The 103,074-nt window shown below is 35.3% G+C and overlaps 9 protein-coding genes across 12 annotated transcripts; 3 read left to right on the forward strand and 6 right to left on the reverse strand.

The window, feature by feature from the left end:
* Positions 1 to 12,242: 12,242 nt before the first annotated feature.
* Positions 12,243 to 14,372, forward strand: LOC133290991 (cytochrome P450 78A7). The gene is made up of 2 exons (XM_061489151.1): positions 12,243 to 13,256; positions 13,752 to 14,372. The coding sequence occupies exons 1-2, from the start codon at positions 12,243 to 12,245 to the stop codon at positions 14,370 to 14,372; spliced, it is 1,635 nt and encodes a 544-aa protein (XP_061345135.1).
* A 9,357-nt stretch (positions 14,373 to 23,729) lies between these two features.
* LOC133290992 (laccase-15-like) lies at positions 23,730 to 27,068 on the reverse strand. The gene is made up of 8 exons (XM_061489152.1): positions 27,001 to 27,068; positions 26,501 to 26,582; positions 25,932 to 26,045; positions 25,601 to 25,752; positions 25,256 to 25,500; positions 25,049 to 25,177; positions 23,971 to 24,912; positions 23,730 to 23,860 (listed from the first exon to the last, which is right to left on the reverse strand). Exons 1-8 carry the CDS (start codon positions 27,066 to 27,068, stop codon positions 23,730 to 23,732), a joined length of 1,863 nt encoding a protein of 620 aa, XP_061345136.1.
* Positions 27,069 to 30,875: 3,807 nt separating this feature from the next.
* LOC133290993 (uncharacterized) lies at positions 30,876 to 32,657 on the reverse strand. Its single transcript, XM_061489153.1, has 6 exons — positions 32,475 to 32,657; positions 32,256 to 32,395; positions 32,044 to 32,167; positions 31,664 to 31,939; positions 31,465 to 31,575; positions 30,876 to 31,379 (listed from the first exon to the last, which is right to left on the reverse strand). The coding sequence occupies exons 1-6, from the start codon at positions 32,655 to 32,657 to the stop codon at positions 30,876 to 30,878; spliced, it is 1,338 nt and encodes a 445-aa protein (XP_061345137.1).
* A 7,147-nt stretch (positions 32,658 to 39,804) lies between these two features.
* LOC133290995 (NAD(P)H-dependent 6'-deoxychalcone synthase) lies at positions 39,805 to 41,014 on the forward strand. Its single transcript, XM_061489156.1, has 3 exons — positions 39,805 to 40,124; positions 40,227 to 40,470; positions 40,630 to 41,014. The coding sequence occupies exons 1-3, from the start codon at positions 39,805 to 39,807 to the stop codon at positions 41,008 to 41,010; spliced, it is 945 nt and encodes a 314-aa protein (XP_061345140.1). The 3' UTR covers positions 41,011 to 41,014.
* Positions 41,015 to 47,960: 6,946 nt separating this feature from the next.
* Positions 47,961 to 54,497, reverse strand: LOC133291019 (nuclear pore complex protein NUP96). 3 transcript variants are annotated; one of them, XM_061489192.1, is made up of 6 exons: positions 54,439 to 54,497; positions 51,276 to 53,850; positions 50,480 to 50,603; positions 49,375 to 49,523; positions 48,752 to 48,849; positions 47,961 to 48,365 (listed from the first exon to the last, which is right to left on the reverse strand). In XM_061489192.1, exons 2-6 carry the CDS (start codon positions 53,775 to 53,777, stop codon positions 48,170 to 48,172), a joined length of 3,069 nt encoding a protein of 1,022 aa, XP_061345176.1. In that variant the 5' UTR covers positions 53,778 to 53,850; positions 54,439 to 54,497; the 3' UTR covers positions 47,961 to 48,169. The 3 variants fall into 3 exon arrangements, with proteins under 3 accessions (XP_061345176.1, XP_061345177.1, XP_061345175.1); XM_061489193.1 differs by having other exon boundaries at positions 51,276 to 53,761; positions 54,439 to 54,493; XM_061489191.1 differs by lacking the exon at positions 54,439 to 54,497 and having other exon boundaries at positions 51,276 to 53,887.
* A 1,895-nt stretch (positions 54,498 to 56,392) lies between these two features.
* On the forward strand, positions 56,393 to 61,602 carry LOC133291006 (uncharacterized WD repeat-containing protein C17D11.16-like). 2 transcript variants are annotated; one of them, XM_061489172.1, is made up of 16 exons: positions 56,393 to 56,584; positions 56,667 to 56,845; positions 56,950 to 57,029; positions 57,121 to 57,216; positions 57,313 to 57,436; positions 57,891 to 57,949; positions 58,048 to 58,113; positions 58,923 to 58,993; positions 59,136 to 59,232; positions 59,873 to 59,947; positions 60,146 to 60,244; positions 60,542 to 60,685; positions 60,771 to 60,800; positions 60,889 to 60,951; positions 61,090 to 61,167; positions 61,253 to 61,602. In XM_061489172.1, the coding sequence occupies exons 1-16, from the start codon at positions 56,475 to 56,477 to the stop codon at positions 61,331 to 61,333; spliced, it is 1,452 nt and encodes a 483-aa protein (XP_061345156.1). In that variant the 5' UTR covers positions 56,393 to 56,474; the 3' UTR covers positions 61,334 to 61,602. The 2 variants fall into 2 exon arrangements, with proteins under 2 accessions (XP_061345156.1, XP_061345157.1); XM_061489173.1 differs by having other exon boundaries at positions 56,673 to 56,845.
* Positions 61,603 to 63,441: 1,839 nt separating this feature from the next.
* On the reverse strand, positions 63,442 to 65,045 carry LOC133291044 (polygalacturonase-like). The gene is made up of 4 exons (XM_061489224.1): positions 64,920 to 65,045; positions 64,393 to 64,704; positions 63,772 to 64,290; positions 63,442 to 63,660 (listed from the first exon to the last, which is right to left on the reverse strand). Exons 1-4 carry the CDS (start codon positions 65,043 to 65,045, stop codon positions 63,442 to 63,444), a joined length of 1,176 nt encoding a protein of 391 aa, XP_061345208.1.
* Positions 65,046 to 74,324: 9,279 nt separating this feature from the next.
* On the reverse strand, positions 74,325 to 75,928 carry LOC133291046 (polygalacturonase-like). The gene is made up of 4 exons (XM_061489226.1): positions 75,803 to 75,928; positions 75,276 to 75,587; positions 74,655 to 75,173; positions 74,325 to 74,543 (listed from the first exon to the last, which is right to left on the reverse strand). Exons 1-4 carry the CDS (start codon positions 75,926 to 75,928, stop codon positions 74,325 to 74,327), a joined length of 1,176 nt encoding a protein of 391 aa, XP_061345210.1.
* A 17,050-nt stretch (positions 75,929 to 92,978) lies between these two features.
* LOC133290994 (uncharacterized) lies at positions 92,979 to 94,184 on the reverse strand. The gene has a single exon (XM_061489155.1). It carries the CDS (start codon positions 94,182 to 94,184, stop codon positions 92,979 to 92,981), a length of 1,206 nt encoding a protein of 401 aa, XP_061345139.1.
* Positions 94,185 to 103,074: the final 8,890 nt, after the last annotated feature.

Below are 103,074 nucleotides of genomic sequence, written 5' to 3' on the forward strand. Positions count from 1 at the left end.
ATTTTATATGAGTTTAACAATAAGAAAATACATAAAATAAGAGTCAAATGAAGTAATCTTAATCTTTGTAATAGATTTCTTTTAATTTTTTTATATTAGGTCTGTATTATATTTCAAATATTTTATTTATAATATAATATTTTTTATTTTCGCTACCTCATTAAAATTTCTGTATCCGTCAGTGTACGTATTGCAGGTAACTGATATAGTAACTTATAGTAGGTCAAGATTTTCATCGCTGTTATGTTTTTAGAACGGTGAGCAGGGCCCATAATTAACCATGTTGCTTCGTTGTTCTAAATGATGAAATAGTCCAGAAAAAGGGAAGTTGTTTCAAAGTAGTTTCAAATCTCAATAAAGTTTAACATGGTAATCTATCAATAAAAGTTTATGAGTATGAATTAAACCCTTAACCTTTTTACCGTATTCAATCTTATTAATTGATTCAACCTTCATTAATTAGTCCGTTAAACCATGCAAAGTTCTATAATTACATGAAATGATATTTATTTTAGATGCATAAATAGGGTCCGATACTCCGATACAAAATCTCAATTATAGATTTATTTTTTTCATTTTTTTGTAAGGTGAGCAGATGGAAATAAACACACATGGAATCAGCTAATTAAATTAGTTTCAGCCCAGTGGAAATCTCTGGGAATTGAAGTTTGTGACTTCTCTGACCTTATAAGAATGCAAGCGTTTTGTAACACCTGTGGTTCAACCCGTTTGTAAATCTGAATTAGGATGTTGAAAATGGATAATGAAACACAGGAAGGATCTGTGCTCACCTTAGCCATTGATGAAAAACACCCAATTTTATTAATTCTGGAAACATCTTCATCATTGTTATAATCATTGATAACATTATGAGAAGAACCATTGCCTCTTCATCTGTTTATTGCAGCGTTATATGAGTGAATGGAATAAAGTTAGCTTCTTCTATCTTTTATCACCACCTCCTAATAGGGTTTATTATATAGTAAGAAATAAATTTATGTCCTACATATATATAAAATATGTGAGATTTATATTTTCTCTTATCTTTTTATATGTGCCAGTATGGATCTCATATATTTTTATGTATGTATAGAAGATAAAATTTATATTAAAAACATTAACCCCTAAAAGATATACCTATATATATATATAGATAGAGTAGAGTTATATTGACAATTTTTTTTATATAATCTTACAAATTACATTATGTCTGACCAATAATACTCTACTTAAGAGTGTCTGACCGGTCAAACATAGTATAGTTTATAAATAAAAAATTTATAAATATAAATTACTCTTATGTACATATATACAAAGGGTTCTTAAAATGGATATTTTAGTAGCTCCAAAATGGCTTCAAGCTGGACGCCATGCTACCAAGTACCAACAACAGGCCCAAGTCGTAAAGATGCATGATATATTTGAAGGTGATAAGATTTGATTGGTTGACTGGAGGAATAAGGATTTTATGTCGGATATCATTGTAAAGAGAAACTAACGGCATGACCCATCAACATCTTGATTAAAATTAATATTGTAATATATTACTGTGAACCTGAGTAAGGCTCATATTCTTGGAAGGTCTAGACGACCCAAGGCCAAATTTAAACTCTATAAATAAGAGCTAAAAATCACATGTATGACTAATCTCTCCTAACTCTATTTTATGCAATCACACAGCACACACACCACCCCATCTTAACTAAGGCCATCATACTGTGTGTCGCGATTCGTTACCCCCAAGATATCTAATCAATAGGTATCTAGAAAGAACACTAAATCCAAGATCAACTAACTAACCTTCAGTTAGACATCTCTACCACAAGATAGAACATATATAATCATGTTATATATATACTTAGTGTGGTTAGATAGGTATCACATTAAGTTTTGGATGGTGAAATTTTAAGTAAAAATAATATTATTTTTTTAATTCTATTTTATTGAAGGTGTTACACATTTCCCTAATTTTAACTTTATCACTAATAAAAAATATTTTAAATATAATTTACTAGTCAATTTGCACACAGATTACCTTCTTTATACACATGGGCTTAATTAGTTTCAGAATTCCAATTCTTAGAGAAGAATATTTTCCTTTTTAAAAAAAATAATTCTAGATACATTATACTTTGATTTATTTTTTTCGATATATGAAATCTGTTTAAATATTATTCCAGACAGCATTACGCCATTACATGTACAAAAAAAACCTCCGACAAGAGAAAAGCTAGAGGCTACGAGATTTGATATTTTGCCTCATGCTCCAAAAAAAAAATATCTTAATTAATTAGTGACATATATCGTTCTATTTTCACTATTCATTGACGGGGCTCTGTAAATTAATAAATAGCTAAAATTCTTCTATTGTAATTTTTTGTTAAAAATTAGCTTGTATTATTTATGAATTTTTATAGATTAAATGATTTCTAATGCTTAAACTTATTTAACAAACCATTCTTAATTATTAACAAATAAATTATGTTAACAACTTTTGAATATCTAGCATTAATCATTTTTGTATTCGTTCTCACAACCAACAACTCAAGTTATTAAGTGATGGACTGATTTTATATTATATATCTAGTGTGGATATTGCAGTTTTACCTTGTACTAACTTAATTCTAACCAAATGGATCTAGTTCAGTTGGTAATAAGGGAGCTAAGTAAATGAAAAGAAAAGGGCAACGGTTCGATCTCCACGTGTCACATTTGGGAGGGATTTAAATATTTTTATCCTTGATCCGCTCCGCACTCTGCATTAGTTCCATAGCTGGCTCAAAGAGTCAAACAAAGCTTCTGGGGATACCAGGGAGAGTCAACTCACCTCAAAGAGATAATTAAGGTTGAATTAACTCAAAAAAAAACTTAATTCCGTTACAAAATCGAGAATAACGAGGATGATCGTACTCTTAACCTTGATCACAAAGACTGCTGTGATATCATGATATTATTAAATAATGGACCTTAAATGATTTTATATTATATCTCTGTAACAAATACAGTAGATGTAATTTAAGTGTGGAACAACCACTGGCGGACCCACGTTGGGGCAAATGTCCGCCAGTGCAGACATAAAGCTTTTGAACTTAGTTTTTTTCTTTTTTCTTTGTTGCAAGTACTTATCTTTCTCTTGATTCAATATTTCTATTACGAGTAAATATGTTTTTAAGTCTCTAACAATAAACATGATCCCCATTTTAGTTTCTTACAAAAAAAATTAATCTCAAGGTTCTTAGAAAATTTAAAGTGGATCAATTTAGATAAAATCATGATCTCTCACAAATTCAAAAAAGACCTATATTAGTCCCTCAAAAAGATCAAAATGGGTCCATTTTGAATTTCATAGGGACCAGGTGACTAATATTTTTTTATAATGGACTAAAGTAGGGATCAAATTTTTTGTTAGGGACCAAAAAAGATATTTATTCTTATATTAGTTAGCAACGTACGAAGATAATTAAAACAACGTAGCAACGCAAATTGATTAGAGAGAAAATTTATTCTTCCTCCCCTGTCACGTACTCATTCACATGCTCTCGTCATCCTTTGTTTCCTTTTTCATTTTTATAAAAAGAGAGGATTGATTGCAGATCCGACATTCTCAAATAAGTTAATATCTAGAGACGATGCATTCACTGTGATTTTGTTTGTCTTCTGTATAGGTAGTGTTAACTTTTTTATTCACCACTATAAAATAGAATGATGATATATATATATATATATATATATATATATATATATATATATATATGGATGTGTTGGAGTATATTCTCATATTTGTTTTGGAGGATTGATAAGATTTAGAGGGGAAATGATTGGTCAAACTATTGCCTACAGCTTGTTATGGAAGCAACTAGATTATGAGCTGGTTCAAGCGTTAATTTAAACTTTCTTTACAAAAAAGAAATTCAGAGACGCTGCCCCCGAACCCCGCAACTAAATGTGCGGATATAATTTTTTTTTCCTGGGTCTGTCACTGCAAACAACTATAGTCTTTATAAGATTTTCACAAAATCTTAAGTAGTGAATCGAGGCTGTATTTTTATTTCTTAATACAATCGACTCTATATTTCCTGTTATTATCATATTAACGCTCTAATATCAAGAAGAAAACACTTTTAGATCACTTCAAACTAACGGTGTTCATCAACCGATTCAAACCGCGGTGACCGAATCGATAACCGAATAAACTGAAAACCGAAAAAAAAAAACGCAAATTTTAATTGGATTGGATCGGTTTTTGGATGGGTTGATGAAAACCGATCCAATCCAGACCGATCTAATATATTAATTTCTCTCTACCTACTTGGATCTTTCCCCAATCATAGACCAAAAGTTTTTAATCCCAAGACTCATTGGGTGTCAACTAAACTCAAGAAAAAATCTAGTCACATCTCATCAACAATTTTATCTTTGTAGAGTTTCATATCTCATTGCCAAAAAAAAACTATATTATAGTTTACTAATCCTTTTGTATTTAAAATAATAATAATTTGCAAAGCCAATATATACAAAAAAAATTATTTGCATAATAATCATGAAATAAATTTTAGGATTTTTAAAAACCGAAAACCAGTCCAATCCAAATCGAAAACCGGTCCAATCCAAACCGAAAAAAATTGGATTGGATCGGATTTGAAAAAAAATTCAAACCGAATAGATGATTATATGATCAAACTGAACAGATTGGATCAGATAATTTTTGCTTCCAAAACTGATCCAATCTAAACCGCGAACACCCTTACTTCAAACCCCTCAAGTCCCAAAACAACAGTAAAAATTCCCAATTGTATTAGCTTAAAAATGGGAGTATGGATTCTGTGTAAATTTCATCTAATGATGTTTAAATTTTATGCCTATTTCTCAATTTATAAGTGTCAAATAGGTGGGGTTGTATTAATATTTATGAAAAAAGAAACGGACACAAAATGTAAAATAAATCATGTCAAATTTACACATGATGACATGGCATGCATGATGCATTCCCAAAATCAGTAACTATGATAATATCAACTAACGTAAAGCAGGATATCATTACAAACTCGATAAGAAATATCGGTAATCTTTTAGAATGAATAAATTTTATATAATTTGATTATGTGAAATTTTTGTAACTATCTTTTTTTTATTAATTATAATTGGAGTCCACTTATTTAATGCATTTTGTTAGAATATTAGATATGATATGATTAGATATGATTAGATATTATTAGATATGATTGGATTCCGTCTTATCTGTAAATATTCTGATTATATTATGATTAGGTTTGAGCCTTTCACTTAAGCTCATTAGGGTATCTATATATTGTAACTCTCTGACACAGATCAATACACAACATATTATTTTATATTCAAGTTGGTATCAGAGCTCTTTGTTCTGGGAATTTTTCGCTTCCGCTAAAACCCTAAGCCCACTGCTTAGGCGTTCTCTCCTTCTTCTAACACCGTGCGTCCCTTCGGCTTGGTTCTACAAAAAGAAAAAGAAAAAAAGTACTATTCACCGCGTCCGTACAGTCCGTACAGATTCACTGTTCATCGGGCGCGTACGATCTACTGTTCACATCGTCCCTACGTCGGTACTATTCACGAGTCCGTACAGGTGTACTATTCACACGTCTGTACTGTTCACAAGTCCGTAGAATTTTCCTGTTCACACGTCCGTACGGCGGTACTGTTCAAGCGTCCGCACATTTTCACTGTTCACGCGCCCGTACAATTTTACTGTTCACGCAAAAAAAAAAAAAAACAGAACATCTCTCCTTCGTCTCCTATTTTCAGATCTGGTCATCTCCTTTATTTTATTTTGTGATGGAGGGCTCAAGTAATGCATCCAAAAATATAACTGGCATCATCTCCAGTACTACCCCATCTCCATTCTTTTCTCGGGCCAGTGATTCCAATTGGAACAGTGGACGCGGTCGTGGACGTGGCCGCAGACAGAGGCCTCGTTGCAATTATTGTCAGAATCTTGGGCATTTTGAAGAACGTTGCTATAGGAAGTACCCTCATTTGAAGCCACCGACTGCCAACTTTGCTCAAACTGATGCTACACCACCTTCTACTGGATTAGTAACTCTTTCAAGTGCCGACTATGAGGTACTTCTCAAGAAGGTTTCTTCTCAGCATCCTACTCAAGACACTGGTAATCATGTTGCTTGTTTTTATCAATCATCTCTTGGACCCTGGATAATAGACTCAGGTGCTACTCATCATCTTTGTGGTAATAAAGATCTCTTCACTTCACTTTCTTATTCTAATACCCTACCCTCTGTCACTCTTGCTGATGGCACTAAGGCTCTTGCTCGTGGAATTGGAGAAGCCAACCCAACTCCCCTTTTAACTTTGAGTTCTGTTTATTATATACTTGTCATTCCTTTTAATTTAATCTCTGTTATCCAGTTGATTCATTCTCTTTCATGTACTGTTAACTTCTCTAAACAATCCTTTTCTATGCAGGATTCGGGTACGGGGAAGACGATTGGAGCGGGCATTGAGTCACGAGGTCTCTACTATCTGATTGCACTACCTTCTCCAGTAGCCTGTTCTCTCACAGAGTCTCCTGAGCTAATTCACAGCCGTCTGGGTCATCCAAGCCTCTCCATGCTTCAGCATATGGTTCCTTTTTTATCCAATCTTAAGTCTTTAAACTGTCATTCTTGTCAGCAAGGAAAGCACACTCGCTCCTCATTTGCTAATAGAGTCAATAAAAGAGCTAATGCTCCTTTTTCTATTGTTCATTCTGATATTTGGGGTCCTAGTCGAACAATGTCTGTTTTGGGTTTTCAGTATTTTGTCACCTTTATTGATGATTTCTCTCGTTGCACTTGGGTTTATTTAATGAAAAATCGTTCTGAATTATTTTCAATTTATCAAAAATTTTGTGCCGAGATAAATACTCAATTTGGTGCTTCTATTCAAATTTTGCGAAGTGATAATGCAAAAGAATATGTGTCTCTTGAGTTTTCTAATTTTTTGGAGAAACGTGGGACGTTACACCAGACCACTTGTCCACACACTCCACAACAAAATGGAGTGGCCGAACGTAAGAATCGGCATCTGGTTGAAACTGCTCGTACCCTACTAATTCATATGAATGTTCCACTTCGTTTTTGGGCAGATGCTATAATCACCTCTTGCTTTCTCATCAATCGCATGCCCTCTTCCGTACTACATAATGAAGTTCCACATAGTGTTTTATTTCCGGGAGCACCTTCCTATCCTCTACCTCCACATGTATTTGGATGTACCTGCTTTGTTCACGATCTTACTCCAGGAAAAGATAAATTAACATCCAAAGCCTTCAAGTGTCTTTTCCTTGGATATACTCATTTTCAAAAGGGGTATCGTTGCTACTCTCCTGATCTCAAGCGTTATATTGTCTCGGCTGATGTCACTTTCCTTGATCAACAACCTTTTCATTCTATCCCATCTCAGATAACACAAGTTGATCAAGTTCTTCCTGTTCCTTTTCTTGATTTGTCTTTACCAGTTGCAGGAGACTCTATTCCGGAGGAGCAGCCTATTGCCTCCATCCCTGAAGACCGTCCTTTTCTCACCTATCAGCGTCGTCAGACTACGCCTCCAGCGGATTTGAACCTCATTGACTCACCGCCTGCTACTGTCGACTCTTCCCCTCCGGATCCTCCATCAGAAATTGCTCCCATTGCCCTTCGCAAAGGTATTTGATCCACTCGCAACCCTCATCCACTTTATAGTTTCTTGAGTTATGATAGACTTTCTTCACCACATTTTACTTTTGTTTCTAGTATTTCGTCTGTTTCTATTCCTAAAACCACAGGTGAAGCACTATCTCATCCGGGTTGGCGTCAGGCGATGATTGATGAAATGCAAGCACTTCACTCCAATGGCACCTGGGATCTTGTTCCTGCTCTTCCCGGAAAGTCAGTAGTCGGCTGTCGATGGGTATTCACTGTCAAAGTTGGTCCTGATGGCACTGTTGATCGCCTCAAAGTTCGTTTGGTGGCCAAAGGTTACACTCAGATATTTGGTCTTGACTATCGGGATACTTTTTCTCCTGTTGCCAAGATGGCATCCGTCCGCCTATTTCTTGCCCTTGCTGCTATTCGTCACTGGTCACTCCTTCAACTTGACATCAAAAATGCCTTTCTTCATGGTGTTTTGCACGAAGAAGTTTACATGGAGCAACCACCTGGTTTTGTTGCTCAGGGGGAGTCTGGACAAGTGTGTCGTCTTCAAAAATCCTTATATGGTCTCAAGCAGTCTCGTCAAGCATGGTTCAGTCGCTTCAGTTCTGCTGTTCAGGCGTTTGGCTTAATCCGCAGTAAAGTTGATCATTCTGTATTTTATAGGATTACATCTCCTGACAAGTGCATCTATTTGTTAGTCTATGTTGATGACATCATTCTCACCGGAAGTGATCAAGACGGAATTCGCCAGTTAAAACAACATTTATTCAGTGCATTTCAAACAAAGGACCTTGGGAAGCTGCGTTACTTCTTGGGAATTGAGGTGGCGCAATCTAGACAGGGCATTTCTATCTGTCAAAGGAAGTATGCCTTGGATATCCTAGAAGAGACTGGTATGTTGGGGTGTAAACCAGTTGATACACCCATAGATCTTAATGTTAAGTTATTGCCCAGACAGGGGGAGCCGTTATCTGATCCTGGACGTTATCGAAGGCTGATTGGGAAGCTCAATTATCTTACTGTGACTAGGCCAGATATTTTTTTCGCTGTCAGTACGGCTAGTCAGTTCCTTGATTCCCCTTGTGATTCACATTGGGATGCTGCAGTGAGGATCCTCCGATACATCAAAGGAGCACCAGGAAAAGGTTTGTTGTATTCGGATCAGGGAAATACAGAGATTTGTGGTTATTCAGATACTGATTGGGCAGGATCACCCTCGGACAGGCGCTCTACTTCCGGCTATTGTGTTTTCTTTGGAGGAAACTTAATTTCGTAGAAGAGCAAGAAACAACTTGTAGTTGCTCGGTCTAGTGCAGAAGCTGAGTATCGTGCAATGACAAATACTACCTGTGAGTTGATTCAGGAGCTTCATCTTTGTGAACAGAAACAACCCATGACACTCATCTGTGATAATCATGTTGCGCTACATATATCCTCTAATCCTGTTTTTCATGAGAGGACCAAACATATAGAGATTGATTGTCACTTCATTCGGGAAAAGATTCAGTCAGGAGAAATCAAGACAGCTTTTGTCAACTCGTCTAATCAACTAGCAGATGTTTTCACTAAAGCTCTTAGAGGTCCTCGGGTTGAATACATTTGTAACAAGCTTGGTGCTCATAATATATATGCACCAGCTTGAGGGGGAGTGTTAGAATATTAGATATGATATGATTAGATATGATTAGATATTATTAGATATGATTGGATTTCGTCTTATCCGTAAATTCTGATTGTATTAGGATTAGGTTTGAGCCTTTCACTTAAGTCCATTAGGGTCTCTATATATTGTAACTCTCTGACACAGATCAATACACAACATATTATTTTATATTCAAGTCATTTGAAGAGAGAAATAAACACAAAAATTTCATATGACTATGTCATGTGAAATTTTAACATGAAAAAATATACTCCCGTAAAGTTTATTGTTTTCATCGGGAAATAAGCTAGATTTATGTGTTAAAATAACATTCTCCTATGTAAAAATTAAAAAAATAACATTCTCCTAGAAATGCTAGTGGCGAACCTTGCTTTTAGCGCCAACCTTTGTGCGAATCAACTCTTTAAACACGAAAATTAAGAGCGAGTTCACAAGAAAATACGTTGGGCTTTGAATCATTATATACCTACGTAATGGCTTATTATGGGAGATCAAGTATATAAAACTTACCATCAATTTTAAGAACGCATTGTACGCTAATGTAAATTTTAAGAACTTGCAGCAACGTGTCTGTCTGTCAGCCAAGCATTGGGTTTCGATATGGGGTCATTCTTAACTTAAATCATGAAGATGCTCGAACACTTTTATGTCTTTATATTAATAATATGTATATAGGGTAAGATATTCTTACACTAATATAAGAATAAGAAATTTACGTCAAATCTTGATCATGCTCAAATATTTAATAAATCAAAATCATTATATATAAATGGGACCAATAGTAAAACATTTTATAACAGTGTAACATTATCCTGACCCTGACTCTCTCTCTCTATATGTGGTAAAATCATATCTAAAGTTGTTGTATGTGCAACAATGATAGGTGTATGATTATAATTCCTCATATTTAATGCTTTCAATTTTTGTATGGTTATGATTCCTACATTAAATGTTTTAATCCATATATCTATGAAAAATTTGTCAAAGCTGCACGTAAAGTGGCTGCAGAAAAATCGAACCATATATATATATATATATATATATATATATATATATATATATATATATATATATATATATATATATAAGGTATGATTCTTTGTTACCGTTGTCAAACTTTAAAATAAATTCGACACTAAATTTTAATTGTTGATTTTTGTCAATCAACGATTATCATTGATTGGGAATTAATAAGTTTAATTTTCAATAAATACTAACCGTTGATAGGCGGAAATCAACAGTTAGGATTTAACGTCGAATTTCAAAGTTTGACACAATTGTCAAAGAATCATATCTCTCTATATATACAAGGTTATTACGCACATTTTTTATTAACAATGTTTTAATTGTATATTTAAAATATATCGAGTTGTAAATCTAATTGATTTATTTTTTAATTAGAAGTTACATAACGTAAGAATGCCCCTCTTTCTCTCTTATAAACGACATTATATTTATTTTATTAAATTTAAACATTAAAATTAAATTAAAATATCTATTATTGATGTTACATTATGCATTTGGAGATAAGAATCCAACTACAACTTTGTACCAATAAGAGAGAACTTCTATCTTGCTAAACTTTCCTATTAAATAAAAGAGGAATTATTTTCTTATTTAACATGAGATAAACTCATTTTTTTATACTTAAGTATTGAGTGATGGAATCCATTTATACTTTTTTTTCTTTTCTCTCTCTTATATGCAAGTGTAAGAAAATAAATTTATCTCATGTTAAACGAGATGAAAAGTGCCTTAAATAAAAAGACTGATGGGCCTATTTAAAACATTTTCTTAGTCATAAGAAAAATTCAACGTTAATCGTCGAATTACGAGATTTGTTATGCATTCTCAATAGTCCGGAGCCACGTGAGGCGAGGCATTGAGCAGCGTGTGGTGGGAAGGCGCACGCGTATGTACAGGCTCGTTTCCCGCCCTAACACACGCGCGCCTCGAAACAAAACCTGGAGCTCCAGGATCCGACATTCAAGGGCGCAATGGCGGATATTGAAATTTTCGCTCCAAGATCCACCCGTCACTAGATCCGAATATGTTTGACAGAAGAAATACATATAACTAGTTATTTTATACTTGCGTCATATAAATTATTTTAAATTTATAATCGTGCATTTTTAGTTTACATTTTTCTTTCAAGCTAATTTTATTATATAATAGAATAGATTACTATACTGACAAAAAAAATACAAACAATTTAGTTATTCATAGGTAAAAACTTAAGAAAAAAAACTCACAATTTTAATGAATTTAATTCATGAAAAAAATAACCTTGTTTTTCAAAATTGAAACAAAAAGTTGAAGATGATCATGCCAACTTATATTGCATGTAAGTATTGCAGAAAAAAAAAAATTCAAAACCATAGACAAAGATGTGATTAATTCGAATGAGAGATGCTACATTCTTTAAAAGTGCATTTCTTTAACCAAAGACAAAATGTAATAAATTACAAATTTACAATTACATATTTTTACCTTACACTTGTATGATAAATTTTTGTAATGCTTATAAATGCTAAAAAAAAGTCGTCAAACTAACCATGTCACAATAAGAAAATGCCACATGTGCTTTACTATTTGGTCAATGCAACACCAACAAAGTGAAAATAGCGAATGCTAATAAACAATAAGAAGCAGGACACTTTACTCTCAGCAATGCCACGTACCTCTAATCCCCATCACACGCAACACGATTTTGCCCTTTTAAAAATACAAAATATCTTCAAACTTGCACGCAACACGATTTTGCCATCAAGACCCAATTCATGCATGCACAACTATTTATACCAAGCTTCCTATGCCTCTCCAATGTACTTACTTCACAATCTTTCCATTCCTCACTCTCTTACTCTCTGCCTCATCCTCCATCGGTTTTCATTTCCGTGTCTATTATAATGGGTTTACTTTCAACATCCTTAGACAGTACTAGCTGGTGGGTGTTTACACTTCCAGCCATTGTAGGAACACAAAACATGCTTAACAATCTAGTCTTGGTGATCCTAATTGCACTTTTCTCTATTGGGTTTCTAGCATGGGCTTTCTCAAGAGGAGGAGGAGGAGGAGTAGCTTGGAGAAATGGAAGGAACCAAATGGGTCAAGTCCCAATACCAGGACCCAAAGGTCTTCCAATCTTTGGCATCTTATTCAGCTTAAGCCATGGCTTACCTCACCGTACCCTTGCTTCTATGGCTTCCACTCTATCTGCTACAAAACTTATGGCCTTCAGCTTGGGCTCAACCCCTGCAGTTATCACATCAAACGCTCACATGGCACGTGAAATCTTGAACTCACCCCATTTTGCTGACCGTCCCATTAAGCAATCTGCTAAGAGCCTCATGTTCAGTCGTGCCATTGGGTTTGCACCAAACAACACATATTGGCGTTTGCTTCGTAAGGTTGCGTCAACCCACCTCTTCTCTCCGACACGCATCGCCGCCCATGAGTCCGGTCGCCAGCTTGACTGCGCCGCTATGTTGTTCGCCGTAGCGAATGAACAATCCAAATATGGACTCGTTTGCTTAAGGAAACACCTCCAAGATGCAGCTCTTAACAACATTATGGGAACCGTTTTTGGAAGAAGATACAGCCAAGAAGAGTGCCCTAATAATTGCAACGAGGTTAAAGAGCTGCATGAGATGGTGAGGGAAGGGTTTGAGCTTTTAGGAGCCTTCAATTGGTCTGATTATGTGTCTTGGATCAGCTTCTTTTATGACCCTTTTCGTATTCAAGAACGGTGCTCAGCTCTTGCTCCTCGCGTTAAGAAATTTGTCAAGCAGGTTTTGGACGAGCACCGAATGCAGGCTCCATTAATCAATGAGCTTTCTTATGCCTCGGACTTTGTGGATGTTCTGCTCTCTCTAGAGGGGGATGAGAAGCTCCAAGATGACGACATGATTGCCATTTTATGGGTTTGTATTTTTACACTATCTTAACGTACAAAAGTTTATTGGTCATGCATATCTTAACCTACCTTTTATTTTTTATTTTTATACATAACTTAATTACTTTTTTGGTGCGAGTCAAGTCCTCTAGTTCTTGTGTCCTGAACAAGAGAAGGACTCACACATAAAAGTGATTAATTTCAAGTCAAATCAATTATCCAACTTTGCCCTAAAGGTCCTCTCCAGTATTCAAACTCATGCTCTTTTGACCGTGTGTGTTCTTACATTCATGTTGTTACTTGACGCAATTCTTGGGATATAAGTTTTACTGATTAGTTCGATCTCCTTCCCCAGTTATAGCAATATAGTAGTTTAAAGATTGTAAAAGCAATCTTTTATAGTTGTGTCTAATTAAGGTAAAGGGTGTTTTAACACAACATTAATCTTTTATTAATTAATGCCAAAACTAATTTGAGTCAATATATTTCGTAAAGTAATGAGTTAGGTTTTGGTTGCAAACAGGAGATGATATTTCGTGGAACAGATACAACAGCACTTCTTACTGAGTGGGTAATGGCTGAGCTTGTATTGAACCAAGAAGTGCAGACAAGGCTTCATGATGAGCTTGATATGGTTATGGGAGACAAGAATGATGTTACGGATGCTGATGTAATCAAAATGCCATACCTTGAAGCCATTGTGAAGGAGACATTGCGAGTGCATCCAATTGGGCCCCTCCTTTCGTGGGCCCGTTTGTCCACGTCAGATGTTCAGCTGAGTAACGGAATGGTGGTCCCAGCCAACACAACAACAATGGTGAACATGTGGACCATAACCCACGATCCTAATGTGTGGGAGGAGCCATTAATGTTCAAGCCAGAGAGATTTTTGAGGAGTGAAGGAGGGGTTGACATGGATGTGAGGGGTGTTGATCTTAGGCTTGCACCGTTTGGAGCTGGACGTAGGGTTTGTCCAGGTAAGAACTTAGGCCTTGTGACTGTGAGCCTTTGGGTGGCTAAGTTGGTTCACCAGTTTCAATGGTTCCAAGACATGGCTAACCCCGTTGACCTCACCGAGGTGCTCAAACTATCCTGTGAGATGAAGAATCCCCTCAAGGCTGTGGCTATTCCTAGGATTGCTTAAAGTCCTAGAACTATCCTAAGATTTAATATGTGAGATATATATGTCATATGCGAATGTTATTAGTTATAAACATATAGAAACTGTTGTTTTAGGAAGATCACAAATTTTCCTACAGTTGTGTCTAAGTGTGAGGATTGTTTATCTAGTTTTTATTACGTGTTGTGTATGTGACTACTAAATAAGTTGGCATTCTTTGCCTCCAAAGTTAATGCATGTGAGATAATATTTATCGATCCTTTGTGTATGACAAGCGATATTTATATGTAGACAATATGCAAAAGTATGTATGATGTTTAATGGAGGGGAGAAAATCTCTTCCAATATGAAAGCGATACTTTTAGATTTGTGTTTTTCTTATTTTGCGAAACAAAAGGATGAGATGGAGTCACCTATAGGTCGGGCGCAGCTAAAACTTAGAAAACAAGTAAACAGAGTTTTCTGAAAAATTACAAAGAAGTGAGAAATTTTCTTCTTCCTTGTTTGGCAATAGTACCTTTCAAAAGAAAGTTCATCTCATACTAAAAGTGCACAAATTATGCTCTTTCGTAATTTCCAACATAGGAATGATTTTCGTATTACATAAACGAATACTAAATTAATTTTATACAACAATTTCTTACCTATAATGAAGTCTTAATATATCGAGTTTTTTTTTTTTTTAAAAGACATAAAAGTATTAGGTTTCAAATTAATTGTATACAACTCATATGATTGACCCATTTAACTTGGTATGGCGGGTCGAGTTGAAATTTTCTAGTCCGCCAATGTATTTGAACCTGTCCTGTCCTGCATAAGGGCATGTCAAAACAAGTTGAATCTGTCGCGGGACAAGTTGACTGAGAGGTTAATTTTTTTTAAGAAAAAAACATTAATCAATTACCTTTTTCTCACCATTTTGGTCTTCATTTGATACCCTTCACATATATATATATATATATATATATATGTGGAGGAATGCAATTTTTGAATTTTTTTTATATTTTTAATATGTTGAAAATGATTCAATTAATTATTTTATTTTCAGGCAGATTGAAGGCAAGAATGGTTACCAATTTGCAACATTGACCATAATGTTATTATTTAGCAAATTTTTTATTCAAATACCACGCAAATAGTATTTTTTATCCGATTGTCACGCGACATAATTCGTTATTACTGGTAGCAAATTACATTCACCAATAATTTTGTGACACGTGACACATTTTCGCAGAAAAAAGATGATTGGACATAATTCACTACTAGTGATAGCAAATTTAGTATGCAATGTGCCCATGTGTCACAAAGTTATTGGCGAACGTAATTTGCTACTAAACATAACGAATTATGTCATGACTATCAGATAAAAAATACTATTTACGAGGTATTTAGATAAAAAATTTGCCATAAAAAATTTGCCAAACATCCCTGTTCGTACCAACTTTGTTAGACTCCACTTTGAACTAAAACTACTTTTTATTAACTGAATTTTTAAAATTAAAAAAACAAAAGGGGTTGCCCAATCATATGCAGGACAGTGTAAACAAAAGTACAACACGTGGCCTACAAAAAAACAAAAAGGGTTGCCCAATCAAAAAGGGTTACAACACGTGGTCAAGCATGCATGGATGTAAGATGCGTAGGCCATGTAAACTAGCTTATGAATAAAACAAAACTGAAGAGCATGTGCAGTTGGTGATACAATAAAAAAGTTAATGTTTAAAAGTTTAACAGCAGCCGACACTATGTATAGAATTCACGAAGCTTCTACGGTTGAAAATATTGACGAAATTTGTGTATCAAATTATGGCAGTTGAGCGACGCGTCAAGATTGGGTTTGCCTTGGTAACACGAGCTTTTTCGATGTGCAAAATCTTTCTAGCTAGGTCGGTTAACGATTGAATTTCCCAATCCCAAGAGAAAGCCAATAGCCAATATAATCGATGCACAATATTAGGAAGACAAGTCAGGGGGGGAAAATAGCGGATATTTGACATATATCTTGATTAATCATTAATATGGATTGTGAGACAAATCGAGGGTACTAATCAAGTGGGTTTGTTTCCTAAGATCAGACGTGGTAGGTCAACTAAAATAATAAGATCAAACTGAAAGCACAACTAAAATATGATCTAGACAATTAATGGAGGAATTCTGATACCTAATAAAACAATCATCTCAAGTCAATAATTCAACCCGGTAAATCAATAATTTTTATATTTTCTCTAACCTTCTCCATATAACCAGCATGCGGAGAATCAAAACATGCAAACCGCTCACTTATAATAAACAATATAATAGCATATATTTATGGGATAGGATCCGTTTACAAACTTTATTTTGCAATTACACTAATGTAGGACCGGTCGTACATTGTGTGATTAATGTAGGACCGATCCTACATAGTGTAGTTTGTAAGAGTTTGTAAACAAAAAAGTTTGTAAATATAACCTGCCCCTATATCTATTATCTACTTGTTTTAATTTTTGTTAGTTTCTCTTTTTTCTTAAAAGAAAAATTTAAGTCAAATAATTTTTCCTAAAAGCTCTTAAAAAAAATATTTTTTTAATAAATAAAAAATATGAAGGTAATTTTTTAGAAAAATTTCCCAAGAGAAGTTTTCAACTTTTAGTCTATGACTTAATTCAAGGGTTTTATTCTTCTCATATTGCATGAGACAAATTGTCTCATGTAACACACAAAAAGTGAATGAGACCCATTAAAAAAAAAAAATAAGCACCACCCACTTTTTTGTGTGTTGCATGAGACAATTTGACTCATGCAACATAAGAAAAATAAAATCCTTATTTTAAAAAACATATGAAGTCTCATATTCAAATTTTTAATTTTTTAATATATTAGTGTATTAAAAAATTTCTAAAATTATTTATTTAAATAAATAAGTATATTATTTATAAATTAATATAGGGTTCATTTTTTTTGCAGTTACTGCAGATAACTTATCTGCAGTAAGTTCAATACGATGTCATTTTGGAGCGGAAATCATGGTGTTTTTGTAATTTTATTTTATTTCAGGGTTATAATAGTCTTTATATTTATAATTTTTAATATTTCAATACCAAAACGACGTCGTTTTGAGAATAAATGCAAATAACTTATCCGCATTAACTGCAGAAATATTTTTCTCATTAATATATTAGTATATAAGTATATTATTTATTTATTTATTTTAAAAATAATTTTTCTGTTTTATAAATAATATTTGTGTTTATCCGAAACTTCCTTATTAATATAAAGAATTTCAATTATACATCCTTTATGATAATTTTAATTAAAATTAAAGATAATATAAATTATTCTACCAAATGACTTACTCAGATAGTTTGAGCATTAAAATAATTTTTAATCTAAAAAAATTATATAATTGATAAACAGCTTTAGTTTATAGTCTTAGCTTTTAAATAGTTTTAAGCAGTGTTATTAGTGATTCGACCTACCGTCATCAGTTGAATAAAATACACCATTTAATATATAACTATTAAGTTAAGAGAATTAATTCAAAAATTGAATACAATGGGATTCGAACTCCTTCCATTGAGGATATGTAACATAACAAATAACAAATACCACTAAACTACATCATGTTATTGTTTAGATGACACCATTCAAAATATTTATTATATAATTAAGTATAAAATATAAATTTATATATATATATATATATCCGGTTCATGCGGTTCAACCAGTGACCCACCGATTAAACCATTGACCCAGTTACCCGGTACCTTGGCCGGGTCAATGACCGATCCGATTCTAATAATATTGGTTTTAAGTTAGAAAAAAGTTATGCCAAAGAGATTCCTTGTAGTACTTTTAAGAAGCTACCCGTCCCCTACAAACTCTAGCACAAAAGAAAGACGAATAGACGATGATGCCAACTCCAAAATAATTTTCTTAAAGAGATAAAATAGTGAAATCAATTAAATCTTTAACAATCTCAAATATAGATTTAGATGGAAAAAATTACAATGAGATAAATGATAAAAGAAAGCAAGGGTTAAGTGATTCTAAGAAAAATTACCGTTTTAACTTTTCTCTTTAAATTTTGATACTAGTCTGTCTAGTCATTCATAGAAAATAGGAGTATATATCTTAATGAATAGAAGATTTAACTAGAAACTTGTAGAAAAAGACATTTTAATGATATATAAGGATTGAAAATAAAAATAATATAAAAAACAGAAACAAAATTCAAATAAGTAAAAATTATAAAAACCAAAATATTATTTAAACCATTAGAATATAACCCACGCCAATAAACATTGAAGCCGTAATTTACCTGTTACATTGAAACATATTGAATGCAATGCAATCATGAGGGTGCAATACTAGTTCATGATACTGCACCCAAACTACTACCAATAAAATCCTACTAATGATTAACGAATTACAAAATAAATTTAAGTTATTTAAAAAAAAGATAGGATAGTGTAACAACCAACTAGTGTTACTATCAATGTTACTATCAATCAATTTCACCGTTAGATCGATTATGTTGATCTAACGGTTATATTTATTTTTATCTTTGTATGGTTATGATTTCTCATATTTAATGTGAAAACATTAAATATAGAAAATCATAACCATATAAAGATAAAAATAAATATAAAGTATTAAATATGAGGAATCATAACCATACAAAGATGAAAATAAATATAACCGTTGGATCAACATAACGATTTAACGATGAAATTGACTGGTAGTAACATTAGTAGTAACACTAGTTGGTTGTTACAATATCCTTTCCCTTTAAAAAATAGGTGAAACTTTGTAAATATTTAATTTCCTGAACAAGACAATTATGTTTCACCAACAAAATTAATGGCTCAACCATATAATTAGTATTATTCAAGATAATATTCAACTTTACGATTCATAACAAATTATTTTTTATACTATTATTAGATCCATTTTTTAATACTTTTTGCATAACTAATGGCAAAGCCATTCCTAAGTGCTTTATAAAATTCCCGGAAGTTACATGTTTTAATTGAAGTCCTTTGGTAATACTTTTTTCTCTTCATTATGTTTGAATATATAAAATATTTCCAGAGTGTTTTAAAATGCCATTAGAACGTCCTAAAACATCTACGTAAGATCATTTTCCTAAATTTACATGTTTTAGATTTTATATAGAAGTCCCTTGATATATAATATATACTTCTTTCTCTTGTTTTGGTTAGAGTATCTCATAATATTTTTATAGAGAGAAAATAGCAGAGAGACAAAGAAATATCAGAGACGGAAAATCTTAAATGAGCATATATATATATATATATATATATATATGGGAAAAATGTTTCAGCAGTTAATGCAGATAAGTTATCTGCATTTATTCTCAAAACGACGTCGTTTTGGTATTGAAATCTTAAAAAACTATAAATATAAAGACTATTATAACCTTGAAATAAATTAAAATTACAAAAACACCATGATTTTTGCCCAAAACGACGTCGTATTGGCTTACTACAAATAACTTATCTGTAGTAACTGCAGAAAAAATGAACCATATATATATATATATATATATATATATATATATATATATATATATTTTTATATATGGGTTATATGCAGTGTTTTAAAACCCCACCCCACCCCCGGGTTGACCCGGGTCAACCCTGACCCTTCCCTTCTGAGGGTTGGGGTCACAAGTTGGACCCTAAATGCACATCGACCCCTCCGACCCCCAAAACTCAGTCGTGTTTCAGTGACTCTCGGGTCAAAGTGGTCAAAGGGGGTCACTGCATGTTTTGTTTTTAAAGAAAATTCCATGAAACAACGTCGTTTTATTAAAAAATAAAAATAAAAATGCTTGCAAACCTAAATCTAATCGTTCTCTACTCTCCAAACGACCTAGACTTGTGGTATCTTGATAATTTGGTATCATTAGAATATGAGTTTTGTACTTTGGTATCTTGATACTTTAATTATGTTGTGTAATATTGACTTGTGGTTATAATTGGTAAATTATGTTAAGGATATTTTGAATCTTTGATGAGTGGTGATTTGCTTTTTAATATTTTCATATAGGATATATATATATTTTTATTTTTTTAATATATAAAACCGAGTCAGCATAGTGACCCCGTGACCCCCCGGTTGAACCCGTGACCCCTGACCTCGACCGGGTCGATGGCCGGGCCGGGTTTTTAAACACTGGTTATATGTATCTCTTGTTACATTAGAGAAGCCAATTTCCTACACACACAAAAGAGAGATGGATCTCACATTTACTTTTTCTCTCTCCTCTTACTTGTGGGTCCTGTAACATCCCGTATATATCCGGCAGTGTTATCATTACATCGTATTAAGCTACGCTAAATTAAAAATGCGGAATATCTTTTTCTTTTCAATTATGACGTCATTAATCATTACCAACTTGATTACTTAATCATTTTCAAAATGTCGCCTGTATGCAATTGCAATAAAATAGCTAATAGAAATACCTCATTCATTAAAATAACATAATGTATGGCTCTAGTCACGGAACTACAACACGTAGACTGTACCAACTATCAGTTTATACAACTCAACTCAAAGTACTAACAACATAGTCGCATGGACACTTTCATGCTCACCCAAATAAGGCAACAAAGACAACATAAGTCTCAACATCAACAACATAATAATAATGCGGAAAACATAAACAACATCTAGTCCAGTCATGCTAGAAAATAAGCAGTAATAACATAATCAACTAAACTCTGGCCTCCTGCCGCCAGAGGCATCAGTCACCATACTACTTGAACCTGAAATAAGCATTCCCCAAACGTGGGGTGAAATCTTTAAACAAGAAATCTCAGTAAGACAAGGGGTCCTCAAGGATCTTCCACCCCAAGCTCACTTACATGTGCAATATAAGTTTAAAAGCAGTTTATCATCATCAGTTCTAAAATAGTGCAATGCAGCAGATAATCATGTCATGTGTGTCAGTACTATTCTACTGATCATAGAAATGTAGGAATACGTCTATTACCCACACAATATGCAAGACGCTACTTGCACCCACCCACGGACTCACCATCTTGTATGACGCCACATACTCAGGCTTACCGACTAAGTGGAAACAACACATACATATTATAAGCCATTGCACATATCAGCTCAAAAGCATTTCAAAATATCCAAAGCATGTAACATAACATGCATATAACCATACCCCATGGGACATGGTGGAACCACAACATGGCTAAACCGAGGACACGAAAGCTTACCTTGCAAGCTAACACCCAAAGCCAAGAGTCCACAGCTCAAAGTCCAAACACAGCAGATTCACAATCTGTTATGGACCAATAATACATCAACAATCATACTCTACAAGTATACAACATTAAGACAACGCCTTTCCATTACGTTTTACGTCTTAAGGTTTCACACAAGCCATAAGCCCTTAATCACATGATTCTGACTTACATTAATTAATCACAGAAGTTCAACTTCCTCAAACTAGGGTCCACAAACCTATAGATCAGTTCTGGATGAACATTACGCTACTGTTCCTCGCAAACCCAGAATATCCGGATATTCCACGGGGACATATCTGGATATGCAATATCCGGATATACAATATCCGGATATCACTCTGGCAATATCCGGATATCAATATCCGGATATCCAGATCCCCATCCGGATATCAATATCTGGATATTCCACGGAAAATATCCGAATATTTCGCGACAGAATGCAGTTTCTGCATTTCGCGAAGATATCCTTCCAATGGTCCATTTTTAACACTTCCAGAAGCTTAAACATGCATCTTAAGGTTCATTGAGGTTCATATGACAGTTGGTTACTTGTTTAATTCATTAAACATGCAAAGACTTCATCTTTAAGCAACAAAACTCAAGACCAAGGTTGGTACAACTTACCACGACTAAAACTCAGCAAAATGGGTGCTCTTGTAGCTCACACAACAGCTCCAAGGTACTGACTTCAAGGGTGCACGAAAATGCTACCAAAGCTTGGCCTTTTCCTCACAAAAGAAGCTTCTTGAAGCTTCACAAGCCAAGAGCAAGATGGCTCTCACCCAAACTCCAAACTCAGCACTCAAACTGACCTCACACAGTGGCCAACAACTCAGAAGATGCACTTTCACACCCTCACAATGATAGCCCTCAAGCGTTTACCAAGTAAAAGAGGAGAAACCAAGTGAAAGATGGCCACTTGGCTCACAAATGGAGAAGAAGGGGTGGCTAAGGGTGGCTGACTTCAAGCTCAGCAAAAACTCACGTAGGAGGCACAACATGGCCTAGGGTTTAGTAAGGCTTATATAGGCGGTTTAACACTTAAACACACAGTATTAACTTTAATTGCTACGCTTATCATTTTAATCCCAAACTTTGGATTCTTAACCTACTCAATTTTACAAGAATTATCATATTTTTCTTATAATTTTCGGAGCACCTTTCTGGTACGCGTTTTTCATAGCCAGTACCAGTTTCTGGCACCAATTCTCATTATTTTGACTTAAAACTTGTTTTACAAGTCCTACATATTATTCTAGTAATTATCATGCACTTATTATAATTTTCCGGGATACTTTTTCGGTACGCATTTATACCGACTAGCAGAACCGGTATCTGCACTTTTCTTCCGAAAAGCGACTTTCAGCATTCTTAATCACTTACTATAATTATTAAAGCCTCATAATAATTATTAGGGTCAATTATGGAATTATTTCCTAATTTCACATAATTAATTAATTAACTTCCTTAATTAACAGTGCGGGTTCTTACAGGTCCCACTTGTAATTTTGTTTTTACTGCATGAGATTTTGTTTTTCTACAACATAAAAAAACTATTTCAATATATATATATAGGGTTTTCGTTTTGTCCTTTAACATAACACAATAAACTTTCCTACACTCAGAACATTTTGTGGGGTCCATACTTTTTAAAGCAAAAATATAAATAAAAAATTAAGGCACGCACAACGAATCTCTATAACATTACACAATCATTTTTTCTACAACATAACTCTTATAAAACTCGTATATATATATATATATATATATATATATATATATATATATATATATATATATATATATATATCACATGTTGATGGAAAAGACCCCACAAAAGTACCAAAAGAAGAAGAGAGTTAAATTTTGATAAATACCAAAGCAAGGAGAACTACTATTTTTCTTAAGAACAATAATTTTTTTTGAATAGATAAAAGTTTAAGTGAAGTTAGACACCTGTGAGGAACCACCCTCCAACCTCTTTAAGAATTACAAATTATCCACCAATAACACCCTTGCATTGGCCAGCAGGATTCCAATTCACACTATTATAGAGTATAAGCCTAATCCTCAGCGAAGTGGGTCCACCTTGTGACTACAATTTTTTTTCAGTTTAACACGGGGGCATGTCTGGGGGTGGAGGTGGTAATGTTTCATTTAATAGTTCGCCATTCTTCACAATAAACACTGTCTCCATGCCCCAAGAGAGGTGGCGTTCTAGATGGCAATGCATGAACCATACTCCTGTAATTAAAAGTGCAGTTCATGCAACAATGAGTTCTGAACTTAGAAAATGAAGAAAATGGAAAAACAACAGTTAAATATAAGCGAGTATTCAATGCCATGCCACATACCAGGGTTGGTAGCCACGAACCTGATGGCAGCCCAGCCTTTTACAGGCACAATCACTGTATTCAACATAGGAGGATCAATGAGATTGTAACTCATGGGGTCCTTACTTTTGTTGAAATTACCAAATCCATATCCAACAACAAAGAAACTGAATCCATGGAGATGAATAGGATGGTCTACTCCTCCAACCACGTTTGTCCCTTGGATAACAACTTCCACTGTTGAACCATAGTTCAGAACAATAACCTTAGTCCCTCGCTTGGGAACACTCAAGGTTAGAGGCAAAACATCTGCAGTGAAGTTAAATATCAATGGTGGTAATCTGGGAAATCCCTTTCTGAATACCCCTTTGATATGGTAGTAATAGGCTTCTAGTATGTCAAATCTAGGGGTTTCAAAACTTATATTGTTCATGCTAGCCGCAAAAATGGTTCCATTTGGTCCCTGGCAGGATTTTCCATTGGGGCATGGGAAGGTGTTAACAGAAATTGTAGTCACTATATGATTTTTGATATTTTTTGGGACGTTGTGCGGAAATTTCAGAGGTAAGCCTCTAATACTTCTGATGAAATCAAAAGCTGCATGTGTGTCATTATTTTTTGGAAGATAAGGTAATGTAGGAGATAAAGGTGGATCATAATTCCCACTGTAGTGGACTCTAGCAGTGGTTGTAGAGTTATCAAAACCAACAACTCCTGTTGAATATGCCCTTGCAGCCATATAATAGTGATTAGGCTCTTGGTTAGCATGCAACAACACATCCATTGTTTGTCCTGGAGATATGCATATGTAATCCCTTGTTATTGGCTTGGTGTACATAGCATCAGCTCCAACAACAGTGAGGTTGTGTTTGGCAACAGAGAAAAAGAGAATGAGATTCATCGCGGCATTAATAATGCGGAGATGATAAGTCTTGCCTTGGTCTACATTTAACTTGAATGTTTCTGAAAATTAAAAGAAACACAAGTGTTTCATGAAGAAATAGTTAGTTAACCCCATGAATAAGATTAATTTATAAACGACCAAGTAGATCATAATATGCTTATGTTAATGATTGTGAAAGGAAATTTTGATGCCTACTTGATCTTGAGCAAGGGAATAAATCCCCAGGTTGACCATTAATAGTGATAGCATCGGATATGTTTGGGCCTCCTCCAGTTTCAATAGATTCTTTGTAGACCTTATTGACATCATTTTTCCACCATTCTCCTGTGTAGGAATAAATAAAATTCTGTTATGGCTATTTGATCAACTAAGGAGGAAGGACAACTATAAAGGTTTTCATACCAAATATGATGGGAATGTCTGCATCAGGTTTGGGAAAAGGGTAGGTACTATTCTTTCTTGGATAGATTTTTATAGCTCCGTGGACAGTGGCTCTTGTCCAGTCACTGTGAGCATGCCACCATAAGGTCCCTTCTTCTGTAGAAAAAACTATCTTCTGTCTGAATTTCCCTCCAGGTTGGATGGGGCACTGAGTAATGTATTCAGGACCATCTGTCCATGGATTCCTTGGCTGCTTCACACCATGCCTGCACATTAATCAGTTGTAGTTAGGTATATGGTTAACATTTATTCATTATGTTGTGTTTCCCAATGTCATCAAAATTCCTGTTATTAAAAACTCAATACCAGTGTAAAGTGATGTTGTATTTGCCCTTGTTATGAACATTAACATAAACTGTATCACCCTTGTGGACACTTATAGTTGGCCCTGGAAATTTTCCATTCACAGTCAATATGCTTTTTGTTGAACAGAGCCTTGTATACCTTGCTTCTTTCACCTGCAAGATTAATGAAATCAGTTATTACAATTATTAAGTAGTCTGATGTTAGCTGCAACTTAAGTTACTACTACTATATGTAACATATACACATGTACTTCAAGAAGAATTACACAATAGGCAGTTTCATGCAACAACAAAATTGTACTAAGGAATCGGTAGGATGAGATGGGACTCACAACAAAATTGTAGTGACTATGTAGTGTTTGGGAACTAAGACCAATCAAGGACAAACACAACATAATTTGGAGGAACATTTTCTTGCCAAACAACACTTTCCTCCTATAATCCTTCTGCTAAATGTTTCTGTATTATGAAATCATTTCTGTGGGAGGGATTTTATATCTGTGGAGGAAGAGATTTAGTAGAGGAAGATTTTGAGGTGCATTAATTGTAAAGAACCAATTCAACCGAAAAGCTTAAACGGTTAGGTGATGTTATATGAATGATTTTATATTTCTCTAACACGCTCCCTCACACAAGAGCTTATTAGGCTTGAAAGGTTGATGATGCATAAGGCCCAGCAGCCTACCTGAGCTGTGAAACTCCACAAGACTTAATTAATTATTAATTAAATGAGGAATGAGGATTGAACCCGTGACACCGAGGCTCTAATACCATTGTAAGAACCAATTCAACCCAAAAGTTTGAGCTATTAAGTTAAAGTGTCTTAAATAGTTTTATATTTATATAACACGCTCTCTCACACGAGAGCCCACTGGTCTTGAAGGGTGAATAATGCACATACCCACTTATCTGCTAAGAAATTCCACAAGAGAAAGTGGGGAACGGTGAGGATCAAACCCACGAAACGAAGGCTCTGAAACCATCTAAAGAACCAATTCAACCCAAAAATTTAAACTATTGTGAAGACCTCTTAAATGGTTTTATATATATCTAACATTAATCCTAGTCTTCAAATTTGGTGTGTCTCAAGATAAGAGACAACAGGTCAAGCTAGTCATTTAATTCACTAGATGTCAAAGAAAGTTAAGGTGGATTCTTCAAGCAAATCTGAGTGGAAGGTGGCGCATACATCAGAGATTGCCGTATTTAGTGAGATTAAATGTCCCTCTCTGAAAACACTATAAGAACAGCTTTACTTAAAACCATAATCAATAGCTAGCCTTAGCCGATGCTATCCTTAGAGGTTGTAAAAATCTCTCTTGACAAACAATCTATAATTAAGTACTAATCCAAACATTTATTGAGACTAATAGTAATTAAGTAAAAAAAAATAAATCTTACTTTCTGATAGGATGTTCCTTATTATAAGGGTAATTGTCATTTCTTCTGTTTTTCTTGCATATTATCATTTCTCTTGTAGAGAAACAAATTCATAATTAATTGCTTTTGGGTTAAATGCTAGATCCCGAAATGATTGTTTTTCATACACGGAAACTTAAAAATTTGGTGATTTTCATTTCGTCATATTGTCCGTTGTATTTAAGACAAACAAGTCATGGTTAAATGCTTGTGAAGACGTAAACGCCTATATTTTGAAATATTGTTATTCGTGTCAGTATTTTGTTCACATTTTTATTTTCTTTATAAAATGCATGTGCCAATCATTTTCATGATACAGCTACGAATGGCCCAAAGACTTTATATCAATTTAAGAAGCAATTAGGTATTGAGATGGTTTTGACGCCTGTAAAATTATTCCTATTTCCCACGTGAGTTGACTTTGAATCATTATATACCTACGTGGCTTATTATGGGAGATCAAGCATATAAAACTTACCATCAATTTTAAGAACGCATTGTACGCTAATGTCAATTTTAAGAACATGCAGCAACGTGTATGTCTGTCAGCCAAGCATTGGGTTTCGATGGGGTCATTCTCAACTTAAGTCATGAAGATGCATGGGGTCATTCTCAACTTAAATCATGAAGATGCTCGAACACTTTTATGTCTTTATATATATATATATATATATATATGGAAAAAGAAGGAGAGCTCTTTTCTCATGTTGGTGAGAGTTCGTTTTGCGTGCAATAATTTTTTTTGTTTTCTATGTGTGGGCCCCACCATAAATTTGAGTGTGTAGGAGATTTGCTCCTCTCCAATAGCATAAGAAAAGCATTGCCTATATATATATATATATATATTTATATATATATAAGGGCAGGATCATTTTACATCAGTTTACATTCTCATTCTTATCCGTTAATTCCATTTATATCTAATGGCTCAAATTTTTTAGTAATGTGAGCCATTGGATACAAGTGGATCAATGGTCAAGATTGAGTGCAAGACTTCTAACTCTTACAGTAAGAATATCCTGCCCTATATATAATATATAGAACCTTGGGATACACCACCTCAAAAGCTAGCTCAAAGGGTGGGAGTGCCCAAATCTTTATAAACTCCTCATTAGTTGCTCATACAACCAATGTGAGACTATATATCTCAACGTGTATGTCTGTCAGCCAAGCATTGGGTTTCGATGGGGTCATTCTCAACTTAAATCATGAAGATGCTCGAACACTTTTATGTCTTTATATATATATATGAGGTAGGATCTTTTGACACCGATGTCAAATTTGAAGTTTGACACCTCATCTGAGAGTCGTTAGATCAAAAAAGATCAACGACTCTGATTTGTAAACATGTGTTACCGTTGATCTTTTTTGATATAACGACTCTCAGATGAGGTGTCAAATTTCAAATTTGACACCGGTTTCAAAGGATCCTATATATATATATATATATATATATATATATATATATATATATATGGTATATGATCATTTGACACCAAATCCTATCCGTTGATTTTCGCCAATCAACGATTATTACTTATTGGGAACACTAGCAGACCTATATTGTTGCAAATGCACACACTAACTTTTGAAGAAGAAGAAAAATAGTTAGTGAATGGTCGTTCCATTGTATCACCTTTCCTCCGGCTATCACAACAACAAATCACCATTTAAAAATTTAACATTGTAAAGGAGATGCAAAACTATAACTAGAACTCTAAAAGGAGAGAAATTTTGGTGCTCCTGGACCACCGTTAATTCAGTGGAGACCAATCAAAATCAAATAATTATTGAGGAGAGAGAAAAGAGGAGAAATAAAAAATAAATTTTTGTCCAAGTGGCACCCCTAAATGGAAGGACCACATGGGACCTGGAGCACACAAAAAATTCCCTCTAGAAGCAGCTTACTTTATGGTTATTCAAAAAAAAAAATACAATACGCAAAACTATTCATAGTATCTTTAAAAAAAAATCGGGACGCTGCCCCTGAACCCAATCACTAATTACGCAGATATAAATAAAGTTATCTGGGTTCGTCACTAATTGGAAATTAAACTTATTAATTATCATTGATTGGCGAAAATCAATGGATAAGATTTGCTATCAAATTTTAAAATTTAACACCGATGTTAAAGGATCTTGCCCATATATATATACCTATATATATATATATAGGCTTTAATATATTTACAGAGTGAATATAGATAAGTTATTTATAATATTCACTCTCAAAACGACGTTGTTTTGGGTTGAAAGATTAAAAATTTATAATGAGAAAGACTATTATAATGTCGTTTTGAGCTCAATATAGATAACTTATATACATTGACTATAGAAAAAATGAACTCATATATATACATATATTTGAAAAAAAAATTATTATTATTTTTTTTTTTTTGATAACAAAAAAATTATTATTTTAAAGGATACAACTTTATATTTATTGATATATATTTATTGATTTTTACCTTCTCTGCTTCCTAATTTTAGGAAGAAGAGAGAATACAAAAGACCAACAAATATATGCTAAAACATGATCGAGTGAAATGAAAGTTGTGTCTTTTAAAATTATAAATATATATATATATATATGATAATTATTTTTTATTTGGATAAAATTAAACTTAATTTTAATGTATATGCTAAACAAAATAATTAGAATTAAGATGTTGATATCTAATTCCAATTCTCAATTATGAGCCAATTCTTTTCACCAAATAGGTTTGACGTACAATGAACTAAATCTAACTAAAAGGCATTAATTTATCATAAATTTATGATTAGTGTATGATTATGAAAAAATTGAAACTATTATTATTTCAATGAAAATAAAATAATGCCAATATATACGCATATATATGCTGACATTTTGTAATTTCGTTTTCTGGGGTTTTAAAGATGAATTATCTTAATCTTAATTTTTCAGAATTTGTAATATATAACATAAAACATTTAAATATAATATCACTACTAAAAAAGCATGGATTAGAGACAGAAAAATTCCCTCACTAAGTGAAATATTTCCGTCACTAAGTAAATTAGTGACGGAATTAGAAACGGACAAAAATCCGTTACATTATGGCTCGTCACTAACAGATGGAGACAGAATTATGAATTTGTCTCTAATAGAGACGAATTTTAGGACGGAACAAATCCGTCTCTATCTGAGACGGAAAAAATTATGTCACTATTAGAGACAGAAATATTTCCCTCCCCGATAGTGATGGATAAATCTGTCTCTATGATATTATTTTCTGTCACTAATTTATGCACGTGAACTATGTGTAATCCGTTCCTATTAGAGACGGAAGTTGTTCGTCTCCATTAGTGATGAATTTTTTCCCTCTCTGTTAGTGACAAACAATTTTCTGTCTTTGTTAGTGATGGATAATTTTCATCTCTGTTAGTGACGAATATTTTTCCTTTCTATTTGCGATGGATATTTTTCCCTCTCTGTTAGTGATGGATTGTTTCTTTCTCTGTTTGTGAGGGAAATTTTTTTCTCTATTAGTAATATATTGTTTCTATCTCTATTAATGACAATGTTTTCCATCCCAATTGGTGACATATATTTCTGTCTTTATTTTTATCCCTAATATTTGAATTTTTTTCAAAATCAATTACATTGAAAATTTAATTTTTACCGAAAACTAATATTAATTATAATCTAATATTCTTATAGGAAATTCAACTGACACAAAATATAAAGTAGCCATACTAAATGAAAATAAAGATCAAATCAAATCCAACCATTGCAATACAATAAGTTTTTACGTGAATTCATAAAAAATAACAAAATGTATGAGATAACAAGCAATATTCACAAATGAAGATAAGAAAAGGAAATATGCATACTATCAATTATCATCATGCAACTGAGCATCACTATAATCATCATAATCATCACTCTGTGCATCTAGTGCCGAAGTAGTAGTAGTGGAGGTGCGCACATCTCCTCCTAAACGAGCCATCAACATCGCCAGTTGCTCTTTCATAATTGCCATCTCTCGGTCTGTTTTCTCTTTCATAATTGCCATCTCTTGGTCTGTTTTCTTTTTCATAACAGTCATTTGTTGTTGCGTGTTCTCATATTTCTGCTTCAGCTGCTCATTTTGGCTGGATAAGCTGGTGACCAAGTCTCTCATGTGATCATACTCATCTGTGGAGACTCCTGACAAGCTAGCAGAAATCTTTGTGGACTTATAATTCCACGCCTCTGCACCTAAACCATATATTCGACCTTTCTTGTTCATACCACCAACAGCCTGCAATAATAGCACTTCATCAGATTGACATGTGGATGCCTCTGCCCCAGCCTCCAATGCATTGTCACGATCAGTCCTTCGCTTCAAAAAGTCCTCCTGAAATTACAAAAATTACATTAGTTATCACTTAAATCTGATTTAATGTCAAATAAACAAAAATTCTCAAATATCACAAACTTACAGCATATCCCTTTGCCTTCTCATTAACCCATAAGCCATCTGATTTAACTAAGTGCATCTTCTTAAATACCTCCCAAGATAATGACTCTGGATTTATAGTAGGATCCATCCTCTACAATACAAAAGGTTATCCAAACATCCATAATGAAAATGAGAAACAATAGTTTTTAGTTGTACAATTTTTAATTCAAATTACTTACCAATCTCTTCTTAATTTCCGTTGCTGGGATAGAACCTCCAACATGTGCAGGTCCTTCGTATTTTGATCTATTTTGTTTGTTTTTCTGAGACCTTCTTTGCCAGCTTGCTAAGGCCCATTTCTCCTGCAGCTGTGGTAAAATATCTGATTTAATCCATGTCCCTCTCTCCGTACCTACCCGAACCTTGTGCAAATGATGTGACAATAAATACGATGCTTTGTGATGAAATGTCTTTTGCATAAGAACCTCATGCTGTGGAACACATTTATACATTTTCTGCATATACAAATCATATAACAATTAACAAGGTGATTGATTAATGAGTAGTGTATGCTGATATAAAAAATATGTACATACAAAATTAAACAATTATCTCATACCCTAAATTGTTTATACCAGTTGTCTCCCACTGCCTTGCGAACCTCTCCATATGAGAGCCAACTTGTATTAAAGTTACTTTTTACGATGTCAGTTATTTCTCGCACCACATATGGAGGGTCAAACCTGTGATCACAGACACAAACAATTAGAAACTTATTTACAAAGAAGAATTTAATTAACTACACGAATACAAAAAGTATTCAACGCTTACGCCGTTCCCATGGGGCGTATCCATATCAACTCATCAGCAGGATCTTTGCTCCCCCATACGGGAAGCATCAATGCACCACTAGACATTGTCGCAGTGAAAGAGTCAACACCGGGTGTAGGGAGGGGTGATGGGCTAGCTACCTATGTGTTCAATTTAAAAACAATTTATATGTCATTTACATAAGACAAGTACTTAAAACATTTAAGTTCATGGAAAAACCTGATTTGCCTCATCTGTGGAGGCAGCAGTATGCTCTGGAGTCGGGGTAGAAAGCCTAAATGATGAAGGACTAGGCTGCGAGTGTGGAGTCGACTGCAGTGAAGGGGACTCAACTCTCATTCCCCCTCGAGCTATGCCCTTACGCCTATTAATACCTCTACCTGTATGTCCATTTGGCGACATCTACATACATGAAATAGTAAAAACCTGTGATTCTAGTAATACAAAAAAGAATAGAGTTGTATACATACAATATTAATATATTAGCTAATTAAATGCAATAACAGTACAGTAAGACTTAAGAAATTCATAAGACTTCCACAATTATATCTCATAACCCAACAAAATTATAAATTTGCAATAAATGATAACCACACAAACAACTATCTTTTTATATATATTGTAAGAATAAATTAATTTGTTGTAATGAAAATTAATAAAAAAAGTTAATTTTACAATCCAACCATATATTATAATATCTTTAAAAATAATGGAATTGAAATACTCCAACACGTCAATGGGTATACCTTCCTAACATAGATATGCATATACCTTCCTATTACTAGAGTTACACTAAGGTGGTAATGTGATCTTCCTGTATAAGTTTGTTGAAAAAATTGTGCTTTGATTTCTATTTTCTGAATAAAAAGCAATTAGTAAATGAACTAACAAAATAAGAATTATTCGAGTTTATTGCATATTAACCCCCATGTAAAGACCCTACAATGTAATCAGCATCTCATTCAGAAAAAGATGTGAACTCTTATATCATAACAAAACTGAATAACAGAAGCAAGTAGTTAGCTACATATAATAATAAATTGATTTATTAAATACAATGTCAAGATTGAGAATCTGGAGCACACTTCTACATAAGTTGATGAAAGATATTACTAGAGAAGGAAATTGGTAATGGAAATGGTTTACCCCCACCAATTTGGTGCTATATTGAGAAAAAGAAACAGAGTCTCAAAAAATTGAAAGTATATGCAGCGTGCATTAAACAGTTCATGCATATGATTGACAACATTCTTATAATGCATTATTGAAGGCCAATACGACATGCTTTCTCATTTCGGTTTAAAATACCAACTTAAAATATGACAACTAAGATCTTTAATTTCTCATAAATATTGTGAACAAACTTGTCATGCAACAAAATGAATAGGACATTAATGTAAACAAGTATTCAAGATATTATTTCAAGTTGAGTCCATCGGTTCCTGGTTGCAACGAGCACACGTAAAGCATAAATTTTTCAGATGATACAGCCTAGGTGATATACCCACAAATACAGCAAAAAGACAAAAGAAAAAAGCAAGAGTATAATTTATCATACTTTGTCTTCAGTGTCGTCAGGACGAATTACCAGCCTTGCTTTAATTTCTTCAGAATAGGGATAATTTCAAAGCTTATGCAAAAGTGATGTGGGTTGTGAGAATGGTGAAAGAACAAATTATGAGAAGGATGGTTACAAAGCTCAAATACACGTTCTTGGCTAATAAAACTAAAACGCGGGAATCAAGGTTGGGAGGTGGGAATGAACTGAAATAGTAAAAAAATCGTGGGAATCAAGTTTTGGAGGGAATGAAAAAAAATAGTAATTTAGATAATATCTCATATGACATGATATTTGAACGGACTGTTACTATATCCCTTTTTTTTTGGGAATTCTTCAACTTCATGATAGGCTAAATCAGTTTTTATATTTGGCATTGTGAGATACACGTATAGCCTACTCGAGCAAGTACAGTGGAGAACCTTGAAATAAAATAATTTTTCTAAAAAATAAACAACTTAAAATTAAAAAATAATCACTTGTGTAATTTTGATTCGTTGAAATTTTTATAATAATGAACTTGTTAATAAATAAATAATTTCTAGAGCAATATATATACAAAAAGGAAAAATTATTTGTCTTGAACAATTATTTTAGTTAAAATAATTATTTTTTATTTAATATTTAAATAAAAAACTCTCGTTTTTTTATATCAAGATTTTAATTATGTAATTTTTTTTATCATAAAATACAGTAATTTTAATTAAAATAATATAATTTAATATTTTTTAAAAAGCCGAACATTAATCTTATAAAATAAATCTTCCAAAAATTAAAAATAATAAAAATAACATACATATTCGTGTTCAGCGATGACCTGGTAGCTGCAAAAATCACGTACTGCAGATCACACGCAACCATTTTGTGACCACGATAAAGAATCTAATCACCAGTATTAGCTTCATCCTTTTTTTTTTCTTTTTTTCTTTTTTTGGTGTGGTTAGCTTCATCCTTTATTGGGGTTTCACCGGTATTCACTTTTTTTTTGGGATAAAGTATTCACTTCAATGTTAAGAGTGCCAAACAAAAAGATATTAAATCTTAATAAATAATTAATTAGTATTGTTCAATAAACTATAATTGTTATATGGACGAAAATAAACGGTTAAGATGAAGAGTAAGATTTAGAAGTCTTACACCGAAGACAAAAGATTTCTCCTCAATATATATATATATATATATATATATATATATATATATATATATATATATATATATATATATATACCAAAATTTAACCATTGATTTTCATCAATCAATGGTTATCATTTATTGGAAATTAATATTAATTAATAAGTTTAATTTCTAATAAATGATAACTATTGATTTGCATAAATTAAAGGTTAAAATTTGATGTCAAATTTCAAAATTTGACACCGATGTCGAAAGATTATATATATATATATATATAAAGCATTTGAAAGGGAAAGAAAAATCTAAACACCTTTATAAAAGCAATTTGAAGTCATATAGGCCCATATGTTTCATATTATTCACAGCATAGTTCTGATTTGTTTCGGCTATTAACCTATAGCACTTGAATGATCATATCTCATAGAATCTACATTACACTCTTATATGCCCAAAACCATATGCTACATTATACTCTTATGTGTGTGACCTATTAGGTCCAATTAGCCACTGACATAAATAAGCTTGGGCGTACTAAACCCCTTTAGTAGGCCTAACATGATCACACAGAGTACTAGCAATACTTTGTGGCCTCAAAGCTAGATGAACGATCAAGTGATCAACCATTCATGTAGGGTTACCGTGCCAATCCATTGTTTCATCTCGTTATCCATCTTCCAATCAAGAGCAGGGATACCATATCAACTCTTGACTGACAGGAAGTTAGCTTTTACAGAATTAGAATTCTTCTTCTATAAACTCTAAAGGTGGATCCATGATCTCCTTCGTAGTCTCTTTATTGTGCAGGGATTCCTGAGTCTTACGAAAGTCATTTGAGTCCCCCTGGTCTCTTGTGGATAACTTATCTCTTACAGAGATAATGAATCCTATTGGCTTGTCATAGGGTGGCAATTTGAATCGACATGACACAACATGACATGAATTCGACACAAACATGAATACAATCAACATGAACACGACACAATTTTGAAATCGGGTAAAACATTCGACACGAACACGACCAATAGATATATTAAGAACAACCTAGGGAAGAAGACCAAGAGGCGTTCCCCTTCTATAAAAACGATGAAATCTTTGGACATTCTATTCTTTTATATTATACAATTCTTTCTTCTATATTATATTATTGGATTTTAATGTTATGTGCCTCCACAAATTATCGCATGAAAACTTGGATATTCTCGTTATGGTTCCACACAAGTCATCACTCCTAATCTTGAATTTTCTTGCTTCGTGCTCGCACAAGTTATCGCTTCAAAACTAGGATTTTTTTACCCTACGGTTGCACAAGTTGTTGCTTCAAATGCAATTAACTGCCTTCCGAGCTCTTATTTTTTTTATATCTTATGGGCTAATCGGATGCGGTTGTCTCCTTTAATAGGTTTGTTATTTGATTTCTAAAGAAGCCTTTTAATGAGTCCAAGCTTGTACACTTTTTAAAATAGATCAGTGACAGATTTAGAGATGGAATGTGCATTTTGGTCTCTAATTTCCTCACTAATAAAGACATAAAAAATTCCATCTCTATTAGTGAGGGATCTTGTTCCATTCCTAATAGAGACAGATTATTTTCCATCCGCATTTGAGATAGAAAGTGATCTATCTCTGTTAGAGATGAATTTTGAGACGGGTCATTTACTTTAGTCTCAAAATTTGTACCAAATAGAGACACAATATTTTTTTGTCTCAAATAGAGATGGAACACAATCCCTCACTGATAGAGATAAAATAATTCCATCTCTATCAATGATGGAATTGGAGACAGAATATGTATTTGCATATCTAATTCCGTCACTGCTAGAGAAGGAAAAAGTTTCATCGCTATTAATGAGGGATCTTGTTCCATCCCTAAGAGAGTCAGATTATTTTTTGTCCCTATTTGAGATGAAAAGTAACGTGTCTCTATTAGAGACGGATTTTGAGACAGGTCATTTACTTTCGTCTCAAAATTTGTCCCAAACAGAGACACATTACTTTTTGTCTCAAATAGGAGCAAAAAATAATCTATTTCTCTTAGGCATGGAACACGATCCTTGACTCATAGTGACCAAAAAATATTCGTGTCTATCAGTGACGGAATTAGAGATGAAAATAAATGTTCCGTCTCTAAATCTATCACTGATAGAAATGAAAAAATATGTCACTAAATTCCCTCACTAAATCCAAATGTATCCACTTAAGACTATCATTATTTTCTACATATTAAGTTCCGTCTCTAAATCTATCTCTATTAGAGATGAAAAACTAGTCGTCTCTATTTGGGACAGATTTAGAGACGAAACTATACCTATTAGAGAAGGATTGATTTTTCGTCTCTAAATCTGTCAATAACAGAGACAGAAATATTATCGTCTCTAATTCCCTCCTTATTTATGAGGGATTGTTATTCCCTATCTGAATTCGTCCCTTTTAGAGATGGATTTTTTTTCGTCTCTAAATTCCGTCTCTAATCCATGCTTTTTTAGTAGTGAGAAGAAATGAACCTCAAAGGGGACCCAAGGCCATAGACCAAAAATAATATGTCACTTACAAACTGTAAATGTAATTAATTACCTGATTTTAAGTAATCGGGAGACCTTTTTATTTTTTATTAACTCCTGCTGCCTGCATAGCTATATCAACAATTTACGTACGTGTTGAGAACAATTTTTCTAAGGAAAAAATTACTCTTATATTACATGTGATAACTTTTTCTTCTACACATTCTTCGATAACTGTGTCATTTTTATTTTTTATTTTTATTTTTCAGATGGTGAAGTCCACAAATTTGTATCTATGATATGAGATAACTTATCTCTTTTAAGACGAGATTAATAAAACTCTTTTTATAAATAGCAAGAGAGTTTAACATTTTAGCGAAAAAAGAAAGGGAGTTGTTCAAAAAGAATTAAAAAAAAAGAAGAAGATAAAAAGGCTTAAATTTTATTAGTGTTTAGTTGTCCTTGAAAAGAAAGTTAATGACTAACAGAAACGTTCAACCCCTTAGATTTGTTTTGGGTACATGTGTTCTTTAGATTTATTCCTGTTCCGTCAGCATTTCCTAATTTTTTTTTTTCATAAAAATATTTACATCTTAAAGCAGCTTCTTGAGAATAATAGATTAACAGCACCGTGAGAGTGAGTAGGTGGGGAAATAGATGTGATGTGTTAGTTAATAATAATATTATCATGTCACGTAAAAAATTATAATCATATTAATATAAAGATAAATAAATGGTGAATATAAATAAAAAAAAATAAAAAAATATTGAAAGGCGATCCATGTAATTAAAAATCGTAATAAAATAATGCAGCTAGCAAGGACCAAGCCTGTGTCCACTAGTGATTAAATTAATTGTATTGCAGCATTCACAAACAGACAAATCTGAATAACCCTTAACTTTACGCTTATCAATGCATGCCGCCTTCAAAATTGAACAACGATTCTCAACAACCACCACCACGTGCACATATCAACCTTAGCTAACCACATAAAATTGTCTATTACCCCAGTATTTTTTTTTTTTTTTTAACTAAGAATCGATATTCGAATGGGTTATTAAATATTTATGAGTTTTCAATTATTAAAATTATAAATATTTAATAACTTGTCCAATATTATTATTCATAAATATTTGAAAAAATATCAAGGACTTTTTTTTTATAAAATTAATATAAATTATTTTATTTTTTATTAAAATACATTTTACGTTGCATGTGCTTTTAAATAATGAATTTTATTTTTAGACTTTTTAAGTGTGAGATTAATTAGTATTCTTTAAGAACTATAAAATTCATATTAAATAACGTAAGGCATGGATGTAATCTGAGTAATGCAAGATAAATCTCATGACTAACTCACATTTTTTCTATAAACATATGTATTTAATATTACAAATGGGATCTAAGGGTTTTTTTTCCATTGAAAGTTGCCTCCTAACAGATGACTGATGAGTGATGACTTATTCCGCCTACGGACTTTGAATTTTATTTGATTCACGCCCATTTGGCCATACTTCAGTGCCTGAGTATAGCTACTACATATTGAACCCTATATAAAGTAACTTTTTTTCCCGAAATTTTCATTTTACCTATGCCAAATGTCCAAATAAATTTGATATATTTGTACATATAAACTGACTGTTCTAAAAAAATAAAAGTACTTGTCCTTTTATTGTTGTCACGTCTACGTACAACTGAATTCATTGCTTAATTAATCTTAGATATCTAATTATATTTAATTTTTATTTTAAACTTAAATGGAGTCATGGTCATTAATTGTTATACAGAATTGTGAAAGTAGATGGGGTGCATAAAACACTGAAGCAACCCCTTAGTTAGTAAGTCGGTTACAAAATTAAAAATTAAGAAAATTTCAAAATTAAAGAGTAGTTTTAAATAAGTTAATGTAATAAAATATTACTCATCCATCAAAGAAGTATGCTGAATATATTCATTACTAAATTCTGCAATCCATCTGCTCCATGTTATTATAAACAAACAAATTTTAAATATTTTTTTTCCGACTTGTTGAGATAGTCCAGCCCGCCACTGACTCACCAACTTTGATGTTAAGCATTATTCAGTAAAATAAGAAAATGGTGGTGGACGTGGTAGAACTCAACACAACCCCACCTAACCTCTATACTTATGATAACCCTGCAACTTTTCAATATTATACTGCGCAAACAATATCAATGTATGTACCAATCTTGTTGTATATAAAAAGGTTTGCAACCTCATCTTACTCATTCAGCCTCACCTCAAGGACTAATATATACTCTCTCAAGTCTAAACTTATTACTATCACTTTTGAATCTTTTGGCATCCAAACCCCAGCAAAGCAAAGCAAAGCAAACCATGGCTCCTATTGAAATCCCCACAGTGGTGCTTCCCAACACACCTAATCAACTGAGAGTGCCAGCGATTGGAATGGGGTCTGCCCCTGACTTCACATGCAAGAAAGACACTAAGGTTGCTATCATTGAGGCCATCAAGCAGGGTTACAGGCATTTTGATACTGCTGCTGCATATGGCTCAGAACAAGCTCTTGGAGAAGCTTTGAAGGAAGCAATTGACCTTGGTCTCGTGTCTCGTGAAGAGCTCTTTGTCACTTCCAAGCTTTGGGTCACCGACAATCATCCTCATCTCGTTGTTCCTGCTTTGCGCAAATCACTCCAGTGAGAACATATTATATAATATTGCTTTCATTTTCAATATGTGGTTTGCTTTTACATATATGGTTACTAAGATTAAGCTTCTGGTTTTGTTATTTTGTGTAGAACTCTTCAACTAGAGTACTTGGACCTGTATCTGATCCACTGGCCCCTCAGTTCTCAGCCTGGAAAGTTTTCATTTCCAATTCTTGTTGAGGATCTCTTGCCATTTGATGTGAAGGGTGTGTGGCAATCCATGGAAGAATGCCTCAAACTTGGACTCACCAGAGCTATTGGAGTCAGCAACTTCTCTGTCAAGAAGCTTCAAAATCTGCTTTCTGTTGCTACTATCCTTCCCGCAGTGAATCAAGTAATTAAACTAAGTCCATGAGTGTGTGTGTTTATGCATGTGTTGCTTTTTCCTTTTTCTCTTTCTGAATAAACTTGATGTTCTTTATATGAATGATCATGAAATTAATATATTAACTGAGATGAACTAATATATATATATATATATATATATATATAGGTGGAGATGAACCTTGCATGGCAACAGAAGAAACTGAGAGAGTTCTGCAGCGCAAATGGAATAGTATTAACAGCATTCTCACCTCTGAGGAAAGGTGCAGGAAGGGGACCCAATGAAGTTATGGAGAATGATATGCTCAAAGAGATTGCAGAAGCTCATGGCAAGTCAGTAGCACAGGTTAGTCTGAGATGGCTGTATGAACAAGGAGTCACTTTTGCGGCCAAGAGCTACGATAAGGAGAGGATGAATCAAAACCTTCAGATCTTTGACTGGGAATTGACAAAGGATGATCATCACAAAATAGATCAAATCAACCAAAACCGTTTAATCGGTGGACCAACCAAGCCCCCACTAAATGATCTCTGGGATGATGAGATATAAGTATTAAAATCATAGATGTTTGCCTCGAAATCCTTTTATATAATTTCTTGTTCTTTAAACTAAAATGTAGAGCTTTTGATGAGCTCTGTCCTTTTCTTCGAGGTATAAATAATTGAGTGTGCGTTTTATTTCACACAATTTCTTCTCCTCATTCTGTGTTATACTATACTATACCATTTAATCAAGGGACGTTCCCAACTAATAAAACAAACATACTATTTAGGCACATCTTTCATCTTTGACAATGTCTTTATTACTAACGCTTTCAAGGCCTGCACTAAACTGTTAAGACGTTGACAGATAAATAAATCATCAAAAATTAAGAATGTAAAATCTGTACAGATTCTATTCTAGCCCAATTAACAGAACGGTACTTCGGCCTTAATTTGTAGCTAGAATTATATTAAAAATAGTATACAATTATGTTCAGAATAAGGATTTTAGAAAGATATGATTGGAGAATGGTACTTCGGCCCAATTTATGGAATCATGTAATGAAAGATATGATTGGAGATTTTAGAAAGATTTCATGAAAGATCTTGTAAGGAATTAAAAGATATGATTTCTTCGTTATAAAAAGGCTGGCATATTCACATAGAAATGAGCTTTTCGATGAATCAAGAGTGAATATTACTCAAAAAGAGGAGAGAGAAACACATTCTTCATGCTTTGGAGCATTAGGAGCGAGTGGAACTAAGATAGCGCTGGAAGAATTGAAGATTCAACTGGCATCACTCCAATGGAGTTTGAAGAATTTTCTTTACTTTCTATTGTTTTTAATTTCATTATGCTAGGCTAAGATTAATATGTAGTTAGGGGCAGATGAACCCCTTTGGAATCTTTCTGCTATGAGTTAATTCTTTATTTGAATTATTCTCTTTTCATAATTGCATGATTTTATCTTTCCTTAATGCTTTCTATGAGCTTGATCCGTGTAGAATGATATAGGGTAATTGCATGACAATAGGAATGTTGGTGTGAAAACCCTAAATTGATAATCTCGTCATAATCATTGTGATATAGGAATATACATAGGGCACTTGTGCAATCTTAAGATTCTTGAACTTAATGCATGTGTTTTTGTAGAATAATTGGGGAACTAGAGTTCTTACAAGATCACGTAGATTTAGGGTAATAAGGGATTGTGCCCTAATTAACTTAGAAAGAATTGTTTGGTATTATTTAATGAGCAGTTTGATAATTGTTTTACTCATAACAATAAGAGGATAATTGGGGAAATCAAACCCTAACTACGAGCGTTCTTGATAGTTAAACAACTCATCTCTTTAATTGTTTTTTAATTTTGAATTTGCAGGTTATTGATTGTTCTTGATTTTCTTTCTTTTCATATCAAATTGATTGTCCAACTAAATCGTTGTTAGCAAACTAGTGCTTGAAATCCAATCCTCGTGGGAACGATCTCATACTCACATACACTTTTATTACTTTTACGATCGGTGCACTTGCTGAAGTCGCAACACGTCCCTATACCATATCTGTACAAATAGAATATATCATTTCCACATAATGATAAAGGGACCCCCTATAATCACTAATTATAAAAATGACTAAAAAATTAAAGAGATTTTTTTCTCCTTATCAACTGGACCTTGTTGCATGGGCAACAAACATGCATGAACCATTTCCTAAAGTATATATTCAAATAACTCAAAATCTCGAAAATTACATAATTATAAAATATAACTATAGATAATTTTGTCTAGATAATTTTATCTAAAGTTTATGTTGAAATATTTTTTCCTTCAAATTAACCTATTTATGTCACTCTAATTTCCAAAGTAAACAACAGCATATGATTTCTTTTTGTCTAGCCCAAGATATGCGGTGGACAACTTGCGAATTTTACCCATTTCACATCAATGTGATGATGTTATATTGAGAAAAAGACGGAGTTATGAAGCGTAATAATCACGCCCCGTCGCCCACCTTGAAAGATTAATAAAAGTATTACACTTGAAAGTGCCCAAAGTGGCACAGAGCTCTATATGCTATGATTTCGATGGGCATTATCTTGAATATAATATCAGTTGAGTAAACTAGACTCGCAAGTTTTATTCAATGGAAAATAGGGAGCAAACCAAACTAACAAGACCACATGGACTGGTTTACAAGAGGACAGTCGTGAGTTAAGAGTGTCTACACTACACACGGCATATCGCTAACAAATTCCAGACTCTGCAAGTAGATAAAAATATAAAATGTAGCAGCTAGTAAATAGGAATATTTAATTTACCTCGGAAATGAGAGCTGCCGAAGAAAGAAAATATCAAATGTCATGAGAGCAAGATAAGTGGACATAAATAAATAAAAACTACACTAGTATAGTCTCGTCTAGAGTATAGACATTTATAACTCCTGCCGTCAAGAAAAAAAATATTTATAACTCATGATTAAACTTTAATATTATTCAGTGTTTAGTATGATATTGTATAAGATAATATTCTCCAATATTGAAATGATAAATTGGTTCTTGAAAATCATACTTGTAAGCAATATTAATATATCAACTCCTTATCAGGCTTAATCCACCACTTCTATGCATGATTAAGTTATACATCATTTTGATGTATAAAAGGATACTGCTGTATAAGCTTATACTATACGATGATCACACCAAACAACTGAAAATGTCATAACGTATAGTATAAGCTTATACTATCAGATCTTATACATCACACCAAACATGCCGTTAATAAAAAGCTCAAAGAATTAACTATTAAAACAATATATACATCATAAGCGGGTAGTTAAGTTGCTTCCTAGCACATTTTTTTTTTTAATTATGAAGAATATCTGTAAACCCTTATTGAAATTTATAGTATGTTATGACTTTGAATGCTAGAATATTTTCTCTTCTTAAACTTTACGTCACCAAAAAAATAAAATAAAAAAGTATTTTTTAAACAATTATATTCATTAGAATGGATATAGAATTATGCATATTCTTTTTACCATGTATTATATTTTTGTTGAATTGATGAAGTGTTCTCTAATTATGTAATAATAACAATTGATTGTTTCTCTATCATCCCAATTAATGAATCATTCTAATAATTTCTTAAAATTAAGCTGATCTCTAAAATATCAATTTGATTTCCAAAGAACTAGTAACATTCAGTAACTAAGGGTATGTTTGAATTCTGTTTTTAAAAATAGTTTTTTAGTTTCCAAAAAAAAAAAACTCGTTTGATAAGTTCCATTTTATAAAAATAATTCTAAAAATTATAATTATTTATAGTTTTTAGTATTAAATTTAGAGAAAATATTTAAAATATTTTTATTATGTATTTTGATTTTTAACTTTGAAAACAAAAAAAATAATAAAAAATACCTATTTCATTAATTATTCTACAAAATAATTTAAAAAAAAGGGGACAATCAAACATAACCGAAGTATTTAGTTAAAATTGTTACATATTGATAGAAGACAAGCCTTTGTGTCATAAAAGATCCATAAGAGAAAAAAACGAAACATAGAACTTGCTCTGCATCAGTGTATATAAATGGGTGATTCAAGGCTCCTCCACACCAAGCACACCCTCTTGGTTTATTGCAGAAGAAAGGAGCATCCCGACAAAACTCTGGAACTACAAGAACTATCATCAATTTCGAGTCAGAATGTGAATGACAATAACGCCAATCTTGTTGTTGTAATTTTGGGAATAGTTTTCGCAAACAGTAATAAGCAAAGCATAACAAGAAAGATTAAAGAAAGCATAAAGACGCAATACACTAGTATTTTACAGATTCAGAAACTCAGTGTTAGTGAGTTTTCTACGTCCTGGGGCCTAAAGAAGGTTAAACGCCATATGATATTACTCTATCTACAAATCAAGTTCAGAACCAGAGTTTACAATATACAATTTCAAGTATACAAAATTAAAGCATATGAAGAAACTAAACACGAAAACAGATCAACAAGAAATACAATCTTGAAACAACACATCAAGACTATGAATCAGAACCAAATGGTTAAAGAGGACTTCCCAATCTTTGAGCCAGCAAAGGAATCGTAGTTCCTTTCACACGATCTCCAAGCTGATCAACATCAGCTTCACCGATCTTCCTCACAAGGTTGAGCTTCCACTCTTTGATCGTCGATCAGAAAAGTACACCGATCAATAGAACCGTCTTGTTGAGATGAACAAGTTTCTCCAAATCACCATAGATCAAATCTCAGTGTATCACTCATTATTCTCAGAATGATTTCACTCACAAACCCTAACAAACAGCTTTGTTCGAGAGAGTTCTTTTCGATGGTAGCAAATCAGAAAAATATCACGTTATCACCACTGTGTTATCAGCTGAAGGTTAAGTGCCTCATTTGCCTTCACAAAGTAAAATGACAACGTTTTACTTGTGTTGCAAAATGGGCCTCAGCCTTTCAATTGGGCCAGTAACATAAAACAACAAAACTGAAAGAGCCCAATAGCAAAACAAAGGAGATTAACATCTATGTTTATGAAATACGTATAACACTTCTCTGTGCTAATGTTGTTACCACTTGTCAAGAACCACTACGTCCATCTGATGACTATGTGCAAGATTCAGTTTCTGCCTCAAGTTTTCTCCATTCAGGGTCCGAATATTGCATTGCATGCTATGTGTCTCATCCTCCATGTCAAATGGGAATGGCAGCGCCAGCGAGGCTCCTATGAGTACTACCCATCAAGATACTCTGCAAGAACGTGCACTTTCTGATAGTTCATTGCAAGAACCCCACAATGGATCGGTTTCCCATAATTCAAGGTCCAGTTTTCTTGTTTACCGCAGGAGACCAAAGTTTAAAGTATATATAAGAAAGAAAAGGAAAGGCCATGCTGCTAATGGCAAAGCCATGCAAGTATGCAACAGAAGCAAGAATCTAAATATAAGGATAAGGTACATTGAAATCTTCCAAATGTACTTAGTATGGATTAACTTTCCTGTTTTCTTAGTCCACTAGCTAACAGCACTGGCAAAGAATGTTCCGTGTGCTTCATATAGCACAATTCCTTAGTCACTGAGCGTGCATGACAACCTTTTCGGAATCAATTCTTTTTTAATTTCTGTTTTCGGGAACAGAAATGGATAGAAAATTCGTTTGGTAAAATCGGTTTATTTTTTTGTTCCTGGAATGAACCGGTTTAATTTTTGTGCTCCGAAAAAAAAATCAAAAAATTTCTGTTTTTTTGTTCCCGAGCACAAAATGATAAACACTTATCCCTCTTAATCACTCTCTACCTCTACCATCATCACCACCACCATCATACCACTAGTGTCGTCGTCACCACCCCTCACCACCACCACAACTGCCGCCGAAGCCGCCACCACCACCACCATTATCACCATCACCATTACCGCCATCAACCATCACCACCATCATCGCAACCACTATCGTTACCGCCACCATCGCCATCACACGCAACTGCCACCACCCTCATCGCCATCATTACCACCACCACGACGTCACTACTACCATCACCACCACGTCACCAACCACCACTACTATTGCCGCAACCATTACCGTCATCACCACCATTGTCGCCGTCGCCACCACCAACCACCACCACCATCGTCACAGCCATTTCTGTCACCATCACCATCATCGCCACCATTACACCACCCCCGCCGCTACCATCACCACGCCACCGCCACCACCACTGTCACCTACCACCACCGTCACAGTCACTGCCACCACGACCACCATGATGCCTTCACAACCACTACCACCATGCCACTACTACCATTGTTGCCGCCACCAACCACCATACCCACCACCATTGTCCCAACCACTGTCGTCACCTCCACCACCATCATCCCCACCACTATCGCCGCCGCCGCCGCCACCGCCACCATTACCACCGCCATCGTCGCATCCACTGCCGTCACAACCACCACCACCACAACCACACCATATGGAAAGGAAAGTGATGATCCAAATTTTTTTATATTTAATAGGAATTATTTTTTATTATATTATTTGTTATGTTATCAAACACAATTCTCATTCTCGGAATAAAAATAGAATATGTTATCAAACACATTTTTTTTCTCAGAAACTGTTCCAAGGCACAGAAATAGAAAAGAATTGTTTTTTTTTCCAGAAATAGTGCTAGAGAATAAAATGGTTGTTATGCACACCCTGAGCGTCTGAGAAACAAAGAAGATGTTTCTCATTGGTACTTCGTGTTTTTTCTATTTTTATGTTTATTTTTTTTAAAATTATAAGTTCAACAATTGATTTCATGATTTTGCTTCACTCGTCTTACTTTGAGAAACCAGCATCGCACCATTTTGAATTGTGACACATGTATAATCACTGCGTAATGTACAAGAATATGCATTGAATTTTCCAAATGCATTGTTTTGTAAAATATATTTTTAATATTCAATATGTTTGGTTACTTGTATTATTTAATTTACTAAAGTATATAATTTTGATCTACTTTTAGTATATAAGTGAACCATTTAATACTATTTATTTAAAACATAAATTTTTTTATTAGACGTGAACAACCATATTTGTTGTGTTAGTGATTTTTTTTTAAATAATAAGTAAAAAGTTTTATACCATAATAAATTAAAATCGAACCATTACCTGAAGAAATAAGGTAACGCTTGACCGCAATATGGTCAACAATGTAATACATGTTGATATTAAACAATGTAGTATTTGTATAACAAAAAAAAAAACAAAAAACAATGTAGCATTCAAACATTTGGCATTTTTAGATAATTACATGCATTTTAGGGTCAGTTAAGCTAAATAGATGACATGCATTTTAATTTGTAAGACATTACCATATAGTTTTATAATTCATTCGCTATAATGAACATCTACCATTTGACACGTGTAAAGATTTTCCTTACAATGGAACGGGAGTTGTAATTTAGAACTTCCAATTCATTCAATTGCAAAACTCAATTCCCAATTATCAAGTCTTGTATCAATTCAGTCCGTTAACAGGCAAAATTAATGAATGTTATCAATTATAATCACATTTAGCAGCATCTCATACTTATCATACAAGACCAATTATAAAGAAACGCGCAAATTACATGGAGCATTTGCAGATCAAAATCCTGCCCAGCAAACACATTGAAGTTCTATTCAGATTTCATTTTAAAATCTGACAGTAAATGGCAGATTGTGGAATTACGTAGCAATCTCTGAGAGAAAGCTGGTAAATAGATACACTGCATCCTGCAAGTGACCAGAGCGCAGGTCTTCCGGAATGGGAGCACTGAAAGCAGTGTCAAAGCAGCTAAACTGCTCATCACGGTTAGCACCCTCGCCTACAGCAGATAACAGCAAATCACATATCTCGCTTGCCATTTTTGAATACACCACCCTGCAAAATAAACAGTGAACGTGAATATAGCATTTAAAATTTCTACAAATGGATGACGCATCACATTGGACCAACTAATGAATAACTACATGTCAAAAGATACAGGCGCTGGATTTATTGGACTAAAAATATTGGTTTCACAGTTGTTGCTAAACTGCAAAACGATTGATTCAATAAAAATAGCAAGTAAACTGTAAATATAGTATTGTATTATCACGTTTTGTTCCCTCCTCTTAACAAGTGCCATGCCCAAAGAAGAAATGGTTTTAGAAATGTATCTAAGCCAACCTGCAAGATCAGAATACGAGCTATAGAACCTAAAAAGAAGGTCAACAAGCAGTTACTGCAAACATTTTTCCTGGCACGGCAAAGTACACAATATGTACCTTGCATCAACAGGTAATCTGCAACCCCAAACAGCCAAGGATTCGTTTAGCTGACTGACAAAATCCTGACAAGCAGCATTTTTACTTGGAAGAGAATCCTGAAAAAGGAAATCACATGATTTTAAGCAATTAAAATAAAAAGGAGTAATGTAGTAATATTTAAAAACCGTACAGAGTGCACTTTCCTGATCTAGCAAATAAGCACTACAAAATGCTACTAGAAAATATGTCATGGTTGTCAAGCATTTCCATAACAAGATTTTTGTTGCATGAAGCATACCACATAAAGAAATGCAACTGTTACCTAACTTCATAAAGCATATTCTTAAGCCTAATACATGATTATCTCATGTAAAGGTTGCAACAATTAGAGACATTTTAAATAATTGTCAAACAGGCATTAGTGTCTTCTGCACTACTACCTGTGCGGTTGTGCCCCCAAAATATTATCACATGGAATGAGAAATTCATAATGTTGCATTTCCATGTTTCTGGATCAGGTTCAAACTTGTTCAAGTTTGAGTCACACTCCACAATCAACTATAAACCATATGCGACAAGAGAAATCATTGATTACATAAATACTGATAAAAGAAATGATCCTTTTTCACAAGTTCACATACCAATTCAGTCATGGCATTGGCATCTCCCTGAAGTGAGTTTCTCATCAAATAAAATGAAATATAAATTCCAGCTCCCAACTCCCAGTTCTCAATTTCAGATTTATGGTCCTCCATGGAAGTTGCAATCCTCCATATCTCAGTGTGTTTGGCTGAACAAGACATTAAAGATGTTACTTAATGATTCACTTATATAGAATTAAGAAGTTAAAAATCTAGTAATTTTTCTGCTGTTGGAAATAAAGACGTATTAATAAAAGAATTTTCAGCAATTTAAAGTGCTTATGATGTTCTTCGAGCCATGGGACGAAAAAATGGCACATTGGAATTGTCGTCCAATCTATAGATAAAGAAGTTATATATCTTCAAGTAGAAACAATTTTACTTCTTGAAGTGTTTAGAAAAGAAGATTTTTTGAATTTAATCAATCAACAAATCATTTAAGAAGATCTAATAAGCCTATAAAAGGGCCTGCTATGTGCAAAATGAGATACTGCATATATTTTCACATGAATATGATTCCAAGGATTTCCCTTATTGTCCGATTAATTCCATAACATCTAGGTTACGTACTGAGACAATAACCTGGCCCCTCGTCAAGTCAGAAATTACACAACTAAAAACAGGAGATATTCTGCAGTTAGGTACTTATGTACAGCAGCCACCCAATATAATTTATCTTTTCTATTCAATATATTTCATTATATTGAATAGAAAATTTTAGTGACTTTGATCCTCAGTGTTGGTTAACTTAATTTGAAATACTAGTGTTTTTACAGTCCAAGCCTTAGTTGCTGAAGCTTCTTTACAGTGTAACATTTAGTTAGTATGGAAAATAATACAACATAAGTTGGAGTATCATTCTGTCCAATTAAGAAATGAAGAACTATCAACGCGATAACTACTACCTAATGAGTATTTGTGAGAGAAGCTCAAATATTCTCAGCAAAATCTAGCTCATGTAAAATTCACAAAAATTGTAAAAAACATGCATTAGTCAAAACAATAGCACCGAAGAAATTTTCCGAAGGTCACTTAATACAGCATGGGTCTTTTATAAGCATTTAATGGTATTTTTTTTACCAAGCAATATACACAAACGACTTACCTTGCAAGAATAACCTATGAGCAACAGAAGTTATAAAAATGGTATGAGCTTTCTGCCAATTTGCACACTGAAGAAATTGCTCAAGTGCTTTTGAAAGATCCCCATTATAATTATAATATATTGCCTGAACCACGACAACAAAATTATTAAAACAACTATAAGAGTTTCTTAATGAAAAAATCAGAACTTCAAGCATTTGCACAACCCATTAATCAGTGAAGAACATCAGGACAACAAATTAGTACAGCTTTAGTTAGAAATTGATCATAATGAATGCCCCTATGAATCTCATAAGATTTTTTTTCTTTAAACATATAATTCTCAAATGTTTTAAAACTCAAGCCAAGTGAAAACATCATTTACATACTGAATTCATAGTAGCACCAGAATATACACAGTGTTTGGATTTTTTTCATTAATGGACAAGAGCACAAGAGGACATGGACTTAAAAAAAGGAAAGGGAAGGAATGAAACTACGATTCTGCTTGTTTGGAAGATTAATATAGGAATTGAACGAAATGGTGGAACTCCATTACTTTTTGAGTTCCCCCATTCCAACCTAATTCTGGGGGAGCAAAATCTGCATCTTTGAGGGGGAATGGTCCCCCATCTGTTCTATTCCCTTCCTATCTATTTTTAATCTCTCAAACAAGGGAACTTATTCCCCTTCCCCTCATTACTTATCATTCCAAAAAGGGGTACTGCAACAAATTATGCACGTTATTGATATTCTTCTTTTATCAAAAAAGAGAAAAAGAAGAAATAAATAAATAAATAAATAAATATGATGCATACCAAAGCCTCATGCATCCATTGTGTGGGAATGCCTAAATCCTCAATGAACTGATGTTGAGATTCATCTGAACTCCAAGTTTCACAGTATTGGAACAATATTTCCCGAATCAGATTTACATGAAGATATGGATAATCTTCACGAAGGGGCATGTGAAGGACCACATATATGGCCCAATGACATTTCCCTATGCACAACAGCTGAGACACAAATGCCATGTCTAGAATATGAAGATCATTAGAATTGATAACACCCACAGCTTCCAGGACTGCACGTTGGTGCCAGATCATATGATAATCAAGTGGATCACGTGTTGAAGAGAAGGCACTAAACATAGACTTCAGAAAGCTGAATTCTGTCTCTTCACTACCATGAAGAAGCATGAGATAAAATGAAATGTCAAAGTGTTTATACACGTTCCAACTGCTAGCCTCCTCTGAAGTTCCTTCATCAATATAAAGTGGAACAGGATATGGAGCTGTTCCCTCATCAAGAAAATGTTTGTAAGTCTGGAAAGCAATGGGTAATGAAGTGTCAGGTGGTAGTTTGTACCACATTAATAAACCTAAGAACCTCCTCCAATCAATTTTGACATCATGCAATGCATCGTGAATATTTCCTGCAAGCAATTCATAAAGTCTCAATCTGTCCTCTTCAATGAAACTAAAATCCAGCCCTTTATTTCTCCAAACATCAAGTTGCCTCGCAATATCAGAGCGATTCACAGTAGAACCACCAGCCTGACTTAACAAACAAGCCAACCTCACATCTCCTTTGGACACAGCCAGCTGCACTGCTTCATCCAGTTTCCTCCCAGTCAGAAGTACAAAAATATGTTGTAGATAATGAGCGTCATTTAGAGAGCTAATTTGATTTTGAACATGATAGGAAACACTCTCACGCAACCAATAACTGAACTCTGCCCTCCTCACAAGAGGGAGTGCTTCTTGGTCAACATCTTGACAAACTTCTTTTAAATCCTGCATCATATCTTCCTCATTGTCAGCAGCCAATGATTCTACCTGAACCTTTGGTTCTCTATCAGAAAAAAGAACTCTAATTAACTCCCAGGACATTACTTGGTGTGTCAAACCCAAGCGAGCAGAGGAAGATAACCCAGGAACACTCGATTGCCTCTCAATAATACCACAGTACTGACAGGAAATCTTTGACAGGGTTGTACGATTAGCTTCAAGCTTTTGAAGTCTCAACTTGCAGGGACCAATTTCAACTTCTTTCATCACATGGTTTATTCCTTTGTGAAAATTTAAGGAAGAAATCAAAGCACAGTCAACAAGTTCCTCACTCACCTTTTTATTTTCATCCCTAACCAGATTGTCAAAAGCAACTTTCTCCAAATTGACAACAGATGATAATAGCTTGCGCTCACCACCACTTCCAACAGGTGCACCAGAATGTACAAGAATGCCATTTGGTCCCCACCCAACTCGAAATGACTTACCCATAAACAGACCAGCATCAACTATATTGTGAGCGTAGTTTCCAGTTACTGGAGTTTCATGCTTGAGGTCTAGCTTAAAACCTTGTGCTTTTGTTGTCCTAAGAGGCACGCCCTTGTGTTGCGGAACCATTAAAATGGCCCCATGAGAATTTGAATCAAAATTCCCATGTTTATACTCAAGTAATGGAAATGGAGTTTTTCGAGCAACTGGTGGAGTAGATCTATGGGTCGTTGTCTGAGCAGAACTTTGTAAAGGCCTCACATGTTCCTTACCAGAAGATGACTTGTGACTTATATCCTCTATCTCTTCATCATCAGGAAACATCAATAATCTCATTTCTCTCATTTTAACAGGATCAAGCCTAAGATGAGCCGGAAGAGAATGAGAAAGCTCAATTTCATTGGTATTTGTTGGTGATTCTTTCTCAACATCATGTATCTCAGCATCATCCATAGTGATGTCTTCTTCATCATCTTCACCAAACCCAAATCTACTGAAGTGTTCAACTAAGAATTTCCACTCACCAGTTACTCGATCAAAGGAAATAAATTGTGCTCCTTGTCTCTCTGTACTTTGTTTTAACTTTTTCACCAAAACATTTTCTTGCCACTCCTTAGACTTGAATGGTCCACTGTCTAGTAACAAAACAACTTCAGCTGCCTTGTTAAGGCCCTCACCAGCTGTAGGCTTATCATTTTCATCACTGTATACAACTATCTCATGCCTATGAAACTTGACAATTTCATCTAGATGTAACCCTCTGACATCAGTTTTATTAAGATACCTGACATATCCATAACCAAATCTTCCAACAGTGAAATCAGGAACACGGCTGCAATAACCGGGGTCAAGGAGTTCCTGGGCCACTAATTCCTTCAGAGATGGTTTGGTATAGTAACAGGGTGAGTGCAACATTGGTAAGGAAGCTTCAATCTCCGTCATGATCTCATTGGATGGAGTAATGCAGCTTTTATAAACCTTTCTTTTCTTGCAAGTATGCACAATGCATGAATCAGAAATGCCTCCTGCATCACATTCCATCACACAGCCAGTTCAAAAGTGACATGTTGCGTTTTGAACATTGAAATTTCAACTCAATTCCCCGAAACAATCTCTAAAACAATATAAAAAGAAAGAAAGAAAGATTAAGTACAGAGGCTTGGAAGGTGAAACGGATATTGCATCTTATTTTAGGAAAACATTACGAATCAAGCTACTGATAGCAACAAATTATGAATTATACAGGGTTTATACCTATCTCTGAACTTAATTAAAAAATGACACATGCGAAATGAACAACTAAATTTGCAACATAGCTACACTATACAACACATGTATCTATTTTTAATGAATTGTACGATTATCGGATAAGTTTTAGTTTAAGAATACGAAAACTATAAATTAATTGATGGAAGAGTTATCCGAATCGACTTCACTTAAAGCACGGCATAGCATAGAGAAGTGAAAAATAAAAAATAATAAAAAAATAAAAAAATTAGTAGAAATGGAATGAAGATACAATTTGCAAAGATATAAAACCAAATCCTTAACTAATACACTAAAGTAGCGTGATAGTGAACTTGCTGCGTAAATAAGAAAGAAATCAAGAAACGAAGCACAGTGAAGTCGTTTAACATTAAGATTCAACAGAATATACACACACACACACAGAGAGAGAGAGAGAGAGAGAGAGGAAACTCACAGTGACAGGAGCTGGAAGCAGTGACGGAGCTGGTGAGACCAAGAGCGGAAAAAGGAACGAGCGGAGGTTTAGGGAATTGGGAAGGAAAATTTTCGAGGCTGAAGTTGGGCTATTGGGCCCAATTGTAACACTTTATAGACGAGCCCAAGCCGAGAATTTTTTTTTGTTTTTGTCATTTTGTTATAATTATTATGGGAAGAGTGTTTGTCATTTTAAATGACAGAAAGTTATGTCATTTTAAGAGAGATACAGACACAGAAAATTTGAATTTTAAATTAAAAAAAACAACCCACTTTCTCTCTCCCATGATTCCCGTTTTTCTGTGTCTATCTCTCTCCTAAAATGACATAACTTATTTCATTTAAAATGACAAACACAAACCCTATTATTATGGGGTTTGAGGCTCTCATGCAACATGAACACTTTCTCTTCTCCCTCATACAGTAAATCATGCTGGGACCCACCGTGTATTTTTTTAAAACATAATAAAAAAATTAAACAATTTTTTTTCTGTGACTATTGCATACGAACACACTTCTCGTGTGAAAGGAGAAGTGTTTTTCCCAATTATTATTCCTTGAACCTTTTGTTTTTTAAATAGGATATTGTAACAATCAATATTACTACCGATCAATTTCATTATTAGATCGATTATGTTGATCCAACTGTTATATTTATTTTCATCTCTTTTATGAATATGATTCCCCATATTTAATGTGAAAGCATTGAATATGAGAAATCATAACTATACAAATGCGAAAATAAATATAAAGTATTAAATATGGAGAATAATAATCATACAAAGATGGAAATAAATGTAACTGTTAGATCAACATAATCGATCTAACAGTGAAATTGATTGATAGCAACATTGACAGTAACACTAATTAGTTGTTACAATATCCTTCCCTATTATTTTTTAGAATACTTCGTTGAAATATGGTGATTACGAATGTAAATAAGCTGGGTCAAGCAAAATCTAAAAAAATATTTTGAGCTTGACTTGGCTCATTAACCCGATACAAGCTAAATTCTAGACTTGATTTGACTTATTTATTTATAAAATATTAGAATCTATTTGGTGTGATTTAAAGCCTGATAGTATAAGCTTATACTATACGATATGACATTTTTAGTTATTTGGTGTGACTATCGTATAGTATAAGCTTATACAACAGAGTCCCTTAATACATCAAAATAATGTATAACTTAATCAGGCCTAAGGGAGTTGGATAAGGCCTGATAAGAGATTGATGTATTAATATTACTAACCAGTGCAATTATCAACAATTAATATATTATTTAATATATTAAAAATAAATTTTCACTATATTAATTTTGAAAATATTAAAGTTTTTTATTTTTATAAAAAATAATATATATATATATATATATGTATTTTGTTATCCTAATTAATACTGATCAATAGATTTTTTATAAAAATTAATATAATATGACATATTTAGAAGAACTATATAATTTTTTTATTAAAAGGTATTTTTGTAAAAGATATTTTTTTATCCTATCTAATATTATGCGATGCATTATTAAATACTGAATAATATTATCTTATACAATACATTAACTTATATAATATCATGCCAAATATTAGATAGTATTAAAATTTAATCAAACCTTATATTATCAAATCAGATTAAAGCTTATATTATCAAATCTTATAATAATATCCTATACTGTAGACGAAACTTATAAAGCTTTTAGCCTGATAACCCGCCCCAATAACTTTTAGCCCGATTCTCTTTTGTCATATGTTAACTACAGGATCAACCCGTTTGTAAACGGGCATTGGGTTGTTGGGTTGAGATTCATAACCCAACATGTCAACTTGGGCCGGGTTATTCGTACTGACCCATCTGGTCAGACCCGTTTTGGCTTTGGTTTAAGAAGGGTTCTTCTTCTTCTTCTTAACCCTCTTTCAACTGTGTGCTGACAGCGCTCACCACCGCTTGCAACACATTGCATTGTGTCCAGTTAGTTATCTCTCAATTTCGTTCGGCGCTTTGCTTTGGTGCAGAATGATTTCAGCAATTTCGTGGATACCGAAAGGGGTTTCAAAGCCAGAACCCCATGTGGCGGAACCTCCTTCAAAGGAAGATATTGAAGAATTCATCACCACCCACAGAAGGTGCTTTTCCATCTTCTAATACCAAAAATCTTATTTATCAATTATTATTCACAAATAACGTCCCTTTTCGTTTATAAAATAGAGACAGTGAGAACGAAGATGATGATGATGTGGATGCTGATGCCAACAAACACAGCGATGAAATTGCCCAAGCATTAACCGTAGCAGACGCAATTGGCAAAGCATCCACAGAAAAATCTGATGATATAACCCTTGGCTTGGAGGAACTTCGCATGGAAGAATACGATGATGAGGATGAAGGTATCTTCAACTCTTTCTCTTCATGTGTCTGTCTTCCGCCTTGTGTATGCTCAACACTGTATTCATGTTCCTTTATCAATTTATGGATAATTTGCAAATATCAGGATTTGAATTATTCAGTTCGGGGATTGGTGATCTTTATTATCCAAGTAACGAGTTGGATCCATATATCAAAGATAAAAAAGTAAGTTCCAATACTTGCTTTTTATTGTTCCGCTTCTTTCCTTGCCCTTTTGATTCTTAAACTAGAACTTTATTTGTTTTTCATTATTTAGGATGATGATTCTGAAGAACTTGAAGACATGATAATTAATCCAGCTGATTCTGTCATTGTCTGCGCACGTAATGAAGATAATGTCAGTTTTCTTGAGGTAAGCAAATTGTTAGTTATGAAGAGATATATTATACACCACCTTTGGCCCTATCCAAAAAGTAGACTTGTGAGTCATGTCTTTCTGCACTGGCAGGTTTGGATAATAGAGGACACCAACTCTAGCGACATGAACATGTATATTCACCATGATATCATAATTCCAGCATTTCCACTCTGCACAGCTTGGCTTGATTGCCCCCTTAAAGGAGGAGAAAGAGGTAGATACATCTGGCATGTATATTTGTGTTCATCTAGTTGATTGATTGTTTAGTGCAATTGGGCTTTTCTCCCCCTCCCCCTCTTCACAAGTATATAAAGCTGCTCTTGGAAATATAAAATTTTCAGGAGAAACTTGTAAAATGTCTTCATGATATGCTCTGATAATTTCTACATTCATTTGAGTATGTCAGAAACATGAAAAATTCATATTTCTCCCAGGTAAAGCCAAAAAATTATAATTAAGTAACAATTCCTTAGACAATAGAGAGATTAATATGTGCTGGTAGTCAAAGCTTATATAATGTAGACCATAAAAGATTTCTTGAAAGGTTTGGTAATTGTTTCTATATTTGGATTACCTAAAATTGCCACCATTTTTAGCAATTTATGCTCAAAATTTGACTTGCTTTGCTTAAGTCTTATTATATTAATATAATTTCATTATGATCACAGGGAATTTCTTAGCTGTTGGTTCAATGGAACCTTCCATAGAAATTTGGGACCTTGATGTTGTAAGTGTATTTACACATATAAATCTCAGTGCCTGTCTGAAATTTACAAAATTTGAGGCCTTTTTGCAGAATAACTTTTAATTTTCCTTTGCTCTCAGATTGATGAGGTACAACCATGTGTGGTTTTAGGTGGCATTGCAGAGAAAAAGAAAAAGGGAAAAAAGGTTTGTTCTCCATTTTTGTTAATTTCAATCCCCTTAGAATTATGTGGTTACCTCTTTCATTCTCAAATGCAACATGCGTAATTATGATTTATTTATAGAAGTTGCATGTGTTGTGCTTTTTGAAATTTTAAATGCAGTATCTTGCCAATCACTGTTGATAGTTCCAAGTCTTAGACCCATTAGTTATGAAATTGTTTGGTGAATGGGGATACATGGTTGAGCAATTGAATGCCATGCCTCTCTTTCTCTCCACACACGCACACTCACGCAGACGCACGTGCACGCACGCACACGCACTTACTTTGTACTTAAATAAAAAATTTTAGCCTAGTTTTTCCTAAGATTTTGGTCATCCTTTATCTTAAATCTTTATAACTACCTTTATACTTTTTTTATGAAACTAAATCATTCACCTAAGTTCAAGTACATTTTGGTCCAGTCAGCATTCTGAGTTTATCACACTTCATTGTTTATATCTATTGGTAATTTCTGAATTTTGTAACTTCAATTTTTTTATTGTGAATATCATTACATGTAGCTGAAAATATAGATGTCTTATCCATATGGGGATGATTGCTCGTACAATTTGATTAGACTTTATATTTTTAGACACAGACTTTCTTATTTTAGACACCATGCATGTTGTCCAAGATAGATTGACTAACTGAAAAGAGATCTTCATTATTTTCTTTAACCGTTTTAGAAGAAAACAATATATATATATATGTGGCCATTTCTTTTGATTAAATTCGATTTCAAGCTGTCATATGAATCCTCTTTTACTGATTCTGCAAATTGTTTTGTGGTAGAAATCAATCAAATACAAAGATGGCAGTCACACTGACTCCGTACTTGGTCTTGCTTGGAACAAAGAGTACAGGTTTGTTAAATTTAAAACAGGATTCTGCTTTTATTTCCTCCACTGGATGCTTCTTGGAACCTAAGGGTTTCATTTATTAAATTTTTTTGAACCCTACACATCTATTGACATCCATCTTTAAAAAAATAAATAAAAAATACAGGAATATACTTGCAAGTGCCAGTGCTGATAATCGAGTGAAGATTTGGGATGTGGTTGCTGGGAAGTGTGATATTACAATGGAGCATCACTCGAAGGAGGCAAGGATTTAGCTATTGTGTAATTATTTTTTATTGTGAGCTCATTTTATTGATGAATTGGATTTTTTCTTCATATCCTCGTGTTTTTTTGTTTTTTTTGGAACTATTAAATAAGTAGAACTTTGGAAACAGATTTGCAAATTGTTAGATTGAGATGACCTTTACTATGCAATTATGAACCAAGATGGAAAAGTTGTGGTATTTAATCATTATGTTCAAATTTAAATGTTTTATTAAGTACAAATATGTAAATGTTGTAAACAAGTTTATAAGTCTTTCTTGGGGCTTTGTTGAGCAAAGCTCCACATTGTTTATAAGGGGAAAATTTTCACCTTTTCTTCCTTAATCAAATTATTAAATGCAATAATTTATATTTTTTGTCAGTTACTGATTTAAATTAAAAGGGGGCGAACCGGAGCAGTGGTAAAACTGTTCCTTCATGACTGAAAGGTCATGGGTTCGAATCCAGGAAACAGCCTCTTTGCAATTATACAAGGGTAAGGCTGCGTACAAGGATTTCCTCCACCCCACACTCGCTAGTCGGGTTTAACGGGGAGTGGTTTTTACTGATTTAAATTATTGGAGTCAATACATTTCTGGATGTTTTTCAAATTTATCTCTTGTCTATCTATCCTCACAGGTTCAAGCAGTTGCTTGGAATTATCATGCACCACAGGTTCTTCTTAGTGGATCGTTTGATCATACGGTTGTCTTGGTAATGATGCAATGTTCCTTGGTTACTCTGCTTTTTTGTATTTTGTTCTGGCATTGATTACTTATCATGTGGTATTATCCATATGCTCCAAGAGACATTTCCTTTGAAAACAAATATATGTGAACTTTGAAAGCCTTCACTCTTTTGTTTAAATATTCATTTAGTTATCTAATTTTTTAATGCTATTATACTTTGCAGAAGGATGGTAGGATGCCATCACATTCTGGCTTTAAGTGGTCAGTCACAGCTGATGTAGAGAGCTTGGCATGGGACCCGCACACTGAGCACTCTTTTGTGGTGTGTTATGGTTATTTCTAAGGGCCTAAGTACTAACATTTTTTTTTTTCATTTTTCTGATAAAAAAACACTAGCATTATTTTTTTTTATCTTTTTTTGATAAAAGGGTAGCTAACATTCTTTTAGCTACTACCTTCCTAGTATTTTGTTTTTATTTTGATTATTTAATGTATGTTAAATAAAAAGGGGTTTTGGGGGAGGGGGCTGGTTCTTTTTCTATCGGGTGAATTCTGAATTTTGATTTCTTGGATGCATGGGTATATTAGTTCACTAATAATGATTTAATTGTCCTGTTAGGTGAGTCTTGAAGATGGTGTTGTAAATTGTTTTGATGTTCGGACTGCCAAGTCTGATTCCACATCTGAGCTGAGTCCTACGTTTACACTCCATGCACATGACAAAGCTGTTACCGCACTATCCTATAATCTTTCAGTACCTAATGTACGTATCTTCAACATTTTGGTGAGAAAATAAGCTTATTATGTACTTTAGTTTAACCCTGCTCTGTTGACATGACTTCGTGCAGCTTCTTGCTACTGGTTCCACGGATAAAACGGTAATATTGAAGTTAATTTGTTATTTTCCTGGATACCGTATCCTGCAGATTGGGATTCATCTCGTTTGACTGGTGTTGTTTGTTGCAGGTAAAGCTTTGGGATTTATCGAACAATCAACCATCTTGTGTAGCATCTAAAACTCCGAAAGTGGTAAGTTCCTCCCCCCCCCCTCCCCCTCCCCCTCCCCCTCCCCCTCCGCCTCTTGCTCTTCTTCGTATATGTCTAATTGGAAACTATTCTATGGATCATGATGCCTTGTTAAACTGACACTTATGCTGTGTTTGTTAGGGGGCTGTCTTTTCTATTTCTTTCTCAGAGGACAACCCCTTCTTGTTGGCTATAGGAGGCTCAAAGGGCAAATTGGAAGTAAGTGAAAAGGGTCAACGAACTTTTACTTTTGTATTCTTGATAGTTCTCTCTGAAATTGACTGTTGTAACTAATAATTTGTAGGTATGGGACACGTTGTCTGATTCTGGCATCTCTCGTAGATATGAGAACTACAACAAGAATAGAACTCAATCTGGGTCTTGATATAATATTGTTCTAGTTTTCCTTCCCTCCCTTGCCCTTAAAAGAAAATGTTTGGACTGATAACTGCTCAACTGCGAACAAGTTGTGTTGCATGTATCAAAATTTTGGAACTCACTGCACACGTCTACCCTTACCGTTTGTACTCGAGAGATATTTGGTTTCTGTTCCTATATAATGTCCTTCAGTGCTTCTTGTAGTTTAGGAGTATTTAAATTGTAAAAGTAGTTGTGAAATAGTTTGAAAGGATATCTTAAGGATGGATTGATACAGTTTGATTCTGAGTTCTTCATTATTCTTGTATTTAGCATCCTAACAAGTTTTCAAAGAAACTTCTTTAAAAATATGTTCTTTGGTTCGGATCATGGATCGTTTTAATATTTATTTTCACCGTTGTAGCGCAATTACGTTTTTAGTGCGTGTCAAACCTGTTTGATGAGTGATGACAATGCCAAGCTTGTCCTCTTTTTTGCTAGTTTGATCTAGCAAGTTTTGCAATCATGGGAGCATGTCTAAATGTTGGTTAAAGCGTAGAAGTAATTATCACCTAGAATCAAGGTGCTTATTAGGGTCCCTCTTTTTTCATATTCTAGGAGAATTTTTTCTCCTATTATAGACACAAGATGTAATGGGCTTCATCACCTATTAAAAATAAAAAAAATAAAAAAAAATGTTGCACACATTTCGATGTCTCACTAGTAAAAAAAAAAAACTTCTATAACATAAGAATTCTTTTCCCCTACTTATTATCACCTAATATATTTATAAATTTTTGATGAATCAATTAATTCGATCCGTGCTAGAGTGATAAAGTTTTTCCTACAAAATTTCAAACATAACAGCGTTCTATTTCGAGATCATTGGTTATTTTGAATTAATCCTCAATTGATCATGTGCTCGATAGTATATAATAATCATTATGTATCAAAGTCATGTGAGTAACGTTAAAAAAAGAATGAAAGAAGAGTTTAATCATGCACTCTTTTCTAATTAACGCGCAAGCATGGGAGAGAAACAAGAATTTATGATTTTATTTTGTATGATTAAATATTTTTGAAATTATGTAAAGAATTTTGCGGACATTTAAAAAAATAAAATAAATTCACGTAAATAACAATTGTTTTACCATATGATTCAAATTTTGGTATTTACAGTGATCTCTCTCTCTCTCTCTTAGCCATCGAATATGAATTAACATATACATACTTTGCCATGCCTTCAAAAGAATTAACATGATGGTCAATATAAACAAATAAAAGCATTGGGAACATCTCGTCTCCACTTGCTTGGTTGGTTACTCTTATACACATATTCCAATCCCTAAAGTATGCAACTTCAGAAGAGGAATCCTAAACGAGCTCTGCTATTTCTATCTCCGTTAATAGGCAAGGACACATTCTGTGGTGTAACCAAACGATCGAGGAGGTGCAAGTGGTAACTCTTGCTAAAAACTCATGGTTGTTTGATTCCATGCACTTGGTCAATCAAGTCCTTTTAAAAATGAGACACGGAATATAAAGGTGAAGTCTTAATAACATATGAATGACAATTTAAGTCTACGTCTCTATAGTATAAACTGTCCAAGCATTTGAGGTTTGAGCCATACGCATGGCCGCTATAGCTGAACATAGTGGATAGGCTCAACATACCTCTTATACAGCAAATTTTGGTTCACTTAAACCTACATAGGCTACATTTGATATGATTGTCTAGTAAATTTCTCTTTAATATTATCAACAATCACGTTGCATTAAATAAATACTTTATATTATTATTTTGTATCAATAATAATAATATAGTATTGTTCCACAGGCTTATCAATTTTAAATTAATTTAAGTAAAAGTATTATATTTGCTTTCATATCTAATACACCTGACAGCGACAAACGCAATAACCATATATAATTGCTTATTCACTAGAGACTATAAATAGTCCTCATCCTCACTTTTTAAGGGGATGGCTTTGTAAGTACAATGAGATGAAGAGAAAAAAAAAAAACTGAAAAAAACTACAAACTGTACACGGGGATGACCTTGTAAGTACAGAAAGAAGAAATAAAATAAGAAAAGAAAAATCTGATGAAGCTGAACATTTTGTCAACCAAAGACTCTTAAGCTACGCAACGAGGAGCCTTTCCTGTAATTATGGGCTTCACATTAAGACACTTGGCAATTGCCGGAGCTCCATTGAATGTAAGATTAATATCACTTAGCTCCACGGCCTCACATGGAACACCCTTGCTGCATATAAGAGTCACCCCTTCCTTATTTTGGGAAGTGCCCCTAATGTTCTTGAATGTAACCTTGCTTATCTTTACCTTTGATGGAACCTAAGCCATTGCAAGCAAGCACAAAATAGAAAAAATAAATAAATAAGAAACCTCACAGCATAATATGATTGAAGATATAATCAAATTTTAGAGTAGCTATTGAATAACTACCTGTTTTGAGCACTGGTTCCAAGGACAATACTCTTGGTCTATAATCACAGGGTTCATGACATTATCCATGACAATATCTTCAAAATGCATATTAGAAACAGGAGAAGTTCCTGGAGCACTAGGCCAAGTCTTGATCCTCACTCCATTGGTAGTACCTTTCAAAGTGCAATTCTTGAATACCAAATGTTCTACAGGCTCTTCATTTGTGTACTTTCCAAGGCTTCCAACACTAATGCCATGGCCAGGTCCACAAATCGTATTCTGGACAAGTAAATTTCTGGTTCCATCTCCAATTGAGACACAGTCATCTCCTGTAGCAATTCTTGTGTTAATAACTTTTATATCAGTTGATCGTCCAATGTGGATCCCGTCAGTATTGATGCTGTTTCCTGGAGCACTGACGATGAAGCCATCAAATGTGAAGTTTTGGCACCCCAAAACATTAACATGAAAATTTTTGCTGTCCTTTGAAGTTATGCCCCGAACAAGACCATGTTTAATGAAATTAAAACCAAAATTCTGTTGACATATAAATATATATTTCACAAGAAACCTAAGTTAGTCACATGTTTGGTAGAGGTATTAGTTATTTGACAATTGAAATGGCCATATATTATTTACCATTGAACGCCTCTTGCAATTCTTGTTTAATCCACAATCATTTTCTCTCCAAGCAGCTGCACCTTGACCATCATAAGTACCTCTTCCTGATAAGGTTAAATGATCAACGTATCCAAATTTAACCCATTGATAAGCATCATTGAGTGCATTTGGGTTTGCTGGTGCTTGGATTATGCCATCAAGCTGAACTTCAATGGGAGCCTTGCAAGGACCTTTGACATCTATTTCTTTCATCTTATATGTCCCTCCAGGAATCACAATTTTACTTGGAGTTGTTGATGCACATGCTGCATTCCAAGCTTTTACGAAAGCCTTGAGATAACATATAAAATACAAATCAATTACAAAATTATAATCATGATGATGAAGATGTAACAATCAAGTTATGCTTCAATGCCAACTTAAATATGAATCTTGAACCTACGAGTGACCCTTAGGCCTTAACAACACCACCCCTTTAACTCGTTAAAAATTGTGTGTTTAATCATCCCTTTTTTGTTGTTGTTGTGAATTCAACATGATCATACCTGTGTGATATCTGCATTTGGAGCTCCACCAAATTTTCTTATATCAACGACTGTAGATTGAGCTGTATCTAACGTAGCCAACAATAAGAATAAAACAATTGCTGTAACACTCAACTTCGTATCCATGTTGATTACTATTGAACTTTGTCTTATTGTACTTCTAATGATATGAATGATGTTTTGAAATTATGGTGGAGTGGTACTTATTGTGGAGTTGGGAAGCTTCAAAACCATCAACAACGTAAACAAACCTCTATCAAAGGTAATTTTGTCCCCGCAGTTGTTGGGTTGAGAACTTAGTCTATTAATAGAAAGTTGTTTGCTAAAATAAGATTAAAGGACATAAATTAAGGATTTTTGTTTGTGACATTACATTTTTGGAAAGAAATAAGAACTACATTGAAAGACTTATCATTTCGACCAATAAAGGCATATCACAATAGAGGTGAAAGTGGACCGGGCCGGATTACCAAACCTATATCAGGCCAAGCTCAGCCAACTTTATATAGGCAAATAAAACAGCCTTGAGCTTTTAAGAAAGTCTATTTAGGAAGCAAGTCATAAGTATTTTTTTTTCACGCTGGGCCTATAAGTCTCTAGGTCGTCCTATATTATATTATTTATTTTAAATAAAATAAAATAATATTATTCATAGTAGTACCAAATGGTGATAGCTCAGTTGGTGCGTGTGAGCTGAGTAGGTGGTGGAAAGACCTAGGTTCGATCTCCACCAATACCACATTTGGAAGGGGTATAAGATCAATACCAATCTCTACAGTAGCATCAGAATCAACCTTTAGTGCTTGAGGAAGAGTAATTGATGCTTATCGTTCTAGCTTGACTGAAGATACCAACCAAGCTTTACTATGTGGTGAAGATGGGCTACGTAATAAGTATGGCTTGAAGAAAAAACAAAAGGTATAAAAAGATTTTTTTGTTTCATAATCTTATTTTCTTCTATTCTTTAATCTTCTTTTTTGTTTTCTACATTTACAAATTGTTTGCCAACTTACGTAACTGATATGCCTCCAGCATATATATGACTTTAAGCCAAAAAGAGAAAGAATCTTGATTAATCTTGGATAAAAAGGGTTAGAATTTTTATTAAATTGATAAATCTCAATCAGATATCTTGTCACTGATTTTCTTATATTTTTGTAGGAAAAAGTACAAGAAAGGGGCCCAATTGAGCAGCAGATAAAAAGGCAAGATTTGAATTATAGGATATTGAAATCAAGAGATATGATCAAGATTTGAATCAGACTATATCAGGAAAGATTGGACCCAAGATATACAATGAAGATTTGATCAAGATTTCTAAGCAAGACACAAACTTTATAAATAGAGACTCAGACCCTAGAGGCAAACAATTTTTGGCTGGAGAGAATTCTTGGAGGCTCATGCTGGAGATCAGGATTCCGATAGAGTTGAAGATTGAAGACCATTTTGATCAGAAGGTGCCCCGCTTATGATCTGCCAGACGGGAAGAAGGTCAGAATCTTCTATAGTGGAATGACACTAGACTCTAGAATAGTTGTCAATGGTGCAGCCGGTGGGACCATAGCAAGGAAGACAACAGCTCAAACTTTAGAGCTGACCGACTTCATGGCCAGGACTGAGAACGCATCAATGACAGTTCAACCAGTTCAACCAAGAATGGGAATCCTGCAGTTGGGACACAATGATGCATCACTTGCAGAACAAAAGATCCTATCTCAACAGATAGCTAGTCTGAATGCAAAGTTGGACAAGTTGCAACTCTCTACAGCTCAAGTTGACTCATTTAACTGTGAGTATTGCAAGGGAGAGCATGAGACCAACGAATGCCCAACACTTGAAGGAGCTGATTCCTTCCAAGTTAATGGAGTCTGGTATGATCCAAGACCACAACAGAATTTCCAGAGAAACCAGAACAATGCTCCAGGAAACAACTTTCAAAGGAGAATTCAAGGGGGAGGTTTGGATTACTAATCCAACAATTATTTACAACCTCCTCCTATTCCACTTAAGGAGCCATCCGAATTGGAGAAACTGGTGGAGACCATGGCTTCAACTACCAATGCTTTCGTTCAAGAGACAAGATCAAATTTCAAGCCTCAAGAAGCATCGATCAAGAATCAAGAGGCTTCAATCCGAAATCTTAAGACTCAGATTGGACAGTTGGCCAAGCAATTGAATGAAAGAGCTCCGGGAACATTCCCCTATGACACTATAATCAACCCAAGGGAGCACTGCAATGCCATCATTACTAAAGCGAAGATTTAGAAAAAATGGAAGCTTCTACAAGGAAGAATGAGCACACTCAAGAAGACAAGGAAGAAGCAAATGAGCAATCTCCTGCAGTTCAAAAGAAGTAATGGGATTTCTCACGATTTGAGAAACCTCCATATCCCATGGGGAGCAAGCAACATGAGCAAAGGAAGCAAATGTCTAAATGTTTAAATATTTTTAAGAAATTACAAATTAACATTCCTTTTGCAGAAGCTCTGGAGAAAATGCCTTCGTATGCAAAGTTCCTGAAGGAATCATTGTCTAAAAAGCGGAAGCTCACAGAGGACGAACAGGTCACGCTAACAGAGGAGTGCAGTGCAATCCTACAGAAAAACATGCCTCCAAAAGTGAAGGATCCAAGGAGCTTCAGTATTCCATGCACCATCGGCAAGACGACCATAGAGAAAGTCTTATGCGATCTTGGTGCCAGCATAAATGTGATGCCCCTCAGCCTTATGAAAAGGCTGGGAATTAATGAAGTAAAGCCAACGAGGATGAAGGTTCAACTGGCCGACCGCTCAACAAAGCAAGCACATGGTGTTGTGGAAGATGTGCTCGTCAAGGTAAACAAATTTCTAATTCCTGTTGATTTTGCTTGACATTGATGAAGATGCCAGTGTGCCTATAATCTTCGAGAGGCCATTCTTAGCAACCTCAGGGGCGCTAATCGATGTACCTAAGGGAGAGTTGATAATGCGCATGGATGGAGAGCAATCAACATTCAAGATACTTACAAATGAAGCTCTATTGCCTGCATCTTAACCTAAAAATCAAATTAACTACATTGCGGAGAAAAAGGTTGAGAAAGGGGACAAGAAGGAAGTCCATCAGCGGCATGAGGAAAGCAAGCCAAAGGTTAAGATGGAAAAACCCAGGAGCAAGGAAGAACATGTGAAACCTAAGCTTAAAGTTTCTGAGAAGCCTCCTCCTCACCCACGTGCATATGATCCTGGAAGAACACAATACTGGATCAAGAAGACTGGGTCATCAGTGGTAGCATGCTTCCAACCACCGTAATCACAGGGGGTACGTCAGGCTCGTGACGTTAAACAAGCGCTAATTGGGAGGCAACCCAATAGTTATTTTTCTGTTTTTATTTTATTTATTTTATTTGCTTAGGTTGGTTTAATTTTAACAAGTCAAGTAAGTGATCAATTAGTGACCATATGAAAAAGTCTAAATCTGGGAATTGGCGCTATCAGCTCCAACATGGCACTAGCAGCGCCAGCAAATGAAAAAGATACAGTAAGCTCCGCGCTCCCAGTGTAGAGTTGACGCTTTAAGCGCCAAAAATTACGAATAACCCGCGCTAACAGCGCGAACTCCACGCTGTCAGCGCCAGTGTTCTCACCATTTACTTTGACTTTAGTATTTTCTTTTTGTTGTTTTTAGATTATGGTTTGATTATGTCTCCTTTTTAATATATTTCACTTTTATGATTATTCTGTATGATGTTTAACAAGTGTGTGAGTGTTCCACAGGTGCAGAAGTAGCTTCACTCGACTAGTTTAGTTCGTTGCTGAGGATAACAACGTTCTAAATCTGGGAATTGGTCGCATACATTATGCGATACCTGCTAACTGCGGAACTACACAATAGAGAGGACGTCTAACAGAAATTTTTCTGAAAATGGGAGATATTTTAACCTTCAATTTTTTTTTTAGTTTTTGCTGTTTTAATTCAATTAATTTTCTTTAATTTAATTTTTTTTAGAAAAATAAAAAAATTACAAAATTAGTGAATTCTTGAACAAGCGTTCCTAGATTTTACAAAGCTTACTCAGTGATTAAATAGATTGAATTGTAAGAAGCATGATATCTGTGGAGCATTAAATTTCTTAAAGAATCTGAGAGTGATGATTGCTCGTTTGTATAACTGTTTTGATGAAAATTCTTAGGTAATGCTTGATGTGAAATTTTGAAATTAGATTCTAGCTCGAATTATAACTGTGAGGATTGAGCCTAAACAAAAATATTTTTTTACATAGAGGCCTCACTGGAGTAGTTTTCTAGAACTTGATCTATTTCTCTGGCTTGCATGCATTACTGATATGATAAAGGCACATCTGTTCTTGTTAACTTAGAGCCAAACAACCTACCTAGAAGAATTTTCCATTGTTAGCCCTTTTGAGCCTTAGACCAATTTATTCAAAAACCTGATGAAAATTAATTAACCATTTCTCCATGACACACCTTGAAAGAGATTGAAATGCTGATCATAGAAAAAAGTCAAGGTATTTCTCAAAAGAAAAGATAAGTAAGTTGAAAAAGGAAAAAGAAGAATGGTCCGCAAAAAAAATGCAGCTTAAAAGAGAAAAGAAAGAAAACATCTGCAAACAAGGAAAAGAAAGAAAAAGACACTGAAAAAAGGAATAAGAATTCCAAAATGACAAAAAGTGGCAGAATCAAAGACCGAGAAGAAAGTATTGTAAAAAATCTCAGTATTTCAGTCTCACAAATTAATCAGCCTCTGTCCAAAAGATTCTTACCCCCAAACCAAGCCAAGTTATAGCCTATCAAAGACCTTTTGATCAGTCTATCCATGTCGAATGGGTTCCTCAATCTTAGGAACTTGAGAATATGATCAAGCCTATGAAATTACTACTACACTGATGGAATAAGTGTGAAACCCTCAAACACTAGAGTGATGAGAGTTACATAATTATCTAGTGAGGAACATTCAAGTTATGATCTGAATTTCTTGATAAAACTGAAAAGCATTGTTGAAGTTTTTAATAGGGAGTTATACATGCATAACAGTCTGATCTCTTAAGATATTGTTGTTCCATGTTTTTCTCTCCACAGAGTTAATCCTTGCTTCTATTTTTGATCTAGTACATTGTTGAGGATAGCAATGTTCAAATCTGAGAATTGTTTGATATGACTCCAACATATATATGATTTTAAGCCAAAAAAGAGAAAGAATCTTGATAAATCTTGGATAAAAAGGGCTAGAATTTTTATTAAATTGATAAATCTCAATCAGATATCTTGTCACTGATTTTCTTATATTTTTGTAGGAAAAAGTACAAGAAAGGGGCCCAATTGAGCAGCAGAGAAAAAGACAAGATTTGAATCAGAGGAGATTGAAATCAAGAGATATGATCAAGATTTGAATCAGACTATATCAGGAAAGATTGGACCCAAGATATACAATGAAGATTTGATCAAGATTTTTGAGCAAGACACAAACTTTATAAATAGAGACTCAGACCCTAGAGGCAAACAATCTTTGGCTGGAGAGAATTCTTGGAGGCTCATGCTGGAGATCAGGATTCCGACGGAGTTGAAGATTGAAGACCATTGATCCTTCATCTTCATCTTCTTCTTCTTCTTCTTTTCTTTTTCTTTCATGAATACTTTTTATTTCTTTAATTTGTTTAAGCCAACTATGTCTGGTTAGTTTCTTTTTGTAGTTGGGATCACGGACCCGATGTGAATCCTTTATATTTTCTATATTGTTTTTATAATTTAATTAGTTAGTTAGTTTTATTCTACATGTGTTAATTTTTCCATATCCAGTTTAGAATTGGCCACTCTAAATTATAGGGCTTTGAGTGTTAGAATTCACAATAGACATACTGGAATTTTAATCTGGACAAGGGTAGAATAAAAATTTGTGTATGATCTAGACATAGGCTTACATAAATTGCAGACTCATAATTCATTTGCTTAATGCTTAATTCAAGAGGGATTACTAAGACATTATAATTCTGATTGGGTTAAATGGTTGAAATCACTACGACATTAGGGTTCAACTATTTTATAGGGAAATACTAAATTGTCTGAACAAACGAATTAATTAATTATAAAATACAATATAGGAATATAAGGGAGGATCGGAGGTGAAGTGTATCCTGGCTACATACTTTTTATAAATTTTTCATCAATATTTTCTCGCGTTCTTGATCTCTTCTTGCATGCGTTCAACCTTAATTGTTATTAATTTTCTGTTTTTAATTTAATTATTTTTAAATTGTGTTTTGAAATTCTAAATTCAATTCCTTTCACAACAAAACTCAATTTTTATTTTCTAACTTAAGGGGAATAGTTAAACTAGTACTTGGTGCATTAATCCTCGTGAGAACGATACTCTACTTATCACTTTATTACTTGAAACGAACGGTATACTTGCCGATTTCGCAACAGTAACCTTGGAATTGTATTTGCTCGGGAGAGAAGATGATGAGAATTTTTTGTCTACTACAAGTATCATGGTGTGTTTGTAGGATTCATAAAGTTATTTTAATTTACATAGTATGGATTGGTTTGCTGGATCTGATGAAATATATGTTATTTAATTTGAGCATTTTGCTTTTGAGAGTGACTTAAATGCAGATTGTGATAAGTTATTGTTGTGATTCATAGTTCTGTTGGGACGTTGAAATTATGGTTTTTGTTTTAACAACAGAATTTGAGTATTTTGTGAAGTTGATTCATGAGTTTGTCTAAAGTTAAAAATTAACAGGCTAACGGACTAGGTCAGACCATTTTTTTTTTTTTTTTATATAAATGGGTCAGACCAGGTTAACAGTTAGACTCGTACTATGCTATCGGACCGGGTCAAATTAGAATTTTTTGACATAAGCTTGAACTTTTTGGAATAAAGCTCGGCCAAACCCAACCCACTTTTACCCCTACACCACAATATACTTCAACAACTTCGTTGTTTGAGCACATTAATTTAGTCATATTTATTTTTAACGTGGCAAAGCCGAATAAAAAATGGAAATTTACTACATTCCCGATATTTTGGCAAAATATAGAAATTTGTCTGCTGCCTTTTTTTATGGGACATTTGACAGAGGAATTTTTTTTTGTGTGCCTCGAATCATTTCCATAAATATGCTGAAAAAATAATTTCTCAAAAATGTAATGAAAAAATTGTTTCATAGGCCAAGAAAATTGTGTGAAATTCCATGTCTTGGGAATCCAAAAATATATTGTTTCAAAAAGCTACAATTTTTTTTTCTTCTAGAAATCTCATTTTTTGGGGAAAATTGCAACAATTCTTATACTAAACATAAGTAAATAGAATTATTAATGTCAATTTTTGGTAATCCAAAATTTTTCCTTATACCAAAGACCCCTTGACCCTTGCTATAAAAATTACTGTCGTTAAATTCTTTCAACTCACTGGGCTTCTCTTCTATCCTACTTTCCTTCCTCATTTTTAAGAATTCACACACTCTCTCTCTCTCTCTCCTCTCTTGAATCGCTCCAACACACACATGTTTATCTTATTTATTCTCCTTTTCATGATAATTTTAATCTTGATTTAGTATATATTTTTACAATTTTTTTCTTCATTAAAATATTTTTACCAATACTCTAAGGGAATAAAATATCTAATGTTATTTTAAAAAACTTTATTTAATATTTAATGAAACGATATCATTTAGAATAATATTATAATCTTACAATAAATTTTTGCCCCAAAATAATGTTATTTCAGTGAATATTAAACAAAATTTTCTAAAGTAACATTGAAAAAATGAACCAATATTCTAAACGCTTATCTATGATTTTTTATGTTATGATTTTAAATCACCTTTTACTTAAATTTGTAAACGAGTGACCACTGCAAGTGAAACATTGAACTTTTACTCGTACTTGTTTTCTCATTGCAAGTGTTTGCTCTTACTTATTTTGGATTTCAAGCGATTCGAATTTCTTCTTTTCCTTTCCTAATTAATGTATCTTATGACTGTTAATGACACTTTATTGGTTCTTATATGAACCATTTTCTCTCCACTAGTTCCAACTTAAGTTCTGGAATTTTTGGTGTTTCAGTATAACTTTATCTAGTATGGCTCTTTCCACTAAATTGCGTAATAATTGAATTTTTTTTTTTTATAATTTTTCTGGAAAATTTTCTATTATAGCTCTTGAAAACTTTTCTTTTTGGTTGGATATTCAGAAAGAATAGCAAGTTGTATTCACTTGATGTTGTTTTTTGTTTTTTCAAGATATAGATGAGAATATCTTCTCTGCTCATGTGCTTCTTTCTTTCTTTCTTGAGTTTTAAAATTCATAGAGGATATTAATACCAAATAGTCTAAATTTCAATAACTTTTTTACTTATTGTTATTATTTTTATTGTTTCAGGAAAGATGCTTGGGCATATACAGGTTACCAAACAAAACCAGGAAAAATATTGCTACAAAGGTTTGACATTATTAAATCATTCTATCTGAAAATGTCTTAGTCTCAAAATAATGAAATTTGGTTTGGCAAGACTCTGAAATTGGCGTTTGAAGATAAATTATACTTGTCTAGTGTTGTTTGTTTTCTTCATGAAAGAATTTGTTATTTTTTGAGCTTATCGTATGCCTTGTTTGTTATGTACATGCAGGGTAAGATGAATTGTAAACTACAAGTTTCACTCTATTTTATTTTATTTTATTTGTACTGTATAAAGTAATTTTTTAAGATCACCCCAACATGCAAAATATTGGATTGGCTGAACATACTTTCTAGACAGCACATTTTGGTTCACTTGAACCTACATTATCTACATTTGATATGATTGCCTAGTATATTTCTTTTTAACATTATAAAAAATCACGTTGATTTATTTTTGGGAAAAACGTTTATCTTTTTAAAGTATATAATTTTGTGTCATTTTAGATCCTAACCGTTGATTTTCTTCAATCAACGGTTATAATTTATTGATTCAAACTTATTAATTAATTTGTGATTTGCAATAAATTATAACCGTTGATTAACGGAAGTCAATGGTTAAGATCTAAATTAATACCAAGTTATATCCTTTAAAATGACAAATATTTTTCTCTTTATATAAATACTTTATGTTATTATTTTTTACAAATAATATAGTATTATGTAATATATGATTATAGAGATCATGTGATTCACAATTTTAATTTTATGCAACCATTCGTATCACAAAAGCAATAACCATATATAATTGCTTATTCACTAGAGACTATAAATAGTCCTTATCCTCACTTTTTAAGGGGATGGCTTTGTAAGTACAATGAGATGAAGAGAGAAAAAAAACTGAAAAAAACTACAAACTGTACACGGGGATGACCTTGTAAGTACAGAAAGAAGAAATAAAATAAGAAAAGAAAAATCTGATGAAACAGAACATTTTGTCAACCAAAGACTCTTAAGCTACGCAACGAGGAGCCTTTCCTGTAATTATGGGCTTCACATTAAGACACTTGGCAATTGCCGGAGCTCCATTGAATGTAAGATTAATATCACTTAGCTCCACAGCCTCACATGGAACACCCTTGCTGCATATAAGAGTCACCCCTTCCTTATTTTGGGAAGTGCCCCTAATGTTCTTGAATGTAACCTTGCTTATCTTTACCTTTGATGGAACCTAAGCCATTGCAAGCAAGCACAAAATAGAAAAAATAAATAAATAAGAAACCTCACAGCATAATATGATTGAAGATATAATCAAATTTTAGAGTAGCTATTGAATAACTACCTGTTTTGAGCACTGGTTCCAAGGACAATACTCTTGGTCTATAATCACAGGGTTCATGACATTATCCATGACAATATCTTCAAAATGCATATTAGAAACAGGAGAAGTTCCTGGAGCACTAGGCCAAGTCTTGATCCTCACTCCATTGGTAGTACCTTTCAAAGTGCAATTCTTGAATACCAAATGTTCTACAGGCTCTTCATTTGTGTACTTTCCAAGGCTTCCAACACTAATGCCATGGCCAGGTCCACAAATCGTATTCTGGACAAGTAAATTTCTGGTTCCATCTCCAATTGAGACACAGTCATCTCCTGTAGCAATTCTTGTGTTAATAACTTTTATATCAGTTGATCGTCCAATGTGGATCCCGTCAGTATTGATGCTGTTTCCTGGAGCACTGACGATGAAGCCATCAAATGTGAAGTTTTGGCACCCCAAAACATTAACATGAAAATTTTTGCTGTCCTTTGAAGTTATGCCCCGAACAAGACCATGTTTAATGAAATTAAAACCAAAATTCTGTTGACATATAAATATATATTTCACAAGAAACCTAAGTTAGTCACATGTTTGGTAGAGGTATTAGTTATTTGACAATTGAAATGGCCATATATTATTTACCATTGAACGCCTCTTGCAATTCTTGTTTAATCCACAATCATTTTCTCTCCAAGCAGCTGCACCTTGACCATCATAAGTACCTCTTCCTGATAAGGTTAAATGATCAACGTATCCAAATTTAACCCATTGATAAGCATCATTGAGTGCATTTGGGTTTGCTGGTGCTTGGATTATGCCATCAAGCTGAACTTCAATGGGAGCCTTGCAAGGACCTTTGACATCTATTTCTTTCATCTTATATGTCCCTCCAGGAATCACAATTTTACTTGGAGTTGTTGATGCACATGCTGCATTCCAAGCTTTTACGAAAGCCTTGAGATAACATATAAAATACAAATCAATTACAAAATTATAATCATGATGATGAAGATGTAACAATCAAGTTATGCTTCAATGCCAACTTAAATATGAATCTTGAACCTACGAGTGACCCTTAGGCCTTAACAACACCACCCCTTTAACTCGTTAAAAATTGTGTGTTTAATCATCCCTTTTTTGTTGTTGTTGTGAATTCAACATGATCATACCTGTGTGATATCTGCATTTGGAGCTCCACCAAATTTTCTTATATCAACGACTGTAGATTGAGCTGTATCTAACGTAGCCAACAATAAGAATAAAACAATTGCTGTAACACTCAACTTCGTATCCATGTTGATTACTATTGAACTTTGTCTTATTGTACTTCTAATGATATGAATGATGTTTTGAAATTATGGTGGAGTGGTACTTATTGTGGAGTTGGGAAGCTTCAAAACCATCAACAACGTAAACAAACTTCTATCAAAGGTAATTTTGTCCCCGCAGTTGTTGGGTTGAGAACTTAGTCTATTAATAGAAAGTTGTTTGCTAAAATAAGATTAAAGGACATAAATTAAGGATTTTTGTTTGTGACATTACATTTTTGGAAAGAAATAAGAACTACATTGAAAGACTTATCATTTCGACCAATAAAGGCATATCACAATAGAGGTGAAAGTGGACCGGGCCGGATTACCAAACCTATATCAGGCCAGCTCAGCCAACTTTATATAGGCAAATAAAACAGCCTTGAGCTTTTAAGAAAGTCTATTTAGGAAGCAAGTCATAAGTATTTTTTTTTCACGCTGGGCCTATAAGCCTCTAGGTCGTCCTATATCATATTATTTATTTTAAATAAAATAAAATAATATTATTCATAGTAGTACCAAATGGTGATAGCTCAGTTGGTGCGTGTGAGCTGGGTAGTTGGCGGAAAGACCTAGGTTCGATCTCCACCAATACCATCTTTGGGAGGGGTATAAGATCAATACCAATCTCTACAGTAGCATCAGAATCAACCTTTAGTGCTTGAGGAAGAGTAATTGATGCTTATCGTTCTAGCTTGACTGAAGATACCAACCAAGCTTTACTATGTGGTGAAGATGGGCTACGTAATAAGTATGGCTTGAAGAAAAAATAAAAGGTATAAAAAGGTTTTTTTGTTTCATAATCTTATTTTCTTTCTATTCTTTAATCCTTTTTTTTTTGTTTTCTACATTTAGAAATTGTTTGCCAACTTATGTAACCTTGGAATTGTATTTGCTTGGGAGATGTTGCGTAAAATCGGCAAGTGTACCGATCGTACCGAGTAATAAAATGATGAGTAGAGTATCGTCTCCACGAGAATTGAGGCACCAAAGTTATTATAACTATTCCTCTCTTGTTGGATTAATCAAAATAGTTTGAGAACAATTGTGGTTTGTGAAATAATGAGAACAATTCAAAATAAATGTAAATGGTTCACAAGTTCTTTTAGAATTAAAGAACAAAAGATTAAAGGTTGAGAAAATATTGCGGTAAAGAGAAACAAACACCTTTACGATCCCCACCTTGTAACTTAGATTATATTTACGTTTACTTATTCAATTGATCAAACGATTCATCATCTTTTATATGATTAGTTAAGCCCTAATCCCTTAGTGACTTTAACCTTATTAACTCTATTAGAATCCTAATCCCTTAGAAATCCCTTTTCAAGTTAACCTTTAGAATCAATGAATCTTTGACGTTTGCGGTTCATGTAGCCTATCCCTAGTGTATACATGAACAGTTGTCTTACCCTTTGTCAGGAATTAGAATTCTAATATCCCTATTGAAAACCCTAACCCTCGCATTCCTAATAGATTGATCAATTCCAAAAGAATTATGTAATGAAGAACAAGGAAAGATAAATTCAATTTAAATAAATAAACATAAACTTCAACCAAACTACAAGGGGTTCACATCATGCGTCGTGACTCTTACCACAATAATAGAACTAGCCAGACATATTCATGTCTGACAAAATAATCATAAAAGAAAATAAAATTAAGAACCTAAAGGAGAGAAAGAAGATGAAGATATTCCGTCTTGATCGATCAAATCTTTGAAACTCCAAGAAGCTCTCAAGGATTCTCCCTCTCTTTGTTGTTTTTCTCTTCCTTGTTGTCAAAAGTCCTTCCTTCCTCTGTTTCTGATCCTTTTATTAGATTTTAGGAAAACCTATTTTCAATTGCTCTCCAATTGGGCCTCCTTTTTGAGTAATTCGCATTAGATTAGAGTTAAAAAGTATCTCTCACGCACTTTGCGCCAAGTCTGGCGCACTTTGCATGAGAAAACAGAAGGAAAACTGTGAAATGGCGCACCGTGCGCTAGAACCCGCGCACCGTGCGCCAGGTTCGCGCACCGTGCGCCAGGTTCGCGCACCGTGCACCACCTCCAGCACACCATGCGCCAGGATGCAGGGGTGAGTCGAATCAAATGGCGCACTTTGCGCCAGGTCCCGCGCAAAGTGCACCAGCTGGGAAACTTGACTTCTCTCCTTTACTTTTTTTTTGTGTTTCCTGTTATTAAAACACATAAATTGAGTGTGAGAATGATTGAGAAGGAACAAACCATATTTCTTGCATTTGTGACTTATTTTCACACATTTATGATTAATTTCTTTCCTATTTTAAGTTAGAAAGCATCATATGCTAGACGCATATGGAGAGAAGATGAAAAGAAGTTTTTGGCTACTACAAGCATCATGGTGTGTTTGTAGGATTTATAAAGTTATTTTAATTTACATAGTATAGATTGGTTTGGTGGATCTGATGAAATATATATTATTTAGTTTGAGCATTTTATTTTTGAGAGTGACTGAAATGCAGACTATGATAAGTTATTGTGATTCATGGTTCTGTTGGGACGTTGAAATTATGGTTTTTGTTTTAACAACAGAATCTGAGTATTTTGTGAAGTTGATTCATGGTTTTGCTTGGAAGTTAAAGATTAACAGGCTAACAGGCTAGGTCAGGCCATTTGTTTTTTTATAAATGGATCAGGCCAGGTTAACAGTTAGACTCGTATTATACTATCGGGCCAGGTCAAATTAGAATTTTTTGGCATAAGCTTGGACTTTTCGGGACAAAGCTCAGCCCAGCCCAACCCACTTTTACCCCTATACCACAATATACTACAATAACTTCGCTGTTTGAGCACATTAATTTAGTCCTATTTATTTTTAATGTGGCAAAGCCCAATAAAAAATGAAAATTTACTACAATCCCAATATTTTGGCAAAATATAGAAATTTGTTTGCTGCATTTTTTTTATAGGGCATTTGGCAGATGAAACTTTTTGTGTGCCTCGAATCGTTTCCAGAAATATGCTGAAAAAATAATTTCTCAAAAATGTTATTAAAAAATTATTTGATAGTCCAAGAAAGCTGTGTGAAATTCCATGTCATGGGAATCCAAAAATATATTGTTTCAAAAAGCTACAATTTTTTTTTTATTCTGGAAATTTGATTTTTTCGGGAAAATTGCAACAATTCTTATACTAAACATAAGTAAATAGAATTATCAATGTCAATTTTCTAGTAATCCAAAAAATTTTCTTATACCAAACACCCTTTGACCCTTGTTATAAAAATTTACTGTCATTAAATTCTTTCAACTCACTGGGCTTTTTTTTTTTTTTTTTGGTAATAGAAAGGGCATAACCCACACAAAAAAGAAACAAAACTAACCAGGCAGGGAAACTATGTGTTCCCTACTAGTAGACGCTAGGTCTGCTACAAAAATTAATCTAATGCCCTCTGGAGGGGTCTCAAACAAAACATGGTCACTAACTTCGGCTGAATTAAGCAAGTAATTAGCCAACCAATCCGCGCACATATTGCCCTCCCTATAAGTATGTTGCAAATGAACCTCCCAGTCTTTTGAAAGCGATGTCCGTATTCGAGATATCAATTGAATCTAGCGGACTGTGTAACATCCCCGTCTCGAGCCGGTTCAATTAACATACATATGATACAAACAGAAACAGCGGAAGACTTAGCTTACAAAAATATGAGCTAACTTTTTCTTTTTCTAACTTAATTCTTACTCGGCGTAAACGAAAATCGGGCAGAGTTTCCTCTATAAATCGGACAACTGGGGATTTTCCAATCCCACTCAGAAGCATTTCCTGATAAACAGTTTATACAACATATCAATTCAGAAATACCAGATATCCAAATATAATCAAATACCCATACATGGGCGCATGCATAACATGGCTCCGTGCCACTAAATCTAACAGCATGCCATCAAAACATAAACCTATCTGAATACTACATCATCATATAACGTTCCTGAATACTCAAATGTACATGCATCAAACTGATAGACATGTACAAAACATATACAGGCCATATACAAAATAAAGGATCAATATCATGATCCATCAAATGCGAAAATACTAGAATACATCAAACACTCCAAAAAGGTAGTAGCCTACAGCCACTCAAAATCCGGTCTGTCAACTGCCTCAGCCACGTGTCGTGTCCCTGCCTAGTGAGGACTCACCGGAAATCTGGGCCCCTGAAAATGTGTCCCCAAAGAGGGGTGAGATTACAAATCTCAATAAGCTCCAGGTTTATAGAGAATTCTCCATACCCCTGGCTCACTCCTGCATGAAATTCAGATACAGAGTATACAAATACAACATATAACAGATATCATAACAGAACCGAGCATATATCCATATCATATCAGAGATGTGCGCCGTCATTCCCAAGGGAGGACCCCAAGCGGAAATCAACGCACGTGTTCCCGAGGGAGGACCCCAAAGCGGAACCAGACATATCAGAGGAGTACACCATCAGTCCCGAGGGAGGACCCCAAAGCGGACGTCCGGGTACTATACAATCAATGGCCAGAGATTGTTACAGAAATCATATTACAGAAGTCATATCAGAGCAAAACATATCATGTTATCAAATAACTCTATATGAATGCATCTATACAAAGCATCTAAATCACAGTCATACAGTCCAACCATAGTTCACTAACCATGGTGGAGCACTCAAGCAGGAAAAGACTCCTTAAACATAGAGCTTACCTCTTGAAGCTTTACCAATACGCTTACTTGTGGAACAAGTTACTTTTATCGCTTCAAGAGATTTCCGATCCTTCTCAATCCCTAGGCACACCTAGAGAATAATTTACAATGCATCAATAAAATGATGCAATACCATAATTATTTCATAAGCATACATTTTATTGCTTATTTTCCTTTCTTTGCATTTTTGCCAATCCTATGCCAATACACAAGTCTAGACCTCTTTATAACTGTTGGTGTTCTTTAATTTAATCAACCATTCCCTTAGGAATTTTCAACATAAATCATGCTATTTTTCTTCAAAACTCATCACCTTTATACAATTTATTACAACACATTTTATTTAAAATAAAATGTACAAAATATATCCCTAAATACCCTATAGGTCGAATCCTACAAGGGGAATTTCCAAAGATCCTTCTCTTTTACAATGCATTTTCGTTACTTCATTACAACTTGCAAACACCTAGGAATGCTTCCACTAAATTCCTATTTTGAGTTTAGACACCAAGTCCTTTTTACTTAGGCATTCTTACTAACTCATCCATTTTCACTCATTTCCAACACACTATACCTTCACAATACATAATATAATTTTTTCCACAATAACTCCTACTCACTCCATGATGGCCGAAACCTAGGAGGAATATGCAATAGGACTTTTAAATTTTTATATCACATGTGGATGCTTACTCAACACTATAACTTCCTAAACAACAATAATCCATCATAAATTTCACATTCTAACATCAATTATTTCCCAACAAAATATGCTCATCAATTTCATAACTTAAATCATCAAAATAATATCATGGAAATAGAGGTTTCTTACCTCTAAACACTTGTACAAAGCCTAGAGAGCAATCTCCAAGCCAAGCTCCATCCAAAAACTCACTTTTTCTCCTCCAATGAATAGTAACTCGAAAATGAGAGGAGGAATAACTCTTCACACACTCAACTATAGCTCAAATGGATAGGTGGAATGGATTCATTGAGTGGTTTCCAATCAATTTCATGTGGTGGGTCATTGGATTTGGTGGATGGATGATGAAGAAATCAAAGAAGGAAAATTTGAAACCCTAGCCCCTTCCCCTCCATGTGCAGCTCGGCCATGCAAGAGAGAGAAGAAGAAAATCTGAAATGAATAGTGTTTCATTTAAGTGACAAGGCTATATAGGCACATGTGGCCATTTTCATCGGATGTTTTTTTATCGCGTATTTTAACTTAAATTGACCCGGAACTAACTCAAAGCTACAAACATATTTTTTATTTCCTAAAATCATTTACATTAATTTTTATTTCCTAAGGAACAATATTCATAATTCACAGTATGGTTTTTGCACCGTTTTTGACGAAATGCACTGTGCATCACTAATTGTACTTCCTTTACTTACGAAACTTAAAACTTATAAACTTATCATTTTCTTGGGCCTATATTGACTTGCTTGGCATATATTGGACTTTCTTATTCTTATTTCATCAATTATTTATTTCTGGACTCTACCGGTTGCTTAAACAGCAGTACAAAATACCCGGTAGAAACACTATTCACGAGATTTTCACGGAAAGTGCCAGACTATACAATTTTTCGTTCTGAACTCATATTTGTCATCAGAATTTTCAAATTATGTTCCTAAAATTATTTTGCTCATTTTAAGCTCTACCGGTTAATTCACAAAACTGTAAATTCTCCGGCAGAACGCACTGTTCATCACATAGTCATGATTACAGTCAAAATACTCGAAATCGCTCACTGAATCTAATTATGGCATTTAAATCCTTAAATTAAATCTCTAACTAAGATTTATCAGTTAGGGTCATTATATTCACCCCACCTTTTAAGGATTTTGCCCACAAAATCAAATATCAAATATACATATACCTGACATCAAACTCAGGATATCGCTGGAGAATTTCATTCTCCCGCTCCCAAGTGGCGTCCTCAGGAGTCAATCCTTCCCATTGTACCTTGATCATGGGAATAGTCCTGTTTCTCAACACTTTTTCATCACGTGCTAGAACCTTAAACGGTCCCACAACAAACTTCAAGTCTTTTCTTACTTCGATATTGTCCGGCTGTACAATGTGGGATTCATCCGGCACGTATTTTCGAAGTTGACTGATGTGAAAAACACTATGCAAATTTGACAGATGTGGAGGTAAGGCAAGCTGATAAGCCACAGGTCCGACCCTTTTCATAATCTGGTAGGGCCCAATGAACCTAGGACTCAACTTCCTCACTCCTAGAGCACGCCCAACACCCGTAGTCGGAGACAAACGGATAAATACATGATCCCCTTCTGAAAATTCAAGGGGTCTATGCTTTGCATCATAATAACTCTTTTGGCGACTCTGTGCTTTCTTCAATCGATCCTTAATCATCATAATTTGATCGGTAGTCTCTTGGACCATATCAGGCCCAAATAACTGCCTCTCTCCAATTTCTGACCAACAAGTAGGCGCCCTGCACCTACGGCCATACAAAGCTTCATACGGAGCCATGCCCAAACTGGCATGATAACTATTATTGTAGGAAAATTCCACTAGAGGAAGATATTTATCCCATGCATTTCCCTGCTCTAAGGCACAAGCCCTCAACATGTCCTCCAGGGTCTGAATAGTCCTCTCAGTCTGACCATCAGTCTGGGGATGATAAGCCGTGCTCAGCCTCAACTGTGTACCGAAGGCCTGTTGCACTGCATCCCAGAGTCTAGAAGTAAATTTAGGGTCCCGATCACTAATGATACTTTCAGGAACACCATGAAGTTTCACAATCTCTCTTACATATATCCGAGCCAACTGCTCTGTGGAGAAACTCGTTTTAACTGGTATGAAATGTGCAGACTTTGTCAATCTGTCAACAACTACCCAGATGGAATCAAAACCAGCCTGAGTTCTCGGTAATGCTACTACAAAATCCATAGAAATACTGACCCATTTCCATTCCGGAATATCCAAGGGCTGCAGTAATCCAGAAGGTCTCTGATGCTCAATCTTAACTTTCTGACATGTCAAACACTTACTCACAAATAGAGCAATGTCTTTCTTCATTCCCGACCACCAGAAATTCCGTTTCAAGTCTTGGTACATCTTGGTAGCACCAGGATGGATAGTGTACTTACCCATGTGACCCTCAGTTAATACCTCATCTACCATCTGACCTTTTGGAACAATGATCCGATCCTTGTAAAACTTAAGACCGAACCTATCAGTGGACACAAAGTCCTGCTCTTTCATAGACTGAATCTCTTCATCAAGCAATTGAGCCTCTTTAATCCGCTCAACTAATGAATTCAGGACTACCGTAGTAGTCAATAAATGTGGACTATCTTCTGTATTCACAGGAATGTGGAGATCCCTGAATTTCTCAATCAAGTTATACTCGGAAATCATCAAATTGGCCATACCAAGCGTCTTTCTGCTTAAAGCATCAGCTACTACATTGGCTTTACCAGGGTGATATTGCAATTCAAAATCATAATCCTTCAGAAATTCCACCCATCGGCGTTGCCTCATGTTTAGCTCCTTCTGATCAAACAGATACTTTAGACTTTTGTGGTCACTGTAGACAATAAAATCGGCCCCGTATAGAAAGTGTCGCCAAATTTTCAATGCGAACACTACGGCTGCCAACTCAAGATCATGTGTCGGATAATTCTCCTCATGCGGTTTCAACTGCCGAGAAGCATAAGCGACCACCTGACGGAACTGCATTAACACACAGCCTAACCCAAACTTAGAAGCATCACAATACACCACAAACTTACTTGTAGGATCCGGCAATATTAATACCGGAGCTGTAGTCAACTTCCTTTTTAACTCTTGAAAGCTCACTTCACATTCTTGGGTCCACACAAATGGGTTCCCTTTACGGGTTAACCGTGTCAAAGGTAAAACCATCCGTGAGAATCCCTCAATAAAACGCCTATAATATCCAGCCAAACCAAGAAAACTCCTGATCTCTGTAACATTTTTAGGACGTTCCCATTCTACCACTGCTTCAATCTTGCTCGGGTCCACTGCCACTCCTTCAGATGAGATGACATGGCCCAGAAATTGTATCTCAGAAAGCCAGAATTCACATTTTGATGGTTTAGCATACAACTGATGCTCTCTCAGAATCTGCAAAACAACCTTTAGATGCTCAGAATGCTCTTCTTTACTCTTTGAATATATCAGTATGTCATCTATAAAGACCACCACAAACTGATCCAGATAGGCTTTAAAGATCCGATTCATATAACCCATGAAAACGGCTGGTGCATTTGTAAGCCCAAAAGGAATAACCAGATACTCATAGTGCCCATAACGGGACCTGAAAGCTGTCTTCGGGACGTCATCCGGCTTTACCCGGATTTGATGATACCCGGACCGGAGATCAATCTTAGAAAATACAGTCGCACCCCGCAACTGATCCAACAAATCATCTATCCGCGGCAAAGGATACTTATTCTTAACAGTAACCTTGTTCAACTGCCGGTAGTCTGTACATAATCTCATAGACCCATCCTTCTTCTTAACAAAGATCACCGGTGCTCCCCACGGAGACACACTCGGTCTGATAAAATTCTTACTGGACAAGTCTTCAATCTGCTTCTTCAATTCAGATAATTCTAGAGGTGACATCCGGTATGGGGCAAGGGAGATAGGTCCCACACCAGGCAATAAGTCAATTGCAAATTCAATTTCCCTCTCTGGAGGAAAGTGCGGAATTTCATCCGGAAAGACATCCTCAAACTCAGAGACAATCGGAATAACAGAAATTGGCTCCTTGTTGACGCCAACCAGACCTCCCAATAAAACATACCCGGAATCTCCTTCCTTCAAGGCCTTTACCACCTGAAGTACAGACAAATAAGGAGACTCCCTTTCTTCATCATGAGATGAGACAGAAATGGTTTTACTGCAGCAGTCAATCTTCACACAGTACTTGGACAACCAATCCATCCCCAGAATTAAATTCACAGAAGCAAGGTGCAAGACAATAAAGTCGGCAGAATATTCCCTGCCTTCATACTTGAATTTCACATTTTCACAAACATAGTCTTCATTAAAAACTCTTCCCACAGCCGTAACAATACGCATAGGAGTTTTCATTTTTATCACATGCAGACCAAATGCTTCAGCTACATAATCAGCAATAAAAGAATGCGTGGCACCAGAATCAAACAAAACACTAAGCATTTCATCATGAATAGAAATCATACCTCGCACCAAACTAGCTGACCTCTCAGCCTCTTGCTGAGTCACTGCATATACTCGGGCAACTGGAGGTGGGAGAGGTAGAGATGGTTCCTCAACCACAATAGGAGCCGGAGTGGCCTGAATAGTAGAAACCTGTCCCCCATTAAAGGGGCAGTCCCTAATAAAATGCCCAGGTTGGCCACATTTGTAACACAATCTTTGCTCTTTTCTGCAAACCCCAGCATGAACTTTACCACATGTAGCACATAGAGAAGCAGGCTTAATATTTCCAGGCTTAGAATTTCCCGCCTTTTTGAACTTACCATCAGACTGTCTAACCTGCAACCCTTTTCCTTTAGAATTCCCAGAAGTGTTTTTAGGACCAGAATTAGGAGCAGATTGGTCCTTATGCTTCCTTCTGTAATATTCTTGAATATTTTTACACTTTTTAACAAGTGCAGCAAAAGTATCAAATGAGTCACCTGCAAGTTTTTCAGAGATGTTATCATGTAATCCTCTATGAAATTTAAAAATCAAGTCATCCTCTGTAGGTGGAGCTCTCTGGAAATGAGAGTATTTGGCCAGCTTATTGAACTTATTCAAGTATTCATCAATAGACATCTGACCCTGCTTTAGTTCTTCAAATTCACCCTTCTTCCTTATCCGGGCTTCAGCCGGAAAGTATTTCAGCAAGAATTGCCTTTCAAATAAAGGCCAGGTAATAGCATAACCCTGACATTCCAAGGGCAGACGGGTATTTCTCCACCAATCAGCTGCATCATTCTGCAACATATAAGAAGCATACAACAATTTCTGCTGATCATCACACTCCATGACAGTAAAAATGCGATCCAATTCTTCTAACCACTGAATTGCAACAATAGGATCAATGCCTCCTTTATAATTTGGTGGTGCATGTTTTCGGAAGGCATTTAGCATTCTTTCTCTTTGCTCTCTATTAGTGGCTGGCTGTGCCACACCACCCCTGTGACTAGATTCTTCATTCACATCATTATTTCCTTCACCCTCCACAACAATGGGATTATGAGGAAGAGGAACAGGCTGTTGTGGTTGTGGCTCAGGCTGTGGCTGTTGCAAAGGCTGTGGCTGTGGACCTTGCCCACCCGCCCTCACCTCAACCAAGAGTAATCTCATCATTTCAATATTCGCCATTCTGCTTGCTGCCATCATTTCTTGATTGGCCAACCTATTAGCCTCTAACAGATCTTGATTTGCTTTCATCATCACTTCTAGCTCTCGCTGCCTAGCTGCAGCCATATTTTGTTGCATCTCAGTTAAGGCCATTATCATTGGATCTGGCTGTGAAGTATTTCCCCGCGGGTTAAGTCGGGGTCTTGCCAAATCTGCCAATATTGGATCGGTCGGGTCAATAGGAGGATCAGAAGTCCTTCTTGGGCGAACCATAATTCTGCATATTTCACACAAAGGAATGAGTTAGCTACGCTCACACTCGGTGATCAGACATGCATATCATAGTATTCCAAGAAAAACTCAAGAACATAACAACCCGAACAGTTCATGCAATATTTCACAGGCTCTCCTAGAGAAACTGCTCTGATACCATAAATGTAACATCCCCGTCTCGAGCCGGTTCAATTAACATACATATGATACAAACAGAAACAGCGGAAGACTTAACTTACAAAAATATGAGCTAACTTTTTCTTTTTCTAACTTAATTCTTACTCGGCGTAAACGAAAATCGGGCAGAGTTTCCTCTATAAATCGGACAACTGGGGATTTTCCAATCCCACTCAGAAGCATTTCCTGATAAACAGTTTATACAACATATCAATTCAGAAATACCAGATATCCAAATATAATCAAATACCCATACATGGGCGCATGCATAACATGGCTCCGTGCCACTAAATCTAACAGCATGCCATCAAAACATAAACCTATCTGAATACTACATCATCATATAACGTTCCTGAATACTCAAATGTACATGCATCAAACTGATAGACATGTACAAAACATATACAGGCCATATACAAAATAAAGGATCAATATCATGATCCATCAAATGCGAAAATACTAGAATACATCAAACACTCCAAAAAGGTAGTAGCCTACAGCCACTCAAAATCCGGTCTGTCAACTGCCTCAGCCACGTGTCGTGTCCCTGCCTAGTGAGGACTCACCGGAAATCTGGGCCCCTGAAAATGTGTCCCCAAAGAGGGGTGAGATTACAAATCTCAATAAGCTCCAGGTTTATAGAGAATTCTCCATACCCCTGGCTCACTCCTGCATGAAATTCAGATACAGAGTATACAAATACAACATATAACAGATATCATAACAGAACCGAGCATATATCCATATCATATCAGAGATGTGCGCCGTCATTCCCAAGGGAGGACCCCAAGCGGAAATCAACGCACGTGTTCCCGAGGGAGGACCCCAAAGCGGAACCAGACATATCAGAGGAGTACACCATCAGTCCCGAGGGAGGACCCCAAAGCGGACGTCCGGGTACTATACAATCAATGGCCAGAGATTGTTACAGAAATCATATTACAGAAGTCATATCAGAGCAAAACATATCATGTTATCAAATAACTCTATATGAATGCATCTATACAAAGCATCTAAATCACAGTCATACAGTCCAACCATAGTTCACTAACCATGGTGGAGCACTCAAGCAGGAAAAGACTCCTTAAACATAGAGCTTACCTCTTGAAGCTTTACCAATACGCTTACTTGTGGAACAAGTTACTTTTATCGCTTCAAGAGATTTCCGATCCTTCTCAATCCCTAGGCACACCTAGAGAATAATTTACAATGCATCAATAAAATGATGCAATACCATAATTATTTCATAAGCATACATTTTATTGCTTATTTTCCTTTCTTTGCATTTTTGCCAATCCTATGCCAATACACAAGTCTAGACCTCTTTATAACTGTTGGTGTTCTTTAATTTAATCAACCATTCCCTTAGGAATTTTCAACATAAATCATGCTATTTTTCTTCAAAACTCATCACCTTTATACAATTTATTACAACACATTTTATTTAAAATAAAATGTACAAAATATATCCCTAAATACCCTATAGGTCGAATCCTACAAGGGGAATTTCCAAAGATCCTTCTCTTTTACAATGCATTTTCGTTACTTCATTACAACTTGCAAACACCTAGGAATGCTTCCACTAAATTCCTATTTTGAGTTTAGACACCAAGTCCTTTTTACTTAGGCATTCTTACTAACTCATCCATTTTCACTCATTTCCAACACACTATACCTTCACAATACATAATATAATTTTTTCCACAATAACTCCTACTCACTCCATGATGGCCGAAACCTAGGAGGAATATGCAATAGGACTTTTAAATTTTTATATCACATGTGGATGCTTACTCAACACTATAACTTCCTAAACAACAATAAATCAATCATAAATTTCACATTCTAACATCAATTATTTCCCAACAAAATATGCTCATCAATTTCATAACTTAAATCATCAAAATAATATCATGGAAATAGAGGTTTCTTACCTCTAAACACTTGTACAAAGCCTAGAGAGCAATCTCCAAGCCAAGCTCCATCCAAAAACTCACTTTTTCTCCTCCAATGAATAGTAACTCGAAAATGAGAGGAGGAATAACTCTTCACACACTCAACTATAGCTCAAATGGATAGGTGGAATGGATTCATTGAGTGGTTTCCAATCAATTTCATGTGGTGGGTCATTGGATTTGGTGGATGGATGATGAAGAAATCAAAGAAGGAAAATTTGAAACCCTAGCCCCTTCCCCTCCATGTGCAGCTCGGCCATGCAAGAGAGAGAAGAAGAAAATCTGAAATGAATAGTGTTTCATTTAAGTGACAAGGCTATATAGGCACATGTGGCCATTTTCATCGGATGTTTTTTTATCGCGTATTTTAACTTAAATTGACCCGGAACTAACTCAAAGCTACAAACATATTTTTTATTTCCTAAAATCATTTACATTAATTTTTATTTCCTAAGGAACAATATTCATAATTCACAGTATGGTTTTTGCACCGTTTTTGACGAAATGCACTGTGCATCACTAATTGTACTTCCTTTACTTACGAAACTTAAAACTTATAAACTTATCATTTTCTTGGGCCTATATTGACTTGCTTGGCATATATTGGAATTTCTTATTCTTATTTCATCAATTATTTATTTCTGGACTCTACCGGTTGCTTAAACAGCAGTACAAAATACCCGGTAGAAACACTATTCACGAGATTTTCACGGAAAGTGCCAGACTATACAATTTTTCGTTCTGAACTCATATTTGTCATCAGAATTTTCAAATTATGTTCCTAAAATTATTTTGCTCATTTTAAGCTCTACCGGTTAATTCACAAAACTGTAAATTCTCCGGCAGAACGCACTGTTCATCACATAGTCATGATTACAGTCAAAATACTCGAAATCGCTCACTGAATCTAATTATGGCATTTAAATCCTTAAATTAAATCTCTAACTAAGATTTATCAGTTAGGGTCATTATAGACTGCTGCACCACTCTTGGTGAGCCCAGTGATAGCTGATAGCGAATCACTGTCCAAAATTATTCTTCTAAAACCAGCATGCCACGCCTCCTTTAAACCATGCAGAATACCCCATAATTCAGCTCTAAAAGCTGAACAGAACCCTAGCTTGACAGCAAACCCTCTCAGCCATCCACCTTGAGGATTCCTGATCACACCCCCGCAAGCTGCAGGCCCAGGATTTCCACGAGCTGCTCCATCAGTGTTGATTTTCACAAAATTTTCACCAGGGAACTTCCAAGCTATAGTCAAGCTAGTATATTTCTTTAGAGGTTGTTTCATTCTTTTTGCAATTGCTTGTTTAACGTCCATAACAAGTCTATTGATAATGATTATCCTTGCTTCCAAAGAAGGAGCCACTTCATCATGATGAGTTTTGCTCCTCCAAATCCAAATCTTCCAACATGCTAGGGGAAATAATAGTAACCAATCATCCGACATACCATGATTATGATCTACTCCAAAATTGGAAATAAACCACAGTCTTGGATCCTGTGTAAAGAAGTTTTCAATCCCTCTCGGAGGAAGAAGTGTCTCCCATACTCTCCTACTGTTAGTACAATCTCTTAAGGCATGCAGCAATGATTCAGCCTCTCTATTACAGCACGGGCAGAGATTGTCTGCTCCACTCCAATTTGCAATTCTCTCTTTTGTTAACAGCCGTTGATGTATCATCTTCCAAGCAAAAACTTTTATCTTCTGTGGTCCATTCCATGTCCAGAGCTTTTTCCAGATTCTCTGCATAATTTCTTCTGTTACAATTTGATCCGATAAACAACTGTATATGGCTCTAACTGAGATGAAGTCAGATTCAGGGAGATGCCATGTCCTTTCATCAGGGCCATCCTCCGGAGTGGGAGGAAGCTGACTACGGATGATGTCAACTTTATTCCTTGGAAGCCACGCATTCAGTAAATCGAATTTCCACTCTCCCACGTCGTTTGCCATATCTGCAACCTTAATTTCAAAATTCACTTCTTGATTGTCTCCTACAAAACATTCCTCCAAAGTTCTTGAGTCTAGCATCCACCTATCTTTCCAGAAGCGAACATCTTTTCCATCTCCCATATCCCAAACCTTCTCCATTCTATGCCATAACCTACTCAAGTTAATCCAAAGCCTGGAGTCCCCCTTGCGAGTCTGAAATACCGTATCAGTTCTGTTCCCTGTCATATACTTTGCATGCATGACTTGCACCCAAAGTTGATGAGGTCCAGAATAAATTTTCCAGCTTTTTTAGCCAAGAAAGCATCATTCATGTAATCTAGACGCTTCAACCCCAATCCACCAGCTTCCTTTGGAGATGTGATGGTCTTCCAACTAATGGCATGGTGCTTGCGATGTTCTTCTGTGTCTCCCCATATAAATTCACGCTGCATCTTTTCCAAAGCTGAGCAGACAGAATTGGGCAGTTTACAGCTTTGCATTTGGAAAGCAGGAATCGAAGCTAAGACTGATTGGGTTAAGGTTATGCGTCCAGCTTGAGATAGGCAAAGTTTTTGCCAATTACTCAGCCTGTCCTTAACCTTTTCGATTATGCCATCATATAATCTCTTAGAAACCCTCCCATGTTGCATCATTGCACCAAGGTACCGCCCCATGTTTTTAACTCTTTTAAAACCACTGATTTGTGTTATTCTGTCAATAGCTTCATTTGATGTATTTTTGGAGAAAAACACACAAGTTTTCTCAGCACTAAGCTTCTCACCCGCCACTTCCTCAAAAAGATTCAGGCACTTAAGGAGAGTGTGAATTTGATCCTCTTTTGCTTCCATGAAGACCATCAAATCATCTGCAAAAACTAAGTGTGATATCTTGAGATCTCCCTTTCCAGCACAGATTGGCTTCCATAGCCCTCCATTAACTGCTGTTGTGATGATATGAGATAGTTTTTCCATAACCATGACAAAAAGATAAGGGGATAGAGGGTCCCCTTGTCTCAAGCCTCTAGAAGGAACAAAATCTCCTGTTTTCCCACCATTCCAAAGGACATTGATTCTAGAAGTTGTCACACAACTCATAATAATTTTGCTTAGACTCTCTGGTATTCCAATTTCCTCCAAAGTTCGATTCAGAAACTGCCAACAAACTCTATCATATGCTTTAACTAAGTCAATTTTGATTGCCATAAATGCCTTCCTTCCTCTCATCTTGTTCATGGAATGAATTAGTTCCTGCACAATTGTTATGTTGTCTTGAATCTGACGATTGGGGACAAAACTAACCTGATAAGGTGAAACAATCTTCTCCATGATATGCTTGAGTCTTGCTACAATAGTCTTAGTCAGAATCTTGTAAAGGACTTGACATAGTGTAATTGGTCTAAGTTGAGTAACTCTGTTTGGCTTTTTAGTCTTAGGGATCAGAACTAATAATGTTGAGTTAATCTCCCCAATCTCCTCTGGATGCATCCACATTCTTTTTACAACTGCACAGACTTGGTTCTTTGTTTTGAGCCATTGCCTTTGAAAGAAAATAGCAGGGTAGCCATCTGTACCTGGAGCTTTATAGGCTCCCATTGAGGATATACTCTTCCATATGTCATAGTCACTCGGCTGGACCTCTAATGCCCTCAAGTCTTCCTACTCCAGTGTAGGCCACAAAGTGTCAGAAATGATCCATCTACGGATTGGGACCTCTTCTGTAAACAGATCTTTGTAGAAGTTACAGACATGATTTTTTAGCTCACAAGGATCTTCTATCCACTCATTCAAATTATTCCTCAATCTGGTAACTATGTTGCTGCATCTCCTCATGACAGTTTTGAGGTGATAGAATCGAGTGTTCTTGTCTCCATCTGCAATCCAGTCATGTCTTGATTTTTGAAACCACATCAGCTCCTCCTGCTCCAAAGTGATATTTAAATCGTTCTGCAAAAGATCCTCCAATTGTTGTAAGCCTGGATCTTCCCCATTTTCTCTATGGCGTTGAACTTCTACAATTCTGTTAACTAAATTTCTCTTTCTGTTATTAATATTTCCATAAACATCTCTATTCCACCTTTTCAGCTGAGGAATAAAGTTTGACAGCATTCCATTAATTTCCATATCAGAATGCCACTTGTCTTCCATTAGTCTTTCGAAGTCAGGATGTTCCATCCAAGCAGCCATAAATCTAAATGGCCTCTCACTCCAGCCTTGCATATTACTTTTCATAGTTAGCAGGAGAGGACTATGGTCAGATAAGATTCTAGGCATCACTCTGACTGTAGCCTCATCAAAATTCAATCTCCAACTCATGTTAGCACACACCCTATCAAGTTTCTTGAAAACTCTATCAAGGTGGTTCCACTTAGGCCCCTGCCAAGTAAATTTTGCTCCCATGCCTGTCACCTCTTCCACTTGACAGCTATCTAAAAAATATTGGAATCTCAAGCATTTTGCAATGTCAGTAGGAGAATCTCCTCTTTTCTCATCACTGCATCTGATGTCATTGAAATCACCAGCCATTATCCAGGGCTCATTAGATGTTTGGCTTATAAGTTTCACTTCTTCCCACATTTCGTGTCTAGTGACTTCATGAGGACTGGCATAAATGGCCGTGCATAAAAACCTGTTAATATTCTCAATTTCTACTCTCATGTGAATATATTGAGTAGCTTGACTAATGACCTCCACCTTAGCTCTCCTAGAATCCCACATGATCCAAATTCCTCCGGAAAAGCCAGTAGCTTCTTCCACTATTGACTTATCAAAATTAATCTTCCTCATAAGCTTGCAGCAGGTACTACCATTTGTTCTAGCTTCCATTAAAGCATCCAAACAAATATTATTTTTTTCCACCGTCATTTTAAGGGTGCGGCCTAGATTAGCCTTAGTTGCCCCTCTACAATTCCAAAAGATCAAAGACATTAAAAAGATTGAGAGTATAGTACAGGCTGAGCTTGCACCTATAACAGATTCTTCATCTTTAATTCTTCATTACCTTCTGTAATCTCCATTGCCTTACCACTTTGACCAGGATCTGGTGGTCTAGGCTCCTCTTCTATATTTCTTTGACTCTCTATATTCCTGTTTGCCAGTAGATCCTCCTCCATGTTAGTAGAATTAGTGTTTTGCTGGGCATTCTGGCTTCTTTGAGTGCTGTCTATTTCCATAGTGTCCTCCTTTGTCAAATTGGCCACCTCCTTTCTTCTATCCTTATCCATTATTCTTTTTCTTTCTACATCAGTTTTCTTTTGACTGTGATCCTGGATGAAAGCATCATCAATAGCATCTTTCCCGTCTCTCACTAGCCTGAACTCAGATTCTGTTTCTATCAGTTGAACTTTCTCCTTCGCAGCCTTTCTTTTTGGTTTTTCAGTGTGGCTAGATGACCCTTGCCCAACTTTATTTAGAATGTCACTCTTCTTATTTTGCTCCAAAGTTTTCTCCTTATTTCCATTCTCCATAGATCCCAGCTTTGCCCCCTTAATATTTGTTGTTCTCTTCTGTTGCACTTCTTTAGCCTTGATTCCATCAACAACTCCTGTCTTACCTTGCTGAGGTCTAGCTTGCCGAATCCTAGTTACCACCATCCAGGGCCCAAAGTTATCAGCGGTGTCTCCTTTGCCTCTTCCTCCGTCTTCAATTTGACCACTATCCATAGTTGCTTCGCCTTCTCCATCCCTTTGTGGTTGAGTTACACTCTTGACAGCAGATGGACAAGCTTCTAAGTTGTGCCCATATTTCCCACAACCAAAACATATAAGGTGCAAACCCTCATATTCAACCTATTTGTATCTCCCATCAATATAATAATCACTCTTCAAAGGTTGATTAAGGTCTAACTCCACACTAAGTCTTGCAAATTTTCCTCTAGCCAACGTCGTGGTTGCAACATCCAATTTAACAAATTTCCCAAGCCAGTCTCCCACGTTCTTTATCAAAGAAGTCTCCCACGTTCTTTATCAAAGAAGTATTCACATACTCAATGGGAAAACTTGGCAATCTCACCCAGGCCGTTACATGATGGATGGATGCATGTATTGCCTGAAAGTCTGGTTCCCACATTCTGATTGACAGGTAATGATCAAATATAATCCAAGGTCCAGCCAGTAATGCAAAGTCCATATCATCCTTCTTTTCAAATCGAACCAAGAAATAGTCATTCTCTATGTCTGTAACAGCGATCCTACCTTCTCTTGCCCACATGTTTTCCAGCCTTTTCTTCATGAAACTCACTGATACTTTCTTCCCTAGAAGCTTTACTATAAGTGTAACATCCCCGTCTCGAGCCGGTTCAATTAACATACATATGATACAAACAGAAACAGCGGAAGACTTAACTTACAAAAATATGAGCTAACTTTTTCTTTTTCTAACTTAATTCTTACTCGGCGTAAACGAAAATCGGGCAGAGTTTCCTCTATAAATCGGACAACTGGGGATTTTCCAATCCCACTCAGAAGCATTTCCTGATAAACAGTTTATACAACATATCAATTCAGAAATACCAGATATCCAAATATAATCAAATACCCATACATGGGCGCATGCATAACATGGCTCCGTGCCACTAAATCTAACAGCATGCCATCAAAACATAAACCTATCTGAATACTACATCATCATATAACGTTCCTGAATACTCAAATGTACATGCATCAAACTGATAGACATGTACAAAACATATACAGGCCATATACAAAATAAAGGATCAATATCATGATCCATCAAATGCGAAAATACTGAAATACATCAAACACTCCAAAAAGGTAGTAGCCTACAGCCACTCAAAATCCGGTCTGTCAACTGCCTCAGCCACGTGTCGTGTCCCTGCCTAGTGAGGACTCACCGGAAATCTGGGCCCCTGAAAATGTGTCCCCAAAGAGGGGTGAGATTACAAATCTCAATAAGCTCCAGGTTTATAGAGAATTCTCCATACCCCTGGCTCACTCCTGCATGAAATTCAGATACAGAGTATACAAATACCACATATAACAGATATCATAACAGAACAGAGCATATATCCATATCATATCAGAGATGTGCGCCGTCATTCCCAAGGGAGGACCCCAAGCGGAAATCAACGCACGTGTTCCCGAGGGAGGACCCCAAAGCGGAACCAGACATATCAGAGGAGTACACCATCAGTCCCGAGGGAGGACCCCAAAGCGGACGTCCGGGTACTATACAATCAATGGCCAGAGATTGTTACAGAAATCAAATTACAGAAGTCATATCAGAGCAAAACATATCATGTTATCAAATAACTCTATATGAATGCATCTATACAAAGCATCTAAATCACAGTCATACAGTCCAACCATAGTTCACTAACCATGGTGGAGCACTCAAGCAGGAAAAGACTCCTTAAACATAGAGCTTACCTCTTGAAGCTTTACCAATACGCTTACTTGTGGAACAAGTTACTTTTATCACTTCAAGAGATTTCCGATCCTTCTCAATCCCTAGGCACACCTAGAGAAAATTTGCAATGCATCAATAAAATGATGCAATACCATAATTATTTCATAAGCATACATTTTATCGCTTATTTTCCTTTCTTTGCATTTTTGTCAATCCTATGCCAATACACAAGTCTAGACCCCTTTATAACCGTTGGTGTTCTTTAATTTAATCAACCATTCCCTTAGGAATTTTCAACATAAATCATGCTACTTTTTCTTTAAAAGTCGCGGGCGTACCCTTAGGGACTCAAGGTATTTTTCAACCATTTGTCAAAGCATTTCACTTCTTAGCTCATCCATTGGTATATTAAAATGCAACCCATTTTATTAGAATAAAATGTAACCAATATATATATACCCCTAAACATCCTATAGTTCGTAACATAGAGCAAGTATTTGTAGGATTTTTTCTAACTTTGGCATTTCCACCAATTAATCCATTTACACTACATTCCAACATATTTTACCTTTTCAAACATACAATAAAAATTTGCATGATGAACCCTATATAAGCCATGAAGGCCGAAACCTAGGGGAAAAGTGCACTAGGGCTTTTCAATTTTTTTATCACAAATTAATGCTTACTAAACACTATCATTCCTATACAACAACAATCCATCATAATTTTCACCTTCTAACATCAAATATTTCCCACTCAAAACATGCTCCAAATTTTCAAAACATAGATCACAAAATAATACCATAGAAATAGAGGTTTCTTACCTCTAATCACTTGTACAAAGCCTAGAGAATAACCTCCAAGCAAAGCTCCATCAAAAACCCACTTTTTCTCCTCCTATGAATAGTAATCCGAAAATAAGAGGAGGAATAACTCTTCACACACTCAACTATAGCTCAAATGGATAGGTGCAATGGATTCCTTGAGTGGTTCCTAATCAATTTCAAGTGGTGGGTCATAAGATTTGGTTGAGAATTCAAGAAGAAATCAACAAAACAAGCAAAACCCTAACCCCCCCTTTTCCATGGCTGAAGCTCGGCCCTTCAAGAGAGAGAAGAAGAAATTTTTGCAATGAATAGTGATTCATTTAAGTGGCCAAGCTATTTAGGCACATGTGGCCCTTTTGTCGGATGTTTTTCTATCGCGTATTTCACTTAAATTTACCGAAAACTTAACTTAAAGCTACGGATATATTTTTATTTTTCTAAAGTTATTTAAATTAATTTTTATTTCCTAAGGAACAATATTCATAATTCACAGTATGGTTTTTGCACCGTTTTTAACGAAATGCACTGTGAATCACTAATTGTACTTTATTTACTTTTAAAACTTAACACTTATAAACTTATCATTTTCTTGGGCCTATATTGACTTGCTTGGCATATATTGGACTTTCTTATTCTTATTTCATCAATTATTTATTTCTGGACTCTACCGGTTGCTTAAACAGCAGTACAAAATACCCGGTAGAAACACTATTCACGAGATTTTCACGGAAAGTGCCAGACTTCCAATTTTTCGTTCTGAACTCATATTTGTCATCAGAATTTTCAAATTATGTTCCTAAAATTATTTTGCTCATTTTAAGCTCTACCGGTTAATTCACAAAACTGTAAATTCTCCGGCAGAACGCACTGTTCATAACATAGTCATGATTACAGTCAAAATACTCGAAATCGCTCACTGAATCTAATTATGGCATTTAAATCCTTAAATTAAATCTCTAACTAAGATTTATCAGTTAGGGTCATTATATTCACCCCACCTTTTAAGGATTTTGCCCACAAAATCAAATATCAAATATACATATACCTGACATCAAACTCAGGATATCGCTGGAGAATTTCATTCTCCCGCTCCCAAGTGGCGTCCTCAGGAGTCAATCCTTCCCATTGTACTTTGATCATGGGAATAGTCCTGTTTCTCAACACTTTTTCATCACGTGCTAGAACCTTAAACGGTCCCACAACAAACTTCAAGTCTTTTCTTACTTCGATATTGTCCGGCTGTACAATGTGGGATTCATCCGGCACGTATTTTCGAAGTTGACTGATGTGAAAAACACTATGCAAATTTGACAGATGTGGAGGTAAGGCAAGCTGATAAGCCACAGGTCCGACCCTTTTCATAATCTGGTAGGGCCCAATGAACCTAGGACTCAACTTCCTCACTCCTAGAGCACGCCCAACACCCGTAGTCGGAGACAAACGGATAAATACATGATCCCCTTCTGAAAATTCAAGGGGTCTATGCTTTGCATCATAATAACTCTTTTGGCGACTCTGTGCTTTCTTCAATCGATCCTTAATCATCATAATTTGATCGGTAGTCTCTTGGACCATATCAGGCCCAAATAACTGCCTCTCTCCAATTTCTGACCAACAAGTAGGCGCCCTGCACCTACGGCCATACAAAGCTTCATACGGAGCCATGCCCAAACTGGCATGATAACTATTATTGTAGGAAAATTCCACTAGAGGAAGATATTTATCCCATGCATTTCCCTGCTCTAAGGCACAAGCCCTCAACATGTCCTCCAGGGTCTGAATAGTCCTCTCAGTCTGACCATCAGTCTGGGGATGATAAGCCGTGCTCAGCCTCAACTGTGTACCGAAGGCCTGTTGCACTGCATCCCAGAGTCTAGAAGTAAATTTAGGGTCCCGATCACTAATGATACTTTCAGGAACACCATGAAGTTTCACAATCTCTCTTACATATATCCGAGCCAACTGCTCTGTGGAGAAACTCGTTTTAACTGGTATGAAATGTGCAGACTTTGTCAATCTGTCAATAACTACCCAGATGGAATCAAAACCAGCCTGAGTTCTCGGTAATGCTACTACAAAATCCATAGAAATACTGACCCATTTCCATTCCGGAATATCCAAGGGCTGCAGTAATCCAGAAGGTCTCTGATGCTCAATCTTAACTTTCTGACATGTCAAACACTTACTCACAAATAGAGCAATGTCTTTCTTCATTCCCGACCACCAGAAATTCCGTTTCAAGTCTTGGTACATCTTGGTAGCACCAGGATGGATAGTGTACTTACCCATGTGACCCTCAGTTAATACCTCATCTACCATCTGACCTTTTGGAACAATGATCCGATCCTTGTAAAACTTAAGACCGAACCTATCAGTGGACACAAAGTCCTGCTCTTTCATAGACTGAATCTCTTCATCAAGCAATTGAGCCTCTTTAATCCGCTCAACTAATGAATTCAGGACTACCGTAGTAGTCAATAAATGTGGACTATCTTCTGTATTCACAGGAATGTGGAGATCCCTGAATTTCTCAATCAAGTTATACTCGGAAATCATCAAATTGGCCATACCAAGCGTCTTTCTGCTTAAAGCATCAGCTACTACATTGGCTTTACCAGGGTGATATTGCAATTCAAAATCATAATCCTTCAGAAATTCCACCCATCGGCGTTGCCTCATGTTTAGCTCCTTCTGATCAAACAGATACTTTAGACTTTTGTGGTCACTGTAGACAATAAAATCGGCCCCGTATAGAAAGTGTCGCCAAATTTTCAATGCGAACACTACGGCTGCCAACTCAAGATCATGTGTCGGATAATTCTCCTCATGTGGTTTCAACTGCCGAGAAGCATAAGCGACCACCTGACGGAACTGCATTAACACACAGCCTAACCCAAACTTAGAAGCATCACAATACACCACAAACTTACTTGTAGGATCCGGCAATATTAATACCGGAGCTGTAGTCAACTTCCTTTTTAACTCTTGAAAGCTCACTTCACATTCTTGGGTCCACACAAATGGGTTCCCTTTACGGGTTAACCGTGTCAACGGTAAAACCATCCGTGAGAATCCCTCAATAAAACGCCTATAATATCCAGCCAAACCAAGAAAACTCCTGATCTCTGTAACATTTTTAGGACGTTCCCATTCTACCACTGCTTCAATCTTGCTCGGGTCCACTGCCACTCCTTCAGATGAGATGACATGGCCCAGAAATTGTATCTCAGAAAGCCAGAATTCACATTTTGATGGTTTAGCATACAACTGATGCTCTCTCAGAATCTGCAAAACAACCTTTAGATGCTCGGAATGCTCTTCTTTACTCTTTGAATATATCAGTATGTCATCTATAAAGACCACCACAAACTGATCCAGATAGGCTTTAAAGATCCGATTCATATAACCCATGAAAACGGCTGGTGCATTTGTAAGCCCAAAAGGAATAACCAGATACTCATAGTGCCCATAACGGGACCTGAAAGCTGTCTTCGGAACGTCATCCGGCTTTACCCGGATTTGATGATACCCGGACCGGAGATCAATCTTAGAAAATACAGTCGCACCCCGCAACTGATCCAACAAATCATCTATCCGCGGCAAAGGATACTTATTCTTAACAGTAACCTTGTTCAACTGCCGGTAGTCTGTACATAATCTCATAGACCCATCCTTCTTCTTAACAAAGATCACCGGTGCTCCCCACGGAGACACACTCGGTCTGATAAAATTCTTACTGGACAAGTCTTCAATCTGCTTCTTCAATTCAGATAATTCTAGAGGTGACATCCGGTATGGGGCAAGGGAGATAGGTCCCACACCAGGCAATAAGTCAATTGCAAATTCAATTTCCCTCTCTGGAGGAAAGTGCGGAATTTCATCCGGAAAGACATCCTCAAACTCAGAGACAATCGGAATAACAGAAATTGGCTCCTTGTTGACGCCAACCAGACCTCCCAATAAAACATACCCGGAATCTCCTTCCTTCAAGGCCTTTACCACCTGAAGTACAGACAAATAAGGAGACTCCATTTCTTCATCATGAGATGAGACATAAATGGTTTTACTGCAGCAGTCAATCTTCACACAGTACTTGGACAACCAATCCATCCCCAGAATTAAATTCACAGAAGCAAGGTGCAAGACAATAAAGTCGGCAGAATATTCCCTGCCTTCATACTTGAATTTCACATTTTCACAAACATAGTCTTCATTAAAAACTCTTCCCACAGCCGTAACAATACGCATAGGAGTTTTCATTTTTATCACATGCAGACCAAATGCTTCAGCTACATAATCAGCAATAAAAGAATGCGTGGCACCAGAATCAAACAAAACACTAAGCATTTCATCATGAATAGAAATCATACCTCGCACCAAACTAGCTGACCTCTCAGCCTCTTGCTGAGTCACTGCATATACTCGGGCAACTGGAGGTGGGAGAGGTAGAGATGGTTCCTCAACCACAATAGGAGCCGGAGTGGCCTGAATAAATTTAAAAATCAAGTCATCCTCTGTAGGTGGAGCTCTCTGGAAATGAGAGTATTTGGCCAGCTTATTGAACTTATTCAAGTATTCATCAACAGACATCTGACCCTGCTTTAGTTCTTCAAATTCACCCTTCTTCCTTATCCGGGCTTCAGCCGGAAAGTATTTCAGCAAGAATTGCCTTTCAAATAAAGGCCAGGTAATAGCATAACCCTGACATTCCAGGGGCAGACGGGTATTTCTCCACCAATCAGCTGCATCATTCTGCAACATATAAGAAGCATACAACAATTTCTGCTGATCATCACACTCCATGACAGTAAAAATGCGATCCAATTCTTCTAACCACTGAATTGCAGCAATAGGATCAATGCCTCCTTTATAATTTGGTGGTGCATGTTTTCGGAAGGCATTTAGCATTCTTTCTCTTTGCTCTCTATTAGTGGTTGGCTGTGCCACACCACCCCTGTGACTAGATTCTTCATTCACATCATTATTTCCTTCACCCTCCACAACAATTGGATTATGAGGAGGAGGAACAGGCTGTTGTGGTTGTGGCTCAGGCTGTGGCTGTTGCAAAGGCTGTGGCTGTGGACCTTGCCCACCCGCCCTCACCTCAACCAAGAGTAATCTCATCATTTCAATATTCGCCATTCGGCCAACCTATTAGCCTTGCTGCTTTCATCATCACTTCAGCCGCTGCCTAGCTGCAGCCATATTTTGTTGGATTGCCAAGGCCATTATCATTGGATCTGGCAGTATTTCCCCGCGGGTTATTGCGCCAAATCTGCAATATTGGATCGGTCTAACAGAGGTCTTCTTGGGCGAACCTTGCATATTTTGAGTTAGCTTCACACTCATAGACATGCACTCCGAAGAAAAACTCAAGAACATAACAACCCGAACAGTTCATGCAATATTTCACAGGCTCTCCTAGAGAAACTGCTCTGATACCATAAATGTAACATCCCCGTCTCGAGCCGGTTCAATTCAACATACATATGATACAAACAGAAACAGCGAAGACTTAACTTACAGCAATACGTAGTCTAGCCGAAGGTAAACATAACATT

The sequence above is a fragment of the Gastrolobium bilobum genome, unplaced genomic scaffold (assembly GCF_033153095.1).
Source record: "Gastrolobium bilobum isolate Gb01-03AN ecotype WA unplaced genomic scaffold, APGP_CSIRO_Gbil_v1 utg8260, whole genome shotgun sequence".
NCBI classification, from domain to species: domain Eukaryota; kingdom Viridiplantae; phylum Streptophyta; class Magnoliopsida; order Fabales; family Fabaceae; genus Gastrolobium; species Gastrolobium bilobum.

What these genes read in the sequence shown, in the direction of transcription:
- LOC133291046 (XM_061489226.1), bottom strand. Translation starts at nt 75,928, where the DNA reads ATGGATACGAAGTTGAGTGTTACAGCAATTGTTTTATTCTTATTGTTG. An exon ending in CAAATGCAGATATCACACAG is followed by an intron (nt 75,588 to 75,802) that starts GTATGATCATGT and finishes TGTTATCTCAAG; the next exon opens with GCTTTCGTAAAAGCTTGGAA. An exon ending in GGAACCAGTGCTCAAAACAG is followed by an intron (nt 74,544 to 74,654) that starts GTAGTTATTCAA and finishes GCAATGGCTTAG; the next exon opens with GTTCCATCAAAGGTAAAGAT.
- LOC133291006 (XM_061489172.1), top strand. Translation starts at nt 56,475, where the DNA reads ATGATTTCAGCAATTTCGTGGATACCGAAAGGGGTTTCAAAGCCAGAA. An exon ending in TGGAGCATCACTCGAAGGAG is followed by an intron (nt 59,233 to 59,872) that starts GCAAGGATTTAG and finishes CTATCCTCACAG; the next exon opens with GTTCAAGCAGTTGCTTGGAA. An exon ending in GCTCAAAGGGCAAATTGGAA is followed by an intron (nt 61,168 to 61,252) that starts GTAAGTGAAAAG and finishes AATAATTTGTAG; the next exon opens with GTATGGGACACGTTGTCTGA.
- LOC133290993 (XM_061489153.1), bottom strand. Translation starts at nt 32,657, where the DNA reads ATGTCGCCAAATGGACATACAGGTAGAGGTATTAATAGGCGTAAGGGC. An exon ending in CCACAGATGAGGCAAATCAG is followed by an intron (nt 32,396 to 32,474) that starts GTTTTTCCATGA and finishes TTGAACACATAG; the next exon opens with GTAGCTAGCCCATCACCCCT. An exon ending in ACTGGTATAAACAATTTAGG is followed by an intron (nt 31,940 to 32,043) that starts GTATGAGATAAT and finishes TTGTATATGCAG; the next exon opens with AAAATGTATAAATGTGTTCC.
- LOC133291044 (XM_061489224.1), bottom strand. Translation starts at nt 65,045, where the DNA reads ATGGATACGAAGTTGAGTGTTACAGCAATTGTTTTATTCTTATTGTTG. An exon ending in CAAATGCAGATATCACACAG is followed by an intron (nt 64,705 to 64,919) that starts GTATGATCATGT and finishes TGTTATCTCAAG; the next exon opens with GCTTTCGTAAAAGCTTGGAA. An exon ending in GGAACCAGTGCTCAAAACAG is followed by an intron (nt 63,661 to 63,771) that starts GTAGTTATTCAA and finishes GCAATGGCTTAG; the next exon opens with GTTCCATCAAAGGTAAAGAT.
- LOC133290991 (XM_061489151.1), top strand. Translation starts at nt 12,243, where the DNA reads ATGGGTTTACTTTCAACATCCTTAGACAGTACTAGCTGGTGGGTGTTT. An exon ending in ACATGATTGCCATTTTATGG is followed by an intron (nt 13,257 to 13,751) that starts GTTTGTATTTTT and finishes GGTTGCAAACAG; the next exon opens with GAGATGATATTTCGTGGAAC.
- LOC133290995 (XM_061489156.1), top strand. Translation starts at nt 39,805, where the DNA reads ATGGCTCCTATTGAAATCCCCACAGTGGTGCTTCCCAACACACCTAAT. An exon ending in GCTTTGCGCAAATCACTCCA is followed by an intron (nt 40,125 to 40,226) that starts GTGAGAACATAT and finishes TATTTTGTGTAG; the next exon opens with AACTCTTCAACTAGAGTACT. An exon ending in TCCTTCCCGCAGTGAATCAA is followed by an intron (nt 40,471 to 40,629) that starts GTAATTAAACTA and finishes ATATATATATAG; the next exon opens with GTGGAGATGAACCTTGCATG.
- LOC133291019 (XM_061489192.1), bottom strand. Translation starts at nt 53,777, where the DNA reads ATGGAATGTGATGCAGGAGGCATTTCTGATTCATGCATTGTGCATACT. An exon ending in TCATAGGTTATTCTTGCAAG is followed by an intron (nt 49,524 to 50,479) that starts GTAAGTCGTTTG and finishes TGTCTTGTTCAG; the next exon opens with CCAAACACACTGAGATATGG. An exon ending in AGATTACCTGTTGATGCAAG is followed by an intron (nt 48,366 to 48,751) that starts GTACATATTGTG and finishes TTTATTTTGCAG; the next exon opens with GGTGGTGTATTCAAAAATGG.
- LOC133290992 (XM_061489152.1), bottom strand. Translation starts at nt 27,068, where the DNA reads ATGATAATATGCAAGAAAAACAGAAGAAATGACAATTACCCTTATAAT. An exon ending in AAGGAACATCCTATCAGAAA is followed by an intron (nt 26,583 to 27,000) that starts GTAAGATTTATT and finishes TTGGTTCTTTAG; the next exon opens with ATGGTTTCAGAGCCTTCGTT. An exon ending in ATAGTCACTACAATTTTGTT is followed by an intron (nt 25,753 to 25,931) that starts GTGAGTCCCATC and finishes TTAATCTTGCAG; the next exon opens with GTGAAAGAAGCAAGGTATAC.
- LOC133290994 (XM_061489155.1), bottom strand. Translation starts at nt 94,184, where the DNA reads ATGACGGTGGAAAAAAATAATATTTGTTTGGATGCTTTAATGGAAGCT.